Source organism: Chelonus insularis, unplaced genomic scaffold, assembly GCF_013357705.1.
Source record: "Chelonus insularis isolate UGA/USDA-ARS -01 unplaced genomic scaffold, ASM1335770v1 contig_96_pilon, whole genome shotgun sequence".
In the NCBI taxonomy this organism is placed as follows: Eukaryota; Metazoa; Arthropoda; class Insecta; order Hymenoptera; family Braconidae; genus Chelonus; species Chelonus insularis.
The window spans coordinates 13,461-145,357 of record NW_023276785.1 but is presented as its reverse complement, the minus strand read 5'-3'; the positions used below and the strand labels follow the sequence as shown (position 1 = coordinate 145,357).

At 33.5% G+C, this 131,897-nt stretch overlaps 1 protein-coding gene across 1 annotated transcript; it reads left to right on the top strand.

The window, feature by feature from the left end:
- The first annotated feature begins 10,424 nt into the window (after positions 1-10,424).
- Nt5c (5' nucleotidase C) lies at positions 10,425-93,085 on the top strand. The gene is made up of 4 exons (XM_035093375.1): positions 10,425-10,566; positions 20,808-20,994; positions 71,606-71,746; positions 92,334-93,085. Exons 2-4 carry the CDS (start codon positions 20,818-20,820, stop codon positions 92,688-92,690), a joined length of 675 nt encoding a protein of 224 aa, XP_034949266.1. The 5' UTR covers positions 10,425-10,566; positions 20,808-20,817; the 3' UTR covers positions 92,691-93,085.
- Positions 93,086-131,897: the final 38,812 nt, after the last annotated feature.

Sequence of the window (131,897 nt, the reverse complement as noted above, 5' to 3'; positions counted from 1 at the left end):
GAACCATGTTGTCGTTTTGCACGACAAGTCCGTCCCGAGCCTAGCTCTATTCGACTGCCTATGTTCCATACACAAAAATCTTATACAGTCCTGATTCCTTCAGTTATTTATCTACTAGGAGCGCTAGGTGTCTTCCGCTTCTTGGGCAAATGAGTCCAACTGCGCGGCAGCATCCGCACTAGACGAAATTGAATTTGAATTTAGCAAACACTCGTTAAATACTATTTCCTTATTATGAAGGTCCCCGAGCGTAATTTCTAAGAATTTTAAAACTTGTATCTCCGCTAGTTTCGTTAATTACGAAACGAAAATTGACAATAATATTATAAATAACTCAATTAACAATGTAGACTAGATAAATTTATTGGAAAATAATTTTTGTGGTCGAAAGACAATTCTTGAGCGCATCAACTTGCTGACAAAGGTCCCTGAGCGTGATTTTCAGGACTTCAAATATTTGTATCTCCGCTAGTTTTGTTTATTACAGATAAAAAATTTTTAACGCTCATAATTTCAATGTTCAACACGCATGCGTTGATTTTTTGGGTTTTATACTTTGAATATACCACAATAATTGTTATTTTAGAGAATTTGAAGTGTACGTATAAAGAGCAGAACATGAAAGAAAGTATCTGCATGTTTTTCGCAGAGACTATTCCGAATTCTTGATTTGGTGTTATTCTTCTCAGAATTAGTTGCAGCTTTCTGATAAAGCATGATTTTTATGTGCATCTAGCTTACAAGTCAATAATAGTATTGTAAAAGACATAGAGTTTTCCAAACTATTGCAGCTTTGTGAACAAAAGTTTATTTTATGTGAAGTCTCTATAATCATTGACCTTTTGAGATAGGAATGTGCGAATCTACAAACTTTTTTGCTATATTTGTTTACCCCTAAGAGTTTTTCAATGCCAAATCATTGTTCCGTTTTATTCTACACTTGAATTATTGGCAATATAGCACTACCCTATTGCTTCAGTGGTCACTTATGCTGTTCTGGATACCTGAATAATATGCGGGCAAGGTAAAAGTTGAATAGACAGATATATGCGCGCTACATTAGGACAAGCTGTAGTCATTTGACTTCAAACGTTAATGTCATACTGAGTAGAGTGAATACCAATAAAATGAAGAACCATTTACTCCGATATACGCTAAAAGAACATATCGGAAACTAAATATTCATTTTTTGTCGCATCAAAAAATTTGTATGTAAAAATTATTCCAATAAAATCGTAAGAAATAGGTCATGATTTCTTCCGAGAAGTATTGAACAGCAATATCGATCCTCTTAAATTTTATGAAATGTAAAGATTATTGGTTATTTTTCTTGTAAGGGAACAAATCAACGAACAGTAATCAAACACCGAGATAGATTTATGGAATTAAAAGTTAACTTTTTATTTGTATGAATAAATGTGAAAAATAATATTATTTCAGTAAAATAATGATAATTCGGATTATTTGCTATTGTTTATTATTATTTCTCGGAATATTTGGTAATCTACATTTACGTTACCTTGTAGGATGGAGTTCTCGGACGATTTCCACGCCTATGTAATGCAAATTGCATGTACTCGGCATGTTCCATGACTTGATGGGAAGTCAATATTAGCCAATTGACCTAACGGTTTTCCGGGCAGCGCCCTTAAAAGAATGTTTATGAACCTGGGAAGTTCATATTAATAGCCTGATTACTTGAAACATAGTACACTTAGTTTCACACAGTATGGCATATTGTGTTATTTCGGGGAGCAAATTTGGATATAAAGTGAATCATAAAAAAGCATTTCGTTCTATGTGCCAAAAGATACCAATCTCCGGGAATAATAGTCGGTCTTATGCCACCTTTACTCGGTTAATTGAATTTCCTATACGCGTAATTCCAAAATTAATCATTTAATTAAAAAAAAAAATTTTTTTTATGCATTTTCATGTAGAAGAAGGAAAAGATAATGGAAGGAAAAAAATAAATATTTTTTTGGGGCATGTCAATTAGAGAGAAGTGCTACTCCATGCCAATTTTGGTGGAACAAAATTTACGAGAAATTTGATGATTCACATAGCACAGCAGCGGACCATCAAGTTGACAAGATACTTAAAGTCGCAATAATACCGTCATGTGAAATGCAGTTATCTGTTCCAGTCGTCTAATCGTCGAATGGAAGAGACATTATACATCAGTGTGATCACTACGAAAATGTGAAGAAAGTTTTAAAGGCCAAAGAAAAAGAAATTCTTCTACATGTACTACTAGTAGCAATCATTTGAAATTGAAGCGAGTGGATGGAGCCGACGTCATGGCTCAATTACAATAATTGAAGAAAAATAATAAAGAAATTCACATAAAAAATGAAAAATTACAAGAGGCAAATGATCAACTAAAAGCATCATTAACTGAGCTACATAATGAAATATCATTAATTAATCATGCAGTATAAAATTCTCAATAACAACAACAATAATACATCAGAAGAGCAGCAAAACATTATAAGAGAAAGTTTTAACACTTCTAAATGTAATCACCAAAATGGTGAAAGGTACTCAGAGTATTGAATATATTTATGTATTCTCATGCACATGAAATCTTCAACTACATACCGATTTATCCGAGAGAATGATATATCACCCATTACCATGACCAAGTACAACAAGAGAGTATGTAGATCATCGACATTTTCTCATTTTCAACATCCAATTGATGAGAATCAAAAAGATATATGTATTTTCCGACACACCACATTTGATAAAAACATGCAGGAATCGTCTTTACACTAAAGAGTCGTTAAAGGTGAGTATATGACCCATTTTAGTTTTATTTTTTCTGTCCGTAGTAACACGACCAAAAGTGAAAACATCTTCTTGATACAAGGCTTTCAGATTAATCAATCCAAAGTAGCCTTCATAAATTGGGAACATTTTAACATGGATCATGAAGTTGAAAGATTGAAGACTATTAATAACCGTGTCATTCAAAAAATAACCGAGAATCATTTGATATTAAACAATTCCTCGAAGATGCGAGTCCGATCAGCACTTCAGGTACACATTAACACAGTGACTTTTTACCAAAATCAAAGAATTCATGATGACATCACGTAATAATTAAATTTGACTATAATTGGTGTTGACCATGTCTACAGCAAGAGAATTGAGGACATATTAGAGCTATTTGTAAACGAAGATTTCAGTGGAATAATTGAATTTTGTGTATGGATCAACAAACTGTTCGACTGTCTCAACGAAAATCATCATGAAATTAAACCTGATGATAACAAATTTTCAGTAAGTGTTGTTTATGGAATGATATTTTTTACTAAGTTACTTGCTTACCTCTGTTATTATTTGTTATAATAAATACTCTTAATAATGTAGATCATTAACGAAGCTTTGATGACTCTAAACAATTGGGAAAGTAATGTTAAAAATCAGACTATTGATAAACATATCTTTCTGACTACAAACGGACGATCCAAAAAAGACTCTTTGGAGGTATAATGAGAGATAATTGTATTATTACAACATCTTAAATAGGAGTTACCAGGACAAATGTGCATTACATGACTTTTGGAGATTTTTCGAGACTGTGCGACAAGCAGAAGGAGCAAATGATCATCCCGCGACCTCAACTTTTCTGCAACTATACAGAATATTATCACCTCATAGTGTTTTAAGAGCTCCGAAACCAGGGTAATTGTAAAATAATACCAACTAGTAATCAACTTATTACATTACAAGAAGTTAAGATTATTAACGACACAAAGGACACTGACAAAATCAGTATCATTAAAATTTTATAGGAAAAGCTGTCAACAATAAGGAGTGGTAAGCAGAAGATGCTTTAGAAGAGCACGATTACTATTTACCAAACTTGTCAAATTCTGTTTTGTATTATTGTACAGAAGTCATATTGGCAAAAATTTTAAAATTAACCAACTGCGAAAAATGACATAATGCCGTACGGAATGCTAAACCAACAGCATTCATTGCGGAGTCATATATCGTGATTAATCAAACAGCAGATGAATGTTTTAACCACCCAAATGTAGAAACCGATAAGGTAACAAATTTTATACAGGAGGATATAGTGAATGTGTTCTGACTTGGAGGGGCCCAAGTCAGTTAGTCGGGAAATATTTAAAAATTGTGAATGCCGGACTTGTCCACCGGCGCGTCAGTCAACTCACGGGGGCCAATCATCGGGAAGTATTCCCCTCATGGCCCAGAAGGCAACTCTACGGCCCTAGTGACGCCAACAAGCACGCGGTCGAGCACTTGTGGCGTCAGTTAGCTCCAGGCAAATCACGCGGTCAACGCCGTAGAAATTTACGCAGTCAATTCGCAGTTTTTGCAGTCAGCTCACCTTTCGTAGAGAAAAAATACGATCAACCAGACTCAGACAACTCTCGTGAACATTATCAAACCATCAAAATTACTCTAATCAGTGCTAGTGGTCCAGTAAAATCAGTTGTAGCGTCTTTGGGCGCGAAGCTGAACCGGCGTCGACGCCATAGTGCCTCACGGACATTCACACATACATCACACACTCGAACAACTCAGGTGTATAGTGTGCATGTTGCTATTCACTGATGGAGACTTTCTTTGGTGAAGAATCAACCATCAGACAATTCTTAAGTGTAAAAACAATTAAATTACAGTCAACTCACTTAAACTTAGTGATTATTGTTTCTATTGTTCTACTTTAAGTGTTATTGTTCAATAAAAACTTTAAGAACCATACGATTTGGTGTTTAAGAACTATTTACAGAAACCTTCCAGCATCTAACCTTTTTTTTTGTGCTTTTCTCTTACCATTACAGTCCATCAGTTTTTAGTTTTCTCGTCCGGTCGACTCGGAGTCAGAACAGAATGATGAGTTGATAGTGATATACTGACATATCCATGTAAAGACCATGGAGTCGAAATTATTTTATCAATAATTTATAATTACATGTTAATGCAGATGCATAAGGTAGCGAAGAAAAGCAATAGTGCAAAATTCGAACAGTCACAGAAGATACAGAAAACATAAAAGCATTCTAAAAATTGATCATTTGCTGTTAGTAGGTTATTACTAGATGATAAATTATCATAATTGTCCATAAAAAAGGAAATTGAAATATGTAAGAAATTATATTGTAAACTAATGACACATTGGAAAATATTAACAATAAAAAATTGGTCAGATAGAAAAAGAGTCTCTCGATGTAGTTCATGAGTATTTGCCATTAAAATTTTTAAAAACATGAATCTTTTCTCTCTCATTCTACTCTCTCTATTTCACTTAGGATGCGCATAAATCAAGATTTCTCTCTCTTATTAATAATTGAATTATTAACTGATATGAAGAAGACGCGTTTTAAAACCAAAAGCCTCGCAATTAGCTTCGCAGATTCCATTGAGTGTAACTCACACAGACATACAAATAATATCCTACATGCTCTGCTCTCTAAGACATCAATATTATCGAGAAAACACGTTTTAATACCGAGCGCTTCGCAAGTAGCTTCGCGAAACCATCTAAGTACCTTTTGAAAAATTTATACATATTGTAAAATAAGACTCAATAACAACTTCGGAAAATTAGAAAATAAATAACATGTTTATTAATGATTGACAGCAATTAATTAAAATGAAAGAATCCGTGCGGTCAACTCAAGTCTCAGTCAAAAACTGGAGATAAACAAACCCTCCCCTCGTTGCTATAAACAATCTAATCGTCAAGCAATCGTTGTTAACTAACAAACTGTCGTTAGTCTAATAGTCATTAGATGGCGACATACAAATATTTTACAATATATTCTTACCTATTCAGCTACTCATATTTAAAACAAATATTAGAAGTGTTTGTTAAGGATGTGACGTTCGAATGAACGTCTTTCATTTATATTCATTCAAAATTATAAGAGTAGTTAAGAAGTATTGACAGATATTAATCTACTACTGAATCTTTCCTTAACACTGGTAATCGAGGTTTAGTACAACGTACCAGATAGTTGCAACATAAACCTTTATTTGAAATCATACGCGATCATTTTCATCCAGGTGACAATTGTTTTTTGTTTTCTCTAATACGAGAAAAACAGTGCTCAGCAAATGCTATGACAGCAATTATGATTTCTGCATTGGTTTTAATTAACTCGTGGACACCAGAAATAATCGATTACCTACTGATAATTGGTAATATTCTATACTAAGATGCTGTGAGTGATCTAGAGAGAAATAAGTAGGACTATCATTATTTAGTCGCAGATGAAGTGAAGAGAGAAGTTAAAGTTTCTGATGGAGTTATTGCAAATTATTCTACTCGTACGAAATATGAAAATTTGGCTAATGCTGATGTCGGAACAAATTCAAGTGATTGTTAGAATGAATTTTCTATCTATGACAGAAGTACAATATTAACAGTCAATTCGTTATTAGTAGCAACTACGTACTGATGTAGAAGGTACTACATTCTAAATTCTCATTGCTGGGATAAGTGGAGATGACCTCAGACGGGAACCTGCATATTCTGACGATCTAAGACAATCTCTCTAAGTACTGTTGTGCCATTCCTTTACCCGACATTCGAACCCAGACCATAGCAGAAGCCTTAGTCACTCACTTCATCTGCTTTTATGGTAATTCTGTTCAAACGGGGCACTTCTTTCTCCAGCAAACTTCTAGGTAAGTTAGCGAAGATCCTGCTATTTTTAACTATAATACTACGGTCCCCATAGCCACTCAGTTCACCCCGTCCGAACTCTTGTACGGTAAGGTGGCTCGTGCCCTTACTGACTTATCCGACTTCTCTAAAATGAATACCTACCTAGAGGCTTTAGAGAATCTGATCACTCGATTATCGGAAACTCGGCGCTTCGCGCGAGAAAATTCAATAAGAGCTAAAGAAAAGTCCAAAGAGCGTTCAGACAAGAACATGAGGGAACTCCACCTAGAGAAAGGCGATTTTGCCTATGTGTACAAGGAACCACGAAGGGACAAACTCGACGTGTATTGCGTCGGCCCCTTTGAAATGGTAGACTTTACCGAACACGGAAATGTTGTTTTGGAAACGGCCGAAGGTAAGCGTTTTGTCAAACACCCGAAAAAACTCAACAGAAAAGTTAAGCGTTCTAACTCAAGCTTCTTCGCTTTTTTTCCCTCTCAGGAAAGATAGAGGATGTGGCAACGGGACTTCAAGCTCCAGGAGCCAGGACCCCAAGTAGTCTTAACAAGACTGCTCCCTAGAGCCGAACTAGAGGCGGGCCTCAAGAGAAACTACGCGCAGCCCTCGACTAGCCGGGGATTAGGCCCGTCCATCTGGCCCTACCACGTCCCGTGTTCTGGTCGAGCGCCGTCACCCCATGCTGGCAACTCCCCGGCACGATAGGTGGGCGGACACAGAGGTCCAGACCCACGCCAGCCGCCAGGGCGAAATTATGCTCGCTCCTGCTGCCTAATGCTCGCTCTTTCCTATACTCCTATCTGCAGAAATTTACTTAACAAAAAAAGCATTTATACGTAGTTCCAGTTAATAAATAAATACCTCAGTAAACCTCATAAAATAGAGTTTTTCTGACCCGCTTCAATTTTGTGGAATATACCTCTGTACTAGGATTAGGTCAGTATACTCATATTCTACTCTCCCTCACTACCGACACTCTCTCCTTAGGTTAAGGCAAAGGGGATGTTAAAATCCTTTCTGCTTGTTATCCCCTCCGTCACTTAAGATTCTTTCGTATCATATACACACTACTTCTGGCTATCTGTTTCGGTGCAGTAAGACGTCTCTGGAATGGACTGCTCATGGAACAAGCCTGACGAGCATCAACCACTTGCCTCGGCAACCGAAAGAGGTCGGGGTTCCAGAAATGTACGGAACCTCGCTAATGGGAGAAAAGATGGCTACTGAAATCCGTAATTTTGCTCGGCCTCCGCTAGGTTCCTTTGAAGGGTCGAGCGCATTTTCCTTCACAGCCTATGCAGAACTAGATTCTTCCAGCTGGGCAACAATTAACAGCTAGCGGATGCACCACCCCTACCTAATTTCCGTCAGCCGTTTGAACACCTCGACTGGCGCCACTCCCCAAGGGCCTTAACGAAGAAAGAGGAACCCCACTCTGGAACTTAATCCATGGAAATGGAGGTGCCTCGCCCTCATCACAACAACAAAGAGGACCTCTTGACGCATCCTAGCACCCCGACGGTGATTGAGCGAGCAACCGTGGGACACCTTCCTGAATCTGAGTGCCCAGTACCTGCAGTTACTGGCTCGGGAGAGCAGCCAGAATTCTTTTAAACACACACCTCTTCCTTCCCACCACTTTCCACTGCTCCGGCGCAAGAGCCTTATCGAGTCACCTCTTCCGAACATCGCTCGGGCCTCTACTACGAGAAATTCTCCCTCATACAACTTATTAGAGAATATTGGCGTATCGTCGCCACTATAGACATCGCGGCGCTTCTTAATGGCCACCAAGAAGATATTGTAAATTTTCCTGTGCTGGTCTCTGCACCAGAAGTAGTCTAAATTTTTTGAATAGTCTGATTTTCCAAGCAGTTGTTCTGATGGATCTTGTGTGTGCGTCTGTCCATAAGGGCGTGAGGCGTCTATGCCGACATCGTTCGCGCCTTCTATGACAAAGATGTTTAGTCGAACCAACTTGAATGTATTGATGAAATCTGATGAAAGTTAGACTGCCTGATGAGTTCACAATCATCACTATAGATGATTGACTGATGAGTTATTCCATTTTTTCGGAGTATTCTGGAGAGTTCTCTGGGTTTTCACTGGAGCGTTCGACTGCGTGAGTTCTCTGCTAGAACACACGTACCGAGTTGACTGTTACAACGAGTTGTCTGTGGGTTGGCATCATCTGATGATCCCCAAAAGTTGTCCGAGTACGAGCTACGTACAAATACTAGCAGTAACCGATGAATACTGACGACTGCGGATTGTTTTTTCTGGAAACATTGCGTTCTTGAAGCTTATAGATCCTTTGAGAAAGGATATCTACCCATAGGAATCAATTAGGGCAGTCTAATTGGCGTAGACGAGTGAGCAGGAGAGACCTTGAGTATTTTAATTAGTCAGTGAGGAGAAAAATGTCAAGATATAGACGGAATACTTCCGACCAAGTCATAGCACTGTCAAAAACCTGTAAGTTTCTTTATTTCCAATTAATGAAACCTGCGGTGATAACAACCTGCGGAATATATTAAGCTTTGGGAATAATAAAATAAATAGCGTAGATAATAATTTTTTAGCATAATTGCGTACGGGGAGTTGAGACTTCACACTTAGCAACGCAGACTATGAGACGAAAAAATAAATAACAATTTGAATGGTTAACTTATGAACTTCTAAGTTAATTCTATTTGTTGATCATAGCATCCTTAACAACATATACATCTTTCAAGATCAGAAGAGAATAAATAAAGTAGAAAGATTTTTTTTTATAGTTGGTTACAGGGGATTGAGACTTCACATTTAGCAAGGAAGAATGTATATTTATGTTTGTATTAATAATCGGTCAAAAAGGATAAATAATAAATCGATATGCTATCGATTGTCAACAATATACTTGTTAACAGGACTGGCAGCTATAATTATAAAAAATTTGTAAGTTGCTTAATTGATAATTGATTAAGCCTGGTATAATGCATGCAGGCAGCAAGTTACTTATTTTCAAGAATTACAATTGTTGGTATTTGTTAACAATATACTTGTTAACAACACTTACAATTATTATTGTTCAATACTTTTAAATTTTTTAATTGAGAACTAATTAAGCCTGAAGCAATGAATGTAGGCGGCAATAGCCTTCGAATTTCGAAAGATAAGTAGATTAACAATTAACAGAAGTAAAATTTATCTATTTATAATAATTGGAATTGATAGTATTCATTAACAATGTACTTGTTAACAATACTGGTAATAATTATTATTAATCACCCGTATTTTCTTAGTTTTCACTTAATTAAGCTTTGCCTCGATAGATTGCTCAATTGTGTATAATTATTTTTTGTTAATTTGATGATATGTAACATGTAGTTCAATTGACATTTCCATATGACATGTATTTTTAAAGGAATAGTTAATTATGATTGAAACTAAAGTTGAACAATTCTAAATTTAATATTTCTAATTCAATTTTTAATACTTTTATTATGAATAGTTTCATTTCTGGTCACTACGCTAAGTGTTGGAATATTTTGAGATTAGCCTTAACAGGAAATTTTTTTCCTTTGCAGAAATTCAGTTACAAACTATTTAAAGCGTATAAAATCATTTTTATTTTGTTCAAAACAATTGAATACGTCGTAAACAATAGAAGATGGGATTTTTTCAACAAATTGAAGTTCTCATAGCTATAAGCATCATAACTACTCTCTTCGCGATGGCGTTTTCCAGGACGCGTATACCTGCGCTTCGATAAAGGTGCAGAAATACACGTCACTAGCCTGAGGCTTCGCAACATACCACTACGAGTCTCACCTCAATTCAGCCTTAATCTGCGGCCCCAGTTATTTATGGTGTGAGGGAAATCACCGTCCTATTATCAAGAGCGAAACGAATACATAGTAAGTAGTATTCATGAGTTTCCTGAAAAATGTAAAGGTTTAAGTCAACGTTAAGTTTAAGTTAAAGAAAAATTTTAAAATAGAGGCCTGGGTATGACTGTTTTCCCCAAGCTGCTAACTTCCCATTTGGTGCCCTCGATAAGTGAAAACTATTTTACAATCCATATGACGATTTAAACGGAGTTATTTATCTATACGGTCCACATGAATAATGTTTAAATAAAATTAATTCATAGTTCACATTTTGATTCGTTATTCTCGAACTAACCAAGACAAAAAATGTTTAAAATCTCTTTATTGCTATTGTAATCTTTCGAAGAGAATTATTTTAAAGGTAATATCATGCTTTGTTTTCGAAGAATTGACAAAATACCTCATTGACCATTTTTTTTCATCATTACACAGGTCATCAGGTTGTTTACGCGTTTGGGAAAAAGTAATATGTTTTGTGGCCTGTTTCGGACGCATCCTATTCTGCCTGTCGGGCGTGCGCGACAATCTTTAGCGTTACATAAGTCGCTCCATGCCACGCTCCATCGGCAAGAAGCACCCCCTATATATAGTTAAGCAAGTGTGACAATTAAGTCCCTAACGTATTCGCAAAAAGCGTCTCATTTTTTGAAATAGCTTCATTGCTTGCGCCCGTCGTTTATAAATATGAGTAGATATATTAAGGTCTAGATCCCCAGGTACCTATCTACCTCCGGGTACTTTATCTTTTTACTCTCTATGGTGATCTTCGGCAGTTACATTCGTGCCTGCCTTCTGAGGTGGGGTTTATATTCTCGATAGTACGGATTGTTCTTATCCCTGAGTTTCTCTTGCCTATAAGCTTAATCTCCATTTTCATGAAGACTGCCTCTGTTTTCGTTTTTGATAACTCGAGCTTGGCATTCTTGCACCAAGTGAGTAATATATCAACGACTGCCTGTCCTTTAGCCTCGAGGGTTTCCCTTGAGTTTTCATCTATAATGACAATTGAATCGTCCGCATACACCGCATAAAGTTTTCCATGTTCGGATTGGTACTTAGTGAATTTTTTTAGAGCAGTTTTTGTGACTTTAATTCTTCACGTACTAAAGGCCACTATACGTTATCGAATGCGACTGAAATATTGGAAAGCAATGCAACTACGTCACCCACTGTGGATTGTTGCACTGCTTTTCTTACTGTTAGAATTGGGTCTACTGTCGATCGCACTTCCATAAATCCATATTGATGATCTAAAATGTTTCCTTGTTTAAGGACACTAGTTGACAGACGAATTTTTATAAGTCTTTCGAAGATTTTACCTAGTGCTGATAGGAGAGATATTGGTCAATATGATTAGGGTCTGCTACATCTTTGTCCGGACTGTTCAGGAGCGTAGGAATTGTTTTCTCCTTCCAAGCCCGAGAAAAGACACTTTGGGACAAGCATTTGTTTAAGAATGCTAGAAATTTTTCTAGAAGTTGTTTAGCTCTGCGGGCTTTTTTATCCTTTATTGTTGTAACAACTTATTTAAATTCCTCTCTATTGAATAGTTCTACATCCGCTGTGTTGGGTAAGTTCATAGCATTCATCTTTATTCTGCTCTGTTCATCCGTATCCATCTCATGATGGTCATCCACAACATGGACTGCCAGCAATCTCTCGGCTGTTTTTTTGACGTTTAAGTTTATTCTCCGGAACAGCGAATTCGATTGCGTCTGAATTTTTCAAAATTATAGATGGCATTGTAGGAAAATTTATAAAGCTACTTATTGTTTATTCAAATTGTTAAGAACAATTAAATTTGTTACAAACAATGGAAAACGGAATCTATCCAATATTTTTAACTCTATCCACGAAAATATTTTTTTTTTTACTAAAGTTGAGTTACAAACTAAAAATACGTATAAAAACGTAATCTTTTTGTTAATAGCAATTGAATCTGTTATCTAAAATCGAAAACAGTATCAATTCGGTACACTTTAACAATACAAAGGCGGAAGGTACGTGGTGAGATTTATTTAACTTGATACAATCAACGTTATATTATTCTTCAAGTAAAAAATATGTAGTAAATAAAAGGTAAAAATAGGTGTCCGGCTATTTAATTTGCAACATGGCATTTAAAACTTTAGATAATTTGAATGAAGAAATGAAAATCAATGAATCAGTAAAATGTCGAATTTAATTATACATAAAAAGTTGAATAAATTGAAATAACTTTTTATCTAATAAAATATCTATACTGATTTTCACTATTATTTATGAAACAGAAAAAGCGGAAGAGGACAAGTTTGACCTTCTAACAGTGCGTTGAAATATCGGGTAGATAGAAAGCTGGCGAGTCAACGACAAATTTAGCTAGTAAATTCGTAGTTTGCGTATCAACAAAATCTCTAAATGCATTCGGTATTTATGAAATGTCATCGTTTTTAATTGGCAAATCTAGAAAACCTAGATTTTTTTAGCAAATGAAACAATATCTCATACATTACAGTCATCAAAATAGTGCATGGATGAATAACGAAATAATGAAGAATTGGTTTCTTACTTGTTTCATCCCAAAAGTTGAGAAGTCCTACGACCATTGAACGCCGAGTATCTTAATCTAAGAATCAACAGTATTTGGAATGAATTATTCTTCATAGTTTTTTTCTAATTCAGTACGTTTTATGATACAATCAACATAACAATAGAAAACTTGGCGTGACTGTTACTCATTAATTGGTTTAGATATTTTCAATGTAACAAAAATTTCACGTTTCTATAAAATCTTAACAGTCGTGCCAAGTTTTCTGTTGTTATGTTAATTGTATCATAAAACGTACTAAATGAAAAAAAAAAAATTCATTTCGAATATTAATTTTTGACAAATACAATGAGTGTAAAGTTGATATTATAAAACAGTATTAATAAAAAAATATATAGTTCATAACCATTTTCAACTATTTTCTATAATACATAGTTGTACTGTGCACTTCTTTATTAGTGTATTAAGCCAGTTTTAAATTTTTTAAAAATACAAAAAAAATCAGCCTACATCTATAACCGAATTACCACTCACACACTCACTCAGTACGAGATCCTTAATACTTTACACTCTATTGACTTAAAATTCGGTATTAATAAATTCTTTATTAATTAATAGGACACAGTAATGAATGTTATGTTATGAGTACAATTATAATTTATGTTGAATGAGCCCTATTTTTGCGTGCAGTTTGGAATCATAATGTAACATAGCAGGGATTTTCTAATTAAGCTGATGTTTCACAACCCGTATATAATTTGTTGTGTTCGGTAGCATTGAATATTTATATAACTTCCATGATCTGAAATCCACTAGAATCGGCAGGTCTTTTGTGATGTAACTTAACAGTTCTACCCTTTTTATGTCTGCAACAGTCATATGAGAAATAATCCATTTTATATTAATGAGATTGAACCTTTCTTTACGATCTTCCTCTCATACAGTTGCATTAAGCTCGGTATTTGAAAAAGTAAGTATTAATTCATGTTTGGCATTGACAACTATCCGATAGTAAACTTCAATGAATTTCAATAGCATATCTGACGGTATCGAAACATCAAAGTATCTATTATCATTCAATAGTTTTTACTATCAGTTACACAACCTGCATTATCAAGTAATTTTGTTGACCTGGATGAAGAAGTACATATCCCTTCATCAGACTTCTGAGACCAATATTTTTGCTTCGATCAATCTCAACACCATTCAATTCATATCGTATTCCTCCGAACAAATAGCATACAGCTGTATTAACGAATCTTGATGTATCTGCTACAACATTTTTGTTAGGTTTTGTAAATGTTTCCGTGATACGAAGGAAACTTTCGCTCAGCAACAGACACGAATCTTAATGTTGAACTGAAATATATGATTTATCATTAATATTACATGTTGTAGATACGTACGTTTAATGAGTATGCACCTCAATAGACTCATCAAATATGACACCTTTGCTCGAATTAGTAGAATAAACACATGTAAATGATTCTAAGAAAATTTTCTCAAACTAAGCTCAGAGTGTTATTCGCATACTATTAGCAAGTAAATGACCATTTCTAGAATTTTTGCCTGTCTGCCGGTCCAGAATAATCTCAGAAACGGGTGGACTAATTCTAATGAAATTTTTCAGATATAACGAATAGGATCTCAGAAGTAATGTAGACTAAGTATCGATTATGTTAATAGTTGAAAACAATTTCACTTAGTATAAACAACTCAAAAAGAGATTTTTGTAATAAATTTAATTCCTTTCAACGTAATATTTTTTCTTATATGAAAAACAGCTACTAAGAATGTAAGATGAATGGACGTTAACGTTTTTTGTTCATACTAATTCAATATGTCATTAAAAGTCAGAATAGGTTCAATGTAATTAATTGTCCTGAGTTCTTTGAAGAGGAAATTCTTTCTTTTACAAAAATAAAGTTACTAACTATATAAAATAATCGGAAACGGTCACTTTTCGTTCATAACAATTGTATTGTGCGTATAATATACACGAATCAATTCTTTTTCTTTGAATCTCAGCACAAAGTAATACGTCTCTGAAATTAAGTCATTTATACGGATTTTCTGCTGCAAAACTTCACGTAATCAATCTATAATCATGAACATGAGTATGTAACATTGATAGATTAGAATACAGAATACTGAGTATACTGGTAATAATTTATTCTATTGGAAAATTTACTATTTACTATTCATAAATGAGTTTGTTATTTTGACTTGATATAATTTTTGTCATTCAACTGTAAATAAACAAAAGGAAGAAAACAAAATCAGGTCATCATTGATTTATCGATAAATTTTTACTGTAAAAAACAAATGATATTTAAGTATAAAATAAGTGAATTATCTTCATTACGAATTTTAATTGGAAATCAATGATAGTACCAGTTACCAAACTTTCAGAATAATTGCAATGTGTGTTCAAATACATATTTAACTTCCCATTAAGAAGTTATTGTAATTGAGTCAATTAGTGAAACCTAAATTTTCATCAAATCGCTACATTTCAGGATATTAGCAGGCATACTGACATGTTTTTTAAATGATGTGTGTGCGTACGTATGTATGTATGTACGGACGTCAGCATTTTTTTCATTTTCGATATCATAAGAACCGATCAAGATATCAACTTCAACTAAAACTAATTCGAAATGTATTATTACCACGAAGAATTAAAAGAAATTTGGAAGAATTCAGTTCAACCGTTTTTTTTCAAACACAATAACTAATAAAACATGAAAATACTAGCTATTTAAAAGTAAGACAATCGTAAAAAAGTGGTTGATTATAATTAACTAATTAACCCATTAACGCCGAAGAATCGTGTTTTTTTTTCTCATTTTCAAGCTAGATTCTTATCATCGAAAAAAAATCATTTGCAAATAAAAAATATGTTCCCTTGTACTTTCGAGTGTCCTCTTTCCGAATCCGGAGTCAGAATGAAGTTTTGTCGATTAGAAAAAAAAATATGGCCGTTTTTAAACAAAAAAAACCGAAAAAATCGAAGACATTTTTTTTTCAATATTTTTTTTCTCATTGAAGACGCTCAAGGAGCCCCCCTTTTTCTTCAACCATGAGTGCACAAAATAGTTGTAGTTTAAGAATATATTTTTTTAATTTGTCGACATTGACATTTTCACCCCCAAAATGGCGCTTTTCATCCCTTCAGCAGGAAGACAATTTTCACTCTCGGTGCCCGACAAAAAAAATATTCAAATCTTAACGAAAATTGGAATCCCGGGGTTTTCAAGGTCGCTGATTACGATTCCGCCCTCAAAATTCAAAAATTCAAAATGGCGGATCCAATATGGCGGACCCAAATTCAAAAACTTATTTGAATCGGATGAAATGTGGCACTCGGGGGTTTTCGAGGTCGCTAATTACAAATCTGTCCTCAAAATTCGAAAATTCAAAATGGCAGATCCACTATGGCGGACCCAAATTCAAAAACTTACTTGAATCGGATGAAATGTGGCACTCGGGGGTTTTCGAGGTCCTTGATAACGAATCTGGCATCATCATTTCAAAATTCAAAATGGCGGATGCAATATGGCGGACACCTTCCCATTAACGCCCAGTTATTATCTAACGTTTATTGAAGAATTGACAACTTTATATATTGACAAATTGACAAATTTATAGAAATTCATCACTTCGCATTACTCAACGAATAAACTTATAATTCCTTTTTCTACTCTTAGCATTACCCAGAGAAAACGACATGGACGTGGTAGAAATCCTTTCTCCTTTGGGGTGCTTGATTTGAGTGAGTCCCCTTGCCTCTCACTTTTTGGGGTGCTTGATTCGAGTGAGTCCCCTTGCCTCTCACTTTTTGGGGTGCTTGGTTGTAAATGCGCCCTTTGCTTATCCCCGAAGCCTGATTACGTGTTTCGCTTTCATACAAGCACTACAGAAATAAGCATTACAGTCCTTACAGTACGTATATGTTCTTATTGGATAGATTGAACAACGAGCTTGTTTGCTGTGACGGAAAGTATCGTGTGCTTTGTTCCGTTTTAGTTTTCCCCTCTCTAAGTAATATTTAGCAATCGAAATTGCGAATTGCTTTGAACCCATTTTTTTTGTTTTATCTCCAGATGCGTTGAAAATCACGACTGAGTTCACAATGGCGGCCTGAATAAATCTAATAAAGACGACCCATGTCCATTTTTTTGAACGGATACTTGGAAGCAAGTTGTTGCAATGTCCATCGTGCACGTCTACTCCGCCCATGAATTTATTGTAGAGATGAAATGCTTGTGGAAACGGAATCTCAATTTTTGAATGTGCACTCGAGCTAAATCTCTTAGACGGTAGTAGAGGAGTTACCCCTGCAGCGGTAGAAGCGATCGAAACTGGTTTCGAGTCTACGATAGTTATGTAGTTTATTCCGCTGTTTTGATCATGCTTTACAACATACGTACCTCGTGGAGACTTTTTGTCGATTACATTTTTTTCTTTGACTCGATTTTCTCTTATAGTTCCTGTACATTGTAAACCAAACTTTTTCAAATGTACTAGTAGATCGAAATTCGTAAAAAAATTATCGCAGTAAAGATGGAACTGAGATATCTTCTTAGGAAGGATAGATTTGAGAAATGGATCCAATAATTCCATCACTACACGAGAACCTAGAGCACTTTTACCCAATTTATCTCCAATTGATGAGGTTTTTCCACAATATAAATCGAGATTCAACAGGTATCCATCGGCGGTGCAGAGACCCCAAAATTTTAGTCCGAATCGTATGGGTTTTCCCCGGATAAACTGTTTTAGCGATGTTCTTGCATATGATTTGGCCATCATTTCGTCAACAGATAACGCAGTCTTCCACAAGCCAAACTGACGAATATTTCTCTGAAATAATTGTAGTAATTTACGAACGCGCCATGCCTTATCACTGGGATCATTGTCTTTAGGCATCAAATACTTTAATTCTGATTTGATTTTCTCAAATGTATCGCGTTGCATTGCACTAGAAACCACCTCACATAATAAGAAGGGATCAGTTGACCAATAGTCTCTTTGAGATTTTCTTTTATTGAACGAGCTTACAATGATGATGCCAATGAAAGTATTCAAATCATCCAACTGCAATTCAAACCCATTCTCGTTACATGAGTCAATAATGTATGTTTTCATTTCCATGCAGAAAAACTTTTCAAACAGTTGTATCGGCTCACTTTTTTGAATACTTTTTTTTACACCGTCAGTTAGTAATAATTTGTCTTCAGTCTCATTCGGGTAGCTCTTTTCACCAACCATCCACTTATATTGGTGATCTCCTTCCAATTTACATTGATTATCTGTGTAATTTTCCGATGCTTGTTTATAAGTGATACTCGAAAGGTGATCGTTTGATTCAAAATCAGAATCGGAATCACTAGAACAACCAGAATTGTCTGGATTCGGAATCGCGACGAGCTCGTCAGAATTATCGTCAGAAGTATCCATTTCAAACTCTACATGAGAAGGAATAGATTGCCTTGGTCGTTTTCGAGACATAATGGTAATATTGTCGATATTCTCACGCTGCCGATGAGATAAGAATTATCGAAGAAGTGAATTCACTCAGGAGCAATAAAGATGATAAAACAATATTTTATGAATAAATTTTGTTGAGGTACTGAGCTGAAATTTAGGTATATAAGTGAGTTCGATTTAGTCTCAAGACGAAAATAGAAACCAAATTACTCAGATAAGGAATATTGGCAGACCTAAAATGAACACAAAAATTCTGAGCTAATATTTTTTACAGAAAATAAAATATCATTAGCAATGTGAACGATCCACACTCCACAAACGTGAAAAATTGAAAAAAGATGTAATAGGCATATACAAAACTTATTTGCAGACAGAAATATTTATGGATAATAAATATATTTGTATCAGGGATAATATTCAATGATGACCCGTATAAACAAAAACGAGATGAAATGTAAAAAAATCGGAGATTTCTCAGCCTCTGCAACGTCAATTTCATTCGACACATGAAAAATATAATATATGATCATAAAATGTGAATCAATTGAATGATTATTATTTACATTTATATGAAGTTGTCAATTCTTCAATAAACGTTAGATAATAACTGGGCGTTAATGAGAAGGTGTCCGCCATATTGCATCCGCCATTTTGAATTTTGAAATGATGATGCCAGATTCGTTATCAAGGACCTCGAAAACCCCCGAGTGCCACATTTCATCCGATTCAAGTAAGTTTTTGAATTTGGGTCCGCCATAGTGGATCTGCCATTTTGAATTTTCGAATTTTGAGGACAGATTTGTAATTAGCGACCTCGAAAACCCCCGAGTGCCACATTTCATCCGATTCAAATAAGTTTTTGAATTTGGGTCCGCCATATTGGATCCGCCATTTTGAATTTTTGAATTTTGAGGGCGGAATCGTAATCAGCGACCTTGAAAACCCCGGGATTCCAATTTTCGTTAAGATTTGAATATTTTTTTTGTCGGGCACCGAGAGTGAAAATTGTCTTCCTGCTGAAGGGATGAAAAGCGCCATTTTGGGGGTGAAAATGTCAATGTCGACAAATTAAAAAAATATATTCTTAAACTACAACTATTTTGTGCACTCATGGTTGAAGAAAAAGGGGGGCTCCTTGAGCGTCTTCAATGAGAAAAAAAATATTGAAAAAAAAATGTCTTCGATTTTTTCGGTTTTTTTTGTTTAAAAACGGCCATATTTTTTTTTCTAATCGACAAAACTTCATTCTGACTCCGGATTCGGAAAGAGGACACTCGAAAGTACAAGGGAACATATTTTTTATTTGCAAATGATTTTTTTTCGATGATAAGAATCTAGCTTGAAAATGAGAAAAAAAAACACGATTCTTCGGCGTTAATGGGTTAATAATACAGTTATAAAAATTGACCTTCCATCGTCAGTATATTGCATAGAAACAAATTTTTAAATGCATAAGTTTTATGGCAACTGTTCTAATCTATTTTTTTATGATTTACTATGTGAGTCAACTTATTATTACAAGTATATTTTCTATTCAATTAAAGCATGCAACCCGAGTCAGGCTATTGATCTGTCCAAATGTGTCAACTTTTGCAGAAACTAATAAATTATTTACAATATCAAAATCAACAATATTCTTATCTGATATAAAAGTTATGGTAACATTATGAATAGTATTAATACGAAAGTTTGGTGACTTGTACCAAATTTCAATGACAGTTGAAGAGTATGTATAAATAAATCCTCATTTATTTACACGTATGAAAGAAATTTTGAATTTTAAAAATAATGTGAAATCAGGTCATCATTGATTAATTCGGAATAATGCCATGGAAATCAATTTTCAATCATAGATCCGTAAAATCCTGAAGAATTTTTATATTTCTATATATTAAAACGTATTTTAACGTTTTTTTGTGCATCTATATAAATGAAAAAAATGGTATTTTCAATGATTGATCATCATATTTTTAGGCGTAATGATTTGTCTGATTATTTTATGTCTTCCATTTATGATATTATTTAAAAAAATCTTTTATGGATAATAAATCTCACACCAGGAATAACAGATTTTTGTGATATTCTAACTGCATTTTTTATTGCAATTTGTCTCTCTGAAAAAGAAGCCATAGTTTTTTCAAATTAAATTCTCATTTTTCTTAGCATTGTTAATATCAATTGATTACTACTATTGAAATGTATATGTTTCATGTAAATATATGATGTGTTTGTTCATTTATATTTTCAGCAATAAAGGCATGACGTATTTGGTGGGTGAAGACTGGAAAAACTACTTCGATGTTGTAATAGTTCAAGCTAGAAAACCCAGATTTTTCACCGACGAATCAAGACCCCTTCGGATATATGATGAGATTGAAGATACGCAACTCTGGGATCGAGTGACGAAATTACAAAAAGGAGTTATATATCTTGAGGTACTGAAAAAATTTCATTCAAATAAAACACTATGATGAAATTTTTTATGCAGGATCAATATTTATGTACGCTTAAAGACCGACATTTACTTCTTCGTGCAATTCTTGTAGAAATTTTTATCCAAAAAAATTCGCACATGTACAAGTTTCCTTTAATTTACCATAGTTACCAAATGAGACAGAAAATTAAGGCTAATACAGCACACCATGTTTGTCCAGAATAGGGTTAAGTAGGGAAAGCTTTATTGAAACATGTTAAAAAAACGTAAATAAAGGCAGATGGAATATACGATTAACTGCTCCACTGCTTGATTGATTGAAGAGTTCAAATAGCTACAAATTCTTGGTAAGTAGTGCAAAGAAGGCGTCATAGAAGTAAAATTGGATTATGTATGATACATTCTTTCCCTGATAAATATATTGGCATTATATCGTTCATTTGTACTAACGTGGGGACAGCAAAGGTGTGGGGTCGTTAAATCGAATAGAGGTTCCGTGTGTAGTACGTACTCAGTAAGTGTATTTATCTACTTAAACCCCAGAGCGCACTATTTCACTATTGCTGGGATGGGAAATCTCGTTATAAATAATTTCTTCTGAACTTGTAGACGCTATTGAATCGCTCATTCAATAATTTGTGACGTTTCAACTATTAAAACCCATAAAAATTGTTACAATCATCAAGAGATACAGTAGTGTCTCGTGCGCAAAGCATGAATTGCCGCCATCTTCCCCTTACGTCACGACGAGTCACAACCGTGTCTTTGTATAAGTTTTAAAATGATTTTTGCAGGTAATCATTTTTTAAATAAAAATTTTTTCTTCATTCTTATATGAACATTGGCAGAAATCGAGAATTCGCACGGAAAGCAGTATTTGGCTTTCGATTATGCATACTGTTAATTATTATTACTGTTTTATTCATAATCTACGACATTAATTGAAATTCGTTGCGCGAAAATTACGTAAAATGAGTTTATTCATGGAGTTGATGATCAGAGTTTTTGATTGCTATTAAGTAACTGATGACAAAATTGATAACAAGTTAATCTTGCCCGAGCGCTTATATACAAATAATAAAAGTATTTTCTAAATAATTCTATATTTTTTTAATATTTCTTTCAAGTTGATATGTACCAAAACTCGTGGAACGCCAAAAAAGGCGTGACTATTAAGATTTCATACATGTGCGAAACTTTGAAAATATTTTAGGCAATTAGTAAGTAACAGTCACGCTAAGTTTTTAGTTGTTATGTAGATTGTGTCATAAGATATACTAAATTAGAAAAAAAAAATTATTTTAAATGTTATAAATTCTTAGATTTAGATACCTCGCGTTTAATGTTCTTACGACTTTTTGTGTTCCATCAGTATGGACTTACTTGCTCATGTTAATCTACTGCAATTCTCAGGATCAAGTTGCCTCTGCCGTTCTCGAATGTTCTAGGCTTCCTTTCGATTCTAGTAGACTGAACTATATAGTCGTTGTCACTTTCTGTGTTGAGCATATTTATTTATAGATACAGAGACATAAACGTGTCGGATATACATTTTATGCACATTAGGATAGAATTCAGAGTAAAAATATGTGTTGAGAAAATCTCAACTTGTGAATTAACCTAACCGTTTAAGGATAGGGATGATTGTGCCGGAACAGAGCAAACGGAAGTCAGGTTTTATAACAAAAATAAAATATCTTTATTTTCAGCACTAACAGGTACACTAAATACACTGACAAACTTGAGTTGTTAACTAGGAAGACTGAATGTCGCTCAAAATCACTGAATGTCTAATTTTAATTCTTGAATCTAAATTAAATGTCCAAAAAACTACTCAACTTGGTGTGTTCGGTATTATTGACCTCCCACACGAGCTCAGCACGCTTCTCAAGTTGAGCAAGAATGTGATTGTGCACGTGGCGTTAGCCTATCAATGCAATGCAAAATGAATTTGATGAAATGTCTTAAATTCACAATGAAATATCGTGAAATATTACTTGATTATAGATTTAGAGTAAAGCCTGAATGTTTCTGATGATTTACAATAGCACTAGTACTGATGATTGACTTAAACTTGTAAGATTTGTGAAGAATGAATAAGAATGGCGTGTAAACGTGAACGAGAACAGTGAAAGAATGGCGACAGGAACTTCATTAGTCAAAGGAGACACTCAAAAGTAGTCAAATGAGTGACTAGATAAAGAATTATTGATTATTAGGTCGATTGATTATCGACCCAGTCCCAAGATGGCCGCCGAAGTTCCTGTCAGCTGGCAAATTCAAATTGAGAATTAATCAATTCTCAATAATATGTATAAGGTAGAGTGACGTTCTTAATACTGAGTACTACACAGAGTAGGTTTCACGATAGGGTCCACGAGTCACTGAAGGATCAGCAACTTAGTTGAGGGAGTAGATCGCATCCAATACTAGAGCTCTTGACGCAATGCGTTGGGGTCACCTATTACCGTTACTTGGACGTTCTTTTGGTCACAGCTACTCTTACTAAATTAAGTTCGCAAATAGTAGCAAGATGGGAGACAAAGTTAAGCCTCTCAAAGGAGTTTTCCTCCTACAAGAAATTGCTTAAGTTTCTAAAGGTTACTGCAATCGTCTAGGAGAGTTTTGAGCGTTCACAGGAGGAGCTACCAGCTACAAGCACGTCTACTACGAGTAAGGTACCTTCGGGTAAAAGTCAGCAGAGTAAGCCATCTACGAGTTAACCATCGTCAAGTAAGGTGTCAATTAGTACAGTCCTTGCAAAAATATTTGAGGACGCACTAGCAGAGGAGCTCTCATCGTTCTCTGCAACGAGAAATAAGCCGGCTGTCAGCTACACAGTAACTTCCTCATCAGGAACTCCGGCTAAGAAGACTGACGCCCCCAACGAGTGTGCAATGTGTCGCCAGAAGCATTTTATCCTCTGGTGCCCAAAGTTTAGAGCCCTTCGGTAAATAAGAAGGTCAAGACCGTGAAGAAGCGATGGCTCTGCTTTAACTGTCTTGGACGGCATAGCGTCTGTTACGTCCTGACGAACTTCACTTAGATTTTAGGTTAAAGAAAATAATTATACCACTACATTCATAACCTCAAGCATACAGTTTTAAAATTACCACCAAGTCCAACGCACATGTACGTGCAGCAGGCGAAAGCCAATGCGCACGCGCTTGGACTTGTAGCAAAACTGAGTCAACCTTCTACACCTGAGCAATGACTCGTAAGGCTATCTGAACGAGTATTGACAACCAAGAGATCATTTTCCAACCGAGAGCTAGAATTATCTAAGAGCAAAAGCGATCTGCTGATCGCTGAGATTCCTGAGTCTGCATTCTCTAGAGCTAACAGCACTGAGGCTTCTTCCACTTCCGAGTCTACTTAGTGTGCATTTTCTCCTGAATAATCGGAGTCTGCATTATCTACCGCCAAGAGCCATCTGCTTAAGGCAGCATCACTAGTAAGTAAATTATCTATATTAAGGAGCAATAGACTCAAGACCATGAGTACATTTCCATCTACTACTTCCGAGAATGAATTATCTACAGAGTTGAGCAAACTGCTTAACGCAGACAACATCAACAAAAAGTTGCCTACCAGTGAATTTAAGTACTGGTTCATCGCTGAACCAACTGAGGGTGAATTATCTAATGCACAAAGCAATCTGCTTCATGCAGCAGTCGAGAGCATTAAGTAAATCTTCTGAGAAAGCATTATCTATTGTCGAGAGAGACCTGCATACTGCAGCACCAACTACTCAATGCTCTTATCCATTGTTTGAACGTCGAGAAAAGAGAGGAAAGACCGAAAAACCCTCTGTTCTACTTGCCACAGGCAGAGTACTAGTTATTCATGCTCAAAGAAAGCCTGTCGAAGCACGAATACTTCTTGATCCTGGTTTTGAGCTATCTTTCATCTCAGAGAAATTCTTCAAATTATTGATAGTGTCGAAACAATCATCGGGTATCCCTCCGAAAGGCATTGCAAACTCTTCTGGTAGAATTACCAAAGGAGTCTGTCTACTAAAACTCTAATCAAGATATTCTGAGCTGTCTATACTTACGCAAACTTTCGTTGTTGGTGAACTGTTCTGACTTCGAGTCGGCCGGACGAGAAAACTAACTTAGTGGACTGTAATAATTAAGAGCAGAATAAGAACAAAGGTTGGATGCTAGAAGATTTCAAAAAATAGTTTATTAACACTGAATTGCTTGGGTTTTATAGATTTGATTCAACAATAACCCGTAACTTAAACAATAGAAATTAATAATCACTGAGTTTGGGTGAATTGATCGTACATTAAGTGTTCATACACTTATGAATTGTCTGATGGTTGATTCTTCACCAAAAAAAGTCTCCATCAGTGAATAGCAACATGCACACTATACACCTGAGTTGTTCGAGTGTGCGATGTATATGTGAATGTCCGTGAGGCACTATGGCGTCGACGCCAGTTCAGCTTCGCGCCCAAAGACACTACAACTGACTATCTGGACCACTGGCACTGATGAGAGTAATTTCGATGATTCACGTATGTTCGTGAGAGTTGTCTGAGTCTACTTGACCGTCTTTGGTACTACCAAAGGTGAGCTGACTGCACAACCTGCGATAAGACTGCAAACAATTATACAGAGATGACCGCGTGATTTGCCTGGAGCTAACTGACGCCACAAGTGCTCGACCGCGTGCTTGTTGGCGTCACTAGGGCCGTAGAGTTGCCTTCTGGGCCATGAGGGAAATACTCCCCGATGATTGGTCCAGTGAGTTGACTGAAGCGCCGGTGGACAAGTCCGGCATTAACAATTTTTAAATATTTCTGACTAACTGACTTGGGCCCCTCCAAGTCAGAACATTGTCCCACCATCAGCAACGCCTTTGCTGATCTTCTGCTGGTGGAGTGTATGGTAAGATGACTAGCTTTGTGAGTGGTCTGACGAGTTCTGCTGTTGCTGTCCTGAGTTTGACTGTTCTGATGAGTCCGTCTGATCCTGGGAACACCTTGATCACTCTGGCGAGAGGCCACTTCGTTGGTGGAAACCTCTCGTCCGTGAGTAGTACAAGTAAGCCGACTGTGATGTTGTAAGCGGGGTGTTTCCACTTGGAAATGGCGAGTTGCTGCTGAAGGTATTGTTTTGACCACGTTGACCAAAACGATTGGAGTCGCTGCTGAATAAATTGCCACCTAGACAAGCGTGGCATTGGCACATCTTCAAGTGAAGGCTCTGGTAATGTTATTAGCGGTTCACCAATCAAGAAGTGTGCTGGAGTCAACGCTGAGATGTCTGTAGAGTCGGCTGAGAGAGGTTCGAGTGGTCTGGAGTTGAGGATTGCTTCTATCTGGACAAGCAGTGTGGAAAGCTCTTCATATGTAAAGAGTGAGTCGCCTATAGTTCTGTTAAGATGGAACTTTACTGATTTGACTGCAGCTTCCCATTTTCCTCCCATATGTGGTGCAGCTGGTGGATTAAACCTCCACTCAGTTCCATCCTTTGTCAATACAGCTGCGAGTTGACTGGCCTGTTGAGTCCCCTGCTTGAAGAGTTGTCTGATGAGCGTGTCTGCGCCTTGGAATGTGGTGCCACAATCACTGTCGAGAGTTCTGCAGACACCTCGACGTCCAGTGAACCTTCTGAACGCTGCAATGAATGAGTCTGCTGAATAATCTGTTACAATCTCTAAATGCAGTGCAGATGTAACGAAGCACACAAAAAATGCACATCCAACCCTTAGATGTTTTGGCGCCTCTGCCTTTCCAAGTCTTTAGCGTGATGGGACCAGCGTTATCCACACCACAGACGGCAAATGGTCGGGCTGGAGTGATTCTTGATAACGGCAATTGACCCATTAACTGCTTCGCTCGTTCGCCACGTAAACGAGCACATTTCATACAATGATAAATATAGGATCGTACTGGGAGTCGTCCGCCAATGATCCAGTACGATGATCGTATGAGGTTCAGAGTTGCCTGCGTCCCACCGTGCAATGTTCTACCATGAGCGTCCGCAATGATTAGTCTGGAAAGATGAGTTTTCTGTGGTAAAATTGCAGGATGCTTTGCTTCTTGGTCCAAGCTAGCATTTGCTAACCTCCCTCCAACACGTATGACTCCTTGAGTGTCAATAAATGCTGTCAATCGTGCGAGGGGGTGTAAGACGGGCAGTGAATTTAAGTTGATCTGCTTGATTTCCTGTGAGAAGTACGATTCTTGAGTTGCCTATATCCAAAAAATCCTTGCTCTCTCTAATTCTTGTGGCGTGAGAGGGAAGGTGAGAGATGACTGCGGTACTCGTCTGAGGAGTTGGCTGAATCTGAAGCAAATTGCAGTCACTCTGAGCAATTTGATTAGCCGAGAATGTCTGTATATCATATCCCAATGATAGTCATGTTGAATTGTCTGAGTAACTAAAGTGAGCCCAGGCCGCTCTTCCTGCTGAGCTTTTGAATCGTACACTCATGATTGAGTTGGCCATAATGATTCGTCTGCTGTTAACCACTGTGGTCCTGTCCACCACAGGGGGTGCTTCCGAAGCTGGGATATGCTGATACCTCGAGAAGCACAATCCGCTGGATTTTGTTTGCCAGGTACAAACCTCCAAACGCTGATTGGAGTGAGATCTTGAATTGCTGACACTCTGTTTTTTACAAACTCCTCCCAACGGAATGAGTGAGACTGAATTCAGGTCAAAGTCACTGAGGAGTCTGTCCAACATACAAGTTGAGTTGGCTGAATGTCTAAGTTGGTCCTTACATAAGTGATTAGTCTGGCAAGCAGCAATGCTGCGGTGAGTTCGAGTCCGGGAATAGACATCTTCTTCAATGGAGCAACCTTAGACTTTGAGCAGACTATAGTTGAACAAGTTCTATGATCTGGATAAGTAGCCCGTATGTAAACAACAGCTGCCATAGCTGCTTGTGAGGCGTCAGAAAAGCCATGAAGTTCCACGGTCGATTTCTAAGTAATCTTTAACCATCGTGGAATTGAGAGGTCTAAAACATGTGACAGTTCTGATCTAAAGCTGTTCCACTTGGTGATGATGTGATCTGGGGCTTGGTCATCCCATGAAAGTTTATCCAGCCAGATTTCTTGTAGCAACATCTTTGCTCTGACAATGAAGGGTGCTAGAAATCCAAGTGGATCGTAGAGTTGTGCTGTTTCTGATAAAATAATTCTATTTGTGAGCTTGGACTTCTCACGAGGAGGTTTTGAGTTGAACTTAAATGAGTCGTTCGCTGGAATCCACGAGAGCCCAAGTAATTTCGTTTTGCTGCTCTCAAATGAGTGGATCTGCTCTTCTGATGAGTTGTCTGTAATTGATTGAAGGAATTGAAGTGAGTTGCTGTGCCATTTCGCCAACGGGAAGCCACCTGCCATGCAGAGTTGTCTGACTTGGGTTGAGATGTCTATCAGTTGACTCACGGTGTCAGCACCTCCAAAAACATCGTCCACATATCTTCCTTTTAATAGTGGATCAACAGCTGAAGGGAACTTATGACTTTTATCCTTTACTAGCTGGATCATTGTACGAACAGCCAGAAATGGAGCTGACCTGGTACCATACGTGACCGTTGTGAGTTGATATGGGATTATCTTGGAGTGCTCGTCCACCCACAGGATTCTCTGGAGATCCCAATCATCTTGATGGACTTTGATTTGCCTGTACATCGTTCACTGATAGACCACTAGAAGATGGACTAGAGCCATTAAATACTACACGGAGTTTTGTAGTAAGACTGTCTTCTCTTAAGACACCATGATGAGGCAAATAATACACTGGAGAGTTGACTGGACTTGCCTTGGCTCGTGTCATGTGGTTCAGTGACTCGTATTCTTGCGTAAAGTTGTGATAGAGTTGTGCATATGAGTCATTCTTTGTGAGTCGTCTGATCATGTGTAGTAAACACTGAAGAGCTCTCGCTGATGAGTTGCCTAGAAGAGATGGTGATGCTTTTAGTGGTATTCTCACAATATATCTCCCATCTTGATCTCTTGAATGAGTCGTAACATAATGATCTTCACAAGATTGATCATCTGGGCTGAGTTGGCTGGCTGAAGTCTCTGGAACTTCTTCTTGAACCCAGAATTTTGTCAAGAGATCAGATACTTGCTGGTATGAGTTGACCCTTGCTGCGTGATGAGTTCTCTGACTTGAGTATCTTGTAGGTTGTGGCATTCCGATGAGCATCCATCCAAAGATGGACTCTTGGGCTATTAGAGATGACTGAGGACATTGTTTGATGCCCGCTTTCACAATCAGACCATAACAATCTGCTCCTATTAAGATGTCAATGGGTCTTGGAGTTGAGTAGTCTGGATCAGCAAGTTGAAGAGAGTTGAGAGCTGACCAGTTGATTTCTTTGAGTTGTCTATTCTCCCCATCGTGGAGTTCCGAGAGAGTAGATTATTACAACTAAGCTATGAGTTGCGTTCAACGGGTCCAGTAACACTACATCTGGTACCTCGTTAAACGACCTTCTTCACATTGGTCCAAAAATCCAACCAGATCTATGAGATGTGTTACTTTGAGAAAGAAGATATCGAATTGTATTCGCAACAGACATTACAAAGATGTTCCGTCAGATTAAGGTTCACCCTGAGGAATAGGATCTCTAACGAGTTATGTGGATTGATGATGAGAAGAGAATGGTTCCTTACCAGCTTACTACAGTGACTTATAGCACTAGAAGTGCTCTTTACCTTACTGTAAGAGTTCTGTTACAACTAGCAGAGGATAAAGGTGAGAAATTTCCGCTGGCTGTCAAGCCTATTCTCAAGGGCCGCTACGTGGATGATACATATGAAGGAGGAGAGACAATTGTGGAAGCTATTTCTTCTGCTTATCAATTAAGATCGTTTTGTGCAGCTGGAGGTTTTCCCCTTGCGAAATGGGCAAGCAATTTTTCTGAGGTACTAGCTACAATAGATCCTGAGAGTCAATCATTTGTGATTGAGATTCAAGAGAAAGAGAATTCAGTAAAAGTTTTCGGTATTTCATGGAATCCCATGACTGACCAGTTTCAATTCAAACATTCTGAGTCATCATCTTACCAAGATACTAAGGGAATTGTTCTATCTGGGATTGCTTGACTATTTGATCTTCTGGGGTTTCTAGTTCCTGTGCTAGTGAAAGCCAAAATGCTGATGCAAGGACGAGCCGTTATCTACTGACAAGGAAACCTCGCAAGATGGTCACCGTCGTTTTAGCTGAGGTTTCTATATAATAACCTACGTCGAAATGATGAACCACATATTTTTTTCTTCTGTGGCAAAACGTTTTGAAGGTGTGACATTCACCTCCAAAGTTGACACCCTACAAAGATGATTTTTAATTTTTACATATTTTTAATCGAAATTTTCCAAAACAACCTTGTACGTTAAGAACATCATAAAAAATGATAGAAAATGCCTATATTTACATATTTAAAAAACTTGCGGATATACATTTTTTTTTTTATTAAAAATAACGAAAAATCTATAACTCAAAAACTAAAAATTCTTTTCTAATAATACCAATTTCAATCAAAAGAGCATAAAAAATTACGGCATACGTGTCTTCGCAATTCTTAAAATAACATAAAATTCGATGCCAAAAAAACTATTCTTTTTTTCGAAAAAATTCATAACGAAAAATCTATAACGCAAGAAAAAGGGGAGTAAAAGTTTTCAATCAGATAATACCGTTGGTTGTATAGTATAACTGTGAGTTGTCAAAGAAACTGAAAAAACTGTGCACTCTATTTTTTTTTCTCCCTTCTGGAGCTAAACTCCTTTCTGAATGTACTTCTAACTGAAAAAACTTTGATCAGAATTACATATGTTGTCTAAACCATATGATTGAATTTTCGATTTTACATCGTTAACGAACACTTCTAATGTTTGTTTTAATATTTTACGATCTTTAATCGTTTTTAATGATATGAATTTGTTAATTTTACGAGAAACAATACGATGAGCTCCTTTGAATGATAGTATCCACGTTGAAGATGCTTAAAAACGAAAAACTTCAAATTGTAAATTTTTTTAGCGTATAACGTCCATTTTCTTGAACCGAAATCATGAACTATCATATAATCAGGATTGAGAAAACAGCATTAAAGACGCTATAATAGTCAATAATAATTGTTAATAATATGGAATTGTGTCCATAACAATTGAACATTGTTACTAACGAATGATGATTGACCATGGTTATATTAAAAAAAAAAGTTTTAAATTGTCATCAATAATAAAAATAGGCATCCACTCTATATATTTGAATTCTTTTAACACTCAATTTTTTCTTCTACTGAAATGAAGTAACTAACTATATCAAATGAATAAAAATATACTCATTTCGTTTATTACAATTCGATTTGTTGTAAAGAGTGGGAACGGGTTCTATTCGAGGTGTTTTTCATTTTTTTACTGGTAAGTTGGTCCCATGGACCTTTCGGGTCGCACCTAGACCTCTGCAGAGCACTGATATTATTCACCAGGTTTTTCGATTATTTTTTATGGGTTTATTGCTCAGTTAAAACCGAAATGTCAACCAGTATGAAGTACTTTGATTAGTATTTTTTTTTAAGGATTGATTAGCATTTATATCATTATTAGTGAAAATGATTACAATTTATTAGTCGAAAAAAAATATGAATTTATCCTATTAAATTCAATTGAAGTCATTAAATTTATCATTATGTTCTTCGTCTCAGGAGGTTTATGTATTTTCATATTTAGAATTTGCTCAACACTTCTATTCATAATTATTTAAATGCTAATAATCTGCTTTCGAGCAGTCTTTAATATAAGTATAATCATTCAAATACGAATAATCTGCTTCCGAGCAGTCCATTTGAAATCATATTTATATACATTAAACTACAGTCGACTCGCGTTATAAGTCCGCTTACGGGGCTGTAGGGGAATAGAATTCTGCAAAATATCGTCCCCTAACTCTAACGCAGTAGCCGAGCGAATTTCGTTGTTTTTATTTCTCCTCCATTTGTTTTGATTCTCGCGTTATTAGTCCGCTTCTAATGTTGGTAAAGTGATCAGTAAAATAAGTTTCAAAAAATGTAAGTATGTAATTTGGGTTAAATATTTTTGCTATTTACTAAAAAATACATGATATTGTTCATTATAAATAAATAAGGATCTCAACTATTAACAAACTTTTATCTAAATCTCATAAAATTCAATAAATTTTGTATGTATATACTTTTTTTTTTTTAGAAAAATGATTAATTTACTGCAAATGTCTTAAAAAAGAACTTACACGAAAAGTTCTTCGACTACAACTAAAATGTCACCAGTACAAAGAAATTTCATTCAACAATCAAATAAACAAAATATGAAAGAAAAAAATATTAAAAAACATAGAACAAGCTACTCTTTTAAGGAAAAATTAAAAATACTGAATAAATTAGATAGTCAATCTGTACAGTCTGTATTGGAAGAGTTTAATTTGAGTGATAGAACATTAAGAAAATGGAAAAAAGATAGAAAAAATATTGAAGCAATGTGTAAGCAGAAAAATGTTGCGGATAATAAAAAGAATAGGAAACCTATCCACAAAGAAGTGGAAGATCAGTTGTATTCATGGTTTCTTGAAACTCGTGTAAGTGGAATACCTATATTTGGAACAATTCTAAAAAAAACAAGCATTAATAATTAACAGCGAATTGGGAGGTGATGCACATTTTGAAGCAAGTGATGGTTGGATTGAAAATTGGAAAGCTAGAAAGAATATTAAATCGTTAAGAATTACAGGAGAAAAAATGTCAGCAGATTTTACAGCTGCAAATGATTATGTTCATCATCTAGCTAGTATTGTATCGACTCGAAAACTTACTCGAGCTTAAGTGTTTAATTTTGATGAGACGAGTTTAATTATAAAATCACTGCCTACAACAACGTTTGTTTCTGAGAAAGAGAATCAAGCTACTGGTTTCAAAGCTAATAAAGAGCGTATAACAATTGCTGCGTGTTGCAATGCAGATGGAAGCTTTAAGTTACCTTTATTAGTTATTGGGAAGTCCGCAAAGCCTCGATGCTTAAAAAATATTTCAATAAAAAAGTTACCTGTAACCTGTCGATCACAAAAAAATTCTTGGATGGATTTAAACATTTTTACCGAGTGGTTCGAAAACATTTTTGTTCCTCGAGTACGTTTTTTTTTAATTTCAAATAATTTGCCTCTTAAAGCTCTGTTAATTATTGATAATTGCAGGGCTCATAAATATTTAAAAGACGGTGATATAGAAATCAGTTTTTTACCTGCTAATGTAACATCAATAATCCAACCCTTAGATCAAGGTATTATAGAATGCATGAAAAGACACTACAAGTTCAATTTTGTTTCAAAAGCCGTTGATGCACGAAAAAAAAAAGAAGCAATCTCTACTAGACTTTTTAAAAGAAGTTGATCTTCGACATGTTATTACGTGGATCGATGATGCTTGGCAAAAAATTAGTGCTAAAACTATCTATAAGTGCTGGAATAAACTTCGGTACATTGAGAAAAAAAGTATTGGTACTCAAACAGAAGAAGATCATTCAAATTCATCAATATTACTTCTTGATGCTGTCGCCGTAGAAGTAGATGATTTGAAGAATGAAGAGGATTTTATGGTACAACAAATAACATCAACATTAAACCAAATAGAAGGGTATGAGAATGCAGACCAGACATGTATTGACAATTGGATGTTGGAAGATAATAAAATAGGTAATTCTTTTTAGATGTATTTGGATTAAAAGGAGTAAAATACTTTTAATTAAATAGAGAAAAATAATTAATTTTTTGAATAAAAAAGTTTTGTTGAAATGATTAAGAAATATCAATTCCTTTTTATATTTTTAAAGATAATTAAAGCTTATTATATAACATCAAAGTTCAGCTTTCAGCTTATATTTATTTGCGTAAATTGAATTATTAATAAAAAAATTCTGAAATATGTTTCTTAGTAAATCCTTCAACATTGGAAAATATTTCACAAGAGTATGAACCTATAGAAGAAGAATCCTCGCATACTTCTCCAAGTTATCCTACTTCCCAATCTATTGAATCTAACACTACACCATCATTCGTTACAGAATCCTATAATATACTATACTGTGAATAAAAAATTGAAAGATTTTAAAAATTATCATCAACATTGATAGTAAAATTATTTTAATATTATAATATTAAATTGCCAAATAATAAAAAAAATTTATTCATAAAAAATAGTAAGAATGTTTTATTACTTACATAAATCCTTTTTCCTTAATTTCTCTAAATTTAATTTCAACGTTTTTGAAAAGGTTTGAGTATTTAATATGCGATAAATTTTATATTTATGTACCGGCCTTATAACGCGAGAGCGGAGAGCATTTTTTTAGCATGTATGGTGGGGGGAGCATTTCGGGAGAACTTCAATGTAGCGGACTTATAACGCGAGTTGACGGTAGTATTTTTTTAACCTTTTTTTATTGAAATTAGAACAATAATGAATATCAAAGATAGATAAAATTCAAATGAGATATTAAATGGAAATCGTTTGAGTGATGAAACAATAGATCATTTTGCACAACTTTTACATTATCATTTTGGCTATAATTTTATAGAAAGTTGGAAAACATCAATTCCTGACTATATTCCATCTTTTGATTCAAAAAAAAAACGTATTCAAATCTTGCATAGTAGAGATTCAGGGTATCATAATTGTGACGAACATGTTTCGGATCATTGGGTTTGTCTGTACTGAAGCAGTTATGTACAACAATGTTAGGATCTCTGAATGATAATACGTCAGAAAAATCGTCGACGCCGATGATGAACCTCAAGTTACAAACACTCACAATATGGCAGGCAGAATGGGAAGCGTCGGAGACAGGTCGCAAAACATACCAATTCTTCCCGAACATAGCAGATAGGCTTGAAAAAAATTGGATACGCCTGAAATACCTGATGACGCCAATATTCACAGGACATGGCATATTTCGTGCACAATATGCCACCGAAATAGACCCAACCTGCCCTAATTGCAATAGGGGAGACGACGACATAGTGGAGCACTTCTTGCTGCACTGTCCCGCATATAGAGACAAACGTAGGGATCTCATATGGTTCATACGTTCGGAAACGAACGTTGACCTTAGCCTAACGTGACCTGAAATAGCGCCAAAATTCGTCTAAACGGAGGACACATATGAGGCACTCAAACAATTTGTCAAGGCGTGCACGGGAGCAGCAATGCCCAACACACAGAATCCTCCGCCCCGTAGAAGTAGTAGGTCGTTACCAGCGCCATAAAACATAGCTCGTGAACTTCATTGATCCACACCTGGGTGTGGTCGGAGCACCTAGGCACAGGTTGCCGGCCTGCAATCTTCGCAGAACACCTGTAACCTGTGAATCAAACAGATAGAGTTATGCTCTATAAGACGAGGTACTCAAATAAAATGTCGTTCTCAGGAAAGGGAAACAAGGATTTGACACCATTGTATCTTAATCCAAAATTATTTTAAAATAATAATTCTAAGCAGTTAAATGAGAGTGAGCAAAAGCTCATATCCTTTAATAATAATAAAAATGAACGTTTGAAAAGAAAAAGCTATTTGAAAATAAACACGATAAGTGTTTGAATATCAGTAATAGTTATATTGCCATTAGCAACGACCGTTATGGAAAAAGAAACAAAAACAAAGCCAAACAGTGTGGAAACAGTAAAAGTTTGAAGAGAATAAATCTGTATATCAATATAGATGAAGGTGAATTACCTTCAAAATAAAGGCGAAACCAAAAAGTATTCAATAATAATATTGCTCCAGTATTGGACTGTGAAGTTATCGCTATTGCTTTTGCAGTGACACTGGTATATAAACGGAAAACCTGAGTCAATACATTATGATATTAATGGTATGGGTAATCATTTATTACGTCTATTTAAATCAAATATTATAAATCATTTTCCGACTGTACCGTCTTCTAATAATTTTCACTCATTACATTTAAGTAAAATTTGCTTCAATAATAAATTGAGTACACGTGCTCGTAAAGAAATATCTCCCAGTACTAAATACATTTTGGGAAAGGAAAATTTTTCTTTTGTAGAATCATCAGCTGATAATTCAGAGATGAATAGAAATGTAAATCCAAAAATTAGTTTAATTAACTCCAGTGACAAACATAAGCCATTGCTAAGTCAATTTCCAATTCGTTCGAAACTTTTGAATGAAAAATTACGTAATGCAGGAAGAAAATCTATGAAAAAAGACGAAAAAAGAACAATAAAACAATCAGATAATTAAAAATTTTACTCCACAGAAATTTATCAAAAATTTATTAAAATAAGAAATGAACAGGATAAATTAAGTGCTATTAATAAAAATAAAGGAAATATTCAATAAAAAAATCAAACAAGCTATTGTCAATAAAATGGTGAAAAAATATCGTCAACGAGATAAAAATAGTTTAAAACTGAAGTTGACTTCAGACGAATACATTGACAAATTATCAGAAATTATCGATGATAATAATTATATTGAGTATTCCAAACGTCGATTAGAAGCTCAACGAATTGTCAAATGGGTCCTATTCTAAAGACAAATTTTTTTAAAAACTTTATACAATAAAATAGATATATATATAGATATAATAGATATAGATATTGTTTGAGTCGCATTCGATCTGGTTATTTACCTCCATCATGTATTATGAACAATTCCGATGTTAGATTATCGCCTGAAGAAAAAAAAAACTTAAACGAATATGAAAAAATTCTCATCCAACGAGCAAAAACATTTCAAGTGGTTCAAAGACTTGGAACTATTAATAGAAAAAACTTACCCAATAGTATGAGAATTCAAAAACTTGAAGGTCAAACATTTTATTTACCTTTACCATTAGAACAAACGCTTGAAAAAATATGTTCCATAACTGATCCGATAAAGAGAAATCATGAGTTATACATACTTATTCGAAGTATTCCAAAAAGATCAAAAATTGTATGGCGAGATATTGTAGATCTTGAAAAAGTTTTAGAATGCTTAACCTGGTTAAAAATGACTAATCCATTATATAATAATGTTGTAGTACCTGAATCTGCTCAACATTTTTTGTAGTAGTTCACTTCTGATCAACTTAATTTTGATTGCGATTTTAATGAGGAAAGTGAAAAAAAGGATAGAAAAGTTGTACAAGCTTTTATAGATCACAGTTATCACATTGAATCAGAAATACTATCACTTATTAATCATGATTATTATAATTTTAAGTCTTCAAGTATTACTTCAAACTCTATTCATCATTTTAAAAAAGAAAATAAAACATCATTCATTACAAAAAAACAAAAAAATGAATCATTGATTGATGAAAATAAAGAAATAAGTTTGTCACTATTTATAAATAATAAAAATAGCAATGATGATTATACAAATATAAAATTACAACCGGTTATTAATGATAATGTAGCTAACTTTTCAATTCCATCATATAAATTCAATGATGATGGCTCTGACCAAGATAAAATCGTATTAAATATCCAGAACATTGAATTAACTGATCATAATTACTGCCAAATTTTAGACCAACAAAACAATAATAAACGAGCATTACTCAAACATTACACAAATTTCAGATCTCGATCATCAATGTGAAGAATATACGATATATCCTCTACATGGTAAAAGAATTAATGATACTTCTACAAATTTATATCAAATGTTAAAAGCTTATGAAAATTGCTTCTATGAAATCATCTAATTCTTTAAATTCGTTCATAGATATAAACCTTGCGTATAAAGATGATCCATAATTAATAAAAATATCTTTGACCGTTTCAATATCTGGATCATGGAGTATTAGTCTAAGACTGTCGATATCTCCAATGTTAACTAAGTCGGATATAAACAACCTTGTCTCTTCTTCCGCTATTCGCAGCTTATTAATTTTGGAAGAATATTCCAAGAGTCGCGTAATAACATACAATATTTGTTTGTGTTCAATGGACAACTCAACTTGTGATCGTTCACTAATCTATGGACAATTTCTTCCAGGAAAAAACATTTCATCTCACTGTTATTTTCATGATATTTTAGTATATCTCTTAATACTGGTATAAAAAGCTCCTGCAATGGCAACGTATCCAATAACATTCTTAGAATTTTCTATTTGACATTATTACTATAACCAGTAAAAGAATAGTAAATGTTTTCATTAGAAAATAATGTTTTCTGCACATTTTCACGTATTTCTCTTTTTTATATTTCGCGATCGCAAGATCCTTTCCTTTATCGTTCTTATACATACGTATAGCGATTCGCGCTCATTCCAGAATACATCGGGTTTTTTCATTTTCACTAAGCTTGTTATAAAAATATACTGTTGCATTATTATAACCGTTATATAATGATAATCTCAACATGTTCTCTTCTGTAACACAATCTTCACGATATAAATGATTGAAAGTATCAATATACTTATTTCTATCTTGTCTATTGAAATTGTCTGCAGCAGTTCTCAAGTATTCCATCAAATGAGATAAATCGTTATCTCTTTTACACTTCCAATACATAAAAATGTGTTTATTAAAATGATGCAAATTCGCATGATAATTATCTCGAATATCCTGTAGTATTCGATGCCACAAATCATTGATGCAATCATCCAATGCATGATTGCATGCAAAGATGTACATTTTAGTAATGTCAAAATGAGGATTATTTAACCAAAATAGGCGAAATGTAGTAACTTCATCCACATCACCGGGGGATGTCCAATGTACTTGATATATGTAATTTATTGGACCTTTTTCTATTTCGTGCTCGATAGATTGACACTAATTGAATAGAGTATAACCAATCATCTTTATAATAAAACACATTTTCATTTTGCACGTCATGGGAACATTATAATGGAAATACTTCGTCACCATTGCTTGAATGAATGGACCGTATTTTTTTTTTATTTCATAATGCCGAAAATTGCCACTAGACTGAAAAAATCCTGCAACTTCATCTTTGACTTCTTTCCTTTGCCAAAAAAATTTAGCCCCAACCAGTGCAGATCTATGTTGTAGTTTTGTGGAGTGGTTTACCATTTCTGTGAATAAAATGAGCAAAGCACATGAGATAAGTTTATGCTTAAAATTATTCAAACCTACCTTAATATTTGTTACTAGAATGGTAATTGTGATAGAAAAAAACTTTATATATAAGAAATATTTGTAATAAATAGTAGAGCAACTTGTAATTTCAACAGTGTCGCTTAAATCTCAGCTAGGTTATAGATCCATATTTCGATCAAGAATCACATTTCAACCACTTTTACCTATTAGCTCTGTAAGTAATCAGGTGTTTACAGTATATTCAAAATGGCGCCTCACGAACAACACTGAAAATGATTTTATTCTTACTAAGTAATATAAGAAAATTAGACATTTAGGTTATTTATGCGTACTGTCCAAATAATTTTTTTAATTACGTTTTTAACTATACTGTTCAAAACTTGATTCATACATTTAAAGGATTTATAAATATTGCAATTAATTCTCGGTAGACTTCAAAATGTTCATCAACAGTCTAAAATCAAAACATACTTTGAATGAATAATTTTTTTTTCTATTTTTGTGGATTATAAATTATTACCAATCGATCTGTATCTCGAGTACATTTAATATTGATACACTTTGATAGCTTATTTCATTTAATTCTACCAAATATTTGAATTTACAACTATGATCTTTCAAAGGGTTATGTATTTTCTCAAAAAACTTCCCAATCGCATAACATTCCAAACTATTCCGTGATTTGATTAAAACGAATAGTTTAATCTTGAATATTGTATTATTCAATGACAAAACAATAAAATTATCGCGTTTTTTGGATCTTATATCAGATCTACTTTGTATTTGCTGTCAATTAATGATTGCTTCAAAATAGAAACTAATAAATTCGTCATTATTAATTTTAATCCCATTACTATGAATAATAGATTTAAATAACTTTACTCTGTCATTTTTTAAATTTACAGGAGATTCAAGTAGATCGACATTGTAAATAGAAACTAGTTGTCACAATATCGTTCCAAATTAATGACTTCTGAATTCAGTTAAAAAGAGAAACAAATTTAGGACGGTACATCATTAGAGCTGTTTACATAATTTCTCAAATCTTGATTATAATATTTATATGTAAAGGCACTATAAGTCCACAGCTGTCCTCAATTTAATACACTTGCAGTTGAATGGGCTAATAGATGAACGTTGAATGTTAGATGTTTTTCTCTAAAAAATTCTTTAACACCTGCAATGAACTTAATCAAGCATTAATAATGACAACGATGGACCAGATGAGGACAATGATTTAGTTCCCGAAGGTGCTATTTAAAATCGAAATTGTAGAGATCACAGGAGAATGTTGATGGTAGAATTGTTTCCGCCAGATCGTCGTAACGTTCCATAATATATATAAATGGAATGTTTTCATTAAGTATTGAGCAATACTAAAATTAAAATTATACATTTATGTACTATTATTTTGTACGTTTGTACATTTTTTTAATAATAAAAATAAAAGAACAAAAAAAAGATCTCATGAAAGTGTTGATTTATTACTTTTAGAATATCGCTTATATCAACCACTTCTAGATATAAATTCATATACAATGTCGACATTTTTTATTCAATACATCAGAATATATAACTCATAATTATTTTTTGTTGTCAAGATACGGGGTCTTGATTAATAAAGTCTGCTAAAAGTGACTGTTAGAGTATTATTCTCTTAATCATTTATTTTAATTCTGAAGAGTCATAAATAAATAGAGAAAAATTAAATTTAAAGTTATTGCGTAAATAATTGCTAAAAAGAGAAAAATAGATGACCATTAATTGAATCTAGAACAAGAAAATTTATTTAATTTTATACATAAGTTTTTTTAAGCTCACTGTAAATAAATAAGATAAATTTCTAACAGCACATGCATTTTTTTGCCCTGTGAATAATAAATTCACTTGAAACATTATCGTAGCAGTAAATTATCAGAATAACTTTTGGATTTACTTGAATCTATTCAGGAAATAAAAATTTATATGAAAATAAAAGTAAAATTAACGAAAAAAAAGGTAGTTACACAGTTCTATAGTTGTTGATGAATACTTTAATGATTAGTGTCGGCAAGAAAATATGGAAATTGTGTCGTTTTTGTATTAATTTCATAATATACAGTTATTATAATTCAATAATTAAAGATAATTAAAATAATTCGTTAAGTCAATAAAGAGAAAAGTGACGTCAAAGTGCACAATGTGATTACTAATGATTGGAATTTAAAAGAAGAATATTAAGCATATTTTAACAAATATAAAGTACAAAAACATTGAGATGAACCGAATAAAAGTATTTTTTCATCACTAAAATTATGTAAAATTAACAAAATAAATGCATAACAATGTATCCGATTGTAAATTAAGTTTTTTAACATAAAAAACAATGCAATTCTTTTTATGAAATCTCAACAAACTTCTATATATTTATGAAAATATTGAACACAACAACTTACTCTAATACATTTTTAAAAAAAACAAGAATTATTTCATTGTACCAATAAAATTAATATGTCAACTCATTATGTATTTTCTATTGTTCTTTCAGTAAAAAAATACATTAAAATGATAAAATCATCGGTAACTTTCGTGGTATGTCTATAATGTATCTACTATTTACATTTAACTTATTGTAGAATCATACTAACTGAAAACTAATTCAGAACCATGGTTCCAATAATCAGTGTAACAATACAGTTAAATGATAATTACATGAAAAACAAATTCGATCATATGTAGACACACCATTGCACCTGCACAATGAATTACAATGAAATATTTATGAATGCAATATAGACCTAAACTGAAATAGTCTATTTTAGCCATTGTACTGAAACAGTTTATCAATTAGTACTCGAAAATTTTTATAAATAATAATGAGAAGGACAGATGAGTATTGGGAATGCTGAAAGTAGTATTTTGTCTAGCTTCAACGAATGTTGATCACTCTTTCATACTTGTTTTTGATTCAAAATAGTCATAACGCAATTCTACATTCTTGTTATAGACATTCTATGACATGTTACTATAGTTATTACATTAAATGAATAATTTCAATTATTTATTTAACAACATTCGGTAACATCAAATAATTGAAAATTGCTTTGAAATTCTACTGATAATTATCATCAGGATCTGTATTTTCGTTATTTGGTTTCTTTTTATTACTTGCAAGGATCGTAAAAGCTTATACAGGGTGTTAATAAAAGGGTAACCGCAGAGTACACCACCGTAATCTACGTAAAAAACTGAATAAAAAATTCCTGTGCGAAAATTGCGTGCGAAAATTATTTTTAGAGTTATACGCGTTTCAAAGTCGTAAAATTTGACCAATCAGAGAGCCGGTCACATAATGATAAGCGTCAATTACAGTACAACGGAAATAAAAATTTATTACATACATTGTTGATAAGTTCACGAAACGAAATGACGATCATGAATATTTAACGGTTAGAAACTTCGGGTGAAACGTGAACATAGGAAGCCTTCTGTTAAAAGAAAGATGATTGTAGATGAATGCGTTAATTAATAAAAAAATTAAGACAGAGAATGAAAAATGGAGAATTTTTTGTTTTTTTTCGGAATTTTTTTCAAAAATTAATAATCAATTCTTTGAATTTACTTAATATATGCTCAGAGCTATCATTAAAATAAGATTCTGACCTACCCACTAACTCAGCATCTGATCTGTCTTCTTACACTTTTTACCATACATTGTGTAGATAAAAAACAGTACTCGAAGATCAATAACAGATGATGCTGGGACACAAGTCTAGAAACCAATATGACAATCAGAAATAGCACATCAAAATAAAAGCAATGGAAACCTAGTCATTGAGATTGGTCCAGCAAATTAATTAATGCAGGATTAATCTTAAAAGAATTATCCAAGCTATACAGGGTGATATAAAATTATTTTCACAAGGGTAACATATAAAAACTAGAGAGAATTTGGAACAGATTGGCTTTTGCGAATTTAATTAATTTTCGCACAGGAATTTTTTATTCAGTTTTTTACGTAGATTACGGTGGTGTACTCTGCGGTTACCCTTTTATTTACTGTCTTCATTAAATTTTTTTTTTCATGGTAAGCTCATGCTTTTGTCTTATTTCTTGCACACGAAGTTTCAAATAGATTTGTTCTATATGATTTTCTTCGCTCTTAATTTTTAAATATCTGTCACGTTTCTCTTCATTTAATTCAGCTCTTTATTCAACATTCATTAGATAATTACACTAATCATTTTCCAGTTTAATTTTTTTTCCAGGATGATTAGAACATGTTCCACGAGGTAATTTCTCACGTTTTTTCTGCGGTTCTAATGTAGTAGTTATTACTGATGTTGTTTTTGTTGAACATCCTGATTGTTGATTGGTCATACTTGAGTTAGCTGTCTTGACAGACGATGTTTCAAGTTCTTTCTTCAGATTTAAAGGAATATTAAAAGATAATGTAAATGATTACAATTACGGTCCTTTTGTAATATTTGGTCTACCACATCAAAAAGTCAAAGGTCTTATACGATGCCCTACTTCTTCTATTATTATCCATACATTCTTTGTGTTTCGCAGTAAGAGCATTGATTTTCGCACGAACTTGATCTGATGACGCCTCAAAACAACATAAATGATGAATTATATCATATTGTCAATTACAGAACTTTCATATTGAATATATTGATTCAATAAATATTTTATGCAGCTGCTGTATGAACATTTCATTCAGCAGCAATACTTCTAAGCTCGTGGGAAGTCAATTGTAATGCTGATAAACAATTTGATATTAACGTAAGTTTTTTTTTTCAAATTGTCAAGCATAAAATCACGTTTAACAAGTATCTACATATGAGTAAATATATAATTTTATCTATTAAACTTTGTGATTAATTTTAAGGCGCCTCGAGCGGAAACATATAGATATATTGAAGTATATGAATTTTCGCACACTAGTTTTAGGCAAATAAATAAAATAAGAAAATACTTCCAGAAAAAGATTTGCGCAACAACAATCTATAGAATGAAACGAGATGAGGACGATTGGTTGAAGAATAAGCTAAATATTCGCAATTAAAAATCTAAAGCGGTTTGACAGATTTTGGTCGGCCATACGTAAAACGAGTAAGAGAGTAAGAGATATATAAATAAGTATCTGACAAATTGCGCCTATGTTTTTCGAACTCAAAATTCATCTAGTGCGCAATTTATCGTGCAGATTGACCCATCTGTCTCGGCATTCAGTACTACTAGTGCTCATAGCGAAATAATTTCTGATGGAGTCACTTTAACCAAAAAAATAGGGGAAGCGGATAGGACTGATGTCGACATACATTGGGCCCCCCAGGTTATATAGATGTTTCTGTCCTCTAAGATACGTCGCGTAACAACGGGGGCAGATTATATTTCGTCGACCAAAGCGGATAAAGTTGGTGTTACGGGAGGCGAAATTCCAAGCCATGTGCCTGGGGCTGCAAAGTCAAAATATCACATGTAGGACTAGGTACAACTGGCTAATTGAGGTTGGACACATAGTGATATGTCGTAAGGCCTCGGACTTGTAACGTGTATCCCTTTGCCTGTTTCAAGGTGCAGGTATATGCGTCCCGGAAAACTCCATCGCAAAGAGAGTACAGTTATAATTTCCGAGAGTTGTGCCCTAGTCGGCGAGGTACTCAATTTCCGTCCTTCGGACGGAGGAAGCATGGATAGGGGATCAAGAAAAATTGTATGTTGACCATGAAAACAAAGTAAGACATCATTACCTGGGCGTCGAATTGCTAACACTCATGTAAAAAATGCCCTATTTTGTTCTTATGTGTATTGTTGACAATGTGATGTTTTTTAAAAAAAAATAGGTCCACTTATTTCGATTTTTTGATAATTTTCTTTGGAAAAATACTAAATTTCTTTTTATTATTAAAATAAATAATTCAATTATTTTTCCAGTAAAAATGGTGTTTGTGGGCCCCACTTGGGGCGACCTACCAATTCTTCCTCTCTTTTCCTCGTCTATTTCTCCTATGCTGATTGCGTATTGCTGTAATGAAAAGAAATTTATAATTTTTTTATTATTAATTTCTGTAAACAGACACAGAAAACATGACTCAGTACTGTGCTATATAATAATCTCTCAATTGAAGAATTATTTTCATAAAAATGAATCTACACATGAATGATTCTTGTGAGCACAATACCGATTACTTTTCAATATAATTAATGTAAAAATCTTGCACCGTAATCTGTACTGTACTCACACGAATCACTCATGTTTAAATTTCTTTTTGCCAAAAATCATTTTCAAATTAAGAGATTATTGTGGAGCACCGTATTTAATCACGTTTTTTATAACGTTCTCAATCGGAAATAAAAAGATATGCATTTATCTCCAGTACAGGCTGCTGCACAATTGGCCTCCACAGCTTGCGCTGCGACTGGCCTGTTTGTTGCTGGATGAACAGCTTTATTCGGGGTTGGAACAGGGCCGCTTGGGCCTGCCGGAGGTCGTCGTTGTTCTTGGAGCAACAGCAAAATTTTTGATTCATCATGGTTATTGGCAATATCATTAAAAATACGAAGAACAATGGACATAAGTACATGAAATTTATGATCTCTGTCGTCTCATAGATGTCATTGATGACTTTTTTACGATATTTTCATTATTTTTAATTTTTTAATCATTTTGAAAACAGAAAATGACAGTATTGAAGTAATGGACTCCCCGGTAATTTTACCGCATTTAACACTAAAACTCCACTTCTTTATACAAAATTACTGAAACATGTTGCATCTACTAATTCTCTGCAATTTTGTTCTGTTTATAAGGTATTTTAAACAGAGTAATTGAAATAAATTTTGAAAATTGTACACAAAAATGACAGCAAATTTAAAACGACACGTATACTGCTATTCAGCAAAATGTGTTAAAATAAGATACTTTTTGAAAAATAAAAGTTACAATTCAAAGGTCAACGATTACAAGTAAAATAACATGCATTCCGTGAGAAACAAAGTATAAAAATAACTTCTGATTACAGTTGAAGTCTTGAAATGACTGATCATTTTTTTATTATTTACTGATCGCTAGGGAATTGCTGTGTTTTAGAGAACTTGATTGGAAAATAGTAAATTTCACACCCAGGGACGAAAAGTAGACTAGTTCAAACCACGTCATACCGACCCTGTCTTCGGCTAAAGTTGTAATTTTACATTTGGTTTCTGAGGTTTTCTGAGGCGCAAATTTATGCAGCCTGTCTATGAGGCACGAATAAATTTGACCTATACTATTGAATAATTAACTTCAACCTGATTCGATTTGATTTAGTATGAAGATAAAACGTTAAATCAGATCGGATCAAACTTTTTTTTCAGTCGTTAAATATTATACCTAATTAAATTTAATTTAAGATAAAAATAGAACGTTAAATCAAATCGGATTGAACTTTTTTTCAGTTGTAAAATATCATATTCGATGGGATCTAATTGAGTAACAAAATAGAACATTAGATCACAACAGATTCATAGTTTGCTGTCGAATATTATACACAATTAGATCTGATTTAGAATGGAAATGAAATATTAGATCGTATCAGATCAAAATAATTTTTAGTCACAAAATATCAGATCTAATGAGATCTGTGTAGACTTGAGTAGATAACACAGATTGTATCTATTTGGATCTAAATAGATCAGATCGAATCAAATAAGATCTGTTTATTTTTCCCGGGTAATGTTAAATCATCCATTTTTATGATTACAATGAATTATTTCAAATAATTTTTATTTATAGATCATATGAACAAAAATGAAGTAGGCATTTGTAAAAAGTTAAAATTTTGAGAATCGTTAGCTATTTTAATACTTCTTTTGCAAACAAAAATATTCGAATAAAAAAAGAAAAAACAATGATTCAATAAATTTATCGGCACACAAGAACGAACCAGAACTTACAGGTGGAACAAAAATTTGAAACTATAATAGGAGAATAATAGAGAATGGATAGGACAACCCTATACGTCCTAATGAGAACGAATAGGCAAATGATATTTTTCAATTTTTCATCAATTTCAATGGGAATCATTAAAAAGCATCGTATGAGACACTCAATTTCTCATTCAAATATTTACTTTCATTTCCTATAGAAACTCTTTATTTTCTATAAAATCGCTAACACAGTCCCAGAGTTTCTTATAAAAATAGTTGATTTTTGGATAAAAATTATTTACTAATAAGTTCTCACTTAATCTGATGACAATAATTCTGATAGAATCAAACAGAACATCAAACGGCGTCACTTACTCATATATTCTCATAGGATCTTATGACAAACGGTTTGATTGTTTCTTATAAAAATGGTTAATATGCTGAAGAAATTGTTTACCGATAAGGATTCACTGACTTCTTACAGGAATTTTTCTTATGTTCTTCTTTTAAATAAAATAAAATCCTATCATATGACATTGGGATGAAAAAATAATTTCTAAGTCGCATTTTAACTGTCATATTTTTATGAATGACAATTATTCTATTTCTGCTTTAAAATACTTGCTAGGAAGCGAACTTTATTAATGTTTGAATTATTCCAAATTTCTAACTAAAATAGATTAGACGAAAGTCATATCTCCATGTTTTAGAATAGCGCAGTCGGTAGCGTACTGGACTGTGGACCTGAGGATGCCAGGATCAAATATTACCATCAGCAGGATATTTTCGGATAAAGTTACTAACAAATTTCACTACAGGTGTATATTTGAACAACAAATTCGTATAAATAAAAAACGTCCAGAGCGAATTAAAATTTATTTTTGTTTAAATTAATTTTATTCGTGGTAAGAAGATAAATTCTGACAAAAATCCATACAAAACGTGCTCCGAGATTCTGATACAAATTGATTAGAATATTTTCTTATAAATTCCGATAGAAAACGATACGAAACCTACTAATAGATGCTTATAAATTTATAAGAATAAATCAGAAAGTTGCATCAGAAATATTACTTATTTTATGAGTATTTATAAGAAAACGTTTATAGATACTTATGAAAAGTGTGATATTTCTGATGCAACTTTCCAATTCATTCTTATGAAGTTTGTTTTTATTGGATTCTATCAGAATGTTTACCCAGGAAAGGGTGTTAGATTACTAGGAACATTACTACTGAGCTATCCTCTATTTAAATACATTTTTGGGAAAATAGCAAAATTACTTCATGTTTATACAATCGACTGTAGTCATACTGATTGAGTAAAAGGAAAATTGCTACACGCTGAATACGCAATTTTTAATTAAATGAGATATAATATCATTTTTGTAGTATTTTTTTTAAAAATTATTATTAAAATATTTGTACTTACATTTTTCCAAATTTTAATTTTCGACTTGGTGCTTTTACGCCAGCCCACATCTTGTGACTTTTGCCACAATGGTTTTTACGCGAGGGATTCATAATATTGTAAAATAAGACTCAATAACAACTTCGGCAAATTAATAAATAAATAAAAATGTTTATTAAAGATTGACAGCAATTAATTGAAAGAAAGAATCCGTGCGGTCAACTCAAGTCACAGTCAAAAACTGGAGATAAACAAACTCTCCCCTCGTTGCTATAAACAATCTAGTCGTCAAGCAATCGTCGTTAACTAACAAACTGTCGTTAGTCTAATAGTCATTAGATGGCGACAGACAAATATTTTACAATATTAAAACTAATAAATGTTAACTTCAACAAAATAATAAAATTAACTTTATCACGATGAACTTCTATTTCAATAACACAAAAAACTTGAATAATATAAACGTCTATTAAAATACGCACTTCAAGTGTTGAATATCAATGTTATCAGGACTAATTTTTTAAATTCAATTCTGAATTGAAAAAAAGGTATTCGGACTGTGTATTTATTTGACACTTTTCTTGTTGCCAATGTCAACAAACATTATAAATTATAAGTTACAGTATATATGTAAACAAAAAAAAGTCGCGGTAAAGAAATAATAAAATTCTTTTTTCGACGCAATAAATAACTACGATCCCAATTATTGTGTCTGCAGTTACAGATATCTGCTATGAAATGAATGACCTTTATATTAATCTGTAATAAGCTAATAAATAACTAATCTTGAATTTTTATATATATTCATGGCGCATAAACATAGGCGCAATTTGTCAGATACTTATTTTTTAAAATAAATGCCAACAATGTCATTCTTTCAGCCGATTTTTTTTATCTTGAAAAATTAATAACATCTTTATTAATTAACATTAAAGAATAAAAATTGACAGGGTCATAATATAACGTCTAATCTACTATTTTATATGATTACAAGCGTACCCAAGCGGTAGCATGGGGAAGATAGGGAGTCGGATAGTGCTGGTCGATATGTATGTCGATATCAATGAAAAATTTAAGAAAATGAAATGACAGAACTAAAGTCAAAAGTTATTCAAAATTTAGACGGTTAAGTAAAATGTTGTTATTATTATTTTGCTATTTGGAGATGATGAAATAAGCTAATAAATAACTAATCTTGAATTTTTATATATATTCATGATTTTTTTTTTTTGCAACTAAATGAAATTTTTTTTGATGTATATCGTTCACAAACTATTATCGTTTAGAATTTTCTTTCAATAGAATTAGTGGAACCTGGAAATCTGGAGACCTCTCATTATTAACGACTTTTAAACAGCGTTTTAAACAATAGATTTTGATAAAAAAAGGCCTAAAATGTCTGTAACTTTGATAAAAGTATATCAAAATTGACTTTCTAAGTAGAAAATTTTTTTTGTAAATTTCCACTATTAATGCATAACCAGTGAAAAAAATTACCATGATCTTATGTCGGGTAAAAGAGTTAATAAAGATTTAACGGTCACCATTTTTTAGTCTTCAGAGAACTTTGAACTTTATTAATTCTGCCGAAATGCATGCAGTTGTATTTTTCGCCACTTAAAAAAAAGATAATGTTCTGACTTGAAGGGCCCCAAGTCAGCAAGTCTCAGAATATTTGAAAATGGTTAATGCTGGACTTGTCCACCGGCGCGTCAGTCAACTCACTGGACCAATCATCGGGAAGTATTTCCCTCATGGCCCAGAAGGCAACTCTACGGCCCTAGTGACGCCAACAAGCACGCGGTCGAGCACTTGTGGCGTCAGTTAGCTCCAGGCAAATCACGCGGTCATCTCTGTACAATCGTTCGCAGTCAAATCGCAGTTTTTTGCAGTCAGCTCACTCGTTGTACAAAAAAGTACGGTCAAATAGACTCAGACAACTCTCACGAACATACGTGAATCATCAAATTACTCTCATCAGTGCCAGTGGTCCAGTATATTCAGTTGTAGTGTCTTTGGGCGCGAAGCTGAACTGGCGTCGACGCCATAGTGCCTCACGGACATTCACCTATACATCGCACCCCCGAACCACTCTGGTGTATACTGTGAATCTTGCTATTCACTGTTTTTTGAGACTATGTTATTTGGTGAAAAAATAACCATTAGACAACTCATACGTGTACAAACAATTATGGTACAGTCAACTCAATTATATGTAGTGATTATTAAGTTCTATTGAGTATGTTAAGTGTTATTGTTGAATAAAATCTATAAAACCCAAGCAGTTCGGTGTTAATAAACTATTTTTTGGAACCTTCTAGCATCCAACCTTTGTTCTTATTCTGCTCTTAAATCTTACAGTCCACTAGTTTTCAGTTTGCTCGTCCGGCCGACTCGAAGTCAGAACATTTGTGGGGGTGCGATGTATAGGTGAATGTCCGTGAGGCACTATGGCGTCGACGCCAGTTCAGCTTCGCGCCCAAAGACACTACAACTGAATATACTGGACCACTGGCACTGATGAGAGTAATTTGATGATTCACGTATGTTCGTGAGAGTTGTCTGAGTCTATTTGACCGTACTTTTTTGTACAACGAGTGAGCTGACTGCAAAAAACTGCGATTTGACTGCGAACGATTGTACAGAGATGACCGCGTGATTTGCCTGGAGCTAACTGACGCCACAAGTGCTCGACCGCGTGCTTGTTGGCGTCACTAGGGCCGTAGAGTTGCCTTCTGGGCCATGAGGGAAATACTTCCCGATGATTGGTCCAGTGAGTTGACTGACGCGCCGGTGGACAAGTCCAGCATTAACCATTTTCAAATATTCTGAGACTTGCTGACTTGGGGCCCTTCAAGTCAGAACAGATATAAATGTCATTTACACGACTGATTTAGTGCAAAAATTACTTTGCTATTTTAAGATAACGTGATAAGTTAATAAATAGTTAATGTTAATTTCTTATATTTGTTTATGATTCGTTTTTTGCAACTTGATGAGAAAAAATTTTTTTCTGACGTATATTGTCTACGGACCATACATTCTATCTTCTCCTTTTTCGATCATGCTATCTCTCTCTCCCCACGTATTTGTCACTATGGTAATATCCTATCTCTTCTAATTTTATATCTCTTACTCTCTTACTCGTTTTACGTATGGCCGACCAAAATCTGTCAAACCGCTTTAGATTTTTAATTGCGAATATTTAGCTTATTCTTCAACCAATCGTCCTCATCTCGTTTCATTCTATAGATTGTTGTTGCGCAAATCTTTTTCTGGAAGTATTTTCTTATTTTATTTATTTGCCTAAAACTAGTGTGCGAAAATTCATATACTTCAATATATCTATATGTTTCCGCTCGAGGCGCCTTAAAATTAATCACAAAGTTTAATAGATAAAATTATATATTTACTCATATGTAGATACTTGTTAAACGTGATTTTATGCTTGACAATTTGAAAAAAAAAACTTACGTTAATATCAAATTGTTTATCAGCATTACAATTGACTTCCCACGAGCTTAGAAGTATTGCTGCTGAATGAAATGTTCATACAGCAGCTGCATAAAATATTTATTGAATCAATATATTCAATATGAAAGTTCTGTAATTGACAATATGATATAATTTATCATTTATGTTGTTTTGTTTGGGTTTTTCCAATATTTTCAGGCACTGTTTCTTCGGCCGTACAATCCTTTACAAACGAAAATTTACCGTATTCAAGAAATTTTATGAAAAAAAATAATCATGAAAATAATTGTCTGAACATTCTTCTTCAAAGGTAAAATTCAGAAAACTAAAAAGAAAAGTGTTTCGTTGACATGAAATAGGGTGGAAGAGTAACAGCAAGCAGATAAAAATTCACTCACCGAGAAATCATCTTGCCTGTGAATTTTATTCTTCCAACCACTTATTTGAGAACTGTTGATAGAAATTCAGATATGATTAAATTGCTTCAAAAATTAAGTAAATCTACCTATTAATTCTTATAAATTATAAATAACATATTTTTTACTCTTCTTTTTCGTAATTTCTTCCATCCGCATCTTGTTCAAAATAGAACATATTTTATTGCACAAGAACAATAATATTATAATTTATATCTTTTTCTTCGATCATTCTACCTAGCTCCATTATATTTTAAATAAAATTGTTTTTTATATAGTAAGAGATAGTATTTTTTTTCATCGAAGCGCTGCGGTTATAATTTATTTCTGATCAAATAATTTTGACGAAAGATCAATCTTAGACATTCAAAGAATATTGTTATAAGGTATTTACATTGTATAAACAGTATTCTCTTTAATTGCCACGTCAAAAATATCCCTCGATTGAATGGACTGGAAAAGAGAATAAAGAGACGTACACTTCTAATGCACCTCTAAAATGGATAATTGAGTTTGATGAAGAAGATTTTATTAGAAATGGATGTAACGATGATAAAAGTTATGTCATCGAATGGTGAGATGCACATGAACGCCCAGACACTGGATGGGATTGTTTATGATGGAATAGGTCATCGGATTCTATGTAAGAAAAATTTGATTGAACTCTGTGTTACGTTCCATAACTGGATAGCAATCTCATAGTTTAAGTTGCGAGAAAGCCCTTTTCCAACTTTCCTGAGAGCGGTGACCTCGTTTATGATTGGTGGTGATTACGAGATGTATTACTTAGGGTACAAATGAGATATGTCTGGATATTGATTTTCTACCACAGCAATTGCATATTTATACAATAGACAACATCAAGGTCAAAGACACAAAAAGGTTATGGATAAATGAGTTACTCAAGTTGGCTCCTTTGAATGCTGACACAACAACAGATGTTTATTGATCAATCAGATGTGAAAAGTAGTTTGATACAAAGTTTTAAACAGAATTATTAAGATATTGGTTGCAGAAGATGTGCAAAAACTGAGCAAGCTTCGACCAACAACGATCTGGTGTTCAAATCAGACTAACATTTTTTCTTAGTTTCCGCATACCTTTTATACTTATTTTTCGCCTATACGTTAACATTATTTCGCTACTACCCCTGGCTATTTTAGTCCCACTCTTTAGACATTGCCTTCACACTCATTGCCCTCTCTCAACCATCTACCATAAGCTTTCTCTCTCTTTGGCATCCCTCAATAATTGTACCTCTTCGACTACGTTCAATTAATTTACCCTCTTTTTGGGTAACCTCAAATTAGGTCCCTCAAGCATTTTCTCTTTTTTCAGCTCTTATCGTCATTCGTAGGGTATTATCCTCTTCCTGGTGTTTACGGACACTAAACTGTCTTATCGATAACGTATTTCATATGGTTTCATTATCCTCCTTTTTTTTTATTACAAATCAATACAACAGAATTTTAGATTGTAACAAATTCTCCATGCTTAAGAACGAAGCATAGGGGCCTCAATGGTCATTATGCGAGTTTTTTTTACTCGCTATTGCTTGCACCTTCCTTCGGAGATCATCGTTGATCATAATAAATATCATTCTCTTATACATAATTATAATCTTTAAACATGCCACACACTGTAACGTTATTTTTCTACCCCCCCTCATAAAAGGGGTATATTCTATAACGCACCTTCCTTCAGGTGAGAATCCTGAGTAGAACCATCCCTGGGAGACTAAGACTACTTTACCTAGGGCGCCAAGTTATTTTTATTCACCAGAACAACTAAACTGGTATAATTTACAACTAATTCAAACTTAAATCTAAACTCCAGATCTCAACTTACTAACTAACTCAAAATCTACACAATATCTCAAAGTCCCCAATACTTAAAACTAAATCTCAAACTTATAGCAAAGTCTCAATACTTAAAACTAAATCTCAAACTTATATCTAACTTAACTAAGATGGTTCTACAAAAATCAGGATCCTCCTGAACAGGGCATGTCCTGGCCCTCAGTTGTGTAGGTTGTGGAGAGGGGTCGTATCCGGCCAACAAAATAAAATTACACAACAGAAATAATCGAAATAAGAGACCAAACGAAATAAACTAACTAAGGTACTGGGTTGAAGGTTCCCAAACTACCAGAAATAAACTAACAAGTTCAACATGTTCTTTTAACTCTCAAATTTATTATAATAATTTTCTCAATTAGGTTTTCTCAACCATTACTAGAACTCAAAACATCATCACAAATTTCTATATCAAATAAACAGTTACGCTATCACGATCTTCAAAATAAATCAACTAGAACTCCGACTTGTTACAATTCTGGAGCTCAAATAAACCTTACTTACTAACTAAAGACTATTTCTTAACAAAATATTTCTCAATAAATCGTAATTCAAAATTCTAAACTCACAAACGCAATATTTTAATTCTCCACAATAAATCGAATCAATTAAACTAATTCATATCTTCTTTATTAAAATCTGCAATTAAGCTTAAACTAACGAGTACGAGAGCAAACCAAGCCTCACGGATTTTCTTTAATTCAACAAAATAATTTTTACTAGCTACAAATTTACCTATAAACCCATTACAAATCTCTTCTCAATAACTTACAGTTTCAGCAGAGCTCTAGATGTTACTAGTTTTACTGAACCTGGTCCTAGTTGTTCTGGACCTCCTTTCACAGGAGCAGTACTTCTCCTGTGTTCTAGTTTGCTGACTGCACCTTCACTGGATCTCCATCTCCTCTAACTCCAGTCTTGGCTTGATCCTGAATACCTTCTTCTGTGGCTTGCCCTCGACTGACTCCGAGCTTGGCTATCTCTCGACTCTCTCGCAAAAATCTCAATTCAAAATTCTTAACCTTTGTTCTTCTTTCTCCTTCCAGGGTCTAATTCTTTTCAAATTATCAAGGCACATTTCTCATTGGTGGTTATCTTCACGTGACTTCTCCCAGATTTTCATGTGGAGGGGTCACTTAATTCTAAGGTGCACCCAAAACTTAATTCTAAACTCAAAAACTTATCTTCTAGACTCAACAACTTAATCCTAGGCTCCAAACTTAATCCTAAGACCACACCCACACTTCCATCTTCTCCTTGGAGTCCCATTTCACTGGCGACAGCCCCGTGACTACAACCCTTAGGGCTGGAACGTCTCCCAGCATGGGAAAACTGTAGGGTGACTCGTTCGTTTGGTCTTCTTCTCCACTACAGCCTCCCAACTCTCCTCACAACGGTCTATATTTCTTGATAACTTTACTTGTTGGTTTGAGCTCTGCTTCTTTTTGTGTTTTTGAGATTACATCCTAATTTTAATTACTAAATAAATCCCTTAGCCTTGGTTTGCATGAAATAGTAATTAATAACTTGATAAATAATAATTACTCTCTACAAATAAGATTAATAAGAAAAAAATATACAAAAATCAATTGAAAATAACTCTTATAACTTATAAACTTAAATGAAACAATAATATAATTAAGCCATTAAGTATTTTGGCGTACAGGAAATAATTATGATGACTAACACATGGAAAATAGGCATAATTCGACTATAGAAGTCAAGGTACTGCTCAAATGAGCTTTAAGCAAATAGATTTTCTCTATAAATCATTACTAGAACACTCTCAATGGGCTATTATCAGCCTTAAATATTTAATAAAACAATTCTAGAGCTGACAATGGGACGTTATCGAAAAATAACGTCACAACACATATACATGTCGTTATATACTCTCTCTACTAACACTTTTCTACTTGTGACTAGAACTGCAGTTATTGTCAAGGTAAATGGTGTACACATCTTCACACTACAGTCTCTAATAACGTCTATAAACTTTCTACTACTCTTGGGGTAATTGTTACACACAACTTCTTGATACATCGAGGTAGATTTGTATTCAGGCACTATTAGTAGTATTCTATATATAAATCTAATCGGAGTGTCATTTAGGGACATTTCTTAAGTACAAAGTATTATTTGAGGACATTTATATAGTTTGGGGACAGTCCCCAAAAAAAATCATGTATCTAACGTATTATTTGAGCCACTGGTCTATATACAAGGTATTATTTGAGGACACGACGTTGCCACGTTGTGATGGATTTATTTTCGTTTTTTGAAAAAAAAGGTAAAAATGAGGGCAAAGGTACACTGTATTTGCATACGCACAAATTTAAGTTGCTTTGCCTTAATGAGATTCAATCTGTTGCCTACTTCTTACACTTTTTTTTCGAATCTCGCTTCTTCTAATTCACATGCAGCGTGAGAATTTATACCTTTTTTCATATTCCTCCCTCACAGCCAATTCACATTCAATTTGTGCTATCTTGTATTGTGTAAACTCCTTTCCTTCCAAACCTGGATTATTTTAAAATGGATAATTCCTCACAAAGTGGTACCTTTGACATGTTAATCGTCTCAGTCTTTCGTGGTCTAAACAAAATCGTCCGGCGCTGGTTAGATTCTTGTAATTTTGCATGTAGATTAGAGCGTCACTTCCGCAAACTCCATTTATTTTGAACTTATCAATAAATTCCATGAAACATCCCCATCGTTAAACAAAAATGACATATTTCCGGAGAAATAACAAAAATTCTGTTCTTTATTAGATTCAAGTAAATCTTTTCGCTATTAAAAAAAAAATGTTACAAGTTCGAGAACATTATTAAAAGTTCAATCAATTACTTAGCAACTCGTGCAAAGGCAGCATCGAGTCCACATCATGGATATCTTTGTTGATATTCAAGGATTCAACGCTCCTCTAAATCGTTTTATTGTAACAGAACTTGCAGTAATTTTCATTAAAGGTAAATTACAACGTCATATGTGTTTGTTTTTTAAACCACCATTTGATTTGCAATTACTACCATAAAAATTTTAATTAATTAATCAGCGGTATATTCGTAATTACCATGGACTCCAACGGGATTCTGGTGATATAATGTATAAAAACATGCCTAGTGTTATCATGGGAGTGATAAGAAAAGCTAATTTTATTTACGTAAAGAAAATAAAGATGTAGTTCGACAAATTACAGCCCATACTAAAAGCTCCATACAAACATGAATTTTGACTGCTTATCGTTAAACGAAATTCATATTGTTCTGACTTGGTCTAAGGTACTCTATCAACGGCCTAACATTTTTCTCTCCACCGAATAATTAGATGACTCAAGATCTCTCCTGCCAACTCATTTTCGCCAATTAGACAACTCTCATTAATTCCGAGACGTATATATCCCTTCTCGAAGGGCCTAGAAGCTTCGAGAACGCAGAGTTTTCGAGAAACACGGACGGTAGTCTTCAGTATTCGCCGGTTACTGCGAGTATTCGTACGTAGCTCGTACTCTAACGACTCCTGGGCATCATCGGACGATGCCAACCCACATACAACTCGTTGTAACAGTCAACTCGGTACGTGTGTACCAGCAGAGAGCTCACGCGGTCGAACTCTCTAGTGAAAACCCAGACAACTCCTCAGACATGGACTAACTCACCAGTTAATCATCTATAGTGATGATTATGAACTCATCAGGCAGTCTACCTCTTAGAAGACATCCTCAGGAAGCTCATGTTGGTCCGCATCAGCACCTTCTTACAAAAGGCGCGAATGATGTCGGCTTCGACGCCTCACGGCCTCATGGACAGACACACACACAAGATCCATACACGAACAACTCGCTTGTGTCGATGTGGCTAACGCCAACACAATAAAACTCAGACTACCCAAAAAAATCAGGCTACTCCTGGTGCAGAGACCAGTACAGGAGAACTTACAACTTTCCTGTGATCCTCTACTCATCAGTCAACTCATCAGTGAACTCTGTGTATAATTTCCGTGAACTCAAGACGTGAGAAATCAAAGTGATAATACATCAATCAAAAATCGAAGAAGCATTAAAAGTAAGTCAATTTTCAATAATAATCTTTGTAACAAATATTTTTTCGATAATAATCTTCAAACAAATATTTTTTATTTTTATTGACCTGTTATTTACTTTTCTGGTGAGTCTATTTTATTTGAATAAAATACATAAAAGTAAATAAACAATAAGTCCTAATCAATTATAATTTATTTAAGATGGCGCAAGGAAGAATTTTTGAAATTAAGACGAAAATTACAGTTCCCAAAGAGTGGCAGAACTTCACAGAAGATAACCACCTGACAAATCGGATAAAATCTGCGATTAAGCTGTGGAATGATTTGACAAGGAGTTTAGAAAATTTTCTATTCCCCTATGGAAAAACTCTGACAACGCTAATGATCTATCCCAATAAGAAAGTATGGGTCTTTGCCAAAAATTTTAAATAATGATTTCAGAGAAAACGATCTAGAAAGGTGAATATTAAGTTCAATAGAATATTAAAAAACTAATAAATACTTATCAATAAAAGTTGCAATTTATTTAATGATATTAAAACAATTTATTCGTCTTTATTTCAGTAACTACATCCAACTCTGGAGTTTTTTTTACATAGTCCTGCTACCATCACGTCCATCGATTGGAGGAAAAAATAAATTTTGTATTAAGTATTGAATTAAATACTTAATACTTAATTAAATTCGTATTGTAAGTTCCTTTTCTTGAATGGTACAATCACACGATTGATTTACGACGTTATCGACGATGAAGAAGAGATAGTCGAGTGGAAAGCGATAACCCTATAGAGGAATAAATCCACTTTCTTTTAATTTTTTTAATCACATAATAAATTCATTTTTGCAATTTTTCCATAAACTCAAGTTGAATGTGTTTTATTTTAAGTTCGTATCAAATTTTAGGTACATGCTTTTTATTTTATAATTTATGTATAATAAATTTTAAAAATAAAAATTAATTGAAATGATAAATATGTTATCTTTTTTTCAGAATTTTTTATTATCGAAAATTTTGGTTTTGATAAAAAAAATTAAATATACTTAAAGAAATCTTTTTTTTTTCTTTTTAAAGTACTTTGATATTAAAAAAATGTATAATATTTTTACTTAATTCATCTTATCTAGATAATAATCAAAACAAAAAACTTCTTTTCTTCGACAATGAGCAATCCTTTTTGAATCTTTGAGCTTAAAATGCATTTCACATGATAAAGCTTTTATGCTTTGATTAATTACTTCATCTCCTTCTTGTATACATTGTCTGATTATTTCAAACTTTGGACATCCCACAAATTCCAGATTGATGTAATTTATGATGTGTAATTTCTTGAATTTAGATTCTTCAAAGTTTCCACCTAAGTATGCAATCACCATTCCTCTCTTCAGCTTCAGAGGCAGTTTTTAATAAGAATTTACCAAGATTCAATTAATCTTCATTATCTGTTTTATTACGGAAAAGCAATCCATGTACATGATGTAAACAGTAAGCTGCAGTTGTCTTATTTTGAAGTGACAACTCTTTAAAATTTCCAATTTTATAAAAATTAGACTTAACTTCACCAGCAGAAACATGTATGTAGCCTAATTCCTTGCACACAAATTCACCATTCGCCATAAACCTTTCCATATCAATTATATAGAGAATATTGTTATCCATTTTTTCAACATGCAACTTTCTATACCGAGTTCTAATAATAGAATAAGCTCTCTTTTAAATTTGCATTTAATTTTATTGACATTGAAAAAATTCACCATCTATACTATTTCAATATCATCATTCTATTCATTAGGCTATAAAATAATTTCTAAGAAATGATGTCATTCGAGATTAATCATTATAAATAGTTATGGAATTTAGCAGCATAGAGGGTAGTTTTTATCACACATAAATAAATGAGTAATAACTATTTTCTTTACATTTACTTTTTAAAAGTCAGAAAGTCAACCGAGCTCGTTGATTTTAATTCCAATTTAGTAATAAATTAATGAACATTAACAAGTGTGTTAACGAAATGAGTGATTACTATAAAGAGCCAATTAGAGTGATGGAAGAAGCTTATGTACTCCTTTTATCATTAAGTGGATCAAGTAGAAATAAAACTTTGAACAGATGATCGGAGATCGGCAAAAAAAATATTGCAACATTAAAAAAAAAATTGAAAGACAAGATTTCAGCTTGTGAAAAAATGAACATACAATCAACTATTTTAATATTAAAGTTATTGTATGCCATCTAGTAAAATTATTCAAATTCTACAAGAAAAAATTATTGATAACTTGTTAACAAAAGTTAGAGATTTTGAGGAACGTAATTCAAGGTGGTCCATAGTGGAAATTCTTTATCTTCAAGTGAACATCAATCGGTATGACCCATTATTAGCCAGAGAGAGATCAACTTGGATTCCTCTACTGAAGTTTATAAAAGATAAACGTGCGGTGCTAAACATCAAGAACGATGACCAAAGCTGCTTCTTTGGGCAGCATTGGTCATCGTTTATAACCCAATTACAGCGTGTTTGTATCCAGCCAAGATTAATCCTCAACGAACTGCATCATATCCAGATTATCGAGCTGTTCTACAGTGTGAAGGTATCAATTATCCATCAATTCTTCATGATATCCCAAAATTTGAATTATATAATAATATTTTAATAAATGTTTATGGATTAAAAAATAATAATAAAATAGTTCCATTATATTAAAGTAAATGTCATCATGAAAAATATATACATTCGTTGATAGTATAGAGCAATGTTCAAACCGGTAATAACAATAATTTAACACCTACTTGTTATTTTTGTTTGATCAACGACCTTTCAAGATCAGTTAGTTCTCAAATTTCTCATGGTGAAACAAAAGAATATTTATGTAATCGATTTTTGTGTCATTTTAAATTTGAAAAATCATTCAATAATCATCGTAATGATTGTATTAAAATGAATAAAGCAGCAATTACATTTCACCAAGTGATAAAAATATTAAATTTAGAAATTATCAAAATAGGGAACAAGTTCCATTCCTTGTATATGCCGATCTGGAATGTATACTTGAACCAGATAATACTAAGCTAACACATTCCATATACCGTTGCTTTCTATTCTCAATGCACTTAGGATAAGTAAAAATCTTATTTTTCTTTGGAACGTGGAATTGATTGCACTGATTGTTTTATTGGAGAATTAAAAAAATTATCAGAACATGTGAAAGACACTATCAAACATGTTGTGCTAATGAAACCATTAACTTCACAGCAGCAAAAAGCTCATCAACAAGCTAGAAAATGTCATATTTGTGATGGAATTTTTTTATATGGTGAATCTAAAATTCGTGATCATTGTCACTTCACCGGAAATTATCGCGGTCCAGCTCATAACGGATGTAATTTGAATTATCAGTCTTTCCATATCATTCTAATAGTTCTTCACAATATTTCGAGGTATGATTTTCATTTTTTAATTAAAGGATCAGCAGCCACATCATTCGAGGGAAAAATAGATTTATTGACAATTAAAAAGAATACATAGCTTTCACGAAAACTGTTAGTAGAGTAGAATACAATATTAATAGAAAAAGAACTTGTGAAATACCAATTAAATTACAATTCATAGATTCTTTTAGATTCATGGCTAGCAGTATTGATGAATTAGCATCATTTTTAGATGAAGATAAAAAAATATTACCAAAAAGTTTTATAAACATCCCGAAAAATTCAAATTAGTCGTACGAAAAGGTGTTTTCCCATATGAATATATCGATTACTGGGATAAGCTTAATATAACCTAACTTCCTGCGCAATCTGCATTTTATTCTAAGTTAAATGATGCAAGCATATCAGAAACTGATGACTACATTATTATCAAAAAATGAGTATGTTATACATTATAGAAATTTACAACAATGTATTGAGCTTGGCTTGAAAATCACTAAAATTCATAGTTTTCCAGTTTGAACCGTCAACTTAGTTAAAAAAATATGTAGATTTGAATACAATCATGAGAAAAAAGTCAAAAAATGACTTTGAGAAAAACATTCTCAAACTAGTGAATAATACTGTTTATGGAAAAACAATAGAAAATGTACGCAACTATGAAAATATAAAATTAATAACAAAGTGGTAGAGAAGATATGGAGCACAATCTTTAATATCTCAACCTAATTTTCATATCAGTGTTATTTCTGATAATGATATGGTCATAATTGGAATAAAATACTGTTTAATAAACCAATCGATGTCGGATTTGCGATCCTTGATTTGTCAAAAATATTTATTGATAATTTCCATTATAAATAAATTATGAACACTTTTGAAAATAATGTTAAATTATTATATACAGATACAGATAGCTAAATCCATCATTTTACTAATGTAAACATACATGATTATATTAAACGCGACATTCAGAATTATGACACTTCTGATTATCCTGAAGTTAAGAATTATAGAATTCCGTTAGTTAATAAGAAAGTCCTAGGTTCAATGAAGGATGAAAATAATGGAAAAATTATGACTTAATTATTTGGGCTTAGAGCAAAATGTATAGTTTTAAGGTTCAAGATGAAAAGAATCAAAAGGAAGACAAAGGTGTGGAAAAAAAGCCATAGGCGTGGAAAAGGCGACGATGAACACTATCACGTTTGATTATTATAAAGAATGTTCATCCCATCATAAAATCTTTAAAAAAAAATTTCATATAGTTAGTAAAAAATATAAAGTTTATAGTATTTTAAGAACAAAAAAAAGCATTGAGTTAGCACGATAACAGAAGACATTGATCAGAAGAAACAACTGATACTCTGCTCTAAGGCTATGTTACAATATAACACAAATTAATATTTAATGTTTTCATTATTGTCTTAATGATAAGTTAAGCGAGTAATACATAATTAATAACTACATTTTATAGATTACAAAATTTTTCTGAACTTTTTATCATTATTGTCACAATTGTAAGTTACAGTTTTCCCGGTTATTTTATTACTCAATATTATTTGTTTTTTCTTATTCCGTTTAAGATTCGCTTATTAATCGTATGAAGATGTTCAATTAATTTTTTTTCTTCATTAATTTTTTGTTGTTCATCCTTAGTTAATGGTATCCAACATTTGAAACAAAGTTCTCGGAAATCAGAAAATGACATATCTGTGTTTACATGATCATCATAAATATGCTAAATTTATATCATCTTGTCGGAAAAGCTCGAGAAAATTTGTATTATCTCGCACTAAATGTTTAGGAATACGTACATAAGTTTAACAGAGATAAAAACTATCTACATCTCTGCGTCGTCCCATACAAAAATATGCACACATATTATCTTGCTTCTCACAAGCTACATAATCAAATATCATTATTGAATTAGGTTTTGATTGATCAGGTTTCACAACTTCTTCATGTTCATTAAGAGGAAAATAACCCATACCTTTTACAGGCTCTAGTAATTTTCTTCAGAATTTATATTTTGGCTGATGTATGAATTTGGAGTATAAATATATATTTTCAAATCGCGATCTATTTAGGTGTACCATAAATGCTAAAAGAGCGTTTGTTTTACTGCAACTTGATGAACCAGATATCACGCCACAAACGCTACTTGGTAATAAATTACCTAACTGAAGATTTTTAAAGTTTGTGGTACGACATTATCGAAATTCGACACGAGTAATTGAGTTTTCTGATGTTAGAACTTCATCTCGGTGTGAACTAACTGAATAGAGTATAAATTAGCGTCTATTATAGCTTCAATTCCAGTATTACACAGATTATAATACGGTGCAGACGTGAAACTGGTCTAGCTAATACTTTAATAAACAAATTGCCATTTGAATGCCGAGAAAACGTAGAAGCAAGAAATGCAGCTGATAGAGTGCTTGCTAAAAAAGCTTGGCAAAGAGTTTTTGCTAAAGACGCGCATCGTCAAAAAGCTGCAGCACTGGGGGTTGCTAATATCAATTAGGTAAGGGTTTAAAAAAGAAACCCTTACGACAGATCGTGAATTCTGCAAAATTATTGATGAATTCTGGTGCAGATCCAATATAATCTGCATTTATTGCAGCTCGAAAAGCTGTGCAAATGATTGGTGAAAAAAAAAATGTTCGAGTTCCTCGTGTATTACCCATACCTACAAACGTTGGAGGTGTTTCACCCCTTATCCCAATATTTACCGGTTTATGTGGAAACCGGCGAAAGAAACGTACAGCGGTACCACATCGAGCATTAACAGATATGAATATTTTGAAGTATGCAAAAATCATAAAGATTCCACACATTGCAGATTCTACACGCGAAATGATTCACCGAAATCTAAACCATGAAAATATGAATCAGCTACATTTAACTCGATCCTGAATATTGATAAGGGAAATAATAAATATTATTATACTGCAAGTAATCAAGATAAAAGCATTAAAATTCAAACAGGAAGCTATGAAATTGAAGGCATTGAAAATTATTTAAAGAAAGCTGATCCTGAATTATCAATTTCTATCAAACCTAAGAATAATGAATTGCACAGTCAGATTTACAGTGAAAATGCCAGAATGAATTTCAAACAAGATGATTCTATTAGTTGCTTGTTAGGTTTTAGTTGAAGACTTATTTCCCCAAAATCTACACAAACGTCTGACTCACCAGTTTCTATCTTGCAAATAAATGCATTAAGAATTGAGTGTAATCTTACTACAGGAGCATATATAAATAATAATTTAGTGCATACAATCCACGAATTTTTTCTATCGGTTCCACATGGATATAGAATTATTGAAATGCCATCTAACGTCATTTATTTGCCAATTGCCGTGTAAGCAATGCATCATCTACAATTAAAAATTGTTGATCAAGACGGGGAATCGGTTAATTTTCGAGGAGAAATAATAATGAACCGTTCACATGTGAAATCTGTAAAATAATGGGAATTGTTTATGAATCGATTATTGGAAGGAGTTATGAAACCGAGTTACCATGCCAAAATATTGTCAGTCGACGACGAAACCTCTAACGACATAGTTATCGGAATATGTAATTTTTGAAGAGTTGAGGCCTAAAGCCACGAAAAAAACAAACTTAGAGTGGAAGTGTGCTGTTTCACATGTTTATTATCATGGCCATGCATGTTAGAATTGGAATTATACGCCATTCGTCTTTTATTTGATATCGAAATTTATTGTTTTCTTTATATATGTTTGGAATTGGATGAAATGTGAGAAAATCAACAAGTCCAAGAACATAGTTTTTTGTAGGTGATAATTCAATTGGAGCAAAATATGATGACCATACCTCTAATAATGATGAATTTCCAGTAAGTGTTAATATCAAAAAATCACTCATGATGTTTACTGTATAACACTTAATATGTAAATGAAATATAATTTTTCTCTACATCATATTGATAGTTGATTATTTAAAAACTTTAAATATAAATATCCACAGTTACTTGTATAATAATATTGATTTTTTTATAATTATATGATATATGATTATCATTAAAATAATTTACAAGTTCTCTAGGTGGTTCTAAATCATCGAACCTATCAACGTATGCAACTTTTTTACCACTTTTTTTATATGCAACCCAATGAGTTCCACATCTATCTTTATTATCTAAATTGACAGTTGCTGATTCATTCTTCCAAGGTCCTGATGATGGTAAATCGTTCCTCATGATTACATTTCGAAAATATGGTATTTTCAATTTTTCTGTATACTTTAACAAATCAAAATTAGATAATAATTGATGTGATCATATTATTCAATTTTTTTCAATCCTTTTCCTGATTTGTATCATTTCGAATATGTTCCTTTTCCAGTTTTATATCAATTTAAATACGCGCACATTTACCCATAACTATAGCCTCCATTTTTTCATTATGACGTTTTAATCTATTTAATTGTTTGTTCGCTGCTTTAGCACTATTCATAGCCTTAGCAATTTGAGTAGCACTTTCTGCTAGTGCACATGTAGCACTCAAACCAACGAACATTGGAAGTAACGGTGATATTCCACTACATCTTTTAGCTAAAGTTAAACGACGTTTACATTGTAGGCTTTGCGTTTATTTTCCTTCACCATTCTTTTTAGTGTTTTTTTTTAATTTTTTAATCCCATTTCAAATTTCCTATGAGTTTTATAGCATCAACAACACCCCACGCTGCTATCTTTACCTAAGCCAGCGTCTCTAGCTAGTATATGTTGCCACGCTTTTTCAGCAAGTATTTTATCCGCTAAGTGTCTCTCTGATAGATTTTCTCTATTTCGAGAATATACTATATCATGTGCTCGACAAGCAGTATCTAATGGATTGATTTCTCGATCACCTTGAGTTAATCGTTGCTGCAATTTTGTACCAGGTCCACAAAATTGATATTCAGAAATATGTAATTCTACTGGTAAACTATTGATAACTTTATTCAAAAGTCTTGCACCTTTCTTCTTCTTAGTTGGTTTTCTATTCACGGACATTATTTAACTGATTTGAAACTATAAAAGCAGCGGTATTTAAATCCTTGCACTTACTTGACTTGACTTCGAAATAAAGTTAAACCACATAATGTGAAATTATCTGTAGAAAAATTTCAAAATATTTGTCTTTATACTAAATTATTGAATCAGCCTAAATACAATTATTTAGAAAAATTACTTGAACCAATTGATGATGTTGGATTTTTCCTTTTAATAAAAATGAAGAAGTTGTATAAACAAACAATGTGCAACTAAATTAAATTATTAACTTCCCAGTGGGAAGTTATAGTAATGGGTCCGATTTTGCGAATCGCTAATTTTGACATATCTCCACGTTTTAAGGTCCCGCGAATCTAATACGACCGTTTTCCAGTGGACGTCTGTGTGTGTGTATGTACGTTTGTGCGTATGGGCGTATGTGCGTATGTGCATATGTGCGTACGTACGTTCGGAATTATTTTTCGCCTCGATTATCTCGAGAACAAAAAATGATATCGATGTGGAACCAATAGCATTCGACGCGTAATTACGTAACTTAGAACTGAAAAAAGTTTTCAGGAAAATCGGTAGAGCCATTTTTTTGGCAGAATCAAAAAACTGGAAAAAAAGGAAATTACCTGAATTTTGCAATTTATAAATTATACCATTTTTTAGACAAAATTTCAAGATCATTGCAGAAATATGAATATTAAATGATTAGAATACTTGTATGAAAATATGGTGATAATATTTCATCGAAAAAAACAATTTTAAAAAAAAATCAGCAATGAAAGAATTTTAAACTCGTGTCAGGATTGAGAAAACAGCATTAAAGACGCTATAATAGTCAATAATAATTGTCAATAATATGGAATTGTGTTCATAACAATTGAACATTGTTAACAAGTGATTATTGATCATAGTAATATTTAAATAATAAGTTTTAAATGGTTATAAACAATAAAAATAGGGACCCTTTCGATATATAAGAGTACTTTTGACGCATAATTTTTTCGTTTACTAAAAAAATGTTACCAACCGTATGACATAAATGAAAACATACTTTTTTCGTGTATAACAATGAAATTCGTTGTAAATAATAAAAAAAAGGATCTATGAGGTACATTCGAATTCTTCTAACGCACAATTTTTTCTTTTACTGAAATAAAGTAACTAACCATATCAAATGAATAAAAAGAGACTCATTTCGTTTATAACAATTCCATTTGTTATAAAAAATGGAAACAGGTTCTATTCAAATCACTGGGAAGTTGGTCGTGTGGACCTTTCGGGTCGCACCAAGACCACTGCAGAGCACTGATATTTATATTTGATTATATAGTTTGTGAGAAACAAGGTAATGTTCGGGCATATTTTTGTATGAGACGTCACAAAGATGTTGATAGCTTCTATCTTTGTCAGACTTATGCAAGAATTCCGAAATATTTAGTACGAGATAATACAAATTTTCTCATTCTCTTTTGACAAGATGAAATGAATCTACGTCATATATATAATGATCATGTTGATACAGATAGTACATTTCAACAATCCAAGGATTTATGGACTCATCAATACTTGTGCTCATGAAGTGGAATGAATCTATAGAACGAAAGTTCATATACATTGAACAGTTTTAGTGAATGATGTATATTTCTTTCCATTGATAGGGATAATAGATAATTCACCATCAAAAGATGATGATAACGATTCAATAAGAAAATGTAAATAGTGACCTGATAAATTATAAAAGACAACTGCAACTATCGGTTGTATTTAATAATTTAAATCACATGCAGATTGAGCTGGACCGCGAAATTTCCCTGAAAAATGACAATGATCATGGACTCGATTTTCACCATCTTTAAAGGTACTTCACATATATGACATTATTCGGCATTATAAAAATAAGAGATTTGTTGATTGTCTAATCGTGCCATTGGTATAGAATTGACAATTATTTCTTTGAATTTTTTTTTAAAAATTCAAATAATTTTTGCATAAACCATTCTCTACAATCTTCACCACGATATAAAGCGAATTTCGATTTAGAATCATCATTAGAACAATGAAAATAAAAAGATATACTACATGATATATGTTCTAATTTATTGTTAACGGGAGACAGAATAATGCATTCCAAATCAGCATAAATTAGACTTAACCACTAATTACTTATGAGTTGTTCGTTAATTATCTCTATTTTCCACTAATAGACGTGTCTAAAGTATTAGAATCACAACAAAACCTTTGTTAACACAGAATGTAGCGACAGGCACACAGTTACAGTTCGGCATTAAGCAATTTTTGAATATCTGTAGACTACCTGACTTGGGACCATCTAAGTCAGAACATTCTTGGACTTGTTGATTTACCTACATTCAATTCAATTCCTAATATCTATGAAGGTATAAATCAACTTCGATATATAATAACTAAGAAATGGCGTCGATTACAAGTCCAACCGGTAGTTATGCTTTGAAAGATATTTGTGCATATTTGTTGGAGCGAGATAAGAAATTAGATATTGATCTAAGAGTCTTCTTTGCGAGTTCTGTATTTCTTTCCCGGTGACTGGTAGATAAATGATGTTCGATGGCGTTACAATTCTTTTATATTCTGGTGGAACTGATCGAAAAAATTTATGAATTGTACGAGCTAATTGATGATTTTTTTTATTTTCCACTTGTAATATTATACTTATCGCATATTGCATCAACATTCAAAATGCTTTTTTTGCTCTATAAAGTTCGTTTTCTGAATACATTCTTCGTTCAAAACCCAAAAATTCAACAATAGGATTTGCCAATGTAAAATTTATTGCAGATTTTTCTCTAAATATTTCAATGACGAATGTATTTTTTTAAACACCCAAAAAAAGTTGATGTGCTGAGTTACTTTAGCAAAGATCCATCGATATTAATAGCCTTCAAATTATAGGAGCTATATGGATATTTATCTCTACCTATAACAACGGAACACATATTGTCTGTAAAGACAACAAATTAACTAAATAAACTAAGATATAATATTTTCAATACAAACTAAACGTGAAAATGAATTGTCTAAACCTACTGATATATTTGATCATTGTAAAATCAAAAAGTTTTCTGTTTATATAAATTTACAACAATATCCACATGTAAACATGAATATTGATGTTTTAAATAGTAACAATGCACTTTTGTCAAAAATGCATGCGAATTTTTATTCTTCCTATTAGAATAAAAATAGATCTGAGCACACTTTATCTGTGCTATTACGACGAAATTTCCGTTCGTATTTGTTTACAATAAATTTAAATAGTTATAATCAATGTTTGTTAAAAACATCCAAATTCATGTGACATATACATTATTTAATCAATAAATACAATTTTCAATTCTACGCAACTTCCGCAACTTCCCATCAAAAACTTTGCGTCTCCACCCAGGTAACACCTTACACATGAATCCACCCACACCGAAAGCTACAATAAAAAAAAATTATTAATCACAATGAACATGAACACGAGTAGAGCTTAGCAGAGCTTTTAGGAACTTTCTTGAACTTAAATAGAGCTTAGAGCAATAATTTAATGAGAAAATAGCAAGAGCAGTAAGAAGAGCATATGTACTAGAACGTCTGCGGCCAGGCAGAGGGGCGTCTTGGGAGTTGTCGCGCACGTTCGCGCATCTACCCCAAGGGACGGCCTCTGCGTGGCGGTGGGCGTCCCGCCTATACGCATAGTGATCGGTGATCTCAATGCGCGATATACACTTCGTACCGCAAAGTAGTTACGTACAACAATGTTAGAATTTCTCTGAACGACAATACGTCAGAAGAATCGTCGACGCCGATAATAAACCTCACGTTGCAAACACTCAAAATATGGCAGGCAGAATAAGATGCGTTCGAGACGGGTCGCAAAACATACCATTTCTTTCCAAACATTGTAGATAGGCTTGAAAAAAATTGGATACGCCTGAAATACCTGATGACGCCAATATTCACAGGACATGGCATATTTCGTGCACATCCTGCACAATATACCACCGAAACAGACCCAACCTGCCCTAATTGCAATAGGGGAGACGACGACATAGTGGAGCACTTCTTGCTGCACTGTCCCGCATATAGAGACAAACGTAGGGATCTCATATGGTTCATACGTTCGGAAACGAACGTTGACCTTAGCCTAACGTGACCTGAAATAGCGCCAAAATTCGTCTAAACGGAGGACACATATGAGGCACTCAAACAATTTGTCAAGGCGTGCACGGGAGCAGCAATGCCCAACACACAGAATCCTCCGCCCCGTAGAAGTAGTAGGTCGTTACCAGCGCCATAAAACATAGCTCGTGAACTTCATTGATCCACACCCGGGCGTTATCGGAACACCTAGGCACAGGTTGCAGGTTTGCAACCTTCGCAGAACACCGGTAACCTGTGGATCGAACGGATAGGGCTTTCATTTTCCATTCTTCACCGCGCTTAACGACACTTAACAACTAGGGCCACCGACCAAAGCGGATAAAACTAGTACTACGAGAGACCGAAATCCAAGCCCGCATCCGGGGCTGCAAAGTCGAAAAACGACATGCAGAGAACCGGCTGCTTTCGGTCAATTGAGGTTCGACTCGAAGACGAGCTGTAATTCGTTGAGCGCTGAAAGAATAGCTAGGACAGGGCGAGCACATCGGATGAGCTCGACTGAGCACTAGCTAGGACGAGAGCTAGTCCAGCTGACAGATTGCGATTAACCTCTCGCAACACTGGGCAAATCTCTGATCTCCTTACTTAATGATTTAGACTCTGATGCATTTTTAGTTATTTTTTTAGTCGTCCTATATTTCTTCCACTATACAAAAAATTTTTGAAGCGCCACCTGAATTTTACTTGTCGTCTCTAATGTTGCTCTTCTCAGGGTTTCCAGTTTTAGCATTGTTCTAGTATTTTGAAATTTCTTGCATCCTTAATTCATTTATCTGAATCCATTACTATATTAAATTACGTAATTGTAGGGAACAGTAAAACAACTCCAAGATTTGACTGGGTGGTCTGGGCATCAAGTGCTATACTTCGGTGATCATCCTTATAGCGACCTTGCTGATGTAACCCTTGAACATGGATGGAGAACGGGTGCAATTATTAAAGAACTAACGGTGGGTATATGCAGTAATAAAACTAATACGACAAATCGATTACGAATACATAAGGTATCTTGATGTCTATTTAGGAATGTTTGGAAACTGATACTCTATACTAAAATTTTTTAAATTAATTTTTCGATGCAAAAATAGATTCCTACGAAATAAAAAAAGAGATTCTTGAATTTGTTCAAGAATTTTCCAAACAAACGGTTTAGAAGGTTTAAGAGTCCGGGAAAGATTTAAAATATTCAAGATCTTTTTTGAATGTTCGTACAAACTTGGTGTTATTTATGAATATGAAAATATTTGGAACTTCTTCAAAATTGTCTAAAACTTATTGAGTAGTATTTGTTGGGCAAATTTATGATTTTTCTCAAACGTTGGGAAAAACCCTAGACCTTTTTAAATGTCTCAAATTTAAGAGAAATAAATGAGATTTCACGTTTTCACAGCGTTTGGATTATCCTCAAGAGTTACAAAAAATTTATCCCGACGTGTCACCTTTGACTTTTTTATAGCTGATATACATTACTCAACCTTAAGTTTCAGAGGAGACGAGAGACCGTTGTAAATGCTATTTCTGTAATTACTTCAATCTAAATACATAGATTCCGGAATAATTGTGCCTGGTATCATCGTAAAAGTGACGAAATCAATGACTTTTCTTATTGCCGTGTTTCTAAAAAAACGCAGATTATTGTTTTGATGCTTTTCAACCATAATTCTTGAGATTTTAATTTTTGACAACCATTTTTGGTAAATTTAATGCAGTTAAAATCATTCTATCGGCTTCTACAATTGCTGAACTATTAATTAAGTGCCATTAAAATATTAAACGTATATAGTGGATCAATTTGCATGAATATTTTTTATATTTTTACATTTTTTATATGAAATTGTCTACAAATTTCGGAAAGATGTGGAGAATTCTATTCTTTACGAAAGAATCCTCGGTAGGATATATTTACTCATTTCGGGTACAAAAAAGTGCAGCACGTGCACTCTAAACGCGCACACCACAACTGACTATAATCACTAATTGGTTGTGAGTTGACTGTAATGTAATGGGTTGTACACTTATAAATTGTCTGATATGTAGTTGTCACCAAAAAACAAACTCTTATCCATGAATAGCAACAGGCACACTATACACCTAAGTTGTTCGAGTGTGTGATGTATGTGTGACTGTCCGTGAGGCACTATGGCGTCGACGCCAGTTCAGCTTCGCGCCCAAAGACACTACAACTGACTTTACTGGACCACTGGCGCTGATGAGATTGATTTTGATGATTCACGTATGTTCGTGAGAGTTGTCTGAGTCTATTTGACCGTACTTTTTTGTACAACGAGTGAGCTGACTGCAAAAAACTGCGATTTGACTGCGAACGATTGTACAGAGATGACCGCGTGATTTGCCTGGAGCTAACTGACGCCACAAGTGCTCGACCGCGTGCTTGTTGGCGTCACTAGGGCCGTAGAGTCGTCTTCTGGGCCATGAGGGACATACTTTCCGATGATTGATCCAGTGAGCTGACTGACGCGCCGGTGGACACGTCCGGCATTAGACAATTTTGATTATTTCCCGACTAACTGACTTGGGCCCCTCCAAGTCAGAACAGCTGAAATAAATAAACATAAAAAATCTAAAATAACATTTATAATTCGAAATTCCGAAGATCAAATTAATAATCATTCAAAATTATAAAGATGAATCAAGTCATTATTCAGCCTAAATACCAATATTGCCGCTTCCCAACTCTGTCTGCTTCAAAATAAATAAAACAAATAATTGGGAGGAAAAAATCCCGCGGCGGGTAAAAACCTCCAAAACAGACCAAAATAATCTAAATAAACTATTTACGGGATTCTATTTAATGAAAGATTGCTTGAAAACTAATCGTCTGTTAGTCAAATTAAAAATTAAAAATCTAAATTTTCATCCTCAATTCCCTTTCCTCCCTTCTTTTTCACCAGGAAGAGCCACTGGAAAGAACCAGAAAAACCCAAAGAGTGGGAAATGCCAAAAACTGGAACGTCGTGGAACTCAACGAAATAGAAGCTTCTTACAGAATCGAAGTTCTTTAAAAATTTCATCATTTTATATTAAATTCAACGTTTAACTAATAATTAGGTTGAATGGTCACACTTCATGGAGTCAATTCTCCCCAATTCCGATTTCGCATTTTTTTTTCAAAAATAAAATCCGACTCTGAAATAAATGATTCAATATAATTAAAACAATCAATATAATTCCACCTTGCGCAAGGAATTTTCAAAAATAAGTTTAATAGCTTCTGCTCACCGTGCAAACTAAATTATTAAAAATTGGGCTCACCGTTACGCATACTATCCGACTAAAGAAAAAATAGGATACCATGGACATCTTGTACCTCACTTTGCTTCACTTTGGCCAATAAATGAAGAACAGAATTCCGGTACAGAACAGAATGACTCCAACCATGTATATCCTAAAGTAACTCCATTCAGATGATCAACTCTCAGAGTCCATTCAGATGATCAACTCTCAAACGACCATTTGAAAATTTATGAATTCGAAATACATCATTAAGTTTGCTTTTGATAATACATGGAACTTCCCACTTCCATTGAAGTTTTGGACATTATTCTTTAAGTCTTTTAGGGAAAAATAACCAAACCGACACCAAAAGAAAGAACATTACATTACAAATCTTTCATACACTTAAGTTTTTCTGATTTTATTTGCAACTTATCACGTATATTATCATGAACAATCTTTAATTGTTGATGAAGATTAGAAACAAAATCGGTTGTTAAATTATCTTCAGAAGAGTTATCTGAAGGATTTATTCCTCTGAGAAGATCAATAGGCAACATTAATTCGTAACCTAACATCAACAAAGCTGGTGAATACTCATGCCTTGAAGAACGATAGGCCCATAAAAATAAAGAAATCCACGTATCTCAATCTTTTTCATAGTTACTAATATTCTTGGAAAAATATTGGAGAATAGTCCTATGAAACCTTCAAACTAAACCATTAGATAAAGGATAAAGAGGTGTTGTTCTTGTCTCCTTAATACCAAAAAGACTCATCACCCCCTGAAAGATTTTAGATTCGAATTCTCGACGCTGATCAGAATGAATTTCAAAAGGAACACCATACCTATAAAATATTTGAGTTACTAAAGCCTCAGCAATAGTAGAAGCCTGATGATTAGGCAGAGGAATCGCCTCAGGCCATTTAGTAAAATAATCCGTAACAACAAGTAAAAATTTATTTCCAGAGGAGGTATCAGTAAGAGGACCAAGAATATCAATAGCAACCCTTTCGAGAAGAGAACCAACATTATAAATTTGAAGTGGACCACAAGGTTTTTTATGGGGGCCTTTTTTAGCGAAACAAATTTTTGAAATTGTTTATTAACACCTCAATGACCACCAGGAGGAGAATTATGAGCGTCATGAATTATTCTATTCACTTTAGCTCGAGGAATAACAACCTGGAAAATAATATGAAAGAGATTTGGAGCTTCCTAAAGTTTAACTGAAACACCATTTTTCGATTCTACAGAATTGCAATAAAGTAAATAAATTTTAAAAGTAGAATCCAAATGTGAAACATCATTAAACTCGGGAACTTTAATTTCCTTTTTGAATGTAATAATTAAACTTAAAATGTTATCGTCATTTTGAAATTTGATCCAATCAAAATCATTGTTAATTTCAAAAAAGACACGGACAATATGCCTCCTATCACAATTTTCATCAGAATCTATTTTGAGACATTCTTACAATTACAAGTCGAGAAAGACCATGAGCATTGCTATGTTTATGAACAGGTCTATGTTGAACTTCGATATCATATTGGAATAAGATTTCAAACCAACGAGCTACTTGATCTTGAGGATTTTCTAAAGAAAGTAACCAAGTGCGAGAACCATGATCAGTTTTAATAGTGAACCTCTTACCGCTTAAGTAAAAAATGACGAAAATGTTCAACAGAAATAAGAACAGCTACTAATTCTTTCCTTGTAACATAGTAGTTACATTCATGACTATTTAAAGTTTTGCTAAAATAAGCAATAAATCTTCCTTAATAAACAGTCTCACCATTTCTATTAACTGGAATCTTCTGATATAACACAGCACTATGCCAACATTCGAAGCATCAGTATCAAGAGTGAAAGGATAATTTGGATCAGAATAACCCAAAATTGGAGTAGAAGTCAAAATTTGTTCCAATTTTTGAAACGTTTAAAAAGCTAAATCATCCTAAATAAAATCTTTTTTTTTCTGACTAATAACATATAAAGGTTGTGCAATAGTAGCAAAATTTTTGACAGATTTCCTTTAATGAGAACATAGACCTAAAAAACTTCTAAGTTCAGATTTATTTTTAGAATCAGGCCAATTAATAATAGCAGAAATTTTATCTGGAGAACTTTTCAGTCCTTTACCAGATTCTACATGTCCAAGGGCAATAACTTCTTTTTGGAAAAATGTACATTTCTTAGGATTTATCTCAGGAGAAGCTTATAAAAGTCTGTCGAATTGAATTTAAATTTTTAAATTATTATCATTGTTATAATCAACTTGCGATTCATCAAAGGTGTCTGGCCGAGGATCCCAGGGCTTCGACCCACCTGAGGCCTGACCAGACGGGATTACCCTGCAGACACCTGACTTCCTCAGGTTTGAGGGTAAGCCGAAGCTGCAGCCGTTCAGTCGAAATTTTTTACAAACATCTCAGAATACGGAGAGAACCAATGATGACCGCTTTTTGCATACGAGCCGCGAGAATCTTAGCCTGACTACGGCAGACTGGTATTGTTTGACGCTCTGTCAGAAAGCGGTCCCTCATTCGTCCGAAGGCGCCAATCATCAGCGCTATCACGTGCGCTGTGTATTCGTGATAGACATTTCCTATGTCCTTTATGAGCTCTCTGTAGCGCTCCCGTTTACTCTCTTCTTTTGCACGTATATTTGTCTCAGCCGGGGCTGGGAACTCAATGTAATATACGTGCTTGGTGGTATGGTCGAAAAGAGTAATATCCGGCTTACTGTGTTCAATACGTTGAGGCGTAGAGAGCGGGTAATTCCAAAGAATTTTTGCTCTCCCGTTCTCAACGTCTGACTCAATTTTACCGGGCACATAGGGCAGCACTGGTGTCTCGTCTATTCCATAAGAGTGTCGAAGGTGGTAATACAGCACTCTTAGGGCGGCGTTATGCCGGTGAATGTAGGCTGAGCGCGCTAATATCGGGCAAGCCGATAATACATGAAATAGCGTCTCATCTACATCACCGTGGCAAACTCGGCATCTTGTGTCCTCGAGTTGCTTGTGCATAACATCACGTCGGTAGGCGAGGGTGGAACATACACCATCCTGGCAGGCCATCATAAATCCTTCGGTCTCAGAGAACAAGCCTGCTGACTTAAGGTATTGGAAAGTCAGCTGGTGTGATAAGTCCTGTGTTTCGAGATGACGATAAAACACACTATGTAAGGACTTTGCCACATGTTCGTCGAGCAGTTTTAACTTCTCGGTCGTTTTTGTATCGACCTTTCGCTACCCTCTGGTCGATCCCTTCTTAATAGTTCAAAGCTGTTCACGAACTTGAGAAGAGGATCAGAGCTCTCATAGATGTCATAGGCCAGGCCTGTCACTAACTTGTCATGTAGACACTTCAAACTTAGTAGTCCACGCCCTCCCAGATCACGGGGAAAGCATAGGCGTTGGACAGAAGATCGCGGGTAATGATTTCGATGTAATGTCATAACTTTCCTCGTGATAATGTCCAGATCTATAAGCTTTTTTTGAAGCTATTTAAGAACTCCGACTGAGTATGGTAAGACATATTCGTAGCTGCGACTTTGTTAGGGCCTGATAATACAGAGCCCCATATTCTCTTAAGTCGCCACTGGTACTCACTGCGGAGAGTATCTTTGATGACAGATACGTCTTGTAAAAGGGATTGTGCCTGTCCAAAATATCGGTATGTCTCTCCAGCATCCAGATGTTTTATAATGATCCCGTCTGTAAGCTCGACATTATCACTGCAGTTCGGCGATCTTCCTTTCACTAACTCAGTGCCGATTGCACTGGTATACTCGGACACAACCTCTAGGGCTGCATGGAGTATTTTAGGACTTGCTGCGTACACTTTCAAATCATCCATATAAAAGAGATGTGTGACTTGGTGTGCGCGGTTGAAGACTCGTCTGGCGTAGATTGACAGATAATGGCAGCCGTGAGATACAAAATAGAAGAGGACTCAGGGTATCTCCCTGGTATACGCCTCTCTTAAATGGTACTGCTCTGGTAGACACTTCCGTTTCACGAGTCCTCCAGAGCGGCATTAGATGTTCGATGCATCTCACTATTTGTGGGGGTACTGAAAGACATTCGAGCAGGTAGAGGTAAAGCTCGTGATATGTCGTATCAAATGCCTTTCTGGAATGCACCCAAGCCATTGACGAGTTGCGCTTGTAGTAGTATGCGTCCATTGCGACGCATCGGTCTACTATTAAATTCTCCTTGCAACCTGTCAAGCCACGCTTTCTGCCACGTTGTTCGTTTATTTGTCTCCATACAGGTTCTATTGTAGTCAAAATCCTCGCGTTCAAGATCTTGGTGAACAATTTGTAGAGAGTATTCAGAGATGCAATAGGCTTGTAGTTTTTAGAGTTAGACAGATCACCACTTCCGGGGACCAGCACGGTGCGCCCCTCAACGAGTCATCCGGGAATGGGTGTATCTCCTCCTAAATATTCTGAAAAGATACGAGCCATATGCTGTTCAGATGATGTCAGCTTCTTCCACTAGAAAGTGGGAATTGCATCTGGCCTAGGGGTAGCCCAGTTCTTGGTGCCCCTTATAGCATTCTTGATCTCATCAATGCTGACTCGTTGGAACTCTTCAGGAATTCGTGATAGATGTTTGTCACAAAATTTTCTGAAAAGTTGAAGGGCTGGAGTGTCTACATCTAGCGCGACCATATATTTCAGTCCAGTAGGTTTCGACTCTTTCTGCACTTGGAGGCTTAAAAAGGACAGGGACTTGCGGCTTAAGGAAGCGGGAAGGGTCAGATTGGAACAATCTGTTGTCCCTTCGCCACCTGTACCGCTTCGCTTATGACGTTTTAATGGACATTAACGATCTTATTTTGCCTGTGTACCTCTTTTTTAGGATCAATAACACAGCCGTATTTAAAGTATGATTTTCACGTCTAATACTCGCGATGATACTTGGCGTATGGGGTCTGTGAGTATTTGAGTGATCCAACACACTTTGAATACGAGATGCACCTTGTCGAGCAGTTTGATCTTGTTTGCAGTCTGTTCGAGATTTTTCAGGCTTAACTCAGGATTGAAAGATGTTCGTCTGCCTGAATAAAGCCTCGAGCCACATCATAGACTGCATTATTTAGTGCAAAAAGATCTACACTATCTAGTACCCGATGGTTGAGATCGTCGTTAGCACTAGCTACATGTTTTGCAGAGAGCATTAATGCTATTATTATTATTAGTAATAAGATTTCTATCTCTCTGAATAAATCATGAGTTTCTCTTTGACCTTCCTCGAAACGTTTCTCAAAACGAACTTGATCTCTGTTCAGTCTTTCTTCTAATCGATTTAACCTCATCTCTAAAGCTAGAAGTCCTCCATTAGTGCCCTCTTCGACACAATCGGCATGTTGAGATCTCCTTCCAGCTCGAGTATAACTACGACTTGGACTTTTTTGAATAATTTTTTAAAAATATTATTTCAAATTCACTAATAAAATATTCACGGCACGCGAAACAAACCACTTTCTGTCACCAGTGTAAGATGAGACAAAATAGCAACTTCAGTAACTTAATTAATGAAGAAAAAGTTTATTGAAAATTGACAGCAATTAATAGAAATGAAAAATCCGTACGGTCAACTCAAGTCTCAGTCGAAAACTAGAGATAAATAAACTCTCCCCTCGTTGCTATAAGCAATCTAATCGTCAAACAATCGTTAACTAACGAACTGTTGCTAGTCTAATGGTCATTAGATGGCAACATACAAATATTTTATAATATATAGTCATTCTTCATAATGAAGCTTGGCTTTATTAGTCTCAGAATCAAGTTATCATAGTATCTGAGATTAGCTACAAGTCTCCTACACACCTACTTCACTCGGAAGATATTATCGCTTTATACCGCTATGTTGGTGATTGGAAAGTACAATTGTTTTGGTATCTAGAGCGTCGCCCGTCCTCAGACCTTCAGTTTATCAGAAATTCGTCACTAACGACCTCGTATCATAGCTTATAATTCTATTTTACACGCTGTATGTAAAAAGAAGATTTTGAACGCTTAATTACACTAGTTTACACGGATTTCTCACCCTCAGCTGAAAGTTGTTATTTTATTGCGTGTTCAGGTAGAACTATCCAGAACAAATAATAAAAAATTCTGTCACGTCTGGTCTAAAAAATAGTAAATATAGTTATTTGAATCAGTTTCTCTTATGATAGACCAACAGTAATTCCCTAACATTTCCTTATCCTAGAATCCTTGATGTCGTTCTTCGAAAGTCCTTAAATCTTAGTGGAAACGTTCACGCTGTTCGTCATAAGTTTTCAGAAAAAAAATTACGATGAAGTGTAAAAAGTGAATCTTTAATGACATGTTCACTCCCACATCATGAAAGTTTTTCAATAAATTGTTAACAATTTCTTCATAATTTTCACTTTTTTTATTTTCCAAAAAATTTTCTACAAGCATTTTAAATGAGTTCCAAGCAGACTTTTCTTCAACCAATAAAAGGTCTCAAACTGAGAATCTTTGATAATTTTACGGATTTGTGGACCAATAAATATACCCTCCTTCAGTTTTCCCTCTGTAATGTGTAGAAAAATTTTTTCAAATACCGGAAAGCATCCCTGTTTTTGTCAAGCGCCTTTACAAAGTTTTTCATGAGCTCCAGTTTGATGTGTAAAGGGGGTAGAGTGACGTTATTGGATCGACCAACAGCTCGTGTTTATTGTTCATTTTGCCCGGAATATACTCATTTCGAACAGGCCATTCTTTCCTTACATAATGATGTTGTTTCGCTCTACTGTCCCACAAACAGAGGAATCAACAGTACTTCGTGTAACTACCCTGCAATTCCACTAACATACCGATGACATTAAGGTCGCCGCACACTTTCCATTGGTGTTCTTTATAGTTTATTAAATTAATCAAAGTACGCCTCGTTTCATAGCTCTCTTAGCAATCCACTGTGTGTCCTATTGATATGGAAGGTTTCTTATTTCCGTTATGTAATAAAACAGCTTCGAGGCTATATTTCGAATAATCTATGAATGGGCGCCACTCTGTTTTATTATAGTTTTGATTCATTGCTTCGAAAAGTCCCGGGATGTCTGTGCAATAACAATATTCACTTTCTCTTTTGAAAAATTCTGAGTAAACTTTGCTTCTGTTTCTGAAAAACGTAACTTTCGTGTCTGGTAGTAACAAGTTCCATTGTTGTAAGCGAGAGCCAAGAAGCTCTGCTTTAGATCTCGATAACTTTAAATCTCGTATAAGATCATTTAATTCAGCCTGATCAATTGAATGTGAGGTGTCTTCTTGAGGTTAAAATTCGTTAGAATCGCTAGAAATCGACTTGAATTTAACATTACTGTTATTGTCATCTAATATATTTGCACTCGAACTATGGGAACAAACTGGATGGAGTAGATCTTTTGAATGTAAAATCGGCTTAGTAACAGACGGAACATCGGCATACATAATACTTGCCTTTTTTTTTTGTTATATCCCAATGTCTTTGTAACACAAAAGTAACAATCATTTTCATGATTACTAGGTTCTCTTCATAGCATTGGCGAACCAAATGGAAGGTAAACTTTTTCTCCTGATGACTACTGGAGTAAGATGATTCTACAGCTTTCGCAAAACACGTGAGGCACCCACTTTTTATCTTGATTGCAACAGGAAATCCAAAATAATGAAGATATCCAGTTTTTAACGAATCTACAATAGGTCTTCTTTTTTTTTAAAAATATAAACTGTCTACAAACATAACAAAAACGGTCAAAACTTTGTTTGCCTTTTTGCTAGCCATTTCAAATCAATCCAATGCAAAGTAACTGTCGAAGTGAACGAATAAACAATAAAATATCACCACCACGTCGGGTAGTTAAAAAAAAACATTTGACTGCAGAAAAAAATTCTGACGTGATAGAATATTTCTGCTAACACTTTTAGGTTTAGAGAAGGTAGATTAACATATTGACATACATTCGGTTCGAGGTATAAATAAAAAGTAAAATTTTGTAAACTAGTGTTATTATTTGATCACTATGAGTGAAACGTTTATATTTAGTACAATATTATGTGTTCTGACTTGGAAGGGCCCAAGTCAGGTAGTCAGAAATATTCAAAAATTGTTAATGCCGGACTTGTCCACCGGCGCGTCAGTCAACTCACCGGACCAATCATCGGGAAGTAGTTCCCTCATGGCCCAGAAGGCAACTCTACGGCCCTAGTGACGCCAACAAGCACGCGGTCGAGCATTTGTGGGCGTCAGTTAGCTCCAGGCAAATCAAGCGGTCAACTCTGTAGAAAATTACAAAGTCAGTTAGCTCCAGGCAAATCACGCGGTCATCTCTGTATAAGTTTTCGCAGTCAAATCGTAGTTTTTTGCAGTCAGCTCACTCGTTGTACAATAAAGTACGGTCAAATAGACTCAGACAGCTCTCACGAAGAAACGTGAATCATCAAATTACTCTCATCAGTGCAAGTGGTCCAGTATATTCAGGTTGTAGTGTCTTTGGGGCGCGAAGCTGAACTGGCGTCGACGCCATAGTGCCTCACGGACATTCACCTATACATCGCTCCCCCGAATACTCTGGTGTATACTGTGAATGTTGCTATTCACTGTTTTTTGAGACTATGTTATTTGGTGAAAAAATAACCATTGGACAACTCATAAGTGTACAAACAATTATGGTACAGTCAACTCAACTAGATGTAGTGATTATTAAATTCTATTGAGTATGTTAAGTGTTATTGTTGGATAAAAACTAAAAAACCCAAGCAATCCAGTGTTAATAAACTATATTTTAGAACCCTCTAGCATCCAACCTTTTGTTCTTATTCTGCTCTTAATTCATACAGTTTACTAGTTTCCAGTTTGCTCATTCGGCCGACTCAAAGTCAGAACATTATGTTTTTTATGGCAGTATTGTTGCTGTCTTACCTCTAGGCTAGCCAATTGATTTTATAATTTATACAGTTAATTATTTACTCTAACAGTCTAACAATCTGTTAGCCCAGACCCGATTGATTATTACACATTAGCGCTGCATAGAAAGGCTGCTTATGTGGTATCGATTTGGAGTCGATTGTAGTAAACTATCATTTACGTTTACAATAATACTTATGTATTGTTAGTTAAGAGGAGCGAGTGCGATTTTTAGATGCTGCTTACCTATATTTCTCTTTATTATAGTGCTGTCTATTCCGAAGTTGCTGTCAACGAAACAGCCTTTGAAATCGAAATTGAATCTTCATTAGAAAAAGAAATTATTTATGTTTTCTCCTGAGTCTATTGCAAAATCTCAAAGAGTGAACGTCACACTCCTGGAGAGATTGTAAGTCAAAATTTACATATACATTGAACCTACGTTTATCGCTATAATTTCTTCTCATGTATACCTTTAAAAATAAATCTCATAAAAAATTTGAAAACCTTAATAAGTTATTCAAATTGTATTTAATTTATTAAATATTTTCCTTCTCGCATAATGCGTGCAGTCAGCTTCACTTTCACTTACCGTTCAGAAACCTCTATTAGGATGATGTTTGAGGCACAGTTTTTGCATAACGCGAGCAAATATTATCCGATCTTCAGAAATTTTAATCCTACCTCTTCCCTACTCACCAAAAAAATCTCCATAATGCGTAAACATACGCGGTCCTTTCATGCTTCAATCAATTCAAATTTTCTAGTTTTTCAATGCCGCTCATAGAGCTTACATCGATCCCTCTAGGGGGGTGTACATTCAGCTGAGTCTTCTATATAATAATCTACATCGAAAATGATGAACTACGTATCCTTTTTCTGCAAAAAAACGTTTTAAAGGAATTAAAATCACCCCCTACGAAGTTGCCAGTTGGTTCTTTTAACACAAGGAAAAGGGGAACTGTACACTCTATTGTTTTTCTCCTTCTGGAGCTAAATTTTTTTTTGAATGTACTTCTAATTGGAAGCTACTTCAATTAGAACCATATATGTTGTCTAATTCATATGATTGAATTTTCAATTTTACATCGTTAACGAACACTTTTAGTGTTTGTTTTCAAATTTCACGATCTTCAATCGTTTTCCAAAATATCCATTTGTTACTTTTACGAGTAACAATACGATGAGCTCTTTTGAATAATAGTATCCACGTTGGATATGCTTGAAAACGGAGATCATCCAATTGTAAATGTTTTTACCTAATAATAATCATTTTTTCAATGGAATCATGGACAATCATTTCGGATCCATACCAAAATATCCGTGGACAAAATAACCCCTTCAAAATAACTACAAAAAAAAAACCAATGACAAATTAACCGTGTAAAAAAAAACCGCGTAACATAATCTTTTATTTTACAAACAATTATAGAGTATTCAATGAATAATCAAAGATATGAACGTGACAATTCGAATATTAAAATACAAGTAACAATAAACAATCTTTAGTGACACATATTTTGTCAGATCACATGAATAAAAGGATTATTTTCAAAAGAATGAAAAATTAATTTATATTGCTCATCACTCATGCTTTTTAAATCATATAATCACAATAATGATTAAAACATATATTATCCAAGGCCCATTTCGACATATTTTCAAAACTAAATCTTTCAGTGCGATCAGAGCTATCTAATCTAATTTATTTTCTTGGTATATGGAAGCACAATTTGTCTAAGCCGATGATTAAAATCCACATACGATTTTTTTCGCTTTGCTGCTATTCTGAAACCAGTATTAGCTTGTACATTATGAGTATCAGTAGTTGTTTGATCCATTTTCATAACTTCTATGAACTTACATCTACTAGCATGACTCTGACCTTTCTATCAAAAGAATTATGTTATCCTTTGATGGAATTGTTTGTTTAAATGTATTTATTTATCACAGCATCATGACAATTCTACAACTGTATTGCAAATAATGGTCCTAATCATTTTCTCCTAATGCTCGTTCTCACTCCAATCAAAGTTTTTCCGAAATACTCAACTAACTGTTGCAAATTATCTTCATGATCACAGTAATATTTACAGCTAACGAGTTCATCAAAAGCTTCAGTCACATTTTCAATTGAAATAAATGCCAAAGCTAGTAACAGTCTTACATCCAATGCATAGTTTACATCATTATTATACAATTTTTGCAGGCCAAGGAACTGTACATTTCGCTACATATTTTGGCAAAACTGAAACAAGCTCACTTTAGTATGAGGAAAAAACAATTCGAAAATATTAATAAATGCCATTTCAAAGTCATCGTTTCTTCCAGGTTTCAGCTTAGGTTCACTTCGTTTCAACACATCCATCGCATCAGAATGGTGTTTGTTCCGATTCATCTGGCAGTAGTATATAGATAAACGGCAACATCCTTTCTTTGAACAATCCGTGGATTGTATATAATTGCTTGAAAATGAACGGCACAGATGAAAATGTGCCATTGACAGCCCATTGACTACGATTCGACAGTATGAAATATTTTCATTCAATGTTATTTTTGAAATTATCAGAAATTATAAACAAACCTGTAAAACATACATGATTTATCAATTATTTTTATATATGGATGTAATTTACCTATTTCGTACCATATATATAATTCATCCTCATAGAAACCGCCTTCTATTAATTGGTTTTGATGGTCAGTTAATTTGAAAGTCACTAGATGTGTATTTTTAACTTTGATCATGGCAAAAATTTCAGTGGTCCAATTGGGAGTGTAGTATTTCTCAAATGCATGTTTATATTTACTAATTCGAACTTGTTCGGCAATTTTAAACTTATTTGTCTTCTTTTTTATTTTCAAAACTTTGAGTTTTCTATAAATAGTATCAAACAATTGCTTCTCATTGGCTGAAGTTACATCCACAGGTTTCATTTCGATGGTACAATGTTTAGTATTGTCATATGATGATAATAGTTTTAGTACCAGATCAATCCACTTATAATTTCCAATAAGAGTGAATTCTTTCCACATTTTGTTTTTTAAGTTCGATTAAATCGTTCACAAATTGATGCTTTGAGATTACTGAATGTTGAATACATTGTAATTTTATTCTTTTCCATGAGTGATTCAAAATCTTCATTATAAAACTCTTTGCCTCTATCAACGTGTACATTCTTGGGAACTCTTTTTTGTTTTCATATTGTCATCATTGCAGCAGTGACATTGTTCTGACTTGGTCTGAGGTACTCTACCGACGGCCTAACATTTTTCTCCCCGTCGAATAATTAGATGACTCAAGGTCTCTCCTACCAACTCATTTTCGCTAATTAGACAACAAGTAATTCCTAGGCGTATATATCCCTTCTCTAAGGGCCTAGAAGCTTCGAAAACACAGAGGTTTCGGGAAAAACGGTATGTATTAGTCAGTACTCGCTGGTGTCTGTGTGGCTGACGCCAACACAATGAAACTCAGACTACTCAAAAAAAATCAGGCTACTCCTGGTGCAGAGACCAGTACAGGAAAACTTCCAACTTTCCTGTGATCCTCTACTCATCAGTCAACTCATCAGTGAACTCTGTGTGAAATTTCCGTAAACTCAAGACTGTACAGACAATTCGAAGACTCTTTTATTGTTATTTTTCTGTTACTGTGATTGTAATGTTTAATAAATCGTTAACTGTTACTGTTAAATAGTGTCAGCCAACTCATCTACACCGTTCAAAAGTCCCGACTGTTCTAGCATCTGAACATCCTAAAAATACAGTCCACAAAGTCCTGACTTCTCACTTAGCCGACTTAAAGTCAGAATAGACATCTTTACCATTTTTAGTCTTAATTGGCATAGCCCAAGCATATTCAAAGAAAATATCAATAACTGTTGATGAATATTGATATCCTTTATTTTAGAATTTATATGCAGTCATATTAATAAGATCAGCTTTCCAAGTCTCGTCGAGACCACGTATATCCACATGCCGCCGTTGATAATTTCTTCTCACTAGTCTATGAAGCTTTTCTGCAATTTTTTTTGTTTCTTTGTTCATAGCAACTAAGCTTTAGGTCATCCTTACAATTTTTTCTAAACGTTCTCCTCCAACTGTTTTATAATGTCACGAAAAAAATAAAATTGATAAAATTCATTTATTTTATTCAATTCAGACTTCAAATTTTATTGTTCTGTCTATGATAATTCCAATTGCTGTTTTACTTGCTCACTGATATTTCCAATTTTTGATTGGAGATTTTGTATCTCTTGTGTTAAAGATGCTTCGTATTACTGATACTAGATTCAACAACTTTCAATGATACATTATCAGGTAGATCTACTGGATGAGCAAGGTTGCACAATCTTTTATTATTCATATCATATTGTTTATCGATTGTCAATTCAAATCCATTACGAGGTGGTCCACGGATAGCACTTTCTCGTGAATCATTATCCAACCGATGTCCAAAAATGTCTACACTCATCCTCACTCTTCAAGAGACAATTAATCAATGAGTAATGATATTAATCATCTGATTAATATATGATTCCAGTTTTACGTAGTTCTTCAATAATTGATATTGTTTTATTGTTATGGCTAAAATTACCAGCAGCACGTGATGAAATAAGTAGACGCAATCGATCAACAAGTTGATTGGGATTATCCCAATAAACATAGTCTAGAGGTCTTTCTCGTCACTTTTTGTTGTTATATTTTAATTAGGCCATTCCATAAAAAGCAATTTCAAGAGATCAGGAGTACTTTAATATTTTTTATTGCCGTTGTAAACAAACTTATCATCAAATATTGCCTCAGAGTTACTAATCATCAATTTATTTTTTCATTTTCTTACACCGAACTTTGTATCCAAATCCTTTACTTGATATTTTGAATCGAATTTTTTCATATATGATACTGCAGGTAACTCTTTTATCGGTGCACTTTGATAAGGAGCAGTAGTAAAAGATTCATCATCAGTTATTGCACTATTATCCACATCATAATCAACAGTGTCATCATGTGTTGTTTAAAAGCTTGTAGCTCCTTCTACAGAATCTTTTTTAATTAGCTCTCTTTTCACATTAAATTTTTTCTGTTTTCATCGGTGTTTTATCCACTAATTGTTGTAGAGGAGTTACGACAGGCTTAAACACTTCGTTCATAGCTCGTTGAGGTATTTCCCGTCCATGTTAATAATTTCATATTTCCGTCGTATTGCATCACTCGCTTTTGCAACAATTAAATGAACTAAGACGTCATGATGAAAAAATAGTGGCTATAGCTATGGGTGAAGGTAAATATTCAAATGGATACAAATCAGAAAAAGGATGAAAAAAAATTGAATAAGATTATCGAATCAAGCATTATCTGATTTTGATTTGTTAAAGTATACATAAAAATTGGAAATACTATATTTTCGAAATGTTTTCATGAGAATCAATTTACTATTATCGGGACCTTGGAGAAATGAATCAGCAATTGTCAATTTAGACAATAAAGATGGATTCGGAACGCATTGGGTGGCATGTAAAAAAAGAGGCAAAAATTTTGTACACTTCAACTGTAGGCATTCATGTTTAAAATTTTTAAATAGTCAGCTAAAAATATGATGTAGAGAAAAAATTATATTTCATTCGCATTTCAAGCATTATACAGTAAACATCATAGGTGATTTTTTGATATTAACACTCATTGGAGATCCATCATTATTGGCGGTTTTCATATTTTTCTTTCCTCCGCATTATTCGCTATAAAAAATTACGTTCTCCGAGTTGTTAATTTTCTCACATTTGATTTAATTCCAAACATATATAAAGATAACAATAAATTTTGACATCAAATAAAAGACGAATGACGTAAAATATCAATTCCAACTGGGGCTTATGACCTCAATATTATTTATACATTTCTACTATGACAGAACCTGAATTAAATCTTTTATTTGAAGTTAAAAAAAGTGCACTTGTCACAAAACTAATAGTGAAAAATTAGCTATTGATTTCACATCTTTCAAACAGGTTTCAAACGAAAAATTTATAAAGCAGGAGAAATACATATATAAATCAGCAAAACCAACATCAATATCGAGTGTTAATGCAATATGTGTTGAGTGTAATATCACAAGTGGAGCATACAAAAATAATCAATTTGCTCATACAATTCATGCATCTTTTTCATCAGTCCCACCAGGATATAAGATTATTGAGTCACCATCAAAAGTCATTTATTTTCTACTCACGGTGAAGGAAATACATAATTTACAAATACGAGTTTATTTGATCGTCGAATTATTGTTAAATTGATATTTAAATCAATTCGTGAGTAAAAGTGAATAATTGCGCTGACTAGAGCATCGACTAAGGACAAATTAATTGTAATTTATCTCGACCAGAATAAAAGAAATTATCTGTTGATAACGTTTAAATTGTTGTTATAATTTTTCGATAATTTTCATTCAATAAATTTTGTTATTGTTTTCATATAAATCACACATTTTTACTTTTCCTATCGAAGATCCCCTCATTTCTGTCTATTAGGCGAAAGGCTAGGACTAAAAAGAGGGACTTAAAGTCTCTAAGGTTAAGCATATAATTCACATATTGACACCTTTAAAGAGCAAAATTACATAACAAAAGTTTTATTCATTAATTATTGTCCTATTATTGTATTATGCTTTTTACATGGTTTTAAATTTTTAACTGAATTTATTAATACAAAGTTATTAGATACTTAAATTACATTCTATTTAATATTATGATATTGATGATGATGATGATGATGCTGATGATGAACAATCGCTCAATATTCTGCAACATATGGCAATCAATGATTCAGTTGTTCCATAATTTATGATCCTTCGAAAGTATTTTTCTTGTTCTTTAGTTTTAAAATTATAACCCTTACTTTCATTAATATCAAAATAATACCCGCTAGATGGTTATATTTTTTTTTTGGCACATTGTATTATCAAACATCACATCGATAATTTTGAAATATGGTTGGATAAAATTTCGATTATTTCTGAACAACACATGGGTCATTCTATGTTAAGAGGTATTTTCGGTGTCGAGGACTAAAAAAAATACTTTTCTTTATATTAACTTTATAATTAACCTATTCCCTACTTGAAACTAAATGTTTTCTCCGTTGTTACTTAAATTTATTACATAAATGTACGTAGTTTAATCACAATAAGCTCTAATATAAAAAATAAGTAGCTCTTTGTATGTCCCCCCACCTACTTTCTTTATAAACTAGTCATTATGAATGTATTAAAATTTAATAACTACTTCAGCAACGCGGAAATGGCAGCAATTATACGAACATGTCTCAGGAAAAAGTAGAATTGCAGTGTCCCTTATAACTTGGTGCTGGATCATTTACAATCAAAGAATAAAATTTTATTTCTCAGATATTAGTTATCCTCAAGTATCGGTAAAAAGATATTTCGTAATTTCAATTCTTTACCTTTTGAAACACTTTAAAGGCATGAACGCGATTTCTTACAAAAAAATTCGCTAATCTTTTATTGTGAAATAAAAACGACAAACAAATTTGAAAGAAGTTCCTAGAGTTATCTTGTCAATTATGTACATAAATTGTGTTCGGATCATCGAAAGGATCGGTGCAGTAGTTTTGAAGTCATGAAGGTCACCGACTTTGAAAAGTTGTGCAAAAAACATTAAAAAATCTAGTGTAAAATGTTTACAAGACAATTTTATCAGCTTACATATTATCATTACTCTTTTCATTATTAAAAACAAAAAATACACTCTATAAATATCTGTGTTGGAAAATGTACATGGTACTCGCTACATACATAAGAATTTTATCAAATTGCAATAGAAAGGAATAAAAACTTCTCACAATATCTGAAGACATGTGAAGTTTCTCATTATGATAATCTACTCGACCATGATCGGAATGTTAATCCTACAGTATTAGATAGCGAATTTCACAAATGTGAAGCTCTATCTATACTTAATAAAACTCTTCTTGATACCAAACTAAAATTGTAATCACCTCGAAACACAGTCAAGTTATATGCTGTTGTAAAAATGATGTATCTCAAAAAGGCAAATGCCCCGAGAAAAGTTTTCAGACTTTCTGCAAAAGATATACGATCATCTGAAAGGGAATAAACCTACTAAAATTTAATTAAAAGATTTCGATAATGTTTTATGTCAAAGTACAACTCAAACTTTTGTGCCTGCTCATTGACCCATCGCTGACAAAAATAGCTTTAACAGAAAAATTGTCATCATATTTTCATACAAGTATTCTAATCATTTAATATTAATATTTTTTAAAAGATTTTGAAATTTTGTCAAAAAAATGGTATAATTTATAAATTGCAAAATTCAGGACGTTTTCCATTTTTGCTAATTTTTTGGTTCTGCAAAAAAAAATGGCTGGACCGATTTTGCTGAAAATCTAATCAGTTCTAAGCTACATAATCACGCGTCGAATGCAATCGGGCCCACATCGATATCATTTTTTGTTCTCGAGATAATCGAAGCGAGAAATAATTCCGAATGCACAAACGCACATACGTACATATACACACACGTCCACTGGAAAACGGTCGTATTCGACTCTAGGGACCTTAAGACGTGGAGATATGTCGAATTTGGGATTCGCAAAATCGGACCCATTATTATAACTTCTCAGTGGGACCTTAACAAGTTTACTAGTGATGAGTCCTCTGCCATTTTGCGAAATTCTGAAAACTGTAGAAGTTGTAAAAAATTGAGGCTCAGAGCGTCCAACGCTAAGTGCGCGAGAGACAAACCCCAGAAATAAAAAGACTAGGTTTTGTTTATATATTAAAAATGGAGGAAAGAGAAGCTTAAGTGGTCAGCATTCTCCGCGGATAGAAAAAAAATTAAGTTTGAGATTCTGACGTTACTATTACTTCTTTCCTATCAGTGTTCTAAATAAATCTGTTCTCTATATTATGTCCACTATGTTGGCAAATTGTTGGAATGTCCCTGAAATTTCGATTTGCTGTGTAGATTATAAATATTACATGTAATGTATTACTTGCTCTTAAATGTTATAATTAAATGAAATAATTTCCGCATGCTACAAATAAATTCCAATGATTTTTTATAAGTATTTTTGTTAAAATAATGTTATAACTGTCCGAACAAGAAACTAAATGTTTATTATCAAAAAATAAAGAGAAGTTATCATTAGAAATAAAAAATGTTTTCAGCATGTTGCATATCAATATTAATGGATCTATTTACGCATTATAGATAAAATAGCATTCTTAATCTATCACGACAAAGAATTTTTTTTATATGATAGACAGACGTCTTATAATTATTGATAAGCGTAGATCGATTAGTGTATTGATTGTCATCACGTTAATGTCTTTTTTTTTTATTTCAGCACGAAATTGAGAATTTGAACAACCCGACTTTCAAACGCAATGCGAACTGGTTACAAATGCTGACAGCATTAATAGAGGACCATCAGGATTATGTCAACTCTGACAATGTCGATCTTCTTAAAGCTTGGATGCATGAAAGGGATTTACTGCGTAATGAAATAAAACAAGTCTTCAATCATCAATTTGGATCAGTATTTCGAACGTATCATAACCCCACATATTTTTCACGTCGTTTATTCAGATTTGCAGATATATATATGAGTTCAATCACGAACTTATTAAATTATTCTACAAATCACACATTTTATCCACGACGTGGTGTGATGCCACATGAATATACCAGCTATTTCATGTAATGCATCAATCACGTCATTCGGTTTATAGTTAATCATTACTTGCTTTTAGTAGAACAATTGTCCGACGAATATGCCGCGGAAAATAAATTATACATGCATAATCATCTAATTACGATAGAAGCTAACATTTGTTCACAATAAAAATTATGTGATAGGGAAGAAACATCTTACGCTATGTATACATACTAATTCGTGATATGAATGATATTTTTGAGTCATATAGTCTATAATTTAATAAACCAGGAAATAAGATCAATATCGTTGGGAATTTTCACGCGGACCAATAAGATTTTTGTGATGATCATAATTTATTGTAATAGTCGAGTTATTGTGGTACTAGATGTTGAATACCAAATATTAGCGTTCATAATAAAGTTTTAAACAAATTACCATGACTTATGACGAAATAATTTTTTCCTTATTAAAAAAGCCATCATCAAGAGATACGGTAGTGTCTTGTCCGCCCATCATAGCACAACAATAGGCTCAATCGTCTCTCTATACAAATTATAAGATAGTTTCTACAGGTTATATTGCTATAAAGATCTCTCACTACTAGATTGTCAAGTTGGTTACATGTTATTACTATTTAAGCACGGATATGGAAATGATCAAAGTAATTTATGAATAAATTTAAATTATCTTAAAAATTCATCTCTAGGTAATATATAACAAAAATCGTGAAATCTTGTCAAAAACATCTCACCTTTTCTCAGTAGAGAACATCATAATCAATACAATCCGATAATTTAAGCAAAATGATTAATTTTAAAGTCACTACTTAATCAATGTTATTTTTACCGAGAGTGAAATAATTTTTTTTAAAATTGAAGAATTTATGCTCTTTCAAAAACCTATACGGTTAAAAAACTAATTGTCAGTAAGTTCAGACAATTTGCAATTTTTCAACACCGAAAATTAGTGAGATTTCTGATAATTGTGGAGAAGTATTTTGTTTTGACGGTCACGCATTCGAAGAGACACTAATGTGTAGGAAATCATTTTCACTGATTTCTTATGTTTTTGTTCAATGAAATAATGTCATCAAATCTATAGCAATTACGAGCACTTTAAATTACGTTTTGGTTTTTGTTAGTTACTTTTAAATACCCCAAAAAACGTATCCGAGCTTCTTTTCCTGGAAAAGCTTACACAAATTCACACCGAAAATATGAATTTCCTTCATTTGCAGTCAATCCGGTTACTAAACTTGCTCGCTTCGATATGCCAAATTGAGGTCTAATCTACACATTGAACAATTTACTTTCATCCACCGCTGCTGCAATTTGACAGATTCCAATCTCATTTGTCAGGCTTGTTATTTCGAAATTAAGAACAACTATTATTCTTTTACCTGTCACCACATATTCGTTTTCAGTGTTTTCAAGGGCCAATCCTAATGATGAAAAATCAAAACAGCTGCATCTATTTTCATATGGAATGCCCTTCCGATTTTTACTAACAGAATTTGTCTTCCATCTGAGAAGTTTTCTTTTATTAATAGATTTCCGTACTTCAGGGTCTATGAATCTTTTTTCACTCTCCTCTGCAATTTCATCCTTGGCTTTTTTGTAACATATACAATAGCTACTACAAGTAGATGCCGCGTGCTCATATATTTTCGATGTGCATAACGACTTTTCATGAGCTTTTTATGCTGCAATGTTAACCCTGTCGAAGTATAAAATAAATTTTTTTGATGTGAATCTGCTACTGTGTGGTTAGATGATTCATTTTTTTGCGTAGATCCATATGGAGTAATTATTACAGCATTATCAGCCAGTTTCTTGAGCACGTCCTTGATGGGCTGTTTCTGTAAAGTATCTGAAGAGGTTTTTTCCCTAGTAGATTCGAATACTAGTAGTTATCCGAATGCTAGATGTAGCCACACCACACAATTTAAGATTACTGCATTATCATCAGTTATCAGTGTTGTTACTCGAGCCGACAACTTTTCCATTAAATGATTCTGTGCTAATGATTCTTTTTTCATCGCTGGTTCCATGCCTTTGGAACTGTCAGACCAATTTTCGTTATACGAATCTTTTTCAGCAGATTTTTCTTTCTACATCCTGCGCAATATTTCGACTTGATTGATACTTCTAGTAGCAAGCCCTTAAAATAGCAGAACAAAGAAGCATGAGGTACAGTGGAAAGAACTTTATGTTAATGACCTTCAAGTTCCTTCAAAACAATCTGAATGATATATACCTGATAACTGTTTCGGCTAAAACCAGAGCCTCTTTTTTGCCATCCAGCATCGAAAGAAGCAATTAAATTGCCTATACTATTGTTGCTTATACTCTCTGACTATTCTAATAAGCGAAAGTGGAATAATAGAGAAAAAACTTAATAACAAAATTTCTTTATCAATCATGTGAAAATTAGCAAACCTACGCCATATTAGCTAACATGCATTGTTGATAATAGGAAATATATTATTCATGTCAGCATCTTGAATGCTACAATTATTTACTATTAATGGTTCTAATGAACGATATTCAATACATATAGGTGGACTTTTTTTTTTATCAACTGTTGTCGAGGAAACTGAGTCATATTGACTAATCAGTGCTGTTAAAACAAGATATTCAATTTGGTACATTTGCAATTTGTTTATTTTTTTAGATATTTACCAAACTTATGTAGAAATGAACTTTAAGGTATTGATTATTCATATAAGTGTCTTAAATTCATATATTAGTTCCCTAGTAGCAAAACTAACGTCAGATTTTCGTTAGATAATTTAACGTCAGAATTGAATTAGGATCTGATTTAAAGAAAAAAAAGCAGACGAGGGTAAGTCTGACATCAGGACTGACTACTAGGACTAGGACATTGAGTATTGAGGAGGAAACGGAAAACGAGTACTAATCATAAGCGTGGAATTATAAAATGTAGACGATTTACCGTACATTATTTTAAGCAAAACAAATAAAAATACAGATGATAGATTCGGGAGCTTGGCTGAACTCACTTATATTTTGCTAAATAATTGATCCCACAATAATTGATAGCCGTAAAATTGTTGAATTCCACTGTATCGCAAATGTACCAATCAATATACTCGGAAGTGTAAAAGTTAAATTGTTTGATAAAGAAACTGTATGTCATGTAATTCTTCATACTTTAGGTATTCTGTATGCAGGTCTTGTAGGATTTTGATTTTGCGCAACTCATGGGGTAAAAAATGATTATAAAAATAAAGTGATGAAAATAGATCATGTTGAATACCCATTTCAAGAAGCTCTATCTAGTACGTGTTAATAATGGTCGTGCTTATATGCTGGTTTTAAATACGACTGAAAATGGAGTAGGATAGGAAATTCCTACTTTATTTATACAGTCAGTAGAGAGTATACATGATCCTAAGATTAATCAAGAAGAATGTTTGAATAAAAACTGTAAAATTGAGACTCAATCAGATCTTCATGAAATCAATTTTAAAAATTCTAATACAAATAAAATTTTGTCAATTGTTGAAAGTTTTCATAATAATAAAAGATTTAAGAAAATTATAAAGTGATTAAGATTTGGCTACTTAAGCAGAAAAAAAAAGCATGCCGAAAATATTTAAAAAATAGGCAGATCGGTTCCATATTCCTGGTGAAATTTTAACTGGTGGTTCAAAACAGAAATTTAAAAGCAAATTAAAGGGTGGCTTGATACAGGCATCATTGGGCCTCCTAAGTCTCCTTATAATAGTCCGATTTGGATCGTGCCTAAGGATCCAGATTCGCAAGGTAAAGATGGCGCGTCGTTATAGATTACAGAAAATTAAATAAAAGAACTACTACTGACGCTTATTCGTTACCAAATATTATTGACATTCGTGATCAATTTTCAAGTTTAATGTATTTCTCTGTGTTTGATTTAGCTTCCGGATGTCATCAGATTGAGATGGATCCAAAGGATAACCGTGAAACGTCGTTCTCAACTCCACAAGGACATTGAGAATTTAAACATGTGCTGTTTGGTTTGAAAAATGCACCGGCAACGTTCCAAATGTTAATGGATACTGTTTTGACTGGGTTACAAGGTATATCGATGTTTGTTCATTCGGATGATATTGTAGTTTTTGCAAAAAATTCGAATGAGCATAAAAAAAGAGTTGATGATTTAATGCAACGTTTACGTAAAGCTAATTTGCAATTGCAAACAGATAAATGTAAATTCTTACGCAGTGAAGTAAATTATTTGGCTCATATTATTACCAATAGGAGTTGAAACATAATCCATCGAAATTAGATGCAGTGGAAAATTTTCTTTTACTGAAAACGCAGAAAAATATTAGAACTTTTCTTGATCTAACTGCATATTATAGAAGATTTATTAAGGAGTTTTTAAAAATTCCGAATAATTGACGCGTTTAGTGGAAAGAATAAAGATTTTGAATGACCTCAAAAAGCACGAAATGCTTTCGAGATATTAAAGGGAAGGAAGCTTTATGTAAAGCTCCAGTATTACAATATTCAGATTATTCGAAATTATTTATAATTACAACTGATGCCTCAGGTATTTATTGCCGTATTTGCTGTTAGTGCAGTTTTATCTGAAGGGGGAATAGGTAAAGGTAAACCTATTGCTTATTATTTAAGAGAGTTAAGAGGCGTTGAGTTGAAATATGATGCTATGAAAAGGAAGCTTTGGTTATTATCCAAGCCGTTAGAAATTTCAGGACTTACATTTACGGGCATAAATTCAAGTTAGTTACTGATAATAAACCATTGATCTGGTTTCAATGTGCAAAGGAAGCAAACGCGAGAGTCTGAAGTCAAGTCAAGAAGAACAGAAAATTAGGTCAAATAATATTTTATCAAAAGAATTATTCCAGTATAAAAAGAATAATTTAGTTCAATTTGTTAATGAGAGTGATGAGAGCTCTAAGAAATTCAAAGATCCTAATGAATTGCCTTTAATTAAATTTTAAGTATTTGCAATCTCTAATTCATTTTGTATGTATAATTTAAAATTCAAAAAGAGAATCTGTAATTCGAGTTAAAAGTCATATAGAACGATGTTTGATCAATTCAAAAGTCATGGTAAAAGAAGAGAATATTAAAACAGTTTTAGTTGCTTATTCAAAGTATATAGAAAATGTTCCTTGGGATGATGCTTTATCAATGATTAAAGAAAATTGTTAGAATAAAAATGACCGTCATAAAACTTTTGCTGGAGCACACTCTTCATCTATTGGTAGTCATAAAGGTGTGGCTGAAACATATAATAGATTGAAGCATGTTTATTGTTAGGAAGATTTAAAAGGCGACGTGCATCGTCGAATACAATGTTTAGATTGTCAATTAAAGAAATTAACTTGTGTTAAAAATAGGCAACCGATGATTATTAAGGATACTCTGGGTACAGTGTTTAAAGAAATTGCAATGGATATCGGAGGACCTTTACCAGTTACATCACAAAAAAAAAATCTCTTAACAGTTCAGGATCACTTATTAAAGTATAGGAAAACGTGTTCTATTGCCGCTCTTATCTATTTTTGCTTAAAATAACGTGTTCAAGCTCGTTTATCAGCTCTAGATCATTTAAACTAGTTCAAGATGATCTTCAAATTGTCATAACGTATTGTTATAGTTAAAATTAGTATATTTTTGAAATAAAAAGTAAGTTGAGTTTAAACTGAGTGTTTTTATTGTGTGTGGGCACCTCTCCTGACCACATCCTACGGCGTAGCTCGTGTTCTGTAATCATTGAAAGCACTTGATTGGTGAATCCCACTAGACTAAAAACATTAAGCAAGTTTAATTGTTAAAAAAGTGAGATCGAGATCGAATCGTCGTAGAACATCTCCAGTTACCGTCAGTCTCGTTTTGTCTTGAACATTGTATTTATAATATTTCAAAGATTGTGAATTCTTGTGTGAAGTTCTTTTGATCGTCAAATAATTTTTTACTAAGATTTGAATAATTCGCTAGTAAAAGTGAATACTGCGCTGACTGGAGCAATTTCCACATTCTTTTTCACATTGTTTATTTTTTCCATTATGCACCCAACAATCTTTTAGATTATTTGTACCCAGAGCATGAACCAAAAGGCATTCATCCTCATCTAAAGTGATTGCAACTTTTGAACGGTCAATTAAACTTTCTAACAATTTTTTCTTTTTATTTCCTTTTACGTAAATACGGTTTCGATCGTTGACAAGTACACAAAGAATACATGGAAGTTAATTGTATGATATTGTCCCGGATTTCCATGGATTGAAAAAAGCTTTTTTCCGTGAATCATCTATTTATATGTGTTGAGAATTAATTAATTCTCAGTTTGAATTTGCCAGCTGACAGGAACTTCGGCGGCCATCTTGGGACTGGGTCGATAACCAATCGACCAAACAATCAATAATTCTTAATTTAGTCAATCATCTGACCAATTTTCAGTGTCCCTTGTGACTAATGAAGTTCCTGTCGCCATTCTTTCACTGTTCTCGTTCACGTGTACACGTCATTCTTATTCATTCTTAACAAATCTTACAAGTTTGAGTCAATCATCAGTACTAGTGCTATTGAAAATCATCAGAGCCATTCAAGCTTCATTCTAAAACTAGAATCAAGAAATATTTCAAGATTTTTCAGTGTAATTCAAGACATTTCATCAAGATTCATTTGCATTGCATTAATAGGCTAACGCCACGTGCACAATCACATTCTTAATTAACTTGAGAAGCGTGCTGAGCTCGTGTGGGAGGTCAATAATACCGAACACACCAAGCTAAGTAGTTTTTTGGACATTCAATTTAGATTCAAGAATTAAAAAATAGACATTCAGTGATTTTGAGCGACATTCAGTCTTCCTAGTAAATAACACAAAGTTGTCAGTCTACTTAGTGTACCTGTTAGTGCTTAAAATGAAGATACTTTATTTTTTATAAAACCTGACTTCCGTTTGCTCTGTTCCGGCACAATCATCCCTATCCTTAAACGGTTAGGTTAATTCACAAGTTGAGATTTTCTCAACAATATGATTACCCCCACTTGTAAAATTATAGCATCTAATTTAAGTGTTTTATCGCCACGACGGTTCGTCTAAAAAAATGATTTCTTTTAAATTACATGTAATTAGTGATCGTCTCAAACGTTCAGCGGGAATGATGATAAAATCATGTATTAGATTTTTCTTGCATAAGTGAGCAATAATTTGAATGATCTCAGAGCTGATTCACAGCCTTCAAATGTTCTGGAGGTTTCCAGCTGGAATGATGAAACATGATGCAACCGTTATTATGCATGTTTTAATTAATGTTTGCATGAAAATTGAAACATTCTGAAATTTTTGTTTTGAAGAGGATGAAATATATTCATATCTATACGAATCGTGTTTGAAATCACTGATCAATTGAAACTGTGAGGAATACGCCATGATACATTATTCACACAGCAATGATGGATTTATGGATGGTAAATAAAATTGCTAAGTGTGAGAGATATTCACCAACTAAGAAGATGGATACTTCGAAACCGTCTAAATCGTACGAAATTACTGGTCTTAAAGAACTTAATAGCGGTGTACGAAGCAAAAGTTGTTGCAACACTTATTACAAGTAGATTATCATGATTGTATAATGTTGGAGCTAACAATTCTTTCGAATTTGTGGTTGATCAAATGGAATCTAAAAATTCACATAACACATAAATAATGAATATAATGTATAGAAAAAAAACTCAATATCATTGCCCTTCCAATTTTAATATTCCTTCGCCTTCAAATTGTAAGACAATCGTCATTTAATAGAGGTTAGAATTGATATTCTTGAGCATTCAAGCAATTTTTTTGGATTGAGACACTTTTTAAGAGGTCATCTGAATCGTATATAGATTGTATCAAGCACGTTTTTTTTTATTATTGTAATTTCGAAGTTTATCTAGTATAGTCAAAAATGAGTGCACTGAACTATTGTTCTGATTTAATAAAAATTATGAAGAAGGCTTATGCTCTTCTACCATTTTTAAATCGTAAATTTTGTAAAATTATTGATAAATGGGTGCGAATTAGTGCTAAAAATATCATTACTCTAAGCTGACATTTACAAAAAGTGATTTATCTGTTCGCGAAAGACTGCCAATCTCATCAACAATTACAACACTCGTGACTTCAGACGAAAAATTTGTTAACTATTCAGTTCTTAGAGAAAGTCTTCAAACAATAGAACTATTGATTTGTTGAAGAGATTTGGAAAATTTCTTTCTGAATCAAATTCGTACTGGTATTGTAATTAACGTGAAACATTTAAATTTACAAGACTTTTCAATAGACGCTGAAAGGTTGATTACTGGAAAGTTAATAAACATAATTACAAGTGAAGGCAACTTGAAAGTAAATTTTTGTAAAATTCAGTATGATTACTGAATTAACAAGCAACACGAAAATGGAGTCAGTTGTTTGATAATAACTAATGGAAAAAATCTCGAATTTAAATACTTCAATGTAAGAAATGAAGAAATTTTGCCATTAATAGATATTGAAAGACATTTCCTGGAAAATATTGTTGATAAATTATTAACAAAGTCAAAGATTTTCAAGAACGAGATTCCGGTTGGTCAGTTAAAGAAATGGAATATTTTCAAGTCAATATTAATTGTTATTAACCTCTGTTGGCTGGACAATTAATATTTGTACACCTACCAAAATTTATTGAACAAAAGAAAGCAGTATTACTTATCAAAAATAGTGATGAATGTTGTTTCTTTTGGGCAGCTACTGCCGCCCTTTATCTAGTTAATATGAATTCTACAAGAATCAGTTCATATCCCCATAATAAAAGTGTGCTAAACGATGAAGGTATCAACTGTCCCATCACTCTACATGATGTTCCGAAATTCGAAGATCTTAACAATCTAGCAATGAATATATACGGTTTGGATAATGTTTAATTATTCTATTATATTTGAGTAAACATTATAGAGTAGATGAACCATATATTCATTTGTTAATGGTTCAGAGTCAAGTTGAAATAGATAATATAGAAAACGTTAACTCAATTTTTCATTTTTGTCTTATGAAGGATCCTTCAGGATTAGTGCGATTCATCGATTCTCTCCAAGTCATTTTTGGATAACAACGCAAAATCAATTACTCGAAGTTTCTATACTGAGCCGGATAAATTTCAATTAAATCAGAATTTCATTCAAAACTAAACGATTTCGACATTTCCGGTGATGATTACCAACATGCACTTCATGTTTAGGATTAATTTCAATAAAACACCCTCGGTGAATATTTAAATTTATATTTGAAAACAAACATTCTCCAGTAAGCTCACATTTTCCAAAATTTCCAACAAAGTTGTCTCTCTACTTATGAGATTGATCCGTTACATTACAACATTGCACCCAGATTAGCTTTTGGTCCTATACTAAAAAATATAGAAATTGAACTGAACCCTTAGACAACGTGGACATGCTTAATTCCATAGAAAAAAGTATTAGGGGAAAAGTGCTACAGTGTTTATATAGATATGCAGAGCGAATAACCCATATATGTGAAATGATTATAACCCCAATGACAATATACCATATCTCATGTATTTTCGTGTAGATAATTTGTATAGAGCAGCAATGAATGAATACCTATCAATTGAATTGTTTGAATGAATAAAAGATGACATTCATATTTCTAATATCCATGAAATAATTGTAAATATCTCCAATGATTCTTAAATTGGTTAAATTTCCGAGGCTGATTCAGAGTAACCGAAAATCTTATACGAGCATCATGACGATTTGCCATCGTGTCCTAAACACCGTAAACCTTCGAACAGCAATAGTAGCAAACTTATGACGACATTATTATCAACACTTAAATATGTGATTTACTACAGAAATTTTGAACAATGTCCCGTTTTCTATAGTTCCCCTGTGTCCTCGTGCAAATGCAATACGATTGTTAAGGCTTAAGTCGGCTGCAGACACATCCTAACATACTATGCATGCACGTAATAGTGTGTCGGTTAGGTAGAATTGGCAGAATAGTATAGTATAGCATGTCTTGTTGTAGGGAAATTGCATACGCTCTAACGAGCATACAATGAAAATGTCACTATAACTGCTATTATTCTACACATTTATTTACACATATGAAGATGTACAGTTAGTTGCACAGCAGGAAGCTCGGAGTGATGTGAAAAATCTCATTGCTTCTCCAAAATTCCACAATAGTATAATTTTTGACAATGACAAGAAAATAATAGAAATAGAACAAAAAAATATATATTTCAATAAGCCGATATACGTAGATTTTGTAATTGCATAAAAATAAATACACTAAATTTAATATCTTAAACTATCCACCAAATATCCGTTTTAGAATTCCATTAGTTGAGAAAGAAAATCATAGGTCTGACAAAAGATGTAGATGAAGGTGGAATAATGATGGAATTCATTGGTCTAAAAACAAAAATGTACTCATGCAAAGTTCAAAATGAAAACTATAAAGCAAAGAGTGTCTGCAACAATAAAATTATAACATTCGACGATTACAAAAAAATGCTTATTTATTCATGGAAAATTATGTAAACTAGAGTAGTGTCAATTAGTTGACATTAATTAGAATTAAGATGATAATAATAGAGTTCTTACAGCACAATTGAATGATATTCTTCCTTGGGGATACGATTTTCATTGAATAATGTAAATAAATTGCTGTAAATATAAGATTTATGTAAAATTTATGAGGAAAAATAATACCATACGATTTTTAAATGTGGAATAGATCATTATATTATATTGTTTCATGAATGCTTTAGAATCTTTATTGGAAAGTTCTATTCTTCTTTCAATATGCAAAAATTTCAGCATTTTTTTTTTGTCGTAAAATCAATTTTATTGCATGGGCGAGATATTTACCATTTTCAGATTTTTGTAGATCTTCCCAGCGTATTTTGAAAAAACATCAACAACGGTTTATAAATACTGATGACCTTCATTATAAGATTTATTTGCTGCTATATCAACTAGATCAGATTGCCAAGTTTTATTATGCCCACTTATGTCAATGTCGTCGTTGACAATTCCTCCTAATCGGTCTATGTAGATGTTACGTCCAACTTTTAATTTATTTATTAATCAAAAGACAAGGAAAAATTTTTGAATAATGGTACAATGTCTTTATACATGTATGAAGAGGGGGAGGGAGAATAGCGTTCCAACTAACCTGGAGGTGCAGACAAACATTAGCTTTAGATAAAGAAGAGAATTTCTCTATCTTTTAATTTTTAAATTTCAATTTTGAGATCGTGAAGAGGGCTCTATCTTTTCCAACTTTTCCTGCAAAATAACCTTTTCCGAAAATCAAGAATGTTGATGCACCTTATCTCTTCGACGATAACAATCATCCTACCCAGCAACCAACCGGTGATGAGGGAAATAGACAAGAAAGACGTCGATGGTGACTAGAGGGCGTCAAGAATACTCCAAATGACATAAATCATAACTCCAAGGATTGTCAATGAATCAAGTTTTATTCCTTTTATAAAAATATGTTTATCACTATAACATCCATAGATGGAGAAATACCTGAGTCTTAACTTTTTATCCTATTAGTTATCTTTGTTTCCCTGCCTTGAAAGGGACATTTTATTGAAGTAGCTTACCTTACAGGGTATTACTCTGGCTTCACTTTTAGTGACAGTGTTACTTGAGACATAATATTCTCGCGCCTTTAGGAAAGCACGAGAATACACGCATCTAACCCAAGGCTTTGCGACATAAAAGTACGAGTCAAACCTCAATTGACCGTAAGAACCCAGTTCCTACATGTCGTTTTTCGACTTTGCAGCCCCGGGTGCGGGCTTGGATTTCGGTTTTCCGCAGTACCAGCTTTATCCGCTTTGGTCGGCGGCTCCAGTTGTTTATGGTGTGAGGAGGGCATTATTATATTGTCAACAGCTAAAAGAAATTCGATGTTTAGTGTTAAGTGTTTCCTGAAATATGTAAAAGTTTTTATTATTAAAGATTGTTGAGTACCTGAAAGTATTGTGAAGTAGATAGATAGAAACAAAAGTAGAAGAAAAACGAAACAAGCAGAAGAGTAAAGTGAGTGGTCCCTATTCGTTTGATCCACAGGTTACAGGTATCTGCGAAGATTGCAGGCCTGCAACCTGTGCCTAGGTGCTCCGACAACGCTCAGGTGTAGATCGGTACGAAGTGAATATCGAGTATATCTGCATATAGGCGAGACGTCTTCCGCCACGCAGAGGCTGTCCTTCGGGGTAGATGCCCCTTTGCGCAGCCGCAAGTTCCAGCCAATCATTAGCGTTACATAAATCGCTCCATGTCGGGGACGATAAGCAATCACCGGCAGTAAACGCCCCCTGTATATAGATAGACAAGTGTGGTAATTAAGTCCCCAGCACATTCGCGAAAGGCGTCTCATCTTGTGAAATAGCTTTTCGGGCTTGCACCCGTCGTTTATGAATATGTGTGGAAATGTTAAAGTCTCTGCCAAACCAGACCCCCAGGTACCTAACTACCTCTTGGTACTTCATCTTGTTACCCTCTATAGTAATCTTCGGTGGTTTACATTCGTGCCTGTCTATCTTCCTTCTGAGGTGTAGTTTATTATCCTATAGGTTATATATGAATAGTGATTATCTTTAACGAGAGTGGAAATAATAATAGAACTTATTTTGAATGTAGAGAAAAATGATTCGATATGCCGAACTGCTCAGTTAGACGTCGTTAATTAATTAATGTAATAATGTTTTAGCAACGCTAAGTACGCGGGCCGTCTTGACTAATCACTTTGACATAGACTAAGGTTGTTGACGAAAAGTGACGATAACAATTGTTTAGTCTACAGGTAGCCTCGGTACTTGGCCATAAGTCGCTATAAACGTGATTTCCACTTAATACCAAAATCATTTTGTCAGCGAATCTATAAATTTTACTGACAAGAAAACCTATCGAGGTGGCCACCGTCGATTTAGCTGAAGTTTCTATAAAATAATCCACCCCGAAAATAATGAACCACGTATTTTTGTTCCGGTGGAAAAATGTTTTAAACGGGTGAAAGTCATCTATGGTTAGTTATTCGAAATTACTTTTCATCTGTAGGCCGACAATGAGAAACTATTTTTTAATTGTTTTATAATGCTTTGAAAGATCTTTTGGCTTCTCGCTGGTGGTTCCTTTGTGATCTTTCTGAAAATCAGTGGAAGTTGAGTAGGACAATTTTTGCGGGAAGTTATTTCTATTCTTTGATTATCTATATCTGGATATAATTGAGAACTAGCTCTAGCTGTTGTAATATCTTCTTCACGTTCGACATTTGTATTCGACATCTTTACATTTGACGAAGAATATTCATTCGAATTATCGTCTATCAAATGAACCAATAAGTGTGTCTTTGAATCCTAGAGGGGTCTTATTAATTTTAATGACCATCCGTACACAGTATGAAGCGTGTAACCATGTACAGAAGTATCTACTATTAATTTACATATATTCACAACTATAAACAAGCTGATAAACTCTGCACTGCACTAATAGTCCTAAATTTGACAAATCTTTCCCTTATCCCTGTCTATTGGTCTAAGGGCTAGGACTAAAATGAGGAACTCAACGTCTCCAAGGTTCAGCATATGGTTTACACTTTAACACCTTTAACGAGCAAGAATACATAACAATTCTTCAACAATCTGTTTTAAATAATTATGTTAAATAATTGTAATACATTTTTCTTCAGACCTTACAATTATTTTTTGGAATTTATCATTTATACTGTAGTTAATGAATATTTTTGCTTCTGGTACTCATTTTAGATGGCGGAACAAATTTGTGAACTTTAATCAAATTTCACGAAAATCAGTATATAGATGTTTTCGGGGAGGCTGATAACGTATATGAGCTTAGATTTGCAAAATTCAAGATGGCAAATCTAAAATAAAAGCCTTAATTCAGTGCAATTGAATCGTTTAGACCAACCGATCAGACATAATTCCACCATTTTGGATCTGCTATTTTGAATTTTGCAAATATAACTTCGGTTTTGTGATCAATAAACCTGAAAACCCTCGTGTACAAATCTTTAGACCAAAATATGCAGTAAAGAAATGTTTGTTTGGTTAGTCTATAGTACAAGTTCAGTTTCACATATTATGACTACAATTTTTGATCCGCCATTTTAGATTCCGTCAATATAACCTCAGATTCATGTTAAGTGACCCTAAAAACTTTCAAGTATAAAAATTCAGACCAAAATATGCAGTAGAATATTTTTAACCGCGATTTTAATAGGTTGTACTCTGGCAGTACCACTGTGACTCGAAGGGTTAATAGCCATTGATTCATATGTGTATAAAATCGTGTGCTTGGAAAAGAAATATTATTTTTTTTTATCCTAATAATTGTGTTACACTTAATAGTTGAAGACGAAAGTTAACCCTACCAATGTTATTTGGGTACTACTAACAAAATTTCAAACTATGATTGAGCCAATTAAAGACACAATTATTATCCAAAACTAAGGTTATTCTACACTCTAAACAATATTCTAATAGTCACTAAAATAATGTTTATATAAATAGACCAGAATACAGGTATGTTATGAATACAAAATAAACGTGTCGTGACACTAAGAAGCTTCATGGAAGAGTGAGTAGTAGTGTTCAGAGAACAATCCTACAAGCCGAAAGGGAGAGCTAGTGTTGTGGGCTTTATACACCTCATGACACCGAAAGATGTCGTCACCGACAAAGTCTAAACCTCAACACACCCTCCCTTTGTCGGTTATGACACTCTTAGGATTTATCTGGAACATAAAAAAAATGAACTAAGTTTTACTCTGTTATGTCCGACTTTATGATTACAATTTTTCTTTTCTTTTTTTTTTCCCCTCATATATACATATTTCGCTTTATTTTTGGTAAACCAAAAATAAACGCATACTTAATTCACCGATCCGCTGACAAAATAATTTTTGTATTTGACGGAAATTGAGTTTCACGCTTCCCTATAAGAGAATTCATTTCCCATGCAGAAACCCGAAGCCCTTGCTTAATGGAAAAATTCGTTTTGTTTAAATTTTAGTTTCTCAAGCTGACTAAGCTGAGAAACAGGTCTTTATTTTAGCTACCTTACAAAGTAGAGGCTATATTTAAATAAAAAATTTCATTGTAAGTACTTTTTAAATAAAACGCTGAAATCGGAAGCGCTTACAATGCTTTAGCGTTCCGGTCTTCTTGGAAACCCCCGGCGACTTAGACCAAGTACCGAGTCTACTTGTAGACTAAACAATTTTTATCTGGGCTTTTTGTCACTGACCAGAGATTAGTCAAGACAGCCCGCGTACTTAGCGTCGCGAGAATTTTATGACGTCAGTTTGCTCAACGACGTCGAACGAGCAGTTAATTTCCTATCGAATAATAGTTTGTGACTAATCAATATTTCACGCATACATTAAGAAGCCTATACAGAAATATATATATATATATATTAAGACAACAACTGTTATTGAAAGTGAAATAATTTGGGTGTAATTAGAATTTAAATAAACTTCATAAAGAGACAAAACCCGTGGTACAATTAATTAATAGTGCCTCTCTGGACAACATCCCGACAACCTGCAGCAGGTTCAATCCTTCCATCATCGGTCGTAGCTGTGTAGGATAAGCTATCTACAAAAAGGTAAGGTGCACATTTTTCCCGCTATTCAAGGAAAAGTCACTCAGCAAGAAAGGGTCAGACGGATAGAGTCCTTCTGAACGATCCCTAAATTAAAAATAAAAATTAAAAAATAGAGGAATTCTGTCCTCTATCTGAGATTAACTTACGTCCGCGCCCCCTGGGCCAAGTTCATACCGAGCGCTTCCAACGTATCTCATAAATTTTAAATACTACAGTAGGATAAATTTCAATCCTAATTTTTCGCGCCTTTTTATTTAGTTAAACTTTCATAAAAAGTCGGAGGTAACAACATTTTGTCTCTAAGATATTTGTGTGTTTCTAATACTACTAAAACTGCCATCTCTAGATGTCAGTGAAACTCTGCGCCAAGTCTCATTGATAAATAATTAGATTCGTGAATTTTCAAACCACAAAAATTTCTGAAATCACATGAAATGCCAAAACCTAATAACATTATATCATCATTCTGAATTCTTAATTAATATTTAAAAAAATTTTTTATAGATAATTTCTAATCTGTAAAAATGTATTTTAACTGAGAATTCTCAGAAGAAGAATTACTTTTCAACTAATTTTAAAAAAACTGAAAGAAAAAATTAATTTACAAAATCCTTGATAAGACTCGGCCCAATTTTTAAATAAATAATTTGTACAGCACATTTTGCCAAGAAAGTACGTACAAAAAATTGATGATGATGTTAAAATATTATTACAAACTAATACTCTTGTAGATGGAACGGCATTAAGAAACCCTTCGTTACTTTTTATTTCAATTTTGCTACTATTTGTGAATCCATCGAGTGCAAGAACTATAAATTCAGCTATGGATACTATAGTAATTGTTCGGATAAAATCAGTTTCTTTAATACATGTGGTACAGAGTCCTTCACAATTATACTTTTGCGATAAAAAGTTTTTCAATAAATCGTTGACAGTGATAATATTTAATGATACTGGTACTGGCAATGAGACAAACTCTATTTTACGAGTAATCACATAATTACACTTCTATCATCGTCCTTAATATGACAGTCGAATTGTAAATCATTGTTTAATACAATCAAATTTTTGACATAATGCATGAGAAATGATAATGGATTCAGTTCTTCAAAATTATTGCTAAATTCGTTACCGATAAATTTCAAAATTGCTGACGCGTTTGTACTACTATAATTATTTTGATATAATTGTAATAACGCCTGTAAGGTGTATGTGAAGCTTTTTGAATTCGTTCAAAATGTTTTTTCCGGAAAACACAATTGAAGACACATTGTATGGTGGCATTAGCGAAACTATGAATACCTTCATAATTTTCTAAACCGGAAATTGGAATATCATCACGGTTGATATTCTTCACGTTACTTTTATCATTATAATTATTAATTTTCTTAAGCTATTATATTCATCAATCGCAATTGGACTAGCCTTCATTTGAGAAGGAGTATAATTCATCAAATGGACGCCTTCTAAGGATATAATACGAGATAATGCGACACATGTTTGTTCAGTGCAAAATATTTTGTTACCTACATCGATTAAAGCATTTTTCAAACTTAATCGTTGACTTTTATGAACTGTTATTCCGTAACTAAAACATATAGAAAATTGTTTGCGAATTACATAAGCATCATTTATTATCTGAAATTTAGCACTGATCCGCTCTATAGTGTACTCTTTTCCATTATTGAACTTTATAGTGATCGAATTTATATCTTCACACGCATTAGTAGATTTTGATACTGATGAAATCGAACCTATTGCTCCATTAACAAGTCCTAAGGTTACATCAATATTTTGTCTAATCATAATTTTTGCTCCAATTCTAACCACAATTTTTTTTGGCTAATCCCGCAGTGCGTGTATCATCATCGTCTTATTTTTTCGATACTGTGGATGCTTTCTTTTGAAACTTCTTTGGACAATCTATTGTATCATAAGCGACTAAATTTTTTCTAACATTATGGAATTTAGAATGGAACATTGATTACATGTTGGTAATAAACATACACTCTCATCAGGTAATTTGTTAATGTATGTACATATCTCATTTAATCGATCATTATATTTAAATTCTGATTTAATAACCACTTTTCGCTGTTCTAACGTTTGAACATTTTTACCAGTTAATGCACCAACTCGTAGTCGAGAAAGTATTTCACCGTATTCAAGGTCATTTTTTTGTCGAATATGAATTGTTAATTCATCATAATGAAATAAATTACACCATAAATTAAAGCACTCCAATGAACCAATGAATTTTTTCACTTTCTCAGATGATAGCGAAAAAAAGATAGGATTTTCTCTTACTGGCGGAAGTTGCAATAGATCTCTAAGTACAAGAATATGTTCACCACTTAACCAACTATTTCTTTTATCTACGGAATAAAAAACTTCTACTAGTCGTAAGTGTATGTACAGTAAAACAAGGTTGGACATTATCGATATTTCATCAATGATGATCAAAATTACATTGTCGAACTCAATTCTTAACGCTTGTAAGGCATTATCCGATAATTGACTGTACTGACAAGCATAACCATGTTCGACTGGCAATTGTAATGCTTCGTACACAGTAACGCCATTGATATTAAAAGCTGCAATCCCTGTCGGTGCAGACAAAACAACTTTCTCCTTCAACTTTCTCTCCACTAAGCATTTTATTGTGTTTATTAAAAAACTTTTACGTGTACCACCTTCTCCACTTACATACAATCGTAACACTTCGTCATTTGACTCAAGAGCTCTTCTTACATTTTTGAAAATTCGCATTGATCATCATTTAAATTATCGATTATACTTTCAAGATTATTATCATTATCATCATTAGTCATATCATCATAAGTCGGAACATTATTTATTAGTGTATGATTTACTTCTTTGTTAGTTTCGGCTTTTTTATTGAGTTGTGATAAACAATCATCTTTTGTAATTGGTTGCGTTTCTGCACTTTCATCCAATTTTTTTTCAATTTTTTCTTTTATGGCTCCTAAAGCTTTCTGAAGTTCGGTATGTTTTTGGTGATATTGTACAGCTTCTGTAAGGTATTCGGAAACTTTTTCGAATGATTCAATATATGGATTGCAACCATTTTTCAATTCTTCGATATTTCTCCATGGTTGATACAATAAAAGCAATGCGTAGTAGTATTTTTTAGGTTCCGTATGCATATTAAATTTATAAGGATTAATAAGATGCGAAATCTAAAAATAATGATTCACCTATTGCATACACTTTACGCATATCTTTTTTAAGTTTGGTTTTACCCACATCATACGAAGAAGCAAAAATAAATAAAGACAAATCTTCTAACTCAGTCGGACGATTTGGATAATAAGTATCAATGATACATGCACAAAATATCAATCTGTTGAGTCAGAATCTAATCTTTCAATCTCGGAATATTTTTTTACTATTCTACTCCATACAATTGATACGTTCAACCATTGAAATGTTGTGTGTGTATCTGTACCATACAATGTAATACCTAGTAAGGTATCTGCAGCTTTGAGAGCATCAACTTCTTGATGATTTAATGAACGAAAAACTACATTCCATAATCTCTGATACAAAGATTTTGTAGAATTTATGTCTTCTAACATTTCAATTGGATTAGCGGATTTAGCTTTAACAGAATATTTGGTACAATACCGTGTTAATAATGTAGAAGATTCTCCGATAAATTAAATATCTGTATTTCCTTCCTAAGCACAGGAAACTATGGGATTGTAGTCATTAATATCAACTTTCTCTGTCATACGAAAAATATCATAAAGACGACTCTATGTTTTCAGATTCGTTCGTCCAGCAATCGATGTAGCTGTATCACGTAAAACAAAGAATTCGGTAGTTGGTCTAGGGAATCCAAATCTACAAATCTTCTTTGTCTTTGAACTGAATTTCTGTTTTTCAGACCTCATACAATAATTATTATGGTTGCGTTTCTGAAACATGTTGACTTTCCTAAATAATTCTGGCGAGAGTGTTTTATTGGGTAATTTACAGGTCACATATTTTAGTATAAAACTCTCAACTTCTTCATTAGTACTTTCTCCTAAAACTGGAGCATTATTGATCCAAAAAATGCAATGGAAGTGCTGAATACCTCGACCCTGATACTCATGATGCCAAAAATAGTGTCCTACTTCACCAATTGGATTGTCTGTTAATAAAATAAACTTGAGCATTGCTTGGAACTTATTTCCGATAAATATAGAAACAGATACTGGATCTGATGCAATAACTTCACTAGCTGATAGCTTATCAAAAAGTGGCACATTAATATCGCAGACATATTTTAAAAGGTCATCCCAATTATATTCGGCCGGAGATAATGTGAGAAACCAAGTTGCTGGTCCATAATAAAATATCATACACTTGAGATTATTGTTTGGCTTGCTCCAATATTGAGGCGAATTTCGAAGCCGTTCAAAAATGGTTTGTAAATTTCTTTCCAAGCAACCAGATGACTAATGTAGTCTTTCACTGTATAACGGTGTTTTGAATCCGTTAAATGCAATAAATGATATATGCCGCTGTTTACTTGTCGAATGTGAGTTTAATTAATTAAATGAAACATATATAGAATATTCAAACGAAATCGCGGATCAGCAGACATTAATCGTAATTTAGCATATTGACTTTCATTAAGGACAAATGATCGATCTTCGTACCGACCATTGACTCCATTAGGATATAAATCAGGAAAACATAGTAAATCTAAATCTTTATATCAATTATCTAATGGATTTTCTCAAACCTTTTTCATTTGATATAAAGTAGTTGAATTCTGTTTTACTCGTTGATTGTACAGAGGATATATTGTATACTGGTTCTTATATTTTTCACGATCAGGAATAAGTGTCAAAACGGCAGATCGACCAGAATTCTGTTTAGAAGTTTGAGTACCAAATTCTTTATTAGCCTGTGATAATTCATCAATTGTGTTATCTGTTCGAATGCTCTTTGTACTGTCATCAACAATCGTATGGCTTTTATTCAATTGAGATTCATTGTCAGTTGCGGAATATGAATCTACTTTAATTTCACGTCAGTATTTAAATTGTCGAAAAGGTTTTCCACAGTTGAAGGCAAAATAATTTGTAAATAATGTTGAATCTGCACTTCAAGCCATTGTAGAGCATTAAATACTTTGTTCATTTTCACTAGATTTTGCCATACTTATTTGCTGTCTGATGGAATGCTATTGACCAAGATAAACAACTCATGATTTTTATTGAATGGTTCTGTTGTCGAACAAATTTTATTCAAAGTTTCTTCTAAAGATAGTGGTAAATGGAACATAGTACCTTTTAATTTTTGCACTTTCATACAATTTGTTAAATTTTTCTAGATACTATGTCCATTCTTTTAACAACTTGGAATGCTTTGGCTCTCTGTATGAGCAATTTTTCAAAATCATTAAGGAAAGAAATTTCGTCAGGAACAGTTCCAGCCAATAGTTGATTTATAATACTAGTCGGCGGACAAGAATTATAACAATTTTTTTTAAGGCAATACAAACATATGAAATCACTGTTCAATTTTAGATTTTTCTTAATGAATTTTCTGAGATCTCTAAATACAACATGTTCATCATTATGTTTATTAAATTGATTTTTTACAAAGTTAGAAAGATTCTCAAACTTCAATGATTTTGAACACTCAAGAAATGAATGATATTATACTAAAGCTTCGTTAAGAAATTTTTTGCGACTGATATCGGTATGAATATCATCGGAATAAAATATACGGCAGTTCTCATCACATCTCCATTGTATTTTAGACTGAGGGAATTTATAAAGTGGCAAGACGTTAACTACATTTTTAGCGCATGATACATATTGTAAAATAAGACTCAATAACAACTTCGGAAAATTAGTAAATAAAGAAAAATGTGTATTAAAGATTGACAGCAATTAATTAAAAAAAAGAATCCGTGCGGTAAACTCAAGTCACAGTCAAAAACCGGAGATAAACAAACTCTCCCCTCGTTGCTATAAACAATCTCATCGTCAAGCAATCATCGTTAACTAACAAACTGTCGTTAGTCTAATAGTCATTAGATGGCGATATACAAATATTTCACAATATGATGATTCAGTGAAATATGATTCTGATGATTTTGTATGGAGCGATTGACGACAAAGATTATGCAGTTTTTCACGAACGTCTTGAGAATCTTTATTTTTCGAAAGAAAGTAATCTGCTTTAGCTTTTATCCGTTTCAAAGTTAGTGAAAGCTGTGATATGTAAATGTCTCTTTGTATCACGCACCATTTTATTTTTTTTTTTAATAACTATCGACTTTGAACAGTATTTTTTATATTTAGTTTAGATTCAATGATACGTTATAATTTTCCTATATCAACTTCACTTGATAATTTAGTTTTAATTTTTACTTGTTCATTTATATCATCTGTATCAACTTTTTTATCTCGTATATTACTCTTGTTATCAACGGCAGATTGTGTGATTGTGTTCATACAATCATTCATGTTTGTAGTTTCATTGGTTTCGGAAGACTTTTTGTCACATAAAATGACCATATTTTTTTTATTCGATAAATTTAATATATTTTTAGAATTTCCAGTATCTAAGTTTTTATCTAAAGTCATAGAACTGACACTTATATCACTATCATCGATCGTTTCTGCATTATCGTTTACTTTTACATTAGTTTGAATAGAATAGTCATGTTCTATTTCTACAATATTACTTAATACATGATCATCTGAAATGGAGTAGTTATGATCAACGTCTATTACATCTCTAAAAAAAGGATGTAACTGACTTGAACAATGATTTCTTCTAAGTTGTGAACTATGCTCGTCTACAAGCACTCGAGATTCAGTTGTAATTTCTATTGATTTTTTGTTAAAAAATTAATGACCACATAGAACATCTTTTACTTTGGGTGCTGTAGTAGGTTTTAAAACACTTTTACGTATATTCTTAGACTTATTATTTACATTTTGAAATAATTACTTTTTTTTCTTTTTGCACTTTTCTGTAAGAACAGAACAGGATTGTGGAGTTTTTATTGCAGAATCTGTTAAAAGTGTCGATGAGTATTTCTCACTTATTAGTAAAGTATGGGTCTTTTTATAGCGTATCCGACGCTGACACATAGCTAAATACTCGGATTTTTTAATTTGGCCGAGGGGAAGATGCTAAAGTTATTCCTGCTCTTTGTTATAACAGAAAAATGGGTTATATTTCCTAATTCAACCATTTTTATCAAATGTATTCGCATCTGTATATCTTCATAAATTAGTTGTTCAGGCTTCTGATTGAAGAGAAGTGAAGTTGCAAAAACAATTGAAAATGCTCCACAATCAATGCAATTTCTTTGCTCTTGTACTTTTGAGAAAAAAACCGATTTACTATTTTCAAAGTAAGAAGGATATAAATGTTTCAAATAAACTTGAAACTCTTCATTCAGTTTCACATGATTGAGGGAATCATACACATATATTTCCTTTGTATTGTAATAAGTACAAATCCAGTGATCGGCAGAATTACTGTGTAAAATCTGTATATGCTATTCCCAAGGGTTAATGGGTTCAATTTTTTCGGGTCTTTAAATATACAGTGTATCTCTGTGTATAAAATTAGTATATTGTTTCATAAGCATATCAAAATGAAATATATGCAAATCATTGAGTTTTTCACCGTTTTTTATTATTTCTGTCTGATTAGTAGTTGAAAGAGGCATATCTGATAATCTTCTCCTTTTCTTTGGTAAAACTGCTTCACAACATTCAGGTCTCGTATGTTGTTCATTTGTTAATATGTTCATATATCTCGTTTTCTCTTTTTCAACAGTAGGCGGAGAATACACATTACTTTTTGGAAATAGAGTAAGAGTTTAAGAACGTAAAATTTGTATTAAATGATTGCGCATTACATGAGTGTCGTATTGCACATTCTCTGGCCATTCACCTAAAGCTAATGATATCGTAAATGCTATGGCAAAAACACCACAATCACAACTGTTACCTTGATTCGGAACGGTTGGAAATATGATAGGTTTTTTTTCAAAAGAATAATAGGGATAAAGAAACTTCAAAACAGTTAGATATTTATCATGAGCAGATTTTTTTCAATCGAAAATATGAATATTATTAGTATCATAATAACTGCACACCCAATAACCTCCTTCTATCGTATATGCATCCCGACTACTGAATTCTTTGGCAATTCGGAAAAGCATTTGAATGTGCCGTTTATCTATGAGTATTGGCTCAGTCATTTCAGGAGTTTGTATTTTCCAACTTCCTTGATATTCGTATTTCAGTTTATCATGCATCAGATAAGAAATTCCATCTATATGTTCATCTTCCAACCAACCATTATCATTAACGATATCTGATAGTCTTTTACTCAATGTGAACATGGTAGTACCTTAATATTTATTAAAAATAATAGAACTGAAATTTTTAAACAAAAAAGTTCTGATAATAAAATTAATTGTAACTGGCGTCTAGATAACTGAAGTTGAATAATTGTGAACGATTCGTTGTTAAGTCAGGACAGTGTCCACGACAAAGAAAGGATACCGAGATGTCGAATTCCAACGGTAAGTTTTTTTTTTGATGAAATTAATCTTTTAGTAATTTAGAGCCTTATCAAAGTTATTTTGATCTTATATAAATTCATGATCTTATTCACGTTCTATATCAAAATTGATATCTTTCTTTCTGAGAGCCAAAAGTATTGATATTGCTTCTGCATACATAGAATCACTATTTAATTTCATGAGTTGATTTATCATCCTAACAATAATGAAGAATAACTTCTTCCTTTCCACTCTGCTTCATTATTGTCTTTAAATATTTGTATGTAACTTTAAATAACTCTGTTCTGACTTTGAGTCGGCTGAGTGAGAAGTCGGGACTTTGTGGACTGTATTTTTTAGGATGTTTGGATGCTAGAACAGTCGGGACTTTTAAACGGTGTAAATGAGTTGGCTGACACTATTTAACATTAACAGTTAACGATTTATTAAACACTAAAATCACAGTTACAGAAAAATAACAATAAAAGAGTCTTCGAATTGTCTGTACAGTCTTGAGTTTACGGAAATTTCACATAGAGTTCACTGATGAGTTGACTGATGAGTAGAGGATCACAGGAAAGTTGTAAGTTTTCCTGTACTGGTCTCTGCACCAGGAGTAGCCTGATTTTTTTGAGTAGTCTGAGTTTCATTGTGTTGGCGTCAGCCACACAGACACAAGCGAGTTGTTCGTGTATGGATCTTGTGTGTGTGTCTGTCCATGAGGCCGTGAGGCGTCGAAGCCGACATCATTCGCGCCTTTTGTAAGAAGGTGCTGATGCGGACCAACATGAGCTTCCTGAGGATGTCTTCTAAGAGGTAGACTGCCTGATGAGTTCATAATTGTCTTACTCTAGTTCAGTAAGGTTATGTTTATGTTTATATTGACTCGTTACTATGGAGATTCATATGAATTGATGATATTTCTAAAGATAATAGTTTCTATCTTACTATTTTATATTTCTTGCTTGAATGCTGTTGTCAAAAATTATATAGACAAAGTTGCCTTTCACGTTTTTTCGATTACAGCCTAAAAACACAAAGTTAAAAAGTAGAAAAAGTTTAACACACTGCTGTAGGTTTCTATAATGTATAACATACTCATTTTACGGTAGTGATGTTGTCATTAGCTTTGTACTTTTACTATCAGGAGAGCATAGTGGTAAATCTTTATGATGCTCATGCAATGATTGTGGATAATCTAAATCTACCTCAAAAATATAATCGATCGGTGAATCTTAAAGAATATTTAAAATCAAATCGTTGATATTACCGAAATCAAATTTTTCAGTTACCCATTTTAAAAAACCAGTGGGCAAGTATTTACTCATTGCTGCACCATAAAAATTGTTAACATCGAAATACATTAAGTACGATTCATTTTTGTTTAGTTAAGAATCGTCTCTCATAAATTGATTATGAGCTTTGCCATATCTATTGCAACATTGTGACACATCTCCTCTCATTCCTTTTTCTATGAAATTGAGTATTTCAACATCTTGCAAAGAATCAAGTTCTTTTTCTGTATATTTTAGCATAGCATCAAAAGCTAGGCTAGGTGCAGTTAGGTAATGTAAAGGATCTAAATTATACGCCTCTAAATAATTTCTACGAAAATATTCAACGATGTCTGCTAATTATAAAACATCAGTTTTCATGTATAAATCTGAATAATCATCTAGAATTTTAAGCTGAAACTTAATCCACACAGCGAGTGCATGCTGATAATCTTCATCTGAGATGGTTGTATCATTTCATTCAGAATAGAACAATGTTTGAGCAGGAAGCTGGTTTTTGTCACGTTCATCCCAATTATCAATCTATTCATAGGGAAAAACTCCTTTTCGCACTACAATTTTGAACTGTTCAGGATTATTATAGAATCTTTTTGTAATATTCTTATGATTATCATGTAAAAATAAAACTAATTTTTTAATGCTACTTGCTAGATTTTAAAGGAATCTATGAATTGAAATTTGACCGCTACGTTTTATTATTATTGTTTCCATTAAATTCTTTTTTACTGACAGTCTTTGTAAAAGCTATTTATTTTTCTATGTTAATTGGTAATAGATCACTTCTTTCTCCAAACGATGATGTTGAAGCTAATTCTTTAATTAAAAAGTGCGAATCGTATCCCGAAAGATTGTGGAAATCTATTGGCAGGATATAGGAAAATTGATAATTTAAATTACATTTGTTGTGAGCAGGGTCACGATGATGTCCAGTAAGATGACAACGGTCATGAACTTTTGTTTCATTACTTAAAAAAATTTGATTACAGATGCAACATGTTCTAGCTTCATTATGAGTTTTCTCTTGCTGTAAAGTCAATGGTTTTATTGACGCAACATCTTTATTTGTTTTCTTTACATGTTCGGATAATTTTTTAATTTTAAAACAAACCAATCAATACAACCATCACTACGTTTCAAATAAAATCTAGATTGAGACTCATTAAATGAACAATAAACGTTGAAAGCAATACTGCATGGAATATGTTCCTGTTCATCATCGTCTGGTTTGAGAATGCATTCAAGATCAGCATAAATAACAAATGGAAGTTGTTCCTTATTTTGATAATTTTTAAATTTTTATCACTTGGAGGAAAGGTAATCGCTGTCTTATTCATTTTAATGAAGACTTTTTGATAAATAATAAATGACTGTTGAATTTCAAAATGACACGAACCCCTATCACATAGAAATTTTTTTGTTTTACCATGGGAAATTTAAGAACTAACTAATCTAGAGAAATCTTTGATTAATCAAAAATTATAGATACATTTAACATTATTATCTTTATTTACCTCAACATCACTCTCGATCATTAACAAATGTACAAATTTCTCATGACTTAATTTATATGATGAAAATGGAACAATTTATTCTTTCTTTAACCTATCAATATTGTAAAATATTTGTATGTCGCCATCTAATGACTATCAGACTAATGACAGTTTGTTAGTTAACGACGATTGCTTGACGATTAGATTGTTCATAGCAACGAGGGGAGAGTTTGTCCATCTCCAGTTTTTGACTGAGACTTGAGTTGACCGGAGGTATTCTTTCTATTTAATTAATAGCTGTCAATCTTAAATGAACTTTTTATTTATTCATTAATTTTCTGAAGTTGTTATTTGGTCTTATTTCACAATATTGATGGATAGATGACTGTCTAATTAAGATGTAAGAATATTATGCAAGGTTGTTGGACAGTTAATACCTTGATACTTGAGAACCGTCCAAAAATATGGATGTGATGATGTTTTGACGGGATTATTTTTAGTTAGAAATAAAGATACAGTGACTGACCGAATAAAACAACATTGGTCATTATACTAAATATTCAACATTGCTTTTTTATCTAGAATGAACTTTGGTAGAACAATCCAAGTAGTAGAACAATCCACTATAATTCCTTCTGTTGAGAATTAATCAATTCTCAAGTTTAAATTATCAGTTGATAGGAACTTCAGCGGCCATGTTGGCACTAGGTCAATAACCAATCGACTAATTAATCAATATTTTTAATTCTAATCACTTATTTGACTAATTTTCAGTCTCTATCTTGACCAATGAGGTTCCTATTGCCATTCTTGTCCTATTCTCGTTCACGTGTACACGACATTCTAATTCGCTTCTCCAAAATCTATCTTTTGTGAGTCAATCAGTAGTTGTAGTGCATTTCTGGACCAACAAAATCATTCGTATTCTTATTATATAACTAAATCAAGTAATTTTTTAGGACATTCACTGCAAATTCAACTTAAAGAAATTAAATTCACTTTGCATTGCTCAATAGGCTAACGCCACGTGCACAATCACCATCCGACTTGACTTGAGAAGCATGTTGAGCTCGTGTGAACAGCCAATAATATCGAACACACCAAGTCAGATAATTTTACAGACATTCAGTGATTCTTAACTGATCATTTTATACATATTTATAACTTTTCAAGTGGCATTCATTCTTTTGTTCAGTAAATCAAGTGTTGTACAGTATTTGTGTACCTGTAAGTGCTGAAAATAAAGATATTATATTTTTCATAAAACCTGACTTCCGTTTACTCTGTTCCGGAATAATCTTTCCTATCCTTGAACGGTTATGCTGATCATAGTTGATCTTTCGTGAACATTTTATTGGTCCTTCGAGCCGGATTAGAGCTCTCGGTTGTAAAGTATTGATTTTCAGTGCTATCAGTGTACTCATTCAGACAATCAAGTGATTGAGTAATCGCGACGATTAAGATAGCCAAACAGCTAGCCAAAATGAAGGACGAAAAGTCTAAACAGTAGCCCACAATCAAAGTCAGTGCTGACGAAAATCAGGAAGAGTTTGGAAGTCCAGTTGAGCAAATAAAAGACCTGTTACTTCAAGCTCAAAGAAGATCAACTACTGAAAGCATAATTCAGGCTGGTGCCTCACTCAAACAAGGTTTACCTAGTCAATTGGTCTTCAAAGTCAGATCACAAATGTCCAGGTTAAACTTAGCTCAATCATTTCTTACAACAATCACTGAACAACAAGAGACTATCTCCAGAGAAGAAAGGCTTTCTCTGAAGAACAACTCACGTTGCTTCACGAATCATTTAATTTGGAGCATCAAGTACTTGAAGAGGTCTGGCCACCAGCTCAAATGCATCATTCTTATGTGGTTGAGGATGTATTCGACCAGTTTAACAAGACAGTCTCAGTGTTCTTCATCTTGTTAGCCAAAGTAGCTTCCAACGAACCTTTAACAAAGTCGACAGTCAGCGGTGCACCAAATGTGAGTCAGGCATTGGCCAGACTATCGAAATTGTCAGTACCAAAATTTTATGAGATCAGTGCCTCCTGGTTGTTATTCCGTGACTAGTTTAAATCAATGATCTCCTTTGGGATCTACACATGTTGCCGAATTAAAATTACATTTATAACCAGACGGCAAATAAATATTATTAGAATCCGTTTTTACTCGGGCTATTGCTGATCGTAAACTGATACGAACAGTGCCTATCACTACTACAGAATTCCATATACCGTATGGATCTGAGTACTGTGCATTTGAACAAGCTCCATTCTGAGTTGATGAGCCTGCTAAGGTGATGCTTTTAATTGTGGTTGTATTTAATAGTAAACCATCTATTACTGCATTAGCGATTCGAAGCGTGCCATGATCGTGCGCTATCTGGCAGGGTTCCCTTGTCATAAAATCAACACAATCCATGTACGCGTTATCAACAACTAAAACATGAGAATGTATTCCACAATAATGCACTGTTCTACTTATTTCAACTTTACATTGTTTCATTTCAATATGATTATATTCGTTTATTTGCAATAAGAAACGGTTTACATTTGTTATTTGTCTAATAGGTTTGTATTTCTCAATGTCTGTTAGAGATATCGTTGTCACATTCAACGACTGGAACCGCAATCATACCCGAAAATGGCTTAAACTGCTCCCACTACAATCGACAATAACAAAATTTGGAATCCCTGCATTGTTACTGAAAGAATAAAATAAATGGTCTGGATGATCTGGATTCTTCTCCTTGGTTATTCGTTTTTTCGACTTCTTCGATTAATCTTTAGTTTCGGACATCGTTATTTCCAATTCCTTCAGTCTATCAGACTGAACGTATGTTCGTCAATCTGTCTGTTGAATCTGTTATATAATTTTCATACGTTGGCAGACGATCTAAGTTATGCATAGGTTCATTAGTTGCAATGCGTGCGACTTTTCTGAAAACAAGTTCATAAGGTGTAAATTTTGTCCCTTTATGAACATTCTTATCTTATGAGAACATGGCTCATTCTAACCACTTGTCCCATTCGTCATCTTTACATGCTAATTGTTTCATAGATTCTCCGGACATATGGTGGGATCTCTCTAAAGAACCATTTGATTGTGGCCTGAACGCGGTTGTCTGCAACTTCTTTATTTTAAATCATGTCATTATACTTCACATAAAAGCACTAATGAAATTACGACCGTGATCAGTCAATAAAACTTTTGATGCTCCAAACACACAAATAAATCTTTCAATGAATGCATCTGCAACCGAAATCACGGTCATACTTTCAAGTGAAATCGCGACACTGTACTTTGATAACTGATCCTTGATTGTTAAGATATATTTTTCTTCTCGTGATGTGACTGGTAAAGGACCTACTATGTCCATTGCAATTTTCTCAAACACTGTACCTAGAGTATCCGTGATAATCATCGGTTGCCTATTTTTAACCCGAGTTAATATTTTTCACTGACAATCTAAACATTGTTGAATTTGACGTTGCACATCGCCCTTTAAATCTTTCCAATAATAATTATGCTTAAATCTATTATATGTTTTAGACATATATTATATATTAACCTTTATGACCATCAATGACTGAAGAGTGTGCTTTAGCAAACATTTTATCACGTTTATCCGGAGAAACGTCCCTAATAGTTCCTAGACAATTAATTACATTTATATTCTTATCCTCAAAAATTTTTTTAATCATTGATAAAACATCATCTCAAGGAATATTTTCTATATACTTTGAATAAGCAACTAAAACTGTTTCAATATTTTATTCTTTTAACAGGACTATTAACGCTCTATATGACTGTTTACTCGAATTAGAGATTCTCCTTTTGATTCTCGAATTATACATGCAAAATGAATTTTTCGATTAACTTCAAACGAATAAATGCTTTCTAATCTAGGAGATTTAATTAAAAACAATTTTTTAAGGTTTTTCAATTTCTTGGAGCCCTTATCACAAAGATGTCCAATCTCATCAACAAAATTAACTAAGTTATCTTTTCTACACTGGAATAATTCTGTCAATAAAATAATATTCGACCTAATTTTCTTAATTTTCTGTTCATCAACAGCTATATCCTCCAATGAATCATCCGATTTATTGTCTGACTTGACTTTAGACTCTCGCGTTTGCTTCTTTTGCAGATTGAAACCAAATCAATGGTTAATGATCAGTATCTAACGTGAATTTATGCCCATAAATGTGAGGCCTAAAGATTTTAGCAGCTTAAATAATAGCCAGAGCTCCTTGTTCATATGCATCATATTTCAACTCAGCGCCTTTTAACGCTTTTAAATAATAAGCAATAGGTTTATCTTTACTTGTTTTTCTTTGAGATGAAACTGTACCAACAGCAATACCCGAAGCATCTGTTGTAATTATAGATGGTTTTGGAAAATCTGGATAATGTAATACTGGAGCTTTACATGAAGATCCCTTTAAAATCTCGAAACCACTCTGTGCTTCTCAACAAATCTTCTATAATATGCAGTTAAATCAATAAAAGCTCCAATATTTTTTGGTGTATAAGAGAATTTTTCACCGCACATAATTTTAATAGATCTGGTTTCAACCCCCATTACTAATAGAATGAGCCAGATAATTTACTTCACTGCGTAAAAATTTACATTCTTTCTTTTCTGCTTAAGTAGCCAAATCTTAATTACTTTATAATTTTCTTAAATTTTTTATTATTTTGAAAACTTTCAACAATTGACAAAATTGTATGTGTATTAGAATTTTTAAAATTAATTTCATGAAGATCTGATTGAGTCTCAATTTTACAGTTTTTATTCAAACATTCTTCTTGATCAATTTAGGATCATGTGTGCTCTCTACTGACTGTATAAATAAAGTAGGAATTTTCAGCCAAGCTCCCAAATCTATCATCATAAATACATCTTTATTTTTATTTGTTTTGCTTAAAATAATGTACGGTAAATTGTCTAAATTTTATAATTTCTCGCTTATGATTAGTACTCGTTTTCTGTTTCCTCCCCAAAACTCAAAAACCATGTCACTCGAAGCTTTCGAAGGGCCTCTGACTCCGCGCTCATCTGGCGAGACACGTTCGAGTTTTCCTGTTCGTCGTATTTTGTAGCTTCAAAACGAAAACAAGTGGAAATGTCATAACTAGATTTTTTACAAAATTAACACAATTTATTCCGATTACATTCATTCGAATTATAAATTTATGAGCATGTTTTAGTAATATGACGATTTTTTCCACCAATTTGACATTTTACGTTTGATGAAACTCCATTTGAACTTTGAAAACAATTTTTAGCAGTATGTTCAGATCTATTACAAAGCTGACAATTTTATTCTGAATTATTATTATCTTCTTCCCGACCAGTTTTCTTTATATGACCGGGCTTTAACATGAATAACAAAAAATTTTCGACTTTACTTGAGTATTATTATTCGAATTTTCATCTTTGTTGTTGTTTAGTTTGTTAGTTACAAATTTAACGTGTTTATTTTTATCTTCATTCTTATTTCCTTAAATTTTTGTACTGTTTGAGTCTTTACGGAATTTGTTTCATACAATTAATCGTCTTTCTATTTCTAATGCTTTTTCTAAGGCCTCAGTGACGTTGTTACATCGAGACATTCGTTGATCTAATTCATTTCTTAAATTTTTAACAAAACATTGGGCTACGGCTATATCAGTATTATCTTTATAAATTCAATTTTCATTTGCAGTATTGTGTTAAGTGTTTATTTATTATTTTTTTTTCTTTTTTAATTTCTTTATCCTCATACTATATCTTATCATATTACCATACAATGTGTTATTTTTATTCGGAAATGCACATAATCTAACCACCCTAGCAATTTCATGTTTTTCAGTAACAATACGTATCACAGGGAATGTCGCTTTTGAGGCAACAAAAGCAAATATGGAATCAAGCGTACTTTTACGAATTATCCACAAGTAAAACCAGCCCTTTTCGGAGTTCGCAGCGGAACCATTATTTACGCGTGAGGCCAGAAAGGCTTTAAGACACACCGGAAATCCACACCAACAACCAGAATGGATTAAGAAGACGACCCTGGAACTCGGAGACCTCAGCACCCACCGAGACCCAAAGCATTCGAAAGTGTGTCTGGTTGGCCTCACGCGCGCTGTTGTCTGGCACTCCCGATAACAGCCGGTCTCCGAACCTGGCTACGCGCACGCGATCGCGATCGGTCCGTCCCTACCGCGCGTCGCTATACGAGCTTGCTCAGTCAAAGGAATGATTTGTGCTTTTTAATCGACTGGTTGCTCGAGTTATCCCGATAGGCAAGGTACTCCGAAACCGCAAATGTTTAGTGAGCCTGACTTGACGAAAAATGCGCCCCGGGGCCTCACATACTAAGCACAGAGAAGGTATCTTTTGACCTCCCGCAATGGAAGGCCGTTGCCAGGGCTTATCGAAAGTAATAACGATAGTAATAATAATACTACCATTATTTATAATTATCATTATACTCCCGATTATAATTATAATTAGTCTCCTAAAGAGTCCCGACAAAGATGTAGCAGACCTCAAATCATATTGACCTATATGTCTTCTATCAGTACTAGGCCAAATCTTCGAAAGACTTATGAAAATTCGTCTTTCAACTAGTGTCTTTAAACAAGAAAACATTTCAGATCACCAATATGGATTTATGAAAGGGGATCAACGGTAGATGCGATACTGACCGTGCGAAGATCGAAGGAAGAGCCCTCGGAACGTAACATGGTTGCATTACTCTTCGATATTTCAGGCGCATTCAATAATGTATGGTGGCCATTAGTCCTCGAAGGACTAAAGTCACAAAACTGCCTTAAGAATACCTACAAAGTAATGCAAAATTACTTTACAGATCGTACAGTTAGCCTATCATGGGAAACTGACTCAGTCACAAAGGTGGCCACGCGTGAATGCTCTCAGGGATCCGTGCTTGGCCCACTCTTCTGGAACATTATGTTCGATGATCTGGTTACAGATCAACACACTTGATCAATCGGAATATGGAAAACGGTATGCAGCGTACGCAGACGATCTAATTGTCATTATAGATGGCAATTCTAAGGAAACCCTTGAAGCCAAAGGACAGGCAGTCGTTGACACAATACTCACTTGGTGCAAGAAAGCCAAGCTCGAGTTATCAAAAACCAAAACAGAGGCAATCTTCATGAAGAGAGAAATCAAACTCAGAGGAAAGAGGGATAAAAAAAATCCCAATTACCGAAAATATAAACCACACTTCAGAAGGAAGAAAGACAGGCACGAATGTAAACCACCGAAGATTACTACAGAGGGTAACAAGATGAAGTACCCAGAGGTAGTTAAAATTTCTCCGAATAACAATACGTCAGAAGAATCGTCGACGCCAATGATGAACCTCAGGTTACGAACACTCAAAGTATGGAAGGCAGAATGGGATTCGTCGAAGACAGGTTGCAAAACATACCAATTCTTCCGAAACGTAGCACATAGACTCGATAATATTTAAATACGCATGAACGATCTAATGACACTAATATTCACAGGACATGGGATATTTTGTACACATCGTGCCTTATATGCTATCGAAATGGACTCAACTTGCCCTCATTGCAATAGGGGAGACGACGACACAGTGCCACACAGAATCCTCATCCCTGTAAAAGTAATAGGTTATTACCAGCGCTGTAAAACATAGCTCGTGCACTCTGTTGATCCACACCTGAGTGTTGTCGGAGCACCTAGACAGAGGTTGCAGGCCTGCAATTTTCGCAGAATACTTGTAACCTGTGGATCAAACGAATAGAGATTTTATTCTCTATTTTCACTTTACTTAACAATCACCAATAATAATGAAACTTTTATATATTTTAGGAACGGTTAACACTAAACTTTTCTTTCAACTGTTGATAATCTAATGGTGCTCCCATCACACTATAAACAGCTGAGGCCGCCGACCAAAGCGGATGAAACTAGTACTGCGGGCGACGGAAATCCTCTAGCCTCCTAGGGCAGTGGTCAACCTCGAGACCCGTGGGGTCCAGTACCACTGGATGTTGCCTTGCCTCTAGAGATTCTGCCGGTTACCACACCGGTCCTCGGTTTCCTCTGCGTTGGCTCAGCCTTTACTACGGCTGTGCAAGCCCTGGATTTCTCCAGTTCCAGCATCTTTGCCTTCTTTCCTTTCATCTTCTCTCCCCCGCAAAATTTCTTCTTATTCGGGCGTAATGATGATTTAGGTTTATCGAATTTCTTCCCCTGATCCTCCTCGCCGGTAGCAGGTCGTTCCTTATAAGGCAGCTCAGCTTGCGCCCTGCCGTCCTTGCCAGTTCGTCCCCCCTCGGCCTCGCTAAGTCCTATCGCTTCATCAGAAGAAATGGGACCCCCACTACTCCAAATGGTGTCAAGATCATCCATTCAAGTCCGACAAGTATTGAGGAAATAAAGGTCCCCCTATGCAGAGCCTCTTGCACAGGTTAGGTCGGCTACAATGGGGATCGCCTGGTACCCTAAGGGCTTCATTTGCGACACAGTGTCCCAGTGTCATTCAGTCTTCAGCACAATGGCTTACACCTTGACTTGAGGAGTTCGTCCACGGTGCCTCTTAAAGTGTATATACACCCGAGCTGCACTTGCCCGCGGCTTCCCTCGTGTTCACACTCGGTATGCTTCGCGGCCCCCGAGGCCTCCACTCGGTACTCTCGTTTATAGAGATCACGGAACCCCGAGATGAATAAGTTAACAAATATGTAAAAAAAAAAAAAAACAAATAAATAAAAAAACAGATAAATAAATGAATAGATGAAAAAAAAAAAACAAATGAACAATAAATAAATTAACAAACATCTAAAATAGGTCTGAGCACACTTTGTCTGTGCTAACACGGCGAACTTCCCATTAGTGATTGATTGTAACAAATTTGAATAGTAATAATCAATGTTTGTTAAAAACATCTGAATCTATGTAATATACATAGTACTTCATCAATAAATACAATTTTTAGTTGTTTATAATAAATTCATCTTGTTATAAACAATGTGTAATTGTTAAAAGTCATATTTATTTGTGAGCAATGATGTCTAGTCGTCTAGTCGTCTAGTAGTCAGTACTGACTCAATTTTCAAATGAAATCGTTATTGTTTGGCTTAAACGTATTTTAAATAGTTAATCTTTTCATTTTTTTATTAGTATTTTTTCAAAACAACGAAACGGCTTGACCGAATTCGTATAAATTTCACTCAGATCTTGTTTATGGTAATATCTTTCGAATGATTTTTGGTTGGAGTCGATATCTTAATCCGCTCTTGAGATACCGAAAACAAAAAGAATAGTGACATCCATATACACATGGACACGTACGTACACACACATCATTCTAAAAATTGGTCGGTATGCTTGCAAATACCATGAAACGTAGAGATAGGATAAAAATTCAAATTTCACTAATCGACCCAATCTCAATAACTTCCTGACGGGAATTTAATAAAAAAAATTTAAAAAAATAAATAAATAAACGGATAAAAATTTATGAAAAGGATGAAATAAATTAAATAACAAATATCTGGATTGATAAATGACTAAATAAATACAGAAATAAATTTATAAGTTAACAAAAAATGAAAAAAAACAATTGATCATTATCAAAAGATAATAAAAAAATAATAAGTTATACTCACTCTTTATTTTGGCTTCGGAGGGTACGTTATTGGAAGAGGGCTCTGGAGATGTCATCTCGGCATCGTCAAGACCAGGAAGTGTAGATTGCAGAACTCTCCTTGGTTATCTCCTGGTCATCGTCTCAAGCAGAGAGCTCTATTTCCTGCTCGTTGCCAATTTCCTCTGTAACATGTCTAGATATTCTGGAAGAGAAAAATTCTAAAATAAGATTCTCAAAGTAAGTAATCATCTAATATTTATTTACAAAAAATCATTATTACTTACATTGAGAATCTACATCTTTTGTGTTTATCCTGTAATATAAAATGTGAATTATTATCAAAAAACAGAAATTAAACCATATTTATTATTAAATTTTATGTTATCAAATAATAAATTAACAATTAATTCTGCATATGTAATGTCTTCGTCATTTATGTACAAAAGTGTCACACCTACGACAATGACCTATGTTGTGCACACTTTTCTGTAAGATTGATAAAGACAATAAACACTTACAGTTATTTGTAAATTTATTACTTAATATCATAAAATTGAATGAAAGTTAACAAATGATGGTAATTACATACGTTCCATCATTAATTGTTAACCAGTAATAAAATTGAAATAAACACTACTTACCAATCGACGACTGCACGTGCTTCAATGGATACATTAATGAACACGTGGTCTCAAATTTCTACAAAAGTTACTCACAATGCTTTTAGATGCCATCTAGGTCAAAGTGCACTTAAGTATCAATTAATTAACTTTCGACATGAATTCAATTGATACGCGTTTGAGGATTGGCGAAAGAATTGGTTAGTGGCGCTGCCATGCGGCCAGTACATGCACAATAATCAATAATTATCGATCGATCAAACCAATATGCAAATACGATCTGTTAATAAAAGCGAAATGTGACAGATATTGATTCAAAAAATATGTATTATCGATTTAATAACTTATTATTTTCTATCTACTTATATATTTATTTACTTATTTTTTTATTTTTATTATTTCGATTGTTATCAATTTTTTCATTCGTTCATTTATACATTTGTTATTTTATATATTCATCGGTTTATCCATTTATCGATTGGTCGAATCAATATGCAAGTACGATCTATTGATAATCTTGAAATTTGACAGATATTAATTTGACCATCATTGTAAATACAATGATCTGTAAAATTGTAGGTAGACTAATTAACTGAGGTAGTAAAGACGATTCTAATTATCAAAGTGATTTATCATTGTAATTTTAAATGCCGCTGAATTCTATTTTCCTATCGATGAATTAAATGAAGAAAGTGTCAAAAACATTGTAGATAAGAACAGGACAGAGTGATGCGCTTTGTTTACTACTCTCATACCCTATGGAATTCAATCAAAACAACGTGATTGTAGCAATAGATCAATGTGTAGATAGTAGTAGTTTCGCTCAAAATATTTTTGGTTCGAAGAGTATTATCTCTCGATTATAACGTGAAAAAATTTCAAAAATAGTATATAACATAGCATGGTTTATTGTGTGTAAAAGGTTACGTGAAAAGATAGGTAAATATCAATATTTTTGTAACCAATAAGAAACATTGTACTGCATGACTAATTCATCGTAAATCTCGATATCATCTGTATATTTATCAATTCATCATAGATTATTAGAATCATTTATAGCGTAATATCATTTTTATTGTCGTGTAGTATTGATAAGTAGTTAGCCAAGTACTTATCAGCGATCCACGCTAAAAAAATCTAATTTCCCTCGACATAGAGCGATTGGATTGTAGTAAATAATTTTTTCAATCAAATCCAATTTTCGTCTGTTTTTAGCAATTGGGTTTTAGTGAATAATTTTTTTAATGAAATCTTAAAGCACGAAAAATACTGTCGACCTTCATAAAAGCACAAAAATAATCCCGAGAAACTAAAGATAAAAAAAAAAAAATTATCGCGATAGACGAGGTAAAGTTTAAAATCTTGTTTCACTATGTCTACTAAATCAACAAAGAACAAAAAAAAAAAAAGAAAATTATATGCTAATTGCATACAAACGCAAATGCTAGAAGCGTAAAAAATCAAAAAGCAATGTTCAAAATACATACATTACGAAACCATTCGTAATATCGACAAGTTGAGAATATTACAACCGAACAACGAATGGTATTATTGCGATGTGAAAAAGATTCAAGGGCCCCGAAATTGGTAAACTCGAGTACAAGTGTCTCCATTACGTCTAGATGATGATTAGAGAGCACTTGAATATACTAGAACTCAAACACGTATATCGTCCTTACGAAGTGACGAAGATCTAGCGTTTATCAATGCTCTGAATCATCTAGCTTTCGGAACTATAAAAACTGGTGACATAAATTTAATTAAATCTCGAGGAATTAAAAATATTCACGATATTCCAGAAACGGCTATACACTTGTACACTACTAATAAGAATGTATCATCTTATAATGCTCAGAGAATTTTCCAATGTCAAAGTAAATTATTCACTTTAACTGCTCAAGTTGTTTTCTCTAGAGACAAAACTGAAGGTGGAAAAAAATTTTTATGACGATCAATAAGTAAA

Bases quoted from the DNA above. Each gene is read 5' to 3' on its own strand.
- Nt5c (XM_035093375.1), top strand. From the start codon at position 20,818: ATGACGTATTTGGTGGGTGAAGACTGGAAAAACTACTTCGATGTTGTA. The intron at 20,995-71,605 runs GTACTGAAAAAA...ACGTAATTGTAG, and splicing joins AAGGAGTTATATATCTTGAG to GGAACAGTAAAACAACTCCA. The intron at 71,747-92,333 runs GTGGGTATATGC...TTTTTATTTCAG, and splicing joins CAATTATTAAAGAACTAACG to CACGAAATTGAGAATTTGAA.